This window comes from Lemur catta, chromosome 5 (assembly GCF_020740605.2).
Source record: "Lemur catta isolate mLemCat1 chromosome 5, mLemCat1.pri, whole genome shotgun sequence".
Lineage (NCBI taxonomy): Eukaryota > Metazoa > Chordata > Mammalia > Primates > Lemuridae > Lemur > Lemur catta.
This window is the reverse complement of record NC_059132.1, coordinates 52,873,212-53,017,390: the sequence shown is the minus strand read 5'-3', so window position 1 is coordinate 53,017,390 and position 144,179 is coordinate 52,873,212. Positions and strand designations below refer to the sequence as shown.

General features: G+C 45.2%; 1 protein-coding gene across 2 annotated transcripts; it reads right to left on the bottom strand.

Moving 5' to 3' along the window:
- Nucleotides 1-35,643: 35,643 nt before the first annotated feature.
- Nucleotides 35,644-142,897, bottom strand: GFOD1 (glucose-fructose oxidoreductase domain containing 1). 2 transcript variants are annotated; one of them, XM_045551815.1, is made up of 2 exons: nucleotides 142,600-142,897; nucleotides 35,644-42,834 (listed from the first exon to the last, which is right to left on the bottom strand). In XM_045551815.1, exons 1-2 carry the CDS (start codon nucleotides 142,850-142,852, stop codon nucleotides 41,915-41,917), a joined length of 1,173 nt encoding a protein of 390 aa, XP_045407771.1. In that variant the 5' UTR covers nucleotides 142,853-142,897; the 3' UTR covers nucleotides 35,644-41,914. The 2 variants fall into 2 exon arrangements, with proteins under 2 accessions (XP_045407771.1, XP_045407772.1); XM_045551816.1 differs by lacking the exon at nucleotides 142,600-142,897 and adding an exon at nucleotides 134,024-134,366.
- Nucleotides 142,898-144,179: the final 1,282 nt, after the last annotated feature.

Sequence of the window (144,179 nt, the reverse complement as noted above, 5' to 3'; positions counted from 1 at the left end):
GAGACATCAATCTAGCTTTCTGCAAATCTGACTGTAGCAGGCTGGCTTCCTGGGTTGGTTGCGGTAGATAAGGGGCTGGTATTCTGGGCATGTTGTTGCAGTCTGTGGATTGGAGTTCTGTTTTTATATATGGTCAGACCATTATTTCTGCATATGTAGCCTCTCACGCAAAACACTATAAAAACGAAGAGAAAAAGGAAGTGAAAAAAATTACATTAAATACAAGCACCAATTTGGTCTAACAGACATGAAGTTACTCTTTAAAATGGCTGTTAAAGCTTATAAATACTTTCCAGTTCTGTGCTTACCTCACTGTCCCCAGCCCCAGCTGAGTAGCGCTGCCCCAGTAGGTGTTTAAACCACCATGGTTTAAGAGAAATCCCCTAGAAAAAAGATGGTTTAGTGATGGGTCTATTTAAAAGCCCAAAGTTTTACTAAACAGACCACACAGACACCAAGCTTTAAAGGGAAACTTAAGACTATCAACGGTGCAGAAGTCAGTGCAGTTACAGTGCAGATAAATTTGTGGTATAATGGCCAGACAGAACTTTAAAATGAAGAAACATATGGTGGTTGAACTCAAAACATTTACGCCTCTCCCAAGCCCCCTACCACTACCATCTTTAGTTTCTCAGTACTGGGATACTAAACCTTGCTTGGGCATTGTTCAAATTAGTAAGCAGAGTTCTTCAAGTTAGCTTCCACGAGTTCCATATACTTCAATTAAACCTTGAGGCAGTCACTAACTTTTACAATCTCTCTTTTTTTTAATCTTTAAAATACAGCTAATGGTGGTGAGGATAACAGAGGTGTTGGAAGGGTTAAATGAGAAAGTATGTAATGTACTGGGCACAGTGCCTGGCATGTGGCACAGTAGGGATATATGTAGATTGGTTGTGTCAAGGTCAAATAACAATATAGAGACAAATCTCTAAACAAACGATTTTATCTGGGAAAACAGAATTATAATTCAGGGTATACACAAAGTGGGGTGGTCTTCGGTATGTCCAAAGAATGAGGAGAAAGTTGGAGGTTAATTAGAAATAGAAATGTTATGTAATGCACTAGCACTAGCAAAGTTTTGGGGAGTGCGCAAGCTCTGACCGATGAGTGACAGCCGTAGGTAAAACTAGTGTTACTGTCACAGCAGTTTGTTTCAGCAGCTACTAGGTAAAAAAACTGGTCTTAAGTCAGAACCAGGAAAAAAAAAAGCTGAGGGGGTCACCACTTTAGTTAAGCAAACAGATGTGCCTTTTTAAGGAAAAAAGGAGGAAAAACAGAAGGCAATGATACGTGACCTGTAAATCACATGGGCTGAGTTGCATAAAAGGCTAAACTCTTTAGATAGATATGAATCTGAAAAGTTTTAAGAGGAAGATTGTACCTGGAGAAATGAAATTAACCTTTAAAATGTAGAAGACAGCACTTTCAACTTGAAAGTAGGCAGAAACTATAACACAGGAAAAAGCTATAGTTCATAAGATAGTTGAAGATTTTAAAAAACAGATTTCAGAAGTAAAATCAAAACCTCTTGTAGTTTTTAATTTTTTTTAAACTAAGAGCAGATCAACATTCTAAGAAAACTTTGCTGTTTCAAATACAGAGAAGCAAACTTTGATCCTATATAAATACTTTCAGGCAGCAATGCTCAATTTTTAGAAAAACTTACAATTCTCTTCCAATCCCAGACAACCTGATCGCACACAAAATTCCCCTTGCAAGACCCATCCTTCATAAACCCTCTACAACTTCCTTAAACCTTCCATCATTTTATTAAACCCCCAATCTTTGTCCTACACTTCCTCATTTTTTGTATTGGAATATCAGTCGTTTTATCTTAGAATAAAAATTTACTTTTATATCCTTCTTATTGAGATCACATAAAATTTTTTCATACAAATATTATTTTGTATACAGAATTATATGTATTAATTAGAACTTGTAATTTTTAGTAAAAACCCAGGAAGTAATTTTGAACTGTTATATATTAATTCATGAATATACATTCTATAATCTCTAAAAACATATTTTAAAAAATAATTTTTTTTTTGAGACAGAGTCCCACTCTGTTGCCCAGGCTAGAGTGCCATGGCGTCAGCCTGGCTTACAGCAGCCTCAAACTTCTGGGCTCAGATGATCCTCCTGCCTCATCCTCCCAAGTAGCTGGGCTACAGGCATGCGCACCATGCCTGGCTAATTTTTTCTATTTTTAGTAGAGATGGGGTCTTGCTCTTGCTCAGGCTGGTCTTGAACTCCTGACCTTAAGCAATCCTCCGGCCTCAGCCTCCCAGAGTGCTTGGGATTACAGGCATGAGCCACCACACCCTGCCTAAAAAATAATTTTTAATATGAAACAGAACATTTTATTAATAGACAAAAATATCTTTTGTCTTTTTATAAAATTAAAGAAGCCAAAAGTAAATAAACTTGAATCTAGCAATTAATGTTTCAGTATTTTATCTTATATAGAAATGACTCAGATATTTTATGAATATTTATAATATAACTTTAAGATTTTAAATTACATGAAAAGTTTACAGTTTTTCTATTTACATTTACCTAATTTATTTATTAACAATTATACCTAAATTTCTTATTAAAACTGAGATATTAAACAGAGCTAGTCATTTTTTTAGTTATTTTCCTGTCAAAGAAAAACCCTAAAAGTTAAATTGTGTCTAATATAACAATGGACCTTACATTGTACTCTCCTCTGTACATTTGTTCTGAGGTAAAACTGATACTTTTATCATTTTAAAACATCTAGCAGAGACAAATATAATCCTGTCTGGCCAGCAAACCCAGGCCAAAAAAAAAAAAAAAAGAAAAGTGTGCTAACAGTTCTGATGACATCTTCATTTTTATTTTATCAACAAATTTAAAATCAGCTTATTTATTAAGAATTTACTTAAGTCACATGAACTAACAGGCATTTGGGTTAATTACTATATTTCTGATAAATTACTTGATTTAAGTGTTTATTTTTCCCTTCAAGCTAATAGAGCTCTTTTATATAGTTTGTTAGAAAAATGTAATATACATATAACATATAGATATAAAAAACCCCAAAACATACAGAACAAAAACAAAGACCTTCCAGGTTTCAATTTTTTAAAAAATTTAGTCCTAAGTAAAACATAGTAATATAAATTCATTTGCGTTCATAAGAAGACAGTTGGATCCAAATTATATTTTTGACAAAATGCAACAAGGCTAAACTTTAGGATTTTCCATTTGCCTTAATAGGTACTCTTATGAAGGATGTGAACCAAATTTGGGTAAAGCAGTTTGAATCAGTTACAAATATACTAGATTGGATAAAGAATAATTAACTGGAAAATGTGACTGAATTATGTGAGATAAAAGTAATTCTAACAATGTCTATGCAGTATTCTCTTGGTTTCAATCCTCATCCTCGACGATAAGAGTGTTGCCTTTCCTTCTAGTAAAGGGAGGGTGTCTTTTACATGGGAATTTTATCTTTTGCTTTTAAGAAACAGCATAAAAGTCAAAATGATTTTTTTTGTACCTGCTGTTTTTCAGTTGTCTTTAGTTAGTTAGTCAATATGCCAGAATACCTGAGAAGTCTGGAAAAAAGAGTTTAGCTTGGAGAAGGGTAACAAGGAGGAAATCTAGGAAAGGAAGGGCCAGGCTCCAGAGAGGAAAGTCTTAGCTGCCTCTGAGACAGTATTTACAGCAAGGCGATCTTTGAGCACTAAATGCATTTTGGAACGTTGAGATACCAATTCACATGTGCATCCTATAGCCATGGTCTTTTGGTTTAGTTTTAAGGAAAACAAACTGTTTGAATGATCCCCATAATGTTTGAACATGTCACTATCCGGAGCCCCAGAAGGGGAGACTACCTTGGCATGCCTTTCAACTTTGAGAGCCCATATGGCAAATAAGTTTATCTAGGTGATTTGGTTTAATGACAAATACACAAAAAGCTGAAATAAAATCCAAGCATGCAATTGAACCAAAGGCAAAGTACATACTTACCAGGAAAGATGAGAAGCCTTCTTCAACTGGAGGGGGGAGAATATCCCATAAACAGGAAAGGAAAAATTCCTCTTAAACAGGAGCCCTCATACCAAGCAGGGGGAAAGACCTCTCTTAAATCCCAAATAAAATGGAAGAACTCAACCAAAAGAAAAATGGGAGTTTGATCCAACAGAGACTCATGGGGGGGGAGGCAACCCGAGGAAGTGGGAGGCCTCAGGGGGTGAGGATGGGTACCCCATGCCATAGTTCCAGTGGCCCCTGTTGTCTCTGAGGGGAGTCTGCTTTGGATCCCACTTCTGACACCAAGTATGTCAAGGTCAAATAAAAACATAGAGACACATCTCTAAAAAAATGTTTTATTTGGGAAACAGAATTGCAATTCAGGGCATATGCAGAGTCTGGAGTGGTCTTCATTACATCCAAAGAACAAAGAGAAGGTTGGAGATTTTATTAGAAAGACAAATGTTATGTATTTTTTTGAAAGAAAACTCATTGGCACTGGCAAAGTTTTGGGGAGCTGGCAAGCTCTGACTGGGGAGTGACAGTGGCAGGTAAAACTTGCCTTAGAGTCACAGTGGTTCATCTCAGCAATTACCAGCTAAAACTGGTCTCAAGGTTATAGGAGGTCGTCTCTGCAGCTGGCTTACTATGTCATCCCGGGGAGGGTGTTTTGTCCCCTGGGGCTTGTATGAGAAAGTAACTCCAATTTATCTAATCAGTTTTCACAGTTGCTATTGGCTAAATGGTGACACAATATGGCTGCCTTTAACTGCCCTTCACTCTGCTTTTTGATAAGTTGATATTAATAAACAGAGTATTTGTAAACTTCCATAGGAAATAAGCCTTTTTGAGGCTTTTCTCAACTCTGCAGCTAGAGCAATCTTTTAAAAATGTCCCTCCACTGCACAAAATCCTACAGTTCCTCCCCATTTCACTCAAAATAAAAGCTGGAGTCCTCACAATGGCCTACAGAGCTTTTCAGGATCTGCCTCGTCTTACCTCGACCTCATCTGCTACTGGAGATGCCCCTGTCCTCGGACCTTCTTGTGTCGTTCCCTCTGCCTGCAGTGTGGTTTCCTCAGAATAGCCTCATGGCCTATTTCCCCAACACAGTCTTGATGAAATGTCCCCTCCTGAGGGCTACTCTCACCACCCTACCTAAATCACAACCCTTTACCATAATCCCAACACCCTGGACGCAGATCTACTTTTTCCTTCTGCAGCACTCATCACTTTCGAACACACTGCATAACTGACTTATTTATTTTAGTTTTTATTGGATCTATCCTCACACCAGAACCTGTTTCAAAAGGTTGGAGATCTTTGATTTGCTAACTGATGTGTCCTGAGTACATAGGGCAGTGCCTGGCACATGGTAAGTGCTTAATGCAAGCTTGCTGAGCAAATGAAAGGGACATCGCAAAACATGAGTGGGTGGCCATTCTTTCTTTCTTTCTTTCTCTCTCTCTCTCTCTTCTTTCTTTCTTTCTTTCTTTCTTTCCTTTCTTTCTTTCTTTCTTTCTTTCCTTTTCTTTTCTTTTCTTTTCTTTTCTTTTCTTTTCTTTTCTTTTCTTTCTGTTTTCTTTCTTTTGACAGTCTCACTCTGTTGCCCAGACTAGAGTGCCGTGGCATCAGCCTAGCTCACAGCAACCTCAAACTCCTGGGTTCAAGCGATCCTCCTGCCTCAGCCTCCCGAGTAGCTGGGACTACAGGCATGCGCCATCATGCCTGGCTAATTTTTTCCGTATATTTTTAGTTTTCCTGCTAATTTATTTCTATTTTTAGTAGAGACAGGGTCTCACTCTTGCTCAGGCTGGTCTCGAACTCCTGTCCTCGAGCGATCCTCCCGCCTCAGCCTCCCAGAGTGCTAAGATTACAGGTGTGACCCACCGCGCCCGGCCCATTCTTTCTTTCTTAAAGTCATATATTTAAGCTGTGAACTGTGAGAGGCCATTATTATTTGTTGGACTCCTAGCACAACACAGATTATAGAGTGGAGTAGGCAAGCAATAAAATTTTCGTGGGATTTTATTGAAATAGGAATTTGAAAAGTCACAGGTGCACTTCGTTGTGGCGGGCATCACTCCTTTCTGCTTTGGATGCTTACTGTCCTCTGGTGGTTAAACTTCTTGTTTCTAAATTATGGAAGTAATCGTACTGTTCGGCTAGTCATAGAATCAAATCTCAAGGTTGAAAAGGACTTAAAGGTCAGCCAGTTCCATTAAGTGTGGTGCAGAGAGCTAAGCTTCAGAGCGTAAGAATAGCAGCGCACTTTTAGAAGTGGCATCACATCTTTCCACTTTCAAATTACTTTGCAGAATAGAAATTGTCAAATAACATTGGCCTCAACCTCTTGCTCCTCTTTTTCTAGAGAAGGAAATGGAGACCCAGCGAGGTCATGACTGTGAGGCAACTGTCATCATGTTAAGTAGCCACTAAAATTAACGTAGTAGGAATCCCATTACAGTATGGTCGGTGAATATATAAACGCAGACAATTCATGGGTCAAACCACGTCTCCAAAACATCTGAAAAGAGATAAATCTGGATGATCCTAAATGCTAATTTCCTCCTTCATTTTGGTCATTTGGCAGAAAACTGGTGCAGCAGGTCTGTAATAATCATATAGGCAGAACCAGCTCGTGACTCCTTTATGGGGACAGTGTTCACAATGCGTGTAGACCCTTTATGCCTGGCCTAAGCTGTGGGATAATTAGGTTCCAGGGGTTGCATGCACTCTGCTACTTTCTGCTTGTACGTTTTTCCTCTAATAAGCCCTATTTTGTTTCTGTAACAGTTGTTGTTTTCATGGCCCCTTTTCAGGATGCGTAACTGTACACAGAAATATGTTCCTGTTAGAGGAAGGAGACATTAGTTCACCTGTCAAAACTGGTGGCAGATGTATTATGTAGATGTGATTATAGACTTCCAATACTGTCTTATTATATAGAAACCTGGTTAGAGCCATAGGGTGTCATTTTAAAAATATGTAAATGATGTATTTACATACATATATACAAATATTAATGATTCCATTAATCACTAATAATTGTTTGGCCTTGGCCTTATTTTGTATTTTGCATGACTCCTTAATAGTTCTAGAGTCAAGACAGCAGGTAAAGTCAGCAGAGTAGAAATGCAAACTCTATTTTTAGTGGAACTAGAAAAAAAATTAAGCAAGTGAAGAAGTTTCCAGAAGCAGTGATGATCAAGCAGGCATATGTAGGAGAAAGCAGAGAGAGAGAGAGAGGGAGAAGCAGAACTACAGGCCTCAGAAAGAACCAGCAAAACCCACAGCTCTTGCAGGCAAGGGGCTTACCTTGAGAGGCAAAACTTAAATCTGTTGTGTGCAATCTTGGGAACAGAACAAACAGGCTGGTGACAAGAGCATCTCACCGCCTAGCTTGATTCTGTGACGCAAAAGAGGGGTAACTCTCCAGCATATAACAATTATAAAATCTGGACAAAATACGAAAAGCCATTACTTGAAGGTGCTGTAGTGCAACCAAGAGCAGGTGGGTTCTTGCAGGGAGTTGACCTTTGGGAGAACGGAAGGGCACCAGATGAGTTTCCCATCGTCTAAGCTATTGGGGGGCTCACCCTTTTGCCTGAGGGGTGGCTGTTTGCAGTGGCTGTACCTCCAGCTTGGACTTGCATTGTGGGATGTCTACACACATGCACATGAACGCCTAGGCACGGAGCTGGGGTGGGAGGGGAAGGAGGGCTACAGAACTGGTAACAACTGGATTGGCTCCAGGTGTTCCCTCTTCGTCTATTTTGTGGAACAGTTTGTATAGAATTGGATGTTTGGTAGAATATATTAGTGAAGCCATCTAGGCCTAGAGTATTCTTTGTGAGAAGGTTTTAAACTATATATGTAATTTGTTTAATAGACCAAGGGCTATTCAGGATATCCATTTCTTCTTCATTAAGCTTTAGTAGTTTAGGTTTCTCAAGGAATGTTGCTATTTCATTTAAGTTTTTAAATTTATACCATAAATTCAAGAGGACAATGCATTGTTATTAACTATGGTCACCACTATGTACAATAGATCTCTTGAACTTATTCCCTGTGTCTAAATAAAAAATTGTACCTTTTGACCAACATCTCCCCAACACCCACCCCTACTGGCCTCTGGTAACTACCATTCTACTTCCTGCTTCTATTAGTTCAGCTTTTTAAGATTCCATGTATAAGTGAGATCATGCGGTATTTGTCTTTCTGCTGCCTGGCTTATTTCACTTAACACAATGTCCTCCAGGTTCATATAAGTTGCTGGAAATGACAGGATTTCCTTCTTTTTAAAGTTTGTGTTGTCCATTTTATATATATACACACACACATATGCATATATCACATTTTCTTTATCCATTTATGTGTTGATGGACACTTAAGTTGATTCCATGTCTTGGGTATTGTGAATAGTGCTGCAGTGAACATGGGAGTGCAGATGTCTCTTTGACATACTGATTTGATTTCCTTTGAATATATACCCAGTAGTGGGATTGCCGGGTCATATGGTAGTAGAAAAATTTTTAAGAAGTGTACCCAAGTAACAATGATTTGATAAGGGCAGCCTTAGTAAGATATAAGAAATGCCATAGAAGTTGAGGCACTGTTTCCTGGAGTCATTAGAGAAAGCGCTGTACTGGAAATAGCATTTGAGCTGAGCAGTGTAGAAAAGAGAGTATTTTCAACAAAAGAAAGAGCATTCACTTAACCACAGAGGCAGGAAATGAATGATGGTGTACCTATATGGGAAGAATCTGCCTGGCAGCTCTGTGGGTGTCGTGAGAGACAAGGTTTAGAGCGGGCAGGATCTGTTTGCAGGAGGCCAAAGGAGCTTGGACCAAGTACAAGCAGTGGAGAGGTGACCCAGAGCAGGGAAAAACTTTAGAATGAAGGATCTTAAAGACCCATAGGGGGGGAGACGTGTAGTCAGAATGGCCTCTCTGGAAGTGCTAAAAGCTCTTACAGAGCGAGGGAGGGATTGGTTTGAGTGGCCAAGAGGATATGAAAAAAGAGAGGTCACAGCTACCTTGGGACTGAAGTCTCTAGGATAGGGAGGCACAAAAAACCAAAATGAGAGAGCCGGTGAGGAGGAGGTTTGAGAATCGGCCATGTTTGGTGGCTTCAAGGCTGAGCTCAAGGTAACACAGAACACCATTGGATGGCAATGTCCAGAGCAGCTATAGATTGTAAAAACACAGCCCTATAATGTTAAAGCCATTGTGAAAAGCAAATTCTGGGATATGCAATCAAATCCTGAACACAGTACGTACAGGTCGAGCATCCCCAACTAGAGATTGGGAATCTGAGATGCTCAAAATCTGAAACTTTTTGAGCACTGACATGATGCCACAAATGGAAAATTTCACACCTGACCTCATGTCATGGGTTGCAGTCAAAACTTTGTTTCATGCACAAAATTATTTAAAATATTATATAAAATTACCTTCAGGATATGTGTATAATGTGTATATGAAACATACATGAATTCCATGTTTACACTTGGGTTCCATCCCCAAGATATCTCATTATGTATATGTAAATGTTCCAAAATCAGAAAACAGTCCAAAATCTGAAACATGTCTGGTAGCAGGCAATTCGGATAAGGGATACTCAACGTGTACTGGTAATCTTGGCGGCTGCAGGAGCTTTGCTCCATGTAATTCTCAATGGCAGCAGCAGAGGGCAGCAGCAGATGGTTGGGATATTCACACTGTGAGCTAAGGAAACCATTCCTAAGGGGTTGGGATTCTGCCTTCTTCAACTGACAATAGCTGTTTCCAGATGCTGGGGAAGAGAAGATGGCCCTGGCTTGCCAAGTAAACTGGAGACCCATCTTCATCTTGCAGAAGGAAATGCTTAGCAAAGCAACAGGGACCTGTATATCCCACCAAGCAAAAAGAATAATAGTTAAATCTATTGAGTGCCTACTCTTCTAAGAGTTGTATGCATACTATGCCATTTCATTGTCTTAACAACCCTAAGAAGTTGGTATTATCATTTCCATCCACGTTTTACAGTAAATGAGTTCAAGTGGACACAACTTATAAATGGTTGATATCTGGCTCCAGAGTCCACATAGTTACTTAACCAGTACACTATATTACCTGTCTTCAAAGTGCTGTTGCTATTGGACAACACTCTGTGTTTGTATGTGTGTGTGTGTACATGGGCATGCCTGATTTTTGGTGCATGGAAAATTGTTAGCTTGTTTAGGGGTAAGGTAGAGAACTCCCGGGTGTTTCAACCTTTTCTTTTAAGCCCAAGCACAGTCAGGCAGAAACAAGATACTTCCCCGGAGCAGTGCTATTTCAAGTGTAGTCCACTTGCCTGGTGCTGGTCCATGAACCGTCATTGGTTACCGGTCTGCAAGGTAAGTACAGCAATTGAGAGCAAGCATTCAGACAGTTTTATAGCAATTTGACAGAGTAATTTTATGTGTATTGAATCTAACAATAAGAACTAGGGGCTTGTATTTTGTATGTCTTTTTTATTTCATTTTTCTAGTCATTTGTGGCTGGTCCTTGGCCACAGAATTGCTCGAGAAACACTGCAGTAGAGTTTACAGATGTAAAAGTCTGTAGGATGTTGGATACGTTCCTTTCACAGGGGAAGTGAAACCCAGCATGATTATTAAAACATGAAGGAGCTGCTCCTCTAAGTCCTCCAACAGCCCCACTGGGTGTCAGGATTAAAATACTGTGAAGCAGGAGAAGGTGGCGGGAAGAGGGAGGGATGGGAGAAGAGGAGGAATTGAAGAGGGACAATCTTGACAACTCTCAAAGAACAGGACCCTCTTTACTTCCTGGCCTTGGGCTGAATCACTGTGATGAACACAGGAAAAACATGAAATTAGAAAGAAACAGGTGTAATAAGGAATGCATTTAGATATTACTGATGCACCTTTTGTATGTACATTTGATACACCAAAGGATTCTAAGGTCCATGTAACAAACCAGGCTTCCACCTTCATTTATTCCTATTCACTTATCCTAAAAATCAGTACCAGATTTTCAACTGAAACATGAGCCCTTGGCTTCATTCCAGCTTTGGCATCAAAAGTTGCTATTTAGGAATATGAAAAAGTTCTCCTAGGAGAAGTGGCATTTCCCAGACGAAAACAAAAAATCGAAAACAAAAAAAGGAAATTGTCAAGGCACATGTAAAATTTTTAAATAGGAGGGAGAGTTTGTTAAAGCAGGGAGGAAAGCAACAATCTTTGTTCGCTTGCAGGTGTTTTCTTTGAGGAAACAAACTGAAAAATGAGTAGCTCTGGTTTGACTCAGGGGTACTTGCTTAGCAGTGCATGAAGATCAAGTAGCTGTCTGTCCATGTAATATAATTTGCCTGGAGGTGTTTCCCAGCTGCCCCCAAATCTTTCCTCCTCTGTATTTAACACCATTTCTTGGCTTAAGACTCTCTCCACTATTAAAAAGCAAGGAGTCCTAGAAGGATCAATACATTCAAATGAATTGATCGTTCGTCTATGAGTTTATCAGATCCTCTCCAGAGAGCCTGATCTGACGAGCAGGCAGAGGGGCTGGGGTAGGGGGAGCAGGCATTCATTCTTTCTCCAGCAAACATTTGAGTCCCTCTGTGCCCAGTGCTGGGACCACATGCTCCTACCCTCTAGCCAGGTATGGTCTACTGAAGGAGGCACAAGGGGATCCAGAAAGCCACACACATCTGATGCTTCAGTGCATACAGCAGGTGGCTACATAAGGGTCAGAGAAGAATTCATTCAGATTGGGAGGGGTTGTAGAAAATGCAGAAGAGTTAACTCACTGGCTTGAATATGGGGATTTGTTCTCAGAGCAATCAGAAGCCACTGGAGGGTAAATGCCAGGAGGTGGCATGACTGAGTAGAAATGGGGACCTGGGCGGCTGAATACTAGTCTTGAGATTGCACCTATGCAGCCCAGGATGATGTCAGGCCATTCCGATTCAGCTCCCATTTGAGCCTATTAAGGGTGGTTTACTTTGCAAAATCACATTTTGATTTCCATCCCTCTATAATTCAGCTCAAAACCAATTTTTAATTCAAGTTCCAGTGAGGGTTAGCTCCCTCTACATTAATCATTCTCATTTTCATGACATAAAACTGTTTCTGGCAACAGGGCACAGACACATTCTGGCTCCTCAATTTGCTAGTTAGGCAAAGTGCTCAGTGTCTCGATGCCTCACTTGTCCTTGCTGTAAAATGGGCATAATGGAGCTATTTACTTCACAGGGTTATCACGAAGATTAAAAGAAATAAACCCATAAAGCATTTCTGATTACTTTGATGACTGATGGGTGACATCCACGCCCAGTGGTGTGATGCCCTGAGGGGCTGTGGGGAGGGACCCCTCCTTCTCTCGCTCTGTGTGTAAGAGAGTCCCAGGTTTGGGCAGAGGAGACTGGACGCAAGAAGCAGCATGTGAGCACCTGAATGGACGCGCAGAGAGCGCGGAGCCGTTGACGGGGCCGTGGAACAGAGCTGCTCCGCAGATTGGAAGCAGGCACTTGGGAAGAGGCTTCGGTAGAAGCACAGGCTTTGAATAGGAAGAGAAAGTAACTTTCTGCCGGCCATAGAGGGAGAGGGCAGGATGTGTGGGCACGGCACGCCATCCTCTGTTGAAGATGCACAACCAGATATTCCATATTCAGCTAATGTGTATTGAGCTCCCACTATGTTCCAGGGACTTTTCTAAGTGCATAAGGTATGCACAGATAAATAAATTAAAAGAAACATAAAAAATAAAATATTCTTGCCCCATGGAGCATACATTCTAGTGGGGCAAACAGGCAATAAACAATACATATAATAAATAAGTAAATTTATTTATTTATTTATTTATTTATTTATTTATTCATTTTGGAGACGGAGTCTCGCTCTGTTGCCAGGGCTAGAGTGCTGTGGCGTCAAGCTCACAGCAACCTCAAACTCCTGGGCTCAAGCGATCCTTCTGCCTCAGCTTCCCAAGTAGCTGGGACTACAGGCATGCGCCACCATGCCCAGCTAATTTTTTTCTATATATATAATTTTACCTGTCCAGATCATTTCTTTCTATTTTTAGTAGAGACGGGGTCTTGCTCTTGCTCAGGCTGGTCTCGAATTCCTGACTTCAAGCGATCCTCCCACCTTGGCCTCCCAGAGTGCTAGGATTACAGGCGTGAGCCACCACGCCAGGCCAGTAAATTTATTTTTTACTAGAAAGAAGAAAGAGGAGATGAGGGAAATACTGCCTGGGTATTTGGAGGAGAGGGTGCATTGGCGGAACGGCAGGAAGGCCTGTACTGGAGTTCAGGGACGGAGGCCAGAGCAGAAGCGAGGGGGTCGGGAAGGTTAACTGCGCGGTGGGGGTGAGGAGGATCGCTTTGGTCACCACACTCACTTTGGCCTTTTCTCTAAGGGAAAGGTGGAGTTTTGAGCAGAGAATTATTGGTACGATCTGACGTACTTTCAAAGAACTGCATCAGGTGCTGTGTTGAGAAGACTTCAGGGCACCTGGGTGAAAACAGAGACTGTTCTGAGCAGTTGCAGAGATTCAAGCAGGGATGATGATGAGGACTCGGAACACAGGGCAGCAGTGGATGGGGTGACAAGGGTGGGATTATAGATTTATTTCTAAGGTAGATCCAGTGGGTTTTCCTTACAAATTAAGTGTGGGGTGTGAGGGAAGATGGGCATCAGCTGTGACTGTCAGTGTTGGGCCTGAGCGACTGGAAGAGGTGGGCAAGGGCATAGGAGTGGGCTGAGATGTCCAGTAGACATCCAAGTGGCAATGGCAAGAAGATGGCTGGTCACAAATCTGGGTGTACTATTACTAGTTATCAATGACCTGTGGCTCAGCTCCGAATTCATCTTTCATTGCCTGCCCTGCAAGTAATGGGGCTGGGCCATGCGAATGTTTTCACGTTGCCCTTCGGCATAATGTGAAGCTTTCTCAGCTGAGTGCACTGGAGGGGGACCCTGCGGGAGGAAAGACCTTCCCTTCCTGATTCTGGAGAATGTTTCTGCTCAGGCCCCTGCCGTGTGCACAGCGTCTGCAGCCCCCAGTTGCTGCGTGGGCCACGGCCAGCGCCTGGCAGCTGGCAGCATAAGACACCTCTTCATGGATGGCTTCCCCAGTACCATCTCTGCAGCACTAACCAGTGGACGGCTTCTGCCTGCATCCAAAAGGGCCAGTTCTCAGTGAGTCCCATCGACGTAGCAGCTCAGTAAACTTCTCCACCATCCTGTGAGCAAGAGCTGCCCCCTTTTCCAATCAGGTTTGGATTTCTGCTCTGGATTGTGACAGTCCCCTCTCCCAGATTTGCTCTGTCCTTGAGCCTTCAACCTGAGCCCTATAGATGGTAGGAGCTCCCTAGATCAGCTATTCCTGTATCCTTTAGCATTTTCTTCACCCCCTGCTAGTCAGTCCTCCATTACCCCAGTCCTTGGTTGAAATTACATTAAACTGCCCCTATTCAAATTACTGTGTAGTGTCTGTCTCCTGACTGCACCCTGGCTGATATGTGGGGTTCAGTGAAGAGGCTCTGGCAGAACACACAAACTCAGGAGCTGTCAGCAAATAAAGGCTACTTAGAGCCATGAGATCACCAAGGGAGGGGACATGTGGAGAAAACAATGGAGGACACTCCGACATTAAAATATCAAGGAGAAAAGGAGGAATTTGCAAAAAAAGACAGGGAAGGAGCAATAGTGAGGTAGGAGGAAAAAGCAAGAGATTTTCATGGAAACCAAGTTTAAAAAGAGTATCAGGGAAGGAGCGATTGCCCATGTCAAATACTGCTGACACTGGTGACCTTGACAAGATCAATGAGGGAGGAAGCTTATTGGCATGGGTTTAAGAGAGAATGGGAGGAGAAGAACAGAGACAGGGCCTATCAGCAGCTCTTTTGAGAAGTTCTGTCGCAAAGAGAAGCAAAGCAATGGGTGGTAGCCAGGGGTGGGAACAAAGGAAGTAATGTCAAGAGGGAGAAGCAGCATGTTTCTGTGACTATGGAAATGGTCTGGTAATGAAACAATAATTGCTGAGTGGGTGAGAAGGGGGGGAAGTGCTGGAGCCATGTGTAGAGGATGATCTAGGATCAGGAGTCTAAGTAGGGGGATTATACACAGGGCCCTTGAGATCTGCCCAAGGGGCCAGGTTAAGGCAACTGAAGAAAAGGTTAGGCTTACCAAAAGGTGGAGATCACCTGAACAAAGGGACAGTGAGGCAGGGGAAAGGGACAGTGTGCTTGTAAGCCATGCCCCACAAGCTAACTAGGTAGCTTAGCTAAGGAGTGCAAGCCCTGGGAATATCCGGGTCCAGGCCTTGGTAAACAGGGAGAGAATAAGGCCCAGTGGTTAAGAGTACAGACTCTAGAGCAGACCTCCTGGGTTTGAATCCCAGCTCTGCTCATACCTGCTCTATGGCCATGCACAAGCAAATTAATTTCTTTCTATTTCACCTGTAAAGAACAATCTTGATAATTACTATACCTACACTATAGGCTGTTGTGAGAATTAAATGAGTTAAAGTATCTAAAGCACTTAGAATAATAACTGACACTATATAAATAGTAAGCACTGTATAATATGAATCAATATTTTTAATAGTGCTTTTCCTTTAGTTTCCTTTTTTTAAAAAAATGTCTTATTTGAATTAAGGAAAGGGGGATGTGTCCATTTCTTTTTTATCTTTTCCTTTTTATTTACTTTTAAATTTTTAATTATTATGGGTACATAATGGTTGCATATCTTTATAGGATACATGTGATATTTAGATACAGGCATCAATGTGAATTAATCAAATCAGAGTAATTGGGGTATCCATCATCTAAGGCATTTATCATTTATTTATATTAGAAACATTCCAATTATACTCCTTTAGTTATTTTAAAGTATATCCTAACTTATTGTTGATTATAGTCACTTTGTTGTGCTGTCAAATATTTTCATTCTATCTAATATCTAACTATAGTTTTGAACCCATTAACCATCCCCACCTTATCCCCCTCTCCCTGCTACTCTTCCCAACCTCTGGTAACTGTCATTCTACTCTCTATCTCCATGAGATCAATTGTTTCAATATTTAGTTCCCACATATGAGTGAGAACATGTGAGATTTGTCTTTCTGTGCTTGGCTTATTTCACTTAATGTTCTCCATTTCCATCCATGTTGTTGTAAATGGCAGGATTTCATTCTTTTTTGTGGCTATATAATATTCCATCATGTCTATGTACATTTTCTTTATCCAGTCATCTGTTGATGGACACTTAGGTTGATTCCATATCTTGGCTGCTGTGAATAGTGCTGCAATAAACATGGGAGTGCAGTTATCTTTTCAATATTCTGAATTTCCTTCCTGTGGATATATTCCCCATTAGGGAATTGCTGGGTCATGTGGTAGTTCTATTTTTAGTTTTTTGCGGAGCCTCTATACTGTTCTCCATGGTGGTTGCACTAATTTACATTCCCACCAACAGTGTGTGAAGGTTCCCCTTTCTCTACATCCTCAATACCATTTGTTATTATCTGTCTTCCTGATAAAAGCCATTTTAACTAGGGTGAGATATTTCACTGTAGTTTTGATTTGCATTTCTCTGATGATTAATGAGGTTGAGCATCTTTTCATAGATCTATTGTCCATTTCTATGTTTTCTTTTGAGAAATGTCTATTCAGGTCCTTTGCCCATTATAAAATTGGATTATTTGATTTTTTTTCCTATTGAGGAAAAAATTATTGGAGCTCCTGTATTCTAGTTATTAATCCCTTGTCAGATGGGTAGTTTACAAATATTTTCTCCCATTCTATGGCTTGTCTTTTCACTTGTGTGTGTGTGTGTGTGTGTGTTTTATTTGTTTTTGAGACAGGGCTAGAGTGCAGTTGCATCATCATGGCTCACTGCAACTTCAACTCCTAGGCTCAAGGTATCCTCCTGCCTCAGACTCCTGAGTAGCTGGGACTACAGGTATATGCCATCACACCTGGATAATTTTTCTATTTTTTTGTAGAGACAGGGTCTTATTCTTGCTCAGGTTGGTCTTGAACTCCTGAGCTCAAGTGATCCTCCCACCTCGACCTTCCAAAGTGTTAGGATTATAGGTGTGAGCCACTGCACCTGGCCCTTTTTACTTTTTTGATTGCTTCCTCTGCTGTGTAGAAGCTTTTTACTTTGATGTGGTCCCATTTGTCCAATTTTGCTTTGGTTGTCTATGCTTTGGGGGTATTACTCAAGAAGTCCTTGCCCAGACCAATATCCTGAAGCATTTCCCCAATGATTTCTTTTAGTAGTTTCATAGTTTCAGGTCTTAGATTTAAGTCTTTAATCCATTTTGATTTGATTCTTTTTTTTTTTTTTTGAGACAGAGTCTCACTTTGTAGCCTGGGCTAGAGTGCCGTGGCATCAGCCTAGCTCACAGCAACCTCAAACTCCTGAGTTCAAGCGATCCTACTGCCTCAGCCTCCTGAGTAGCTGGGACTACAGGCACATGCCACCATGCCCAGGTAACTTATATATATATATATATATATATATATATATATATATATATATATATATGTTTTTAGTTGTCCATATAATTTCTTTCTATTTTTAGTAGAGACGGGGTCTCGCTCTTGCTCAGGCTGGTCTCCAACTCCTGAGCTCAAACAATCTGCCCACCTCGGCCTCCCAGAGTGCTAGGATTACAGGCATGAGCCACTGCGCCCGGCCTTGATTTGATTTTTGTGTGTGGCAAGAGATAAGGGTCTAGTTTCATTCTTCTGCATATAGATATCCAGGTACCATTCATTAAAGAGACTGACCTTTCCCTATTCTTATGTTCTTGGCACCTTTGTCAAAGATAAGTTCACTATAGATGTGTGGATTATTTCTGGGCTCTCTATGCTGTTCCATTGGTCTATGTGTCTGGTTTTCTGCCAGTACCAGGCTGTTTTAATTACTACAGCTCTGTAGTATAATTTGAAGTCACGTAATGTGATTCCTCCAGTTTTCTTCTGTTTGCTCAGGATGGCTTTGGCTACTCTGAGTCTTTTGTCATTCCATATAAATTTTAGGATTTCTTTTTCTATTTCTGTAAAGAATGTCATGGGTATTTTGATAGGGATGTACTGAATCTGTAGATTGCTTTGGGTTGTATGCTTATTTTAACAACATTGGTTCTTCCAATCCATGAGTGTGGAATATCTTTCCTTTTGTGTGTGTGTGTGTGTGTCCTCTTCAATTTCTTCCATCAGTATTTTATAGTTTTCATTATAGAGACCTTTCACTTCTTTGGTTAAGTTTATTCCTAGGTATTTTATTTTATTTGTAGCTATTTTAAATGGGATTACTTTCTTGGTTTCTTTTTCAGATTTTTTGCCGTTGGCATATAGAATTGCTACTGATTTTTGTACACTGATTTTGTATCTTGCAACTTTACTGAATTTGTTTATCAGTTCTAATATTGTTTTTGTGGAGTCTTTAGGTTTCTCTAGATATAAGATCATATCATCTGCAAACAAGGATAATTTAACTTCTTTTTTTCCAGTTAGGATAGCCTTTATTTCTTTCTCTTGTCTTATTGCTCTAGCTAGAACTTCCAATACTGTGTTGAATAACAGTGGTGAAAGTGGGCATTCTTGTCTTATTACAGATCTTAGAGAAAAGGCTTTCAGTTTTTCCCAGTTCAGTATGTTGTTAATCATGGGTCTGACATACACAGCTTTTATCATGTTGAGGTAAATTCCTTCTATATCCAGTTTTTTGAGAGTTTTTATCATTAAGGGATGTTGAATTTTATCAAATGCTTTTTCAGCATCAATTGAAATGATCATATGGTTTTTGTCCTTTGTTCTGTTGATATGATGTATCACATTGATTTGCATATGTTGAACCATCCTTGCATCCCCGGGATGAATCTCACTTGATCATGATGAATAATCTTTTTAATGTGTTGTTGAATTTGGTTGGCTAGTATTTTGTTGAGGATTTTTCGATGTATGTTCTTCAGAGATATGGGCCTATAGTTTTCTTTTTTTGTTGTGTCTTTGTCTTGTTTTGGCATCAGGGTGATACAGGCCTCATAGAATGAGTTTGGGAGTATCCCCCTCCTTGATTTTTTGGAATAGTTCAAGTAGAATTGGTATAAGTTTTTTGAATGTTTTGTAGAATTCAGCAGTAAAGCCACTGGGTCCTGGGAGACTTTATATTACTGCTTTTATCTCATTACTTGTTATTGGTTTATTCAGGTTTTGGATTTCTTGCTGGTTTCATTTTGGTAGGTTATATGTGTCTAGGGATTTATCCACTTCTAGGATTTCCAATTTATTGACATGTAGTTGTTCGTAGTAGTCTCTAATGATCCTTTGAATTTCTGCAGTATCAGTTGTAATGTCTCCTTTTTCAGCTCAGATTTTATTTGTTTGGGTCTTCTTTCTTTTTTCTTAGTCTGGCTAAAGATGTGTCAATTTTATCTTCTCAAAAAACCAACTTTTCACTTCACTGATTTTTTTGTATTGTTTATTTGGTTTCAATTTTATTTATTTATGCTCTGATCTTTATTAATTCTTTTCCGCTACTAATTTTGGGTTTGATTTGCTCTTGTTTTTCTAGTTCATTGAGAGGCATAGTTACGTTGTTTATTTGAAGCTTTTCTACTTTTTTGGCATAGGAACTTATTGACATAAACTTTTATTACTGATTTTGCTGTATCCCATAGGTTTTGATATATTGTGTTTTGATTTTCATTTATTTTGAAAATTGTTAAATTTCCTTCTTACTCTTTTCATTAACTCACTGGTTATCCAGAAGCATATTGTTTAATTTCCATGTGTTTGTATAGTTTCCAATGTTTCTCCTGTTAAAGATTTATGGTTTTATTCCATTGTGGTCAGAGAAAATACTTGATATTATTTCAGTTTTTTGAGCTTTTAAAGACTTGTTTTGTTGCCTAACATATGGTCTATCCTTGAAAATGATCCATGAGCTGAGGACAAGAATGTATATTCTGCAGCTGTTGGATGAAATGTTCTGTAAATGTCTATTTTGTCCAGTTGGTCTATAGTGCAGATTAAGTCCAATGTTTCTTTGTTGATTTTCTGTCTGGATGATATATCCAATACTGAAAGCAGAGTGTTGATGTCTCCAGTAATTATTGTACTGGGGCCCATCTCTCTCTTTAGCTCTGACAATATTTGCTTTATATATACAGGTACACCAGAGTTGGGTGTATATATATCTAGAATTGTTATAACCTCTTGCTGAATTGACAACTTTATCATTATAAAATGACATGCTTTGTCTCTTTTTACAGATTTTATCTTGAAATCTATTTTATCTAATATAAGTATAGCTATTCCTCCTCTTTTTTGGTTTCCATTTGCATGGAATATCTTTTTCCATCCTTTTATTTTTAGTCTATGTGTATCTTTAAAGGTGAAATGGGTTTCTTGAAGACAACACAGAGTTGGCTCTTGTTTTTTCAATCCTTTCAGCCACTCTATGTCTTTTCATTGCAGAAGACATAGATTTTAGTCCATTTGCATTCAATGTTATTATTGATAGGTAAGGTCTTACGCCTGCTATGTTGCTATTTGATTTTTGGTTGTTTTGTGGTCCTCTCTTTCTTTCTTACTTCCTTCATGTCTTCCTTTGTTAAAAGTGATTTCCTCTGGTAGTATGTTTTAATTTCTTACTTTTTATTTTTTGTGTATCTGTTGTAGGTTTTTTGATTTGAGGTTACTGTGAGGCTTGCAAAATACGTTTTATAACCAATTCTTTTAAACATATGACAAATCTGCTTACAAACAAATAAACAAGCAAAGAGAGATCTAACACAAATTCTATACTTTAACTTCATATCCCCTCCACTTTTTAACTGTTTATTGTTTCCATCCATATCTTCTTATACTATATATCTCTAGAAAAGTTGTTGTAGTTATTTTTGATGGGTTTGTCTTTTAGTTTTCCTACTCAAGATACAAGAGTTTTATACACCATAATTACAGCAATACAATATTCTGTATCTGTGTCCTTACTGTTACCAGTGAGTTGCATACCTTCAGATAATTCCTTATTATTCATTAACATCCTTTCTTTCAGATTGAAGAAATCCTTTTAGCATTTCTTGTAGGACAGGTCGGTGTTGATGAAATTTCTCAGCTTTTCTTTGTCTGGGAAAGTCTTTATTTCTCCTTCATGTTTAAAGGATATTTTTGCAGGATATAATATTCTAGGGTTAAGGTGTTTTTCCTCCAGCACTTTGAATATGTCAGGCCACTCTCTCCTGGCCTATAAGGTTTCCACTGAGAAGTTTGCTAACAGATGTATTAGAGCTCCTTCATATGTTGTTTTTTCTTTTTCTTACTTTCTTTAAGATCTTTTATTTATCTGTGACATTTAGGAGCTAGATTTTTAAATACTTTGAGATAGTCCTGTTTGGGTTAAATCTGATTGATGTTCTATGACCTTCTTATACCTAAATATTGATGTGTTTCTCTAGGTTTGGATAGTCCTCTGTTATTTCTTTGAATAAACTTTCTACCCTAATCTCCCTCTCTCTCTACCTCCTCTTTAAGGCCAATAACCCTTAGATTTGTCCTTTTGAGGCTATTTTCTAGATCTTGTAGGTGTGCTTCATTATTTTTTATTCTTTTTTCTCTTCTGTGTATTTTCAAATAGGCTGTCTTCAAACCCACTAATTCTTTCTTCTACTTGGTCAATTATACTATTGTGAGACTCTGATGACTTGTGTTTGTCGATTGAATTCTTCAGCTCCGAAATTTCTGCTTGATGTTTTAAATTATTTCAATCTCCTTGTTAAATTTCTCTAATAGGCTTCTGAATTCTTTCTCTGTGTTTTATTGAAGTTCATTGAGCTTCTTCAGGACAGCTATTTTGAATTCTTTGTCTGAAAGGTCACATATCTCCATCACTTTGAGATTGGTCACTGGTACCTTATTTAGTTTGTTTGGTGAGGTCACGTTTTCCTGGATGTTCTTAATGCTTGTGGATGTTCATTAATGTCTCAGCATTGAAGAGAAAGTTATTTATTTTAATCTTTGCAGTCTGGGCTTGTTTGAAACTGTCCTTCTTGAGAAGACTTTCCAGATATTCAAAGGGAATTGAATGTTGTCATCTAAGACTTGAGTCACTGCAGCTGTATCAGCACTGGGGATGTTCCAAGTCTAGTAATATCATGACTCTTGCAGACTCCTGGTGGTACCGCCTTGGTGGAGTTGGGTAAGACATGGGAGAATTTCCTGGAGTACCAAGTAAAGTCTCTCTCTCTCTTCCCTCACTCTCTGTACTGGGCTGCTGGAATTGGGGGAGGAGTGATATGGGCACTCCCTCATGGCCACTAGCATCAGGGCACACCTGAAGCCATCCCGGTGTCACCCAAAGCCCATGGTGACTGCTGCCTGGCTACCTCTGATGTTTAGTCCAAGCCCAAGGGCTCTTTAGTCAGTAGATGGTGAATCCTGCCAGGACTGCATCCTTCCTTTTAGAGAAGTATGTTTCCTTCTGGCCCAGGCTGGGTCCAGAAATACCATCCAGGAACTAAGGCCTGGACTCAGGGGCCTCAGGCGTCTGCTTGGTACTTTATTTCACCGTGGCTGAGCTGGTACTCAAGTTGCAAAACAAAGTCCTCTGAGCTCTTGCCTTTCCTTTCCCCAAGTGGAAGAAGACACTCTGGGCCACACCGCCTATGGTTGGGGGAGGGGTGACACAGGCACTGGCTTGGCCGTAGCTGCTAGTGTCTCACTGGGTCATGTGTACCCTAAGTCCACTGTCTGAGCCACCACAGCCACAGGAATTGCCCAAGGATTGCAGCCTTTGTGGCCTGACTGCCTAACCAATATAGTCCAGGCCCCAGGGTGCTTTTTGTAAGCTGGTGGTAGACGGAGCCAGAACTGAGGTTTCAGGGTTGAGGATTTCCCTCTGGCTGGGCTGGTCTAAATGCTGCCTCTGTGGGCACCAGCAGAATTCTGCCCTGTGCTGTGTTCCCCTGTGGTAGGGTGGCCCTGGGTTTCAATTCAAAGCCCCCTAATGACTTTCCTCTCCCTCCTCCAGGCACACAGATTCTCCCTCCACTCAGAGTGCTGGCACGGCACTGCCAGAGGTTGGGGGAGAGGGTTGCATAGGCCATGCAAGACTGTCTTTTCTGCCCTCTTCCATGCCTCTTTCCTTGATATAATGTTAAAACCAGGTAGTATGATTGCTCACTTGATTTTTGGTTCTTCTGAAGGTGCTTGCTTGCGTGAATAGTTGTTGAGTTAGGTGTTCCTGCAGCAGGATGATCACTGGAGGTTTCTGTTTGGCCATCTTGCCCTACTCCCCAAGGTCGATGTGTCCTTTTGTGTACTGGGATAGCTGAAGTTGGGTCTTTAGGGAGAGACCTAAATTGAAAGTCAAGTGTGGTAGCAACTGGGAACTTCGATGTTTAGGTCAAGGTGCACTACAGTGGGGAAACCTTTGGTAGGGAAATGACAGAATCAAAGCTGCATTTCCCAGCCTGCCCTGCAGGTAGCTGTGACCATGAGACTGAGTCCTGGCCAAAGGACAGGAAGGGGTATTTTGTGTGAAACTTTGGGGTCCTCTTCTTAAAGAGAAGAAACACTTCCTTCTCCTTTTTCCTGATGGCTAGAATGCAAAAACAATGGTGAGCCATTTAGAACCATCCAGACAAAGACAGCTCCATAGGGAAGATGGAGCAACCAAATAGACAAACCAGACTGCTGACAAGTCATCAGAGAACAGCCACCAGTCCAGCTTACCCTGTCACATGAGAGAGAAAGAAACTTGTATCTTGATGAAGCCTCTGTTACTTTGAAACTCTGTTTTATGCAAGCAAACTTACATCTGAAACAATACAGATTTCCACAAAAATAGGCTCACAGGACCACTTCTTTGAATGCCATAGAACCAACTGGAACAGAGGTGTGAGCCTACAGTAGGGTGCCAGCTTTTCATCTGTAGTAAGGTGCAGCCACGGGTGGGAGAGAGCCAAGCTCTTTGCTAATTAAGGGAAACAGACTTAGCAAGAACCCCCCCTCCCTAGTTCTGAGTGCGTTTGGCCTTCTGGCCCTGTCAAGTTCATTCTGAATATCACAATCCTTCTCTCTCTTCTTCATTGAGAAACCTATCTTCTCTTCATTGTTCCATTCATATCTGAGCTATCTGGCCTCCACCCCACCTCCAAAGCCTGAAATGACCCAGTTATCCTAAGTGTCAAATCAGAGGAAACTCAACTCTGGTTTCCCAGAAAACTCTCTCAATTCATTTCCTCTTCTATGTCCTCACACTATCCTGGATTGGGTTCCTGTGGTATGTGGTCCCCAGAAGGACCCTGAAATCATGTCCTAAGCCAAGAGGCATTGTTAAAAATATCAGCTCACCCTGTCTCCCTCTCCCATTTATTAATATCGCGCTCACCCTCTGCCAGGGATCACGCTGGATTCCAGCCTGTACAAACACCAGCCCGAACAAGTGCAAAGCCCAGCAGTCATGTGGCACAGATGCTTGAAGGCTCCTGCTGCCTGTAGAATTGAAGAAGTGTATGTGACGCAGGCAAGGGAAAGCATAAATGACCATGAGAAGAATTTCTTTTCACAGAACGGGATCAAAATTTCAACATCATCTGAAAATTTAAAGCCTAATTTTAAACAGGTGGCTGGTAGGTAGCCATAAAGGAAAGTTAATTTAGGACTTGGAACATTTCTGCAAATCCACATGCTAATACCTTGGCATGTACTCTGCTACCTTGAACATTCATGTATTTCCCTTTTATAGCAGCATTGCAGACCTCAAGTTCAATAGGAAGTCAAACTGATCTGATTAATTATTTTTATCAAACAATATAAAACCATATTTTGCAAGTTGGAGATACCAAAGAGTCCTCTTTGCTTAGATCACCAGAACAATTCTTCCTTGGCTGTGGTCTCTTAAGTACCACATGGAGCTCTATGTTTCCTGGCCCGTCACCTGATCACCAGGATGATGAGAGAGTCTTGGCACTGATTAAATGAGTGAAGTTATAAGATAAAAGTAGGATTATGTCAGACTTCACTGGCATTTCGCAGTGTAATCTGGCTTCCTATAGAGATGTTGGTTTGGCCGCCACATTTGCTATCTGTGCTACCCTTGGTAAGATAGTTTACCTTTCTAAGCTCTGGATATGAAAAAAAAGGGTTGAACAATAGTTCTTATGGTGGTAAGGACTGAAGGAGGGAGGGCACAGTCACACTTCTCTGGCTGAACAGGGCCCCATCTCATGCCGACTCTGCAGGGAAAATGTTCCTGCTCACTTTTCCCTCTTCCCTACCCCTGCTCTCAAATGGACGCCATATTGAAAAGGATCTGATAAATCAAGTGTCATCCAGGCAAAATCAATAAGCTGCTTTATCCTGGGATATTTGTATTTTAGGATAGCCATGTCATTAATCAGTAGGGTGAAGTTCCAGATATGAATGATAGGATGGAAGAGAGAAATATTGTGCTTGAGCAGTTCTAGAACCATCAGATCATACCAGCCAGACCAATTTATTCCACTATGATGCAGGTTCTATTCATTGTAGTATCATACAGTGGGCTTGTCTCCTAAGTAACCTTGAAAAAATGTGTTAGCATGTGCCTATTATAAAACCAATAGGGTGAAGTTGTCTTGAAGCCTACTCTAGTCTTGTCAGGGTTTAACATATTGACTGCCACACTAGAAAAAAAATTTTTTTCCTTGGGGTCATGATGTTTTGTTATGAAAATAGAATAAAAACTTTGAAAACAAAATGATCCTTTCTAATTTAATGAAAAATTTGTTATTTTCTGTGTGTTATATGCAATTAAATTGTCAATATTAATTGTAACGATAACATCAACAAGTAAGATTTTCAGAAACCAACTGCAGTTACATATATTTCACGAGGTCCCAAGCTCAAAGCTAGCGTGAGTTAAATACAACTAACATGGCAGTTAATGTGTTAACAAGTTACAGTTTGGAAAAGAAAAAAAAAAAAAAAGCAAAGACCCAACCAAAAAATTAAGCAGTACACAAAAATCCCCTTAGTCATAATCACTGTGGAAACTTCAAGAATTAGCGTGTGGCATCTGTACATCTAAACATTGTTCTATGTCCCTGAGAAGCTTCCCCGTGGCCCCATGGGACGGCAGACCTGAGATCCACAACATGTAAAAGTCTCGCCAGCAGCAAGGGGAGAACATGTAAAAAAATAAAAGGTGTGCATCTTCATCAGGACATACCATATCCCTTCTAGGTTAAAGCATGACTCCCATTCTTGGCCAGCTGCACTGTAGTCTCCCAAGCTCAAGCTGGGGAAGGAACAAGAGTATTTAGAACATGGACACCCCAGTGACTGTTGAAGCCCTTTGCAGCACATCTCCAGAGAAGGGATGTTCTCTGATTATCGAAATAAGAGTCAGGAGTGTTCAGAAGACTTGAAGGTGGGACACCAATGTGTGGAACAAACACATTCTGATCCCTCCACAGTGAGCCGGACCACAGCTGGGAAGGCTGAGCTGTGTTCTCTGGCCAAATTCCTGGGTTCCTTGTATAGTTTTCCTTTTTCTCTCTGAAGGGATTCCTAGATAATACAGGTTTACTTGGCTATTTACATAGTATTGTGGATACAATGTCAATTTAAAACAATTTACCATCTTCTCTCAGCCTTCTAATTCCATTACTTAATGTTGGGGATGGGGAGGAAGGGGGGGAATATCAAACTATTTTGTTTTCAGGGAATAAGAAAGTGAATATACCAAAAAAAACTTAAGCAACTGAATCAGGAAATATTTCACCTATTCACCTTCTTCTTTCTGGAATACTCGACTTGTTTTTCATAGGAGTCTTTGCATTAGCGGAGTTGGCTGGACGAGCTCCATGAAGATTAATCATAGGCTGTGACTGTACAGTGTTGCAGGGCCAGGAAAAAAAGTGAGGAGAAAGAGTGAGGAGGAAGGGTGGGTAGGTAGGCGGAAGTGAAAGGTCGCAGATGTTCATGAACGTGGGGGAGACGGATTGAGCCTGGAAGTCTCTCTCCGGAGAGCGACTGTTGAGTGCCCACTGGAACATTTTAGGGCACGGAGCAAGAATACAAACCATTGTGATAGCTTCCTTCTTGGTATCTGTTTGCCTGAGTGCCAACTTCTTTTAGACTCAACTTGTGTTTGTAAACACTGGGAAAAACACAAAATTCACCAGCTCACAATATTTTTTGCCCATCCCGGAGGGAGAAAAATTAATATTAGCAATTCTATGCTGAAGACAAGTTCAGACCTTTTAAAAGCTCTTAGAATCAAAGATTTATTTTTTTTGCTGGAAAAGACCTTAAAGATTATCCGCTGATTATTAATATACTTCCTATTTCACAGATGAGGCCACTGAGACCTCCAAGGATTAGACAGATGGTTTAATTCCCCAAGTCCTACGCCTCACTCTAGTGTGTAGCGTGTGTGGGAAGCAGCAAGGGGAGGGCCCTGAATTTCAGTGTTGCTGGGATGTTCTATACATTTCACATTCTGTATCCCAAAGTATTTCTTAGAGGAATAAGTGACTTTTTCATTGAAAAAAAAAGGGAGAAAGAAGCCCTTACCCCCTCCTTCCAGGAGGCCAAAGCTGCGCTGCAGGAGACCGTAGCCAGACTGACCTCGCAGCCGGAGCTTTTCCAGAAACAAAAAAAATCTGTTAGAAGAAAAAATCACAACCCTGAAACAGGAGCATGAGGACCTCCTCATCCAAAGCCGGAACCTGTTGGTCCAGTTAAGACAGCTCTCGGGGGACCTGCTTCTCTCTGTCAAGGCCCTGCAGAAGAAGGCACAGTTCCAGCGACAGCTCCCGCAGGAGAAGGAGAAGCTGCTGTACCCGGTCCTGGGGCCATTGCCTTGCCTGCCTTCCCCGGTCCTCTGTCACCCCCACCAAGGTGCATATTATATTTGCAGGAAAAATAATAGAATGAACGTCACTAACGTGTACACAGTGGCTATCTCTGAAAGGTGGAATCAAAAACAATTTTTTTTTTTTGTTAAGACAAAGTGTCGCTCTGTTGCCCAGGCTAGAGTGCTATGGTGTCAGCCTAGCTCACAGCAACCTCAAACTCCTGGGCTCAAGCAATCCTCCTGCCTCAGCCTCCCAAGTAGCTGGAACTACAGGCATGTGCCACCATGCCTGGCCAAAAACAATTTTTAAATTTAAAAAAAAAGGGAGATAGAAATCCAAGTCCCCCTTCCCTGGTAATGCTCTGTCCTACACCTTGTTGCCTTTCTGGCTGATGAGTGATCATGATGAATTATAAAAAATAACTTACTTCTAAGCTGGGGCGAGGAGGTGGGGAACAAACAGGGGGTTCCTTGCAAGGAGAACACTGTGAGTGGCTCTTTAACCCCTGTCTGAACATGAGCATCACCAAAGAGCTGTGATTGCACCTCCTGGCCGATGAATTAAATCAGAACCTCTGGAGGGGGAGCCTGGGTATCTAGATTGTAAAAGCTCCCCAGGTGATTATAAGATGCAGCCTGGGCTGAGAGGCACTGTTCTAGAACAGTGATTCTTATGGGGGACAGGTGGAGGGCAAACAGAGCCTCTCCTGGAGCCGTGTCCACAGTGAGCGTGCATTAGACTCACCTGCAAGGCTTTTGCGTTCCATAAGTGTGGGTGGAACTGAGGATTTATATTTGTTACAAACTCCTCCATGTGAGCTGGGGCCACGCGTTGAGAACCGCTGACTTAGAGGTAACTTTTCAAACTACGCTTGTCTGGTCCTCAGCCTTGAAGTCTGTTGTATCCCCTAGGGTGGACTTGGAGCGTGCAGGTGGGGAAGAGAGTAGTTCTGGTTAAGAATACAAGCGCAGTGGCTCACTCCTGTAATCCTAGCACTCTGGGAGGCCGAGGCGGGTGGATCGCTCAAGGTCAGGAGTTCGAGACCAGCCTGAGCAAGAGCGAGACCCCCGTCTCTACTAAAAATAGAAACAAATTATCTGGCCAACTAAAATATATATGGAAAAAATTAGCCGGGCATGGTGGCGCATGCCTGTAGTCCCAGCTACTCTGGAGGCTGAGGCAGTAGGATTGCTTAAACCCGGGAGTTTGAAGTTTCTGTGAGCTAGGCTGACGCCACGGCACTCACTCTAGCCAGGGCAACAAAGTGACACTCTGTCTCAAAAAAAAAAAAGAAAAGAAACAAAGATTATAGAGTACATAACTCTGATTGTGGAGCATATGCCGGCTCTCGGGTGTCTTGGCATAGGAAAAAGTTGCCAGCCAAGAACCTAGAACGTGAATAAAAACTAGAATTGCAAGTTGATTGTATTTGTTTTCGTCCCTGAAAGTGCAGTCTCTGGAAACTCACACTAGAACTAGTTACTTTTTGGAAAACTGCTCTAAATAAGCTGTCAGTGGCCTATTAGGCTCCAGGGCAAGTCAGCAACTGGGAGCAACACCTTTAATCCCAGGAAAACCAGCTCACCAGGAAATCCCAGGAGAAACAGACTTGAGCCCTGTTTCGCGAGGTCTGCAGGACTTGTCCTTGACACCTATACAGGGTAATTTCCAGGACTGTAGTCACAGGATGAGGTCTTAGAACAGTCTGATCTCAGAGGAAAGGCGGCAGGGAGATGAGAACATGCTGAGAGTGGTGGCCCCACGGTTCTCAGTAACAGCCAGGTCTTGCGACCCCCGGACTCCATTGCTGAAAGATGGACCAGGCCTGGGCCAGGCAAGGCCACAATGGCTCAAAGGAATGATCTGTGAGCAGGTGAAAGCCCAGCAGAGGGGACCATAGAATATGGTTCCTGAGTGCATGGACAGTGTAGGCAAAGCAGGGGTTGGAGGGGGTGCCCCATGAGAAGTTCCAGAGGAGTGGCTCTTAGCACAGTGGCTGCCATGTGGGAAGGAGAAAATTGAAAAGCCTCTCACACAAACTTCTGAGATAAGGTCAGAGCCACATCTCATCCAACCTAAGAAAGCTTCCATGAAATGCTGAAATGCTGGTGTGTGCAAAGAGTGACAAAGCCCTGGGAAAACCCCAGGTCTCCAAGGGAGTAACCTCCCCCACGGGACCCTACCCTGGGGCCATGCTCCATGCATGTGAGAAGAGTTGAGACAGATGCCTCCAGATTTTAAGTGATGCCTTAACAGGCAGAGGCAAGAGGTTGGGTACCACAGTCATTTGTCCAGGTCACTAAAGCCCCTTTGGCAAGTGTGTGACTCAGTGCCTTCTGTCTGCGTATGGCCAAGGCCACAGCTCCATGGACTTCTCTAGGTGACGGATTGACCAGGCCGCTGGGAGAGCCTGCCTGGGGACTGAAGGCTTTACAGTGATGTCCTCTGGGCCAGCTTTTGTTCCCTCAGATCTGAACTGCTCGAGTCAGTAGGTCAGTGCAACTACACTAAACTTAATAGATCCACCACGTGGTGCCGGACTTCAGGGGATTTAACTTATGTGAACATATCACTTGTGAAAAGACTTTTTCCAAGCGCTTTAGCTGGGTTAAGGATGTGGAAATGCCAGTTAAAGAAAGTACAAGGAGGCCGTAACAGGTATGGGAAGAATCGGTTCCCACGCAGACTTCAGTTACCGCGAACTTTCTGGGCTGTTTGTGCCCAGGCTTGAATTGCTTCGCAAGCTCTGGCCCAATTTCCACAAAGCTTTCAACACTGAGGATGAAAGGCATTCCAGAGCTGAAAAGGACTGTGTCCCCCTGGAGTACTGGGGCTGTCAGTGGTCATAACAGAATAACAGCCATCTGACGACTTCTGACAGGCTTAGGAAAGAGCGCTTTCGTGCCACTACAACTCTGTGTTCACAGCCACCCGTGGGAAGGAGAGAATCGTGTCCGTAAAGAAGTACAACTTATCTTTTTGCTTTTAGGCTCTCGAGAATGACAGGGAGCAGAATGATGGTTAAAAAGGCAAAATGAGAGTAAGTGTCCCCATAATGTCAGGCTGGTGACCTGGCCAGGGACAGGAGGGGACACTGCAGCTCAATTACCTGGCAGATTTTTTAAAGTTTTTAAATTGTAGTAAAATATACATAATGTATAATTTACCATTTTAACACGTTAACTGCCACACTAGAAAAAAATTTTTTTTCCTTGGAGACACGGTATTTTATGATGAAAATAGAATGAAAACTTAGAAAACAAAATGATCCTTTCTAATTTAATGTAGAAGTTATTTTTTATTATTTTCTGTGCATGAGTTATATGCAACTTGAAAAATAGTTCATGCAGCTCCCAAGGTGAAGACACTCGAGTTACATATGCTTCACAAGGCCTCGGGCTCAAAACTAGCGTGAGTTAAATACAACTCACGGGGCAGTTAATGTGTTAACCATGTTTAAGTGTACAGTTCAGTGGCGTTCAGTACATTCACATGATTGTGCAACCATCACCACTATCACCAGAACTTTAAAATTTTTTAATTAGAATTTTTAATACAGATTTCTTTCAATAAAGCCACTAAAAAGAATGAAGTTGCTCTTATATGTTGATGTGGAAATATGTTAAAAATCTTTAGTGAGAGAAAAAGAGCAATCCACAGACCACTGTGTATATAGTATGTATAACGTGTGTGTATGTGCTCGGACAACTTCAGGAAGAGGACATAAATCACTGGCAGTTTCCTCTGGAAATGGGAATGAGGGTCTCATGCAGAAGGGGTTTTAAACTTTCCTTGTATACTTTGCATAGTTTGGGGTTTTTACTAGATACCTGTGGTGTTCACGTTTAAAAATTTTCCAGCCACCTGTTCTGCCTGAAAATGGATTCAGATGATACTGTGTAGTGCCTCGGAACCTGCTTATGTTAGGATGATCCTTTTGATTCTGACATACAACTCTACTTGGGAAACACAGCTTTGGAGTAAGATCTTCCTACAGACAAACATGTGGATACCCAGAGAGGTCTTTGGATACCAGAGCATCTATTTTAAATTAATTGTGTTATTATTCAAATCATATTCAACAAGTACGGGGAAAATTGTATAGTTGGGAGTAAGGATATATCAGGTGATCCAACAGGTAGGGAAGCTTTCCTCAGACGGCCTCTGTGAAAGCAGGGATGAAGAAAGCTAGAGGTCATTGCAGACAAGTAAGAGAGAAACCTGGATGTTACAGGCAGCCCTTTGAAGATCCAGAACTGGTCTAAGAATTGAGCCAGGGTGCCCAAGAGAGAAGCGGCCAGCGGCCAGATGGTGCAGATAAACGTCCACTTCTGTTGGCCAGGCCTGTTCCCTGGGAGTTTCCCTCAGCAACGCTGTGCTCCAGGAGGAGAGAGCACATCAGAGGGACGGCCTCGTGGGTGGGTTCTCTGAAGGCTGAGGAGGGGTGAGAAGCCCTGTGTGTGCTGAAGAAAGGCTAAAAGGCCTCAGTGCAGATTGTATCCAAAGGGGCCCAGGAGGGAACGAACAGACAGGAGGCAATGGCAGACGTTGAATCCTTAAAGACTTCAGGGTTTGGGGATTTGCAGATAGAAAAAGCAACAAGAAAGGAGGCAGGGAGGGGGGACTCCAAAGTACACTTGGGGTCTTAGAGATGGTGCTCATTTAACACAGTGGTTGGCCCTCAATTTCCAGCACATGCCAAGTCTCATAGCTTTGAACAGCCCTAGAAATGAATCCACCAGACTTCTTAAAATTCCTGTAACAATTCCTCATTCCTTCTCATCTGCCATCCTCCTCGTCATACAAGCTGTTCCAAGAGCACAGATTAAGGCCCATCAGCCACAGAGGAAGCATGTTTCAGATAGCTCATGCAATGCTTTCTCATCTCCACAACCTCCCATATCTTAAACGCACAGCCCTCCGGCCTGTGCTCTAGTCTTTCCCCTTGGTCTATTTGACCCTTGCCAGGAGCTTCCACTTTTGTTGCTGCCATCTCCTCCCCTTGCTGTCCCACCACCACCAGCTCCTTTCTCTTTGTTATCCCGCTCCTTCCCTCTCTCCTGCTTCCTCAGTGGGGTGTATAGTTTCAGCACTTTGCAGCTAGATGGCTACACAGCAGCTTTTCCTAGGCTAGCTCTGTCTTCTTCTCAATGGCAGAAACCTGGCTGTCCAGTCCAGATCCCCTGGCCTGGGACACTGAAGAGTCAGCCTCATCCATGAGCTCCCGTGTCCCAGACAGTGAGCCGTGGGAGGCCGAGAGAGACAACGTAGACCTTGGTCTTGCTCCCTCCCTGGAGTCTCTCTAGCTCTCATACATGCTTGGTCTTTGCCTCTGAGGAGTCTAGAGTGATTCACCATCCCCTAGGGAGCCTCAAACAGCCTTTGTCTGACTTAGGCCTGATCTAGACCCTTTAGTTTTATCCACAAGGAAGTTAGTGACTTGGGGGAGTTGAACACTGAGCCTGAACCTGTGGGGTTTGTGCACATCAGCTGCAGCCACTGAGGCCTTCGCAGGGGGCCTCCTTCCCAGGGCACTGATGGCCAGTGACGAGCAGGTCAGGGACAATGGGGCGTACACACACATACATCATTCCAGACTGTTAGTCTAGGAGTGAGCCCCATCTATGACTGAGGAATGAATTAATCTGTGATTGCCCAAGGAGGGCTCCTAAAAGTTATTTCATCTTTCATTTCTCACTCACAGCTAAAGGGAAAGAGTTTGGCTTGACCTAGATGATCAGAATCTGCATGTAATTAGGAGAGAAAGGTGTTCCTGTAATTAGGATGGCATTTTAGAGCAAGTCCAACAACCAGGGTAGATATGGTAAAGTTCACCTTGCAGAACTGTGATCGGACCACAGCAATGTTCAAGTTGTCTCTTAGGAAATTACCAGCAGAGAGAGGATTCAAAAGGAAGCCGGAACTTGAATGAACAAGGCAAAGGATTTTAAACGGTTTCAATTTGTATCAGCTGTTTGGTAGCAGTCTTGGCTCAAGTAAGCTGTAACATTGTCCATCTGGCCATGACATGATGCAAACTCTGTGAAGTGACATGTCTTCTTCATCTCTGTCACCTAGACTTCTTGGACAACCTTCCAGCAGGGAACATTGCTACTGCCAAATGCATGAGGGGACGCGGGGGAGGCAAAGCCTAGGAATACTTAGGCAGAGGGATCTTTTCTGTTTAAGCAAAAATAAGGTAAACGTGAGTCAATAAAATGGAATCCTACCACTTAGAGTGTGGTGAAGCTAGTTTTGTTTTCATTTCTATATGGGAATCTACATACTTGTATATATGTAATTCATTCTCATCACAAATGAACAGTCATTTTATTTTTCAGATTGAGTCACCAAGACTTGTCACAACAGGTGCTACAAATGCACAAGATAAAAGAAGCAGGAAGCGAAACTGGAGAACAGTTCTGTGTATCTGGGGGCGGGGTGGGCACGTAGACATGGGAGGGCAGGCAGGTTTCCCTTCGTTTGACCAGTAAAGAACAACCAGAACGACCTGCTATGCAATTGTATCTGTTCTTTTAGGCAACAGTTCAGAGGATACGAAAGCAGTGCTGGCAGATCATATCCTGTGATGTAGTAGGAGGCGGCATAATCCCTGGTTTACAAAGCAAGAAATGGGTCTAAATTGAGAGAAAGCAACGTCATAAAGAGAATCCAAAACCTGTAAAGGAAGAACGTGCTCCTAGATTAAAAATTTATATAAATGCTTAGGAGATTTGAGTCTTCCATTGAGTGTTGGGTTCCAGATGACTTTGCTAGAAGAAACTTAGAGGACTGGATCCCATCATGACAACACTTTACATTTGGGCATGTGGCGCTTTTAGCTTTGACAAAACACTCTCCTCTATGGGCTTATGTAGAAGTGCTCTTACACGTACTGCTCTTACATGAATTCTGCAGTATGAGAATGTCATGTGCGTGCCCTAATAATCTCTGTGGATGCGGGGGTTTGCTGCTGTTTTGTTCTTAATGGAAGGACTGCATTCTGAATGTGTTATCAGGACCTGCTCACAAAGGAAGGGATAAGGTTTCAGGTTCTGTAGTAGTATTTTTCATTTTTAACTGTTTAAGTGAAGGGAAAGCACAGGCCAGAAGAAACACTTGTGTGCATTCTCTAAGACTCAGCAGAGGATGGGAAGGGAAGGCCAGCCCCTCCATAGACTCCATGTCATGCAAATTGGAAATTAGGCTGAGCTCAGTCCCAGATGGTTGCCCCTGAACGCTGCTAAGAAAGAAGCAAGCAAAGACGCTCTTTTAGTCCCGTGAACCTGGGAGAAAGTGTTTCTCAGGAATTGGTGTGAGGCACGAGGTTATAATATTAAAATAGAGAATTCCAAAACTTGCTCCTCCAGCCTAAAAGCTATGTTGTCATCCTCTTGTTGTCTACACTTGCTTTTGACACACACACACACACTAAGGGGCTTTAGGTAAGGTTTCTCCTTTTCACGTCCACATTTCCCCAAATGAAGGTTTGATTCAGGTGGCTTTGAAGTGCCTCCAGTTCTTACACTTAATGGTTTATAGTCAAAATTGGAAGGGTCCATTGATTTCCATTGTTCAGCTTCATAGATGCTGACATGTGAACAGCCACCCTCTCTCCCCACAGTATGCATACTTGTGCATGTGCACATGCGCGCACACACACACACACACACACACACACACACACTCCTACCTCGGATGCACCCATTCACGCTTCAGATTCCACAAACTCAGCAGGTGCCTAAATCGTGAGCATCTGGGTGTAGAAAACAGGCAGAGTCAGAACTGTATTTTCTTTTAAATCTTTATTTGTCACTTTCAACCCTTTATCCCACCAATGCAAGTTGTGGAGAACAGCTGGAGGCTGTGTTGGAGTGGCACGTGCCAGCTGCCTGGGCGGTGCTAACACAGCCTGAGTGTCGCAGAGTCGCAGAGGTGACAGTGGATGCCAGCTCCAGAGCCTGGCATGGCAGACGCTGGACTGCGGAGGCCCAGCCGGGGCCACCTCCCAACTCCCACAGTAGTTTGGCCTTTAAAACACTAAGAACAGTTGCATTCTTTGTCTTTTTTTTTTTTTTGCTTGTTTTTTTTTGGCTTTAATAATAAAAAAGAAAACCACAACCTCCTATAATTTATAAACTATGTTTTACTATCTACATTATATATAAAATATAGACTCTGTTTACTTTATAACACACATCTTTTTCCCTTGATAAATAACTCTTTAAAATATCTAGTATACATGCCTTGAATTTTTATATATGTTTGGTTTTATACATATACATACATATATATACTCATGTTTGTAAAACACAATAAATATATGCTGGACAATGACAACCAAACAAATGCAGTTTTGGTTAAAACAACAACAACAACAACAACAAAACCCAAATGAAGTACTGTAAAAGCACCAGGCAACAAACAGAAAGCCCTAATTGCTAGAAACTTCTCCCTCCCCTGGGCAAGGCACAGGGCAGAATACTAAGCAGGTTTGGATGCCTGAAAGAGGAGGAGGGGGCAAAGGAGCCGGTCAGGTCATGAGCTTTTGCTTTGTTTCTTAACCTGGGATTAGACTCAGAATCACAAATAGGTCACCACGTTTATGAAGAGAAACCAAGAGGCTCATTCAACAACTTAGCCCTTGTGGCAGCTGCAGAGGACAGCAGAGACCTAGACAGGGAGGGGGAAGGAGAGTGACAGTGACATCCATGACTCCAAAGCTATTTTGCAGTCCCTGCTTACACCTGCCCAGGCAAGCTTTTGATTGGTGCCATAAGCATCAAGCCATTGCATATAACCTGTTCTTTTTATTACTCTATTCACTGCTGGTGTAAACAGAAAGGAACGCAACAGATTCAAGAGTGTATTCAGTAGTGCGGCGCTTTAGGAACCCAAATGAGAGCCAGACGCTTCGGTGACCCCCTCAAGGGCTCCAGCAAATAGGGACTGTGGGATGGGGGAGATGAAGGCCAGGGGGCCACCGCCTTCCTCTCCTAACTGACGTGGTCACTCAGATGCAGTGCCAGATTCACTGCCAGACTCCAATGGGACCACATAAGCCATCACCTTTTAAAGCAGCACAGGCAGTCTTGAGTTCTCTTGTGAGACGTCCCCATCAGCCTGGCTGTCCCCTGAAACTCAGAGCACACTGCACCTGCTGTTTCCTCTGCTCAGGGAGGGGCAATGTCGGAGGCCAGCGGCATGAACTCACACTGCAGACGCGCACCACTTTTCGTTCAAGGCCCTCCACCCTCTCCCCAAAAGGGAATTGAAATGGTGGGGTTCTGATAGCTGATTTTTTTTAAACAAGTTCCTCAATGTCACAGCCTCTGCCCTGTAAGTTCCAAGGCTTTGATGGCCAAAGAAAGTAGGCAGCGGCGAAGCAGGAATCTTGGGCTAGTCAGGGCTAGATTCGTGTCTGGTGTGGGGGACAACGTAAGTACAGCAGGTCTCAGGAAACCCCAAAGGTGGAAACCTGAATGTATGCCCCCCATCCTTGCCAAATAAAATGCAAATTAGAGATAACTGTTCACATTATAGCCACAATGGGAAATTTTAAACAGCTAGTTTTCTGAATACATTCAAGACACAGTTGAGTTTATTAAAAAACGGATTTACCTGCAACCGCTCAGGGAACCCGGTCGGTCCAGTGCAGGTCTGAGTTCTAATTCCGGCTGCTCCACCAACTAGCCATGGGACCTCAGACAAGTCATTTCAACTCTCTGAGCTTTCTTTCCCCATCTGAGCGCTCTGTGTGAGCTGTGCGAGGCAGCATGAGACTTAAGAGGCAGAAAACTGGGCTTCTCGTCCTGGCTCTAGCGCTAGATATGCACCTGACCTTGGCCATCACTCCGTGTTATGTAAAATGAAGGGGCTGGATATAGTGGGCGCTGAGTCCCCTTCAGATGCAACTGGATTTACTTACTCACCAGAAAGTCATTAGCAAAGCTGATTTCCTCCCATACCCACCAAAGTACAAGAGATCAGAGCAGAAACCCAATTTATGATCACAAGTCAAATTCAATAGCTGTGACTACGAGAGAAGATGAAGAGAGTAAGAGAGTGTCAAGGTACAAATGCACTGCTAAAATGTGAGTCACAAACAAATGAACTTTAAAAGCCCTACTCCCTGAGAAAAGACATTTTCCTATGTTATGCTCAGACCCCCGAGAGCAAACTCCAAGGCCATCTGTAATAGTTGGCCAGCAATGCTTTGAAAATTCCCAGCTCTAAGGTTTGCTGCATCACCTACAATCAAAATCAACTTAGGAAGTCAATTTTAAAAGAAGCTGACTGATGTTTCCATTTTGGAAGGGGAAGAAAAATCAACTACTTCTATTTGCAGCTCGTAACTAACCTCCTGGCAGAACATCAAATGTTAAATCCTGCTCAACAGGAGGGTGTTGAGAGCAGCTGAGTGGAGCTGCAGGTCACAGTCAACTCTTGTCACAGTTGCTTCCTGGGGGTCAGGGCAGGCCCCCTACAGAATTTCATAAGGCAGCTCTCCTGTCTGACAAGAACAGCGGGTGCATGAATCTTTCTTCTTGGGAGGCAGCATGGTTTGGAGGGAAGAGAAGAAAAGTTTTGGACTTAAGTGATGCCACTTCTACTTAACAGTTGTGTGACTTTGGGCAAGTTACTTTCCCTCTTACAGCCACCATTTTCTCATGTGTAAAAAGGGAATAACAATATCCAATACTATAGGGTTGTTTTTATGAGTTGAATGAGATAATGTACTTAAAATATTCTGCACGTAGTGGACAAGTCTTGGAGTCAGCCAAGACTGCCCCTAGGGAGTCCAGACACACCTAACCCAGTGGTGTTTGCTGCCAGGTAGGCTAAGGTGGAGCTGAGGTACCCGGCAGTGCATTCTCCCATTGAGGGGTGACGTCTTGGAGAGGCTGACAGTGGTCACAGACTCTTTCCAGAAGACGACCGATTCCAAACTTTCCAAATAAGCCCAGGGCATTCCCAAACACTTGTGGATCCCAGGGAAGAACACTGATCTACACCCTCTCTCCGAATTTGGCATTTAGGCCAACTGCAGAGGCAACTAGCACCATCCACACGAGGATGGGAACAAAACCACCAAGGGGGGGCTAAGTGTGAAGACACTGAAGTGCTACTTCTGTTATGTCAGGCCCTGGAAACACATTAAATGAAGCAGAAAGGGGCTGGATTATTACTGGGGCTTAGTCCTAGGTCGAAGTCAGTTGACGGTACCCAGACCCCTAGGGCACAATTGGGGGTGCTGGGCTGAAACGAGGTCCTTTTGCAGAGTGTTGCTGAAAGCTTGAGATTTCAGCGACATTGCTGCTCCCACTCAAGTCTTTGCACGTGACAGGATAGGGCAAACAGAGCACTAAAGAAGTATCTCAAACCCATTTGCTGTAATTTTTATATTGAAAAAAATTAACTATCTAGGTCTTTTATTTCTCTCATTCCTTCATCTACCTATTACATGCATTTCAATGGATATTAATAACATTTGAGTATACTTAATAAAATATTTTTTCATGCTTCTTTTAAAGAATATATATTCTTTTTATATACCCCAGCCTTGAATGAGAATGTTTCAGATACTAAATATTTATCACAGAGCTCAGAGAACTTTGGTGGGGGGAGATCTCCCAAGAATTATGGTTAAGTACAGAAACATAAGACTGAACCCCCAGGAATATCCCTGTTGAGATGGTAAATGACTTAGAAAAATGAGACCCATTGAGCGGTCTAGCTTTCTTCTCCATCATTCTCAATCACAGCCTTTCAGGCTAGGTAGAAAAAAAAATTCTTTCAGTTTCCACAAAAATTATTAATACTTTCCCAGAGAGCAATTTAGGAGAACAGGAACCAAAACAGTCCACAACATGGCCCTCTGCTTAAAGTATCATTAGGAGACTTCTATTCCAGCAAATCTCCAGTTTTGAACTGATACCTGCAAACCCTGGAATGATCAGAACAGTCAGCATATCGGGGACCATAATGAACCACGGAGAGTTGCAGTTAACCAACCCTACCATGTTGCAGCAAGGCTGCGGGATACAGGATGATTTTTCCAGGAAAAGCAACACTTACTCCTCTGTACTAGGAAATGACCAACATTCCTCTGGTGTCTGGACACACCCACACCTGCACCCATGAGGAGCCTGGGCTTTGAAGCATATTGACCCTAGGGAGGGCATGGGGGATGCGACTGATTGGACTGTTGGTTCTCAGATTTTGCCTACTTAGAGGCTTGGGGGTGGACTCCAGGCTTCTTAAGTTCCCCTCTAGTTCTACTGCCAGTTTTCTGGAAAGAGGTCTAACTCTCAGTTGCATGCCAAGGACACCTGTTTGACTTCAGCAAGCCTGTGTGCAAAGGCTATGGAGACTTAACAAGGAACGGTCTCCACCTCCAGCCTCAACAGATGTCTGATGTGGGGTGAAAGATTAAGAAAAGATAACAAAAGGACAATTCCTCATTTTCAAAATGTACTTGACTTCGTCTTTCTCTCAAGACCAGATTTGAATTTTTAAGAATGATTTCAGTGACATTCGATCAGAGCAAGCACGCACAAATCCACCTGTGTGTGTGTGTGTGTGTGTGTGTGTGTGACTCTGCCCCTCAGGCACTGCCTGCTCCGAGCCTGCAGTTTGCCACCTCTGATGAAGCTCCGTAAGCAGAGCGTGAAAAGACAAGAGAGACAGGAGACCAAGACCACATAGGATATGTTTTTCCCAACATTAGTCTTTTCGACCCTAAGCAAGCCCCTCAATGGGCTCTAAACCTCCATTTTAGAAACACTGAAAAAATTATGTTCTGTGTTGTCCTTTCATTTTAATACCTATGCGAAAATTTTCAGGTGTCAGAATCCTGAAAGCAAAGGCCAACACTAAGGAAAAGAGCCTTGACCCTTTTTTTTTTTTTTTTAAAGGAAAGAGGATTCTGAGTGAAACTACAGGCTTCCCTTTTACATCCACAAAGCTGGGTGAATCTCCTAAAAGCCCTTCCCCAGCTTGGCAGGAGAGATGTATGTTGAGGCCTAAAACACCTCCCAAGACCAGGCTCACTTCACCTTCGGTTTAGGAATTCACGCTGCCACACTGAAGCACACAGCTGTCCCCAGTCCTTGAGGACAGCATTTGAGCTTATGGTCAGACTCACGCTTTTTGCTTTCTGGTGCTGCCTGGAGAGCCATGTGACAGGCCACCCCAACACTTCAATAAGGAACCCCTCTTACACTCAACTCCACCCTCACTGCAAAGCGTTATACGGTGACTCCTTGCAGTTTTTGAATTGTTGACAAGCTAAAAGGGATGTTTTATTGTCCTCCTGACCTGTTTCAAGGCAGCACGTGCTCTCTCGTGGTGGCTGGTGGGAGCCCTGCTTTCTGCTCTCTTCCTGACCTCCCTGTCCCTACCAGGTGAGGGGCACTGAACCAAGCAGGAAGGCACACCACACCCTCAGTGCTTCCTATGAGGAAGACCCACCGATCAAAAGCTGAACACTTTGTTACTAAGCACTTTGTCCTTCAGACACTTTTAAGTAGAATAAAAAAGTGGCTTCCTGTGATTTGAACTTTCTTACCAGCCCACCCCAGCCCCTTCCCAGCCCGACAGGCTTATGTAGACCTGTGAAGAGGTGCCTTCTTCTGCCAGTAGTGTGTGTCCAGGCAGCCTGGCTCACACTGACTTTGCCATCTGATAACATGCCTGGACCTTGGAGGACCGCTTGGTTTGCAAAGCAGGCCAAGGTGCGTGGGGTGGCTGAGGTAGGAAGGGAAGCAACCCCTCCTTGCTTCTCACAGTAAAGGGCAGCAGAGGCAGCTAAAGCCCCTCTGTCCTACGCAGACACCCCATAGGGATGACGTGGGGAATGGCAGCCCCTCCTGAACACTCCCAGGCTATGAGCTCAGCCCACCAACAGTCCGGTTGCCTTCCCAGATGCCATTTATTCATACTGCTCCACCACCTCCCCCCCTCGCCACACGCCCGTGGCCACCCTCTCCCCTACGTCTTTCACCCTCTGTGGGCCCCCCGCAGAAGGCCTGAGTCCCCTAGGTCCCCAGTCCACGCTAACAGTACAGGGACATCCTGCTCCGGCGCATGGCCTCGCTGATCAGGTAGGCGGGGCTCAGCTCGGGCTCCTCCGTCATGATGGCAATGTTCTGCCACTCGCCCGTCTGGCTGGACCTCTTGATGGTGTCCACCACGCACAGGGCGTACAGGCAGTCGTCGAAGGTGGCGGCCATGGTGAGGGGCCGCCCGTCCCACGTGCGCCGGTCGTCCTGGTCCTGGAAGGCCTGGCGCACCGCCTGCATCATCTTGATGGTGCCGCGCAGGTAGGGCGAGGGGATGTCGCTGAAGGCCTTCTCGGGCAGCAGGGAGTTGCTCACGGGCGTGGCGTCCTGCACCAGCAGCTCCTGCTCGGGGGCGCTGTTGCGCTGCCCGTACAGGTCGGTGCCCACGGCCAGCAGGCGCCCGGCTGAGCCCACCACCGTCACGTCCTGCTTGAACTCGCCGGGCACGTTGAAGTTGAGGGTGACGGTGCAGCACACTCCGCCCTCCAGCACCATCTGGAAGGTGCAGAAGTCGTCGCTGGTGATCTGGCGGATGCCCTTGATGTGGTCGGTCTGCTTGACGAAGGTCTTGAGCAGCCCGTGGACCTTGACGGCCTTCTGGCCGGTGAGGAAGGTGAGCAGGTCGATGATGTAGGTGCCCACCGAGTGCAGGCCGCCGCCGCCCATCAGGTCGTCGCAGCTCCAGTTGTACTTCTTGCCCAGCAGGCTGCCGCTGTGCACCTGCACCTCGCACACCAGCGGCTCGCCCACGTAGCCCTCCTCGATCAGCTGCTTCATGCGCACGAAGGCCGGCAGGAAGCGCAGCACGTTGCCCATGATGCTCATGAGCTTCGGGTAGTAGTGGGCGGCCGACATCATGCGGAAGGCGTCCAGCGGCGTGGCCGTGCGGTCGCAGATGACGTTCTTGCCGATGCCTGTGGGCGGGAGGAAGGACAGCGGGTCAGAGGCGGCGCGCAGACGGGACCACGCCTGCGCGGGTTTCCCTACGTCACTTTCTGTCCCAGGAGCCTACATACAAAGGGAGAACTTTGTAAAGTTTTGTAATGAATATTTTGTAAATAAAGGTACATTTAGCTACAATTTCCCATTTTCCCTATGTATGGCGACTTTTGGGACGCCCTCTATTTCCTAGCACCTTTTATATAAAAAAAGAATATGTTCTGTATATTTCAAAATTACTTCAAATATTTAAGTTGAATTACTTAGCTTAATATTGGCCCACTGGTATTGAGTTAAACAGTAAGATTTAAGATATTTAAGTAAACTATATTTTAGAAATATTTAAAAATACTTGTCAAGAAAGTATAAAATGCTTCACTTGATATTTATATAGATCTACACCATTGTATATAGAAATAGATTTTGCTTTTATATTTAAATATAAAATATAAGATAGTTCTGTTAAAGTATATAATATCTTTTTACATATAAAATATATTTTGTCACAATTGTCATATATAAAATGTTTTATATCTTTTATAAGTGTCATTTTTATTAAAAATGTATTATTATTAAAAATATCATATAGAGAGAGGAAAATAGTATCTGTATCTGGACAGAGTCAGAATATGCAAGCATAAATTCTAGCCAAAGCAAGTCTAATTAAGAATTTCTTAATGATACTCTTTGAAGGTCTAAGCTTTTGGCTGTCACTCTTCCCGCCTCACACCCCCAAGCCCTCCAGGATTATACTTTGAGTGGTATCTTGCTTGTTTATTTTGCATTCTGGATTAGAGGTGGCAGTGGTCACAGATGTGTTTAATGTTTTTCTCTTCCCTTAAAGAGCGGATATTGCTTACATCTGAGGCGTAGGCAGTGCCTATTTCCTCCCCTCCCCCCATCTGCCTCAGGGTGGGGTGTGTTGCTTTTGGCCAGTGCAGCTCAGGCCACTGAAGAATTAGTCTTGTGTGATGACTGTCATGGATGTATAAATTACAGGGAGGCCAAGATGCCTCTCTGAGCCCTTTAGGAGACTAAGTGGTTCTGGGTCTGGAGAAAACAAAGGATCAAAGGAAAGGAGAGTGACAGGGAATGAGACAGGGATTTATTTCATAGAAGCCAAGAGTCAGGGAGGAAGAAAAACAACTCAGCTAGAACTGGAGAAACAGCCAACTGGAAGGCAAAGGAAAAAAAAAAAAGCATCACACAGATTTGTTAGCAAGCCAGATAAAACAGATGCTAGGTTGGAAGACTCGGGGAGCTCCTGAGTCAAGGCATGTACCTGCCTCAGGCAGGTCTCTGTGGTCTAGTCGTGCTCACACATAGACCTTCTAATGGAGACCTGGGCACTCCAGCCACAGATGGGGGAAAGACTCCAAGGAAAATGGAGTGATGAGACTCTCTACCCCCATCCCGCTTGTCCTGGCTATGGGCATACCATTGACAATATCCAGGAACTCTTACAACACACTGAGCTTAAGTAGGGTTTTGTGGACATCCTATGGTTGTAAATGCGGTGCAAGGACACATGGACAAGACTGCAGCCTGGCACATGGCTCTCTCATTTTCCCATTGGAAGAGCTAGCCAAACAACAGAAGTGGTTAGCACAGATCGAAGAAAAGAAATGTAAGCAATGGCTATCGGTTTCCAGGTGCACATCTAGTTCTGGGCCTGAGCAAAAGGCCCGCAGCATGCCTTGCCACAGCACATATTGGCAGAGCTCGGCTGGCCCCCGCATGACCATAAACGAGCAGTAAGAAGCTCTTTGAATTCCTACTAACCAGGTGGGGACTGAGGCTCTGGCAGAGGGATGAAGCAACATTGGTTTGTATCACCAAAAATGCCGCACACCTACATAACACAATGTTCCGATAATATGATCTTGTTAGGCTCATGTAACACTGGCTCATGTTGCCAGGAACAGATTTATATGTAAACGGATTGGTAGGTCACTGCAGGGACAGGTGACACATACTGCCAAAATCTGCCTCACACCTGTTGGGTATAGACTCTGGCCTCTGCTACACCCTACTTCAAGGTCCCCCAAACCAGGACCTCTGAGTCATCTCTTTACTATATTCTATCAGTCATATTAATGGCACTTAAAAAAAGTTTATCTTACTTTCTGCTATTATAAAAAATGTAAAACAATGAAAGGAGAAAAGAATGTGTAGTGAAAAATAATTCATACCCCTTCTGTACACACCCAAATCACTGAATGGGTAATTCTTTGCAGCACTATAGAGGAAAAGATTCTGATGAAAGCTCCAGAAAATGCAATATGAACAGACACACACAACTGTACTCCATCCTGAAACTCATGCATGGTTTCCCCAGGGTTCTGAGATACAGGCCTTTCTTTCTTTAGGCTATTTATGTATGTTGTGGTTCCACATTATACAGTAAGGTCCTCTACGATAAAGACTGGGTCTTCTAATTTCTTAAGTTTCCCTTATGCCCACAGCACCTAACTGTGTCCTGTGTGCAGCAGGAACTTAACGAACATTGTCACCTGGCCCCAATTCTCTGCCCACAGTCTTTTGCAACACCCACACTTTACAGATGGGTCTCGGCAACATCTTAACACACAATATCTTCAAAAGTCAAAAGAGACTTCTAGGAATTTATCATAAAGAAATAATTTAAAATGCAAGCACAGCTTCTTGCCCAAAGATGGTTCTCACTGCATTATTTATTAAAGCAAAAAGCTGACAACAATGCAAATGCCCAACAGAAGAATGGATATGTAAACTGTAATATAGCCATATAATAGAAATATTGTGCAGCCACAGAAAATTGATGCTTATAAAGACTTTTCTATGGCAAGCAAAATGATTATGATGCAATGTTAAATTAAAAGGGCCCCATTCATAAACATACTATGATCTCAACTCGCTCTTTCAAAAGACAAATGCAAAAGAAAAAACCTGAAAGGGAACACCTCAAAATGTTTACAGTGGTTAACTCCGATTAGTAGGATTATGACTGAATTTTATTTTCTTCACTATATTTTTCCATATTTTCTAAGTTTCTAATTTTATGATCAGAAAAAAAAAAATACTAGTTTTTTTTTTTTTTTAACCCAAAACAGACAGGAAGATCTGTGTAGGATAACATTCAGCATGATGGTGAAGGGCCTTCCAAAATCTAGGGTAGGCTGGCAGGTCACACCTCCCGTGGAGCTGTCCCAGTTCCTGTGGCCCCGGAGAGCTGATAAAAGCTCTGCTAACTCTGAACTCTGAAAGCTTCTGAGGCACAGGCTATGTTGCCAGGTCTTCTTGCTCCAATTGCTCAGGACCTCTTTATGATTCTTGGTGAAAACTGTGGACTCTCTCCAGAACACATCATTCAAACAGACACACAATACCCTGCCACATCCTGAAGCCCACATGGACCCCCTCAGGTTCTGAGATGCTGGCATCTCCATTATAAATTATAAGATAAGTCCTCCAAGTCCCTAGGACATATTGTTAAAAATAAGGTAATGCTTCCAGTTTTAACAGGATCCTAAAGTGCGGAGCCAGCAGACCCTTCACAGATTGGTGAAGCAGTGTGTGTTTTCTCTCTGCTGCGGTCTGCCCTCAACTCTACCTCCCTCTCGGTGGGGCTTCTGCAAAGCCCACTCTGGAACCCCCAAATTCCTCAGAGTCTTTTTCCCAGATTTACCTCACCAAAATCTGCCCTATTAAAAGGTTCTTGGTGTTGCAACAAGAATCAAGGGTTTAGGCTAAAGGAATACAATTCCAAGTGTAGACTTCCTGTCATCAGACATGCCTTTGTCTATGCAGGTGCATTAACGTGGCACCCTTCATCCTTCATCCGTGGTTCCCTTCATCCCCCACCACATGCAGTGTAAACCTGTGTCGTCGAGCACATGGTTGACACATGCCACAAGCCTGAGTGTGTTAGATGCCACTCCATACGTGCTGGGATTCCTCCCAAGGAAAGTACACAGATACCTGCTCTCCTCTGTCTGTCAGCCTGGGCCTTGGGCCTGGCTTTCCAGAAAATCCCATGGTCTTTGGTGTCTTTGTCATGGTCATCTGTCTAAGCACAATGCCTCTCTTCCCACCCCCAGAGAAAGCACTGAAACAAACTCTTTAGGGAAAAGCCCTCTCTCTCCATTTAGTGTAGGAAATATACATAGGGCAGTCTTGTACCCCTCCCTGAACATGTGTTGATGATATTTCTTTGACATGAAGGTAAGTAGGTTCCACCAGGGAAGCTGAAAATGAGGGGTTCAGGGAGAAGCAGAAGCCCCCTTATGAGCCCTTTACCAGCCGTGGCCAAGTCCTAATGGAGAAACCTACAAAGGCTCCCCTCAACCAGCAGGGAAAAAATATCACTGGGTCTCACCCTGCATGGCCCCAGGAGACAGTCTGCGCTCTCTCACTCCTGGGTGGACAACTTCACTGAGGGGACAGGAGAGCCATCTGCACCCCCAGAGTCCACATGTGTCTCACATCACCACGCCCAACACACGTTCTTCAGCATTCAGATTTATATCCTCTTGTGGCAAAATGCAGTGCCCTCCTTCTTGGGCAAAAGATCAAAAACATTGGGACTTGAAACAATCTGAGAGAAAAATCATGCTGCAGAGAATTAAGCAAAGGGACTAGAAATATATGGACTCCATTTCATTCTAAATAAACAGGCAGTGCAATGTGGAAAACGAGGGGAAAAAAGAAGTGCCTGAGAAAATGTGTTCTGTGTTTTCCCAAGCCCCAAGTGTGTCTCGAGTGGCAGGAGAGTTTTGGCAAAGTCCTCCGGCACCCACAAGGATGCGCCACAATGGTGGAGGAAGAGGAGGAGTTTTCTGGGCACTGGGGGCTATGCAGGATGGTGGGCAGGGACTAGGAGCCACCATGCCACAGCTCCACGCTCAGCTCACCTACACCCAGAAGCGGATGGCTTGGAATGTTGCCACATTTGTCAATGTGATGCAGTGTGACCATGGGTGGGTGGCAGAGAACACATCGGGACTGGCCTGGGTCTTCTGGGGAAGTCTTCAAAACCCACCTCCATGTAGACCATGTGCCCCTTTGCATGATGACAAAGAGCTAAAGCTGGGCCTTTTGGGGGCCTTTGGGCTTGAACCAACTTAATTTTCTAAGATAAGAACCCCTCGGCAGCAAATAAAGCAAAAGTACCTGTCCCTGGAATGGTGGGACTGACACCTTCCCGCCTGTCTTGGAGCTGCAGTTGGGGACAAAATGAGATCCGTGGGAAACTTCTGGAGGGTGAAAGTCCTATACGCAAGGCAGTGTGTCTGCTCTTTGTCAGAGCTTTTAAGTTAAATAATTTCAGAAGGAGCTTTACTGCCCTCCTGAGATCCCTTGTGGGGAAATGGAAAATTGGCTTCCTCCAAAGCCTGCCGAATGTGTTCTCTGCAACTGATCCAAAATATCCACGGCCCCCACAAGGGGTTAGTGCTGTAGGGAAGGAGTTTCCAACCCAGAGACCCCCAAGCCAACTTCAGGCAGCTGCTCCCCTCCCACCCCTGAAGTTCAGAGTCCCCAAGCTGTGGCTGAGTCTGCACTCATATCTGCTTACCACCTGCGGAGACAGGGCTCTTGTGGGGGCCAGTACTCAATGCACATGGGAGCCTGGGCAAGTGCTGCCCATTCACACCTCTAGGCAGACAGAGGCTCTCTGCTGTGCCACAGAGCAGGTGGCCTTTGCTGTCTTTGCTCAGGGAGGTTATCCCTGAGTACCTGGAGGATGGTTGCCACCCGGCCACCCAGAGACGGATTATGATTCCCTAACATAATCAGCCTGGAACTTCAAAGCATCCCTCCCTGTGAGGACATTTCCAATTACACACTCCCTTATCTAATCATGGCAGAAATCTTTGAGGCCAGTGCTGCTTTCCCACTGGTTCCTCCCAGTCATTCCATCTGTGTTGACAGCCCCTTATCTTCTGGTCCTGCAGGCTGGCTTGCAGCTGTCCCAGCACATTGGCAGAGCCTCCCCCAAAAGAGGTCCTATTGGAACACAATTCTAGTGTTTCCGATTTTTTCTTCCTATATTTTCCTCCCATTTGCAAAAGGTAGAGAGGGCTTTCTTTGCATTTCAAGCAGGAACTCATTATCTTCACTTATACTCTGTTCCTTCAACATTTCTATGCCAGGCACTGGGACTAAAAATGAATAGGAAAGATGAACAAGAGCTCACAGTCTGGCAGAGGAGACCGACCAGGAAATGGGTGATTATGGGATTCAGATCTAAAAGAGGGATGAACAATAAGAGCATGAAGGAAGAGCTGCCCAACTGATTTGGACATGGAGGAAGGCTCTGCTGGAGAGGGGACATTTGAACCAGGTTCTGAAGCATGCATAGGAATTTGACTATTTGTCATGCAGAAGTTTAGATCAAGTTAAAAAAATGTTCTAAAACAAGGGTGTTTAATCTGGGATCTGAGAAACTGCTAAAACTGGAACATTTACAAAAATTGTGTGCATATATCCTGATGTACAATTTTCTTAGGGAGAGGTTCATTAGATTCTTAAAAGAATCTATGCTTCAAAAAGATTAGGCGGAACTGGACTTTAGAATGAAGACAGGGAAAAAAGGCAGGTCAAAGACAAATCTCTGGTTTCAACAGAACTAAATATATGGACAGACAGGGCAACTTATAATTATTCTATCCCTGTACCCTGTGACATGGGACATTTAATCACTTTCACTCACTCACTGCAATATTCCAGTTAGTTCAGCTCTGTCTCTTTCCTTCTTTATTTTTCTTTCTGCTAATCTCCTCCCCACTCCTCCAACACATGTACACACACACCCCATACTTTTTTTTTCAGCTTAGAAAGTGCAAGAGAAGTGGCAGTATTGTTAGAGTGACTATCTAAGTCTCACTCTGCCCTCTGGCCCTTCCTCTATATAACCTAAGAGGAGAGCCCCTTTGGTGAGATTAAATCTCTGATCTTCAATCCTCACAAGACTTCTTGACATAAGTACAACTTCCCAATTCAGAAGACTAGTCTGAGCCGGGCGCAGTGGCTCAAGCCTGTAATCCTAGCACTCTGGGAGGCCGAGGCGGGTGGATCGCTTGAGGTCAGGAGTTCGAGACCAGCCTGAGCAAGAGCAAGACCCCGTCTCTACTAAAAATAGAAAGAAATTATCTGGCCAACTAAAAATATATATAGAAAAAATTAGCTGGGCATGGTGGCGTTTGTCTGTAGTCCCAGCTACTCGGGAGTCTGAGGCAGTAGGATCGTTTAAGCCCAGGAGTTTGAGGTTGCTGTGAGCTAGGCTGACGCCACGACACTCACTCTAGCCCGGGCAACAAAGTGAGACTCTGTCAAAAAAAAAAAAAAAGACTAATCTGATCTGTTCCTAGTAATAACGGTACAATTTAAACTAGCAACAACAGCCATTTATTGAGCACTTACTTTGTGCCAGAGGAGGGTGAGTGTTTACATGCATTTTTATTTTTAAGCCTACACAACTCTGTGAGGTAGGTACTAGTACTGTTCCCATCTTACAGATGTGGAAACTGAGCCTCCGAGAGGGTAAGCAACTTGCCCTTGGTTCCACGATTCAAAAGAAGTTGTAGCATTGGTATTTGAACCCAGATTGTCTGGCTTCAGAGCCGGCCTAGCCTGATTTCTGCACTTATCCTGCTTTCTGGCCTCCCCTGCGTCTTAAAGCTGCCCAGGTTATTCTTTGCACCCATGTCACCCAGAGAGGCATGGTTCCATTCTTGCCGGCTACCTGTGCCGATGCACACATGCGCAATGTCTGCAGCACACAACAAAAGGAGGGTTCCAAAGAGAATCGTGTATCTGACTGTGGTAAGCATCAGAAACCAGGTCAGTAGGGGGCCCAGTGCTCAGCTAGGTGACATCTGAAGTCCCAGAGCGACTTGATTAAGTTTCCATCCTAATTTCAAACTTGAGATGGAAATGGGTCAGGGTGACCCATATTCAGCTCCTTTGTCAAGGCCCCTGGTGCTGTCAGTGGGCTCTGAAAGCGGGTCACAGGCAATGAAAGGAAGTCAGCCTGGCTGACAGTGACAGAACTTGGTATTGAACCGAATTAGATGTTCAAGTGCCTTTCTACACCCACCCACCGGTAAGGCCAACCCCTATCACACCGACCTTTTTATGGACCTTCCCCCATGACTTAGGCCCATTGTCTGGGCCCTCTGTTTGCACAGGGGCCCCGATCAATTCTTGAATTTTCTCTGATAGCCACTTCTGGAGGGGAGGAGGGCAGAAGGCAGAACCACTGGGCCCCCAGAGTCATCCAAAAGAGACTAAGCTACTTACTAGAAAACAAACATGATCGGGGTAGGTGAGATTACTGGGTTGGCCTACAACTGCGTTCCCTCCCCACCCACATAGCAGGATGGGGGTCAGAATGGTGGTCATCTTGGCTGTTGAGAAGTAAAGAAATCTACACTTTCTCTTCCTTAGTGAATCCCCATCACACATCCCAAATGGTGGGAGTCTCCTGTCATCGCCCAGAGCTCCCGACAAGACCTCAGTACCTCATAGCAGATGCCAAGTCAGCGCTTTCAAGAGAAACACTAACCTCACTGTGTGCCTGGTGTGAAAGACAACAGACTCTAAACGAGGCAACATCTCAAAAAAAAAGTAGGAAGCTCTCCATTCAAGGGCATTATGCTTTAGTGAAGGGATCGCAAGTGCATTTATCCAGCAGGTATGTTTTTTGGAAACCAGGATATTTCACAAATCTAAGTTTTTGGTCTGTTCTTTCTTTAAAAATGGAAAGTTCCAGAAACACCGGCCTTGTTCTCCAGAGCCTCCTGCATGACAACAATCAGTATAGTGGCCGTATAATGGCTTCCACAGACGGTGCGTGCATCTCCAGTATACCACAGTCCCCACCTGTCCCTATTACACCACTGCACCATATTAGTTTTCTGTGGCTGCTATAACAAACTACCACAAACTTAGCTTAAAACAATACCCACTTATTACCTTCCAGTTCTCTAGATTGGAAGTCCAGGTGGGCTCAGCTGGGTCCCTGATGAAGGTTGCCCAAAGCCACTCTGGGGAAGAATCTGCTTCCCTGCTCACTCAGGCTGGTGGCCCCAGTTCCTTGTGGCTGTAGGACTGAGGTCCCCCTCTCCTCACTCTCTGTCCAGCTTCTACAGAAGCCCACATTCCTGCCACGTGCCCCGCCTTCTTCAAGCCACCAATAGCACGTAGAAGTTGAATCCTTCTCACACTTGGAATTTCTCTGACTTCCTCTTTTGCCACCAGCTAGAGAGAACTTTCTGCCTTTACAGAGCTCCTGTGACTAGATCAGATCCGCCCAGAGGATCCTCTTTCGCCATAGAGCTTATCATAGGAATATCACTGGTGGGCGGAGGTCCTCTTAGAATCCTGCCTACTCATTTGCGTTACCTGCCTGTGAGCTCTAGAAACCTCCACGAGGAGGAAGAGTGTCCAGTGTTTCCCGGGTATTAAGTGCCTCAGACATGTGTCTCCATTCCTTTGAACTTCCCTTTGTCTCTGTGTTCTTTCAGTAGTTTTCACTCCATCAAAAGGGCAGACTCAGTGAGGTACTACTCTAGGGTTTTCAAAACCTAAGATTAGTCTGCTTGTTGCCAAGGAGATTGTGTCCCCGACTCCCGGCTCTCTGTAGGCTGCAGTCACAGGAACAGGTGTGGGCAGGGTGGGAGCCTCAGTCTCTGGGGCAGCAAAGAGCACAAGGAAGGGAAGAGACACTGAAAGTGGTATGTCTTCCCTTGGTGTCAGGGCTTGTTTAAGCGCCACCCCGGCACCAACGTCCCCATTTGTAGAGAATGGGGAACTGAGGCTTACAGATTGTGATTGCCCCAAATCAGAGATATGCAGCAGGCCCAGGCTACAATTTCAGTTCTGTGATCCCAAAGCTCAGTGTTGTCCATTCTCCATCTAGAGAGTGGCTCTGAGTGGAATGGGGAAGGCAGGATCAAATGACTGGGCCCCAGAGCCACCAGCTGGGTGAATAAAAGCAGCACCAACCCCTCGGGGCCAGCATTGTGCTGAGAGGTGATTTGGGCGGCAGTGGAGGGAGGGCAGAGTCTAGGACTTAACAGGGGAAGAGCTGGGAAGCTAGAGGAGCCAGAGGCTGGATGTGGGAGGGTACAGTGGCTGCTCTCCTTGAAGGCAGACAGTTGGCTGCTCCACATCTGTGGCCATGAACCAGCCAGGGCAACTGAAAGATTATTACTGGGGAGGAGAGAGGCTGGGGAAAGCAGCCATTGTGGTGACGGGGTCCCCACAGCTGAATAAAGGAAGCCCTGCAAGGGCCCCTGCCTCCTGCTAGTGGGTGGCCACTGCCTTGGCCAAAGGCACCGGGCAGCAATAGGCTTGCCACACACTCCACTTTTATGAAAGCAGGGTGCCAGCAGGAAGGCCACCATGGGGCTACCTGACACCACCTTGTGAGCCCAGGAATGCAAATCTAGGGTAGCAGGGGGCGGGGGGGGGGGGAGGAGACAACACCTTGGTGTGGCCAAAATCTGTCCAAGAAAGGAAAGCAGCCCCATGCTCCATGCTTCCCCACAGAGAAACAGCAGATCCTCCCACTTCAGCTGTGAGAACCCTGTCTGCTGCTGTGGCCAAACAACAGCCATAAAGCACCCCCGAGCCAGGAGGCAAAGCAGCTCCAGGGCTCCACCCACAACAGATGGTGAGAATGATTAACCTGCCACTTCCCAGAGCACTTTCACCTGCAGCATCTCCCCGTGGTGGCCCCAGTCTGGGCCAAGGCCTGGGAAGCAGTGGGAGGTGGTGATGCTAGAAACTGACAAGTAACTGACGGTGCAGTAATTGGGTGTTTGTGTGTGTATTGGGGAGTGGGGTAGCAAAGATGTGTAATTTGGGGGCAGGGGGTCTATCCCACCCTTGAATCTCTTTGCAGTGTTTGCAAAATTCCACAGCTGAGAGTCTTGGTGGGAAGTACAGCTCCTTCCCTCTGTGGAAGCCAGCAGACTTTGCAGCAAGGATGGGCACCTGCCTGGGTTTGGCCAACCAGGGATACCACCTGGGCCTGGCACATGGGATGGAGGAAGGTGGAGACCCACGCTGGCTGCTGGCAGTGGGGTACCAGCATCTAGTTTCTGGGGCTGCGGTGGCTGTGAAGAGATGATGGCTTCTGTTACCCGGTGCCAGCACCATCACAAGACAAGCAACAGCGTCTGTCCATGCCAGAGGGGTTCCCTGGTGCGATCTGGACTGTGGCTCCAGCTCCAAGCAAAACTTTCTCTGTTCCTCTTGTTTTCCAAGCCTGCTTCCCCAGCTTCCCATACATTTCTTTGAGGAGTTAATGTCCTTTCAAAAAATTCCACTGTGCTAAAATCAGCCAGGTAGTTCTGTTATTGGCAATTATTATAAGATACTTCTTGAGTACAACAGGTTTCTAAGCTTTCTAGACCCCCTTCTGAAAAAGATTGATTTGGGCACAGAGGAACCACTGAGTGCTTTATTAATAAAAAGCAGCCCAAGATCCAGCATGATTTATCAGAAAGGGAAGTGAACTGAGGGTCAGGGGCTGTGGATTGAAGTTGTGACTCCAATCACATTTGTGAACAGGGTGATGCCAGCTGTTCCACATCGAGGCAGCCCCATTCCCTTATCTACAAAATTGGAATAATGACCCCTGCTTCAAAAGGCTGCTTTGAGGGTGAAGGAACATACAGACACTGTCCTGACCCATGACAAGTGCTCATAAACGTCTGCTGCAGTCAGGAGCAGATCCAAATAGAAACTGCACCGATCAGCTCTTGAGAGCTCCAAGATTTCAAACCAAGTCGGAGGCAGGGGGGCAAGCACACGGCAGCGCAGCGGCCAGGAAGGTACAGACTCCAAAGCAAAGCGGGTTCTAGGTCTGGCTTTGATTCCATGTGCAGAAACACAACATCTGTGAAATGGGGCTGGTGTCTGGCCCGGCCAGCTTTGTGAGACTGCTGAGAATAGGAACTGAGTAATACACAGGAAAGTGTGCTGAAAGGAATAAGCCTACTGCAAGAACATAGTCATTGCCAAGATGCAGGAGCAAATAAAACTAAAAAACAAACCCGCTGCAGCATTCTCTGCCAGGGGCCTCTGGGCTGGAAACTGGACGCTCTCATGATGAAATCAAAATGCAGAGCTGTGACCCTGATTCTGCCCCAGTGAGCATTGGGATGGGGTGCTGGCAGGACCACCTTTGCAAATGACACGTGCATGCTATGCCACACGTGCCCTGGCAGAGACTTCTGCTGGCATTACTGGCTGTCTGGGGGTGGGGCAGGGAGGCAAATGCAGGGCAGAGGTTGCCTGAGCACTTAGCCAAGCACCTTATTAGCTGCTCCTAGTAAATAATTAAAGCTCAGCTATCTGTGGGAGGCTGCAGATTAAAACCCCTCTTTCCAAATTACAAAACCTCACCCTTAGTTGCAGCTGATATTTTGGTAGGTCTGTGCTACCATTCTCACTGGGCCCAGAGTCACTGGGAAATTGCATCCTGTCAACAGAGTTCAGAACCTCAGGAATGGGCAAGGTAAGATTAGGGGGTGGGGCGGGTGTTTACAAGGCACTTGCCCCAGAAACCCCAGCCCCCCTCCTGCAGCCCAGAAGCCAGCGGATTTCTTCTATCCTACATCCTATTCTCTTCAAGGGACAGGGCTTCATTTTTCACCTCAGGACCAGATGCCAACAGCTTGAGCTGAATGAGGTGAGGGTTTTAGCAAGCCCAGCCATCCAAGGCCGAAAGGCTGGAAAACTGCTTGCTGGGGCAGAGACCAGTCATACTGCCCCAGATCCTGGCTAGGGGAAGTCCTGGTGCTTTGTTTTCTTTTGCAACAATATGCAAACAATGCAGACTGTTTTTAAAGGCAGAAAGCTGGCTGGCAGGAGCTCCCAGAAAACTGGGTGCACCTGGGCCTGTGTCAGCCCCAGCAACACTCATTCAAAGTCTGAAAAGCTGGAAAGCCCACAACCTGTTTGGCCATGTCAGGGGGCAGCAGTCCCCACTTTACAGATGAGGAAATGGGCTAGGGGTTAAGTTTGAATACTGCCTCTTCCATACAATACTGTAAGGCCCTAAAAGAAGCCAGGACACAGGCAATAAAGGCTCCTGGCCCTGGGGAAACAGTCCAGTGGGCTGAAAAGTTTCCCTTGTACATCCCGACAATTCTTCTGTATGGAAGGGATTCTCACTGATCCCAGGAAAGGGATCTACCAGGGAGGGTAAAGCACTGGCATAAGGTCTGGCCTGTGGCTCTTAGACAATCAGTCATGCATCAGACCTGCACAGGACTTGGGTCATGCATGTAGGGAGATGACCCAATGTCTTAAACATGGCAGGTGCCCTAAAAGTGTGCCAGAGACAGAGAATAAGGATGGAGGCCCAGGTGTGGTTTGCTTCGTGCCCCAGTGGGGAGGGGCGCAGACAGGTGGCTCATCCCCTTCCCTCCTCCTCCGCCTCAGCCCTCACCTGCACTCCTCTGAGACAGGCATGTCATGCTCAATCACACTGAAGTCTAAAAGCCCACCTTGAAGTATGAATAATAGAAACCCACGGTTATTGATTGAAGTACTTACTACCACCCAGCAAAGTGCCTTGCGTGAATCATCTTGCTGAATCCTCCCAATAACCTGAGTAGGTTATTGTCATTCCCATTACACACGGTGAAGCCAAACCTTCAAGAGTCAAGGCTCAAATTCACACCCTAGTAAGTGGTTGCGTCGGGATCCAAACCCACATAATCTGGCTCCGTGTATGTGTGCTCATCTCGATCACAATACATCACAATATTAAACACAATTTGATAGGTGGTCAGGCATGACTGCAAAGGAATCAGGTTGTAATTACAGATTTTCATGTAAACATTCATGCAGTCCCAACATCCACGAAGGGCCTACTGGAGAAGAAATGGGAGCAGAGCACCCGGGGCCCTGCCAGATCTTGTCTTTTCCACTAGTTTCTGCGCTTAGGAACCATGGCTCCCTACCTAACGCCTCAACACCCAAGGTGTCCAGGGGCCCCAAAGAGAACTCACAGGGTCAATGCAGTACATTTTACATTTTTGAGGGAAACATCAGGACACTCGACATCTATGGGACACTGCAGGAACGGCTAACTGAAGGAAGCTCACAGTTTCAACTCTGGGTTACACTACATTCCTTTCAGTGACAGCCTGTCTCTGTGAGGCTGAGTTGTTAGCAGTTGCTGTGGTTAGAACGAACACACACCAGGCAAAAATCAAGGTGGGGCAGTGTTCTATTTAATCCCAAATTTGAGAATTTGTGCAGTGCCCAATAGACACACATATCCCATTGCTAAAATAATTAATTGGAAGCCATTAGGCTGAGACAGCTCCAGTGGCTATAGTGCCTTGGGTTCCTACATAAACAAACCAATACCCAATTCAATGTAAAGAGTAAAACGGAACTTAAGCTTAACCAATCAGAAATCACCAACTAACCTGTAACGAGGGACTTTCCACTTTAACCCATCAAATATTTTCTTTAACTTGCTTCCGTCAACACCTTATATTAATAAAAGTTATCTTCATACCCCTAGGGCGTGGAGTGCTGAACCACTTGAAGTCTGGAGCTGTCTGATTCATGAATAGCTGAATATTCAAAAAACTCTTTAAAATGTTAATGTCTCAACGATTATCTTTTAACATCATTATAAGTCACTGTGATTAAGAAGGAAATAAAAATATTTTTACTCTTTAAATTTATGAGTTTTTTTAAAGCACCCACTAAGTTGTTAGGACACAAATGGTTATTATTTGGACCTAATAACTTACTATATGGACTTGCTAAGTCTTTCTTTTGGCCTGGGAGCACTGTGAAAAAAAAATTGCTGAACTTTAAGGGTACCTTGAATGGAGAATGTTTGGGAACCTCTGTTCTGGAATGTCTGTGCCCCCCTCCCAACAATAATTATAAGTTCTTTAAAGGCAGAAGCCATCTTACACTGGTCAATATTTTGGTCTCCCCTCAGCATATTACTTGGCTTGCCATAAAGACTTTTTAGTACTTTTATTAACAATTTACAATAAAAGACTGAACCTGGCCATGAGAAGCCCTTCAAGATCCACAGTGGTGCAGTGAGGTGGGAGTGATTACAGGGAGAACACTGACACTCTAACTCACGGGTCCCACCAGCTGGGAGTCAGAGACGTGCACAGTACCTTCTTGACCTTGAGAATAAATATAATTTTCTGAGCTCCCATGCAAAGCAAAATAATCAACTGCCCCTTAAAGGGTTTTTGCATACAAATGAAGATCGATGTACGAGACTTCTTTGCCCAAGAGGTTGAGGTTCTGTTTTATTGAAGCTTGAATCTATTATCATTTCATCAATTTAGACTGTTCTTTCCAGTCTCAAAAGGCAGTCCTACACCTCCAGAAAGAAGGGGCCCTCAGGTCACAGAGGCGGGTCAGAGCTGGTGGCAGCAGCAAAGTTAAAGTTCCAGCCCCCTGGGGTATCGCACAGTTGAATGCTGCCAATAGGAGTTGCAGACCTGGCTTCTGCTATCTGCTGACCGACCAGGAGAGTGCAGATAACCTGGTTGCTTAGCAACCACTGCAACCTGACGCCAGGGGAGAGCAGAGGAGGTGTGTGTCCGGTGTGAGGTGAACAGGCTGATCTCGGGCATGTGCCAGTCTTCTGTATGGTTATCTTAAGATAGGACAGGACATGCAGGAGAGATCCCACCTGCTCTCACAGGGCTCTGGTCCTAATAAACTGCAAGATAATACCAGCAACCTAAAAGTGCCTTCGAAAACCATGTGAAACAGTTCATGGAACTGTTGTTCAAAATTGGCAAGTAATGATGGTGTGGGAGGAAGCCTCTGTTAAAGACCAATCTGCAACAAGGAATGGTTGCTGTTCTGCCAGGGCTGGGGATGGGAAAATAGTGACGTAGGGTCCAAAAAGAGCTCTAACCCTGCATTTCTGATAGGCGAAAGAAGGAAATCACAGGATCATTGTTCTGCTTCCTCAGTGCATCGAGATGAGCCATTCATCAAGGGTTTTGTGAGTAGAAATGGCCCAATTATTAGCTCATTGAACAACTGGGTACCTTTTGTATGCAGGCCAATTTCTATTTGGGGACTAAATGTAAATATTAAATATAGTGTAAGTGAGGTATAGGAAATGCACAGTAACTAACACAAAGCTACCTACCTTCTTCAAGGTCTTAAAGCCTAAAGAATGTATTCCGTGGAAGTTAAAGCACTTACAGAGTAGAATAGCAGTAAATACTAATTTATATAAAGCCACTAATGACTTCCCCCTCAGTCCTTCTCCACTGCACAGAAAAAGCACTCAGGTCTATGCAACTCACTTCTTTAGATTTCCCTTCACTTGCTTATCTTATCAGTTGCCCCAGGCCAGTGAGTTTGGGCAATTACCCTCACTTTTTCAAACAACAACCTCAGCACTCATGGTCCTCTGTTCCCCTTGTATTCCCAGACCCTAAAGGATCATGACGCTGAATTTCCCAGGGAGCCTCCTGTCTGTCAGGCCCCAACCCCCTTCTCACACACACACACACACAGACACACAGACACACACACACACACACACACACTCAAGCAAACCTACACGTGGGTGCGCAGGACACACGCCCCCTGACGCAGCAGGCTAAAGCCACCACCTGGAAAACTGACTCCAGGTAGCACCTGGCCCGACTGCAGAGGAATCTCGCCCACCTCGTGGGCATGTGGCTGTCCTGGCCAGCCAGAGTCAGCAGAAGTGCCGTTCACCGGGGCAGGCGGGCAGGCTGGGGTTCGGGACAAAACCCACTCAGCCACCATCCACTCCTGCAGCAGCCCCGCACGAAGCTCTGCTCCCCAAAGCCCTGCGTTCTGCAGCTCTGCCTGGTGGCTCACCCCTACATACTCCTTTACTTTTAGACGTTGAGTAATCAGCATATGTGGGCATGAGGTGGATGACAGGATTACCGTGGCCTAGTCCCAACTCTGCCACTATCTGTGTGGCCTTGGGTTCCATTTCCTCATCTGTAAAGTGAAGGCATGGGGCTACAGCAGCTGTCCTGAAGTGTTTCTGAGGAACACTGGCCCTACGGGCTGTTCATTGTTGTGCCACCCATAAAAAATGGAATCTAGGGTCAAGAAGTTTGGGAAGTGCTTGTTAAAAATGTGGAAAAGTTTCAATTCTCTGTTCCATCCCCATAACCAGCCTCTATCTCATCGCTCACAGTCCCAGGATAGAAGACTAGACCTGCCAACGTCACCCTTACCTCCTATGTATGCTTCTGTGTGTTTCTGTTTTGATGGTTTCAAGGCAATTGTAAACACCCAGTTATATAGGTACACATACAAGGAACTGAAGTTGCAAGCGCCTGCTCCAGAGGAAAAGGTTTCTCTAATATGATACAGTACTTCTCTGAGCCTTTCGTGTTTACATGCATCTCTGAGGCCTACACAACATGGAGCAATGCCCAAATTATGCAACCATTCCTTTTTATAGCAGTGGGAACACTGGAGAGACGAGGGAAGATAGTGTTTGGACTACATGTTCTATAGGGTCCCTCCGAATACAATATCCCATGATTTACAGTATCCATATAATGCCTTGTTAACTGAACAGCCAATTTGCATTCATTTGGGGCATGTGGGAGCAGAGAAGGGCTGAGAGGGCCAGAGGGGCTCTGCTGCTAAGTCAGAGCTGTCCGTGGTCCCACCTGCTGGCCCTGTACACAGCCTCAAGGGAGAAGAACAGCTCCTATCTTCTAGAATTCTGAGTTCTTCTGGAACTCCCAGCAGGTCTGGAAGCCATAGTTCAAGGAAGGTGGGGCTGTGAAAGCACTTAAGAACATGTTGGGGAGCACATGCTATCCACCCCACACCACACACACACACCTTAAAGTCAAATGAGTAGAAGTGGTTCAGCGAGACATTCAGGAAAAACCGCAGCGCCTGGGCATGCAACCAGCTTGTTCCCAATTCAAACAGGGGTGCTTTTGCCAGCTGCTGATGTGCAAGCAATTTTCTAAAGGTTCCTACTGTGTCAATATTGCCTTTAAAAAACGTCTAACACCCCTTGTGATCTATCATACTATTAATCTATTCCAAATACACACACACACACACACACACACACACACACACACACACACACACGTCCCACCTGTTTAGAAAAGTTCATCTTTGCCACTGCTCATCTTACGGCCTTTGAGACTCCCACGTTGACCATGATTTACCTCCCCAAAAGGATACCCTGTGTTTCCTCTGCTCCATCCTCAAGTTCAAAGGTTCAGCCTCCCCGTACACATTCCCACCCTCACTCCTCTGCTCCCTGCTCTCCAGTCCCCATGTGCCACCCCACTCCAAGGTCCAAGTTAAATCTCATGTCCTCTGGGACATCTTCTCTGAGGACCCCAAGCTTCAGGTATCTCTTCTCTAACACTGGCTGCCTGAGCCAGCTGTGACTTCCTAAGCCTTTACCATGGAACAGGAATTCTTATGCTTTACCATATAATATGAATTCTTAGTCATATTTTCCTGTGTGATATTGAAATCTCCAACCACTTGGGAACTCTGTAACAGCAAGCAGGTTCCCCCAAACTTTCTGGGCTACCATTTATGTTTGGTTTATATAAAATATATTGGATAATAATAGTATCTACCTCAAAAGATTACATGAGGCAATGCATGCGAATTGCATGATGACCATCTTCAATAAATCTTTGTTGCTTGAAGTTAATCCAAAAAGGGAAGGAGGAAAGAAACTCAGAGGAGGAAAAGTTCACAGATGCTTAATTAAGGTTTTCAAAGCTATAATGGGTTATTTCACGAAGGATGGTGAGCTTTAGATTTTTTTGTTTGTTTGTTTCTCTGAAGGCAAAAGGTGATAAATGGATTTAAATTGCAGTAATCTTAGCTGGAACTACCTGATGGTGCCAATGTAGCTTCAGTAGAGAAACCTGACAAAGGACAAAGGTGGGGGGCCAGCCCAAGGGCTTAGTGTGACCTCAAAACTCTACCACTTATTTGGACAAGTAACTTAATCTCGTTAATCTTTGGTTTCCTCATCTGTAAAATGGGAATAAAAAGCTGTCAACTTCATTGGAGGGCTGAGAACCATCTTGAGGGCCTCTGGAACACAGTAAGTGTTCGATTCATTCTAATGATGGCTGTGATGCTATTGTTACCAATGGCTGCTGTGGAGTTTGATTCCTTCAAATGGTTGATAAACAGTTAGTTACTTTTAGTAGATAGTTGGTGAACAGGCCTGCCCATGGCATATGGGAGAACTACTTGAGGTTCTGAAATTTGTTAGACCAGGGACCACTCTGGTGGGCACAATGATGTGGCTGACCATGTACATCGCCTACTTCCCCTTGCTTCGTTAAGAACTGCTTCCAGGCCAGGTGCGGCTGCTCACGCCTAGCACTCTGGGAGGCCAAGGTGGGAGGATCGCTTGAGCTCAGGAGTTTGAGATCAGCCTGAGCAAGACTGAGACCCTGTCTCCACTAAAAATGGAAACAATTAGCCGGGCGTGGTGATGTACACCTGTAGTCCCACCTACTTGGGAGGCTGAGGCAGGAGGATCGCTTGAGCCCAGGAGTGTGATGTTGTTGTGAGCTAGGCTGATGCCACAGCACTCTAGGCTGGGCAACAGAGCGAGATTCTGTCTCAAAAAAAACAAAGAAAAAAAGAACTGCTTCCTCTGGCCAGTATGCTCTGCACCTGGGTCTTCTCAGACAACTGACTCTTGTTATTTCACACTAGGGGAGAGGAAGACCACATTGGGAGATGGGTGGAGAAGAGCAAGGAAGTCAGGGAGATTTCCAGGGAAGAAAAAAAGTGGGAACACAGGACAGAGGCTTTCTGTGGTCATACCCCCGGCTCTCCACGCTTGTCGAAAGACACCCCCTGGCCAGTCCAGAGAGACCCGGCAGCAACAGGGCAGCCCCAGCGCAGCTCTCCATCCAGGGTGCTATGTGGGGTTCCCCAAAAACAAAGTCTCCTCCCTCTCCCATGTCTCGAGTCTGGTGACACCAAAACTTACTGAAGGGCTTCTTCTTCTTTTTTATTTGTTTCTTCAACAGCAACAAAAAATTTATTTGCAACACAGCCCAGTCCCATCACTTAAATATAGGAATCACACTGCAAGCATCATTCACACCAAGACAGAGTTCCATGTTTCCCAAAGACAGCAAGCCTATCCCCCTGAGAGACCCACGGCCAGGGTCAAACTGAACACATGAACCAGGCAAGCCCAGATGAAGTCAGCTCCAGGCCTTGGCATGTTTCACCCTTCCCCCTGCCCCCAGCCCTCTACGCTCCTCCACCCCGAATCAGGGCAACTTCTAGCCTCTGAGCCATCTGAAGGGCTTGTTTTTAATAATACCAACCACTGCTTGAGTTTTCAAAATTTTTTTAAAAATTGATTTAAGAAACCAACTTTTTTTTGGTGGGGCAATTTTTACCTATGCAATTGATTTGGATTCTGCAATATAGCTAACACTACTTTCCTTGGCCAATTTCTTAAAGAAATAATGTATAGGTTATTTTGCTAGCTAGCTGATAAATAGACTGTTTTTAAAAGATTTACTTTGTAATTCATCATAAATGATCTTTTTCATGATTTTATGTAAAATTTGTATTTCACATAAAAAAATGAGTAAGTTCTTCCTGCATGATATGAAAAGTTAGACAAAAAGGGCAAGAGGCTAAACAACGTGCGTGATCACTTGTATAGAAAGAAGAGAATCAGTGGATATTTGCTTGTGTTTATGTAAATTGTCTCTGGAAGGGAACACTGGCAACTGGAAACATTGGTTGTCTCTGGGCAGGGAGAAGGATGGGAGAGGCTCTTCAGTGGATCTGCTATTGTACGCTTTGAATTTTGACTACATTACCAATTCAACAGTAAGCAGATACAATTAGAATTTGTATTTAAAAAGGAAAATAAATGCCCTTTTGATGGGAAGTGGGGGCCTAAGTTTCAGGAGGGAGAGTCAGGCCAGATGCAACAAGGAGCGGCACATCCATCAGCATGACAGCCGTGGCCTTTGGCACAGTCCTCTCCCGAGAGGCACTGGATTCATGATCAAGAGCCTATAAACCACCCGATAAAACCCATATATCATTGCCTTGCCTCTGAGAGGGGAATCTTGTTTTTCGTTTCTTATAATACAATAGAGATTGACAAATTAGCCAGAAATTCAGATGTTGCAATGTCACCACTGGTCGGCTTAGAGGTAGGACAGATGCCAGCCTGCCCCTTCCCAGCTGTGTAAGCTCAGATAAGGGAGTTCACCTCTCGGGGCTTGAGCTTCCTCATCAGTGAGATGTGGACAGTCATATCCTGATGGTCAAACACAGATAACTTATGTAAAGTGACTGGCTGCTGGTACGCACTCGTAAATGTCAGCCCCTTTCCACGTGAGAGAACGGGCACAGAGGCCTCATGCGCTCCCTGGTCTTTGTTCCCACTGAAGAAACTGCCTTGGCATAAATGCCACAGCCACCTCCATCCCCCACCAGAGTGAGTTCCCACCCATGGGCAAGGAAAGCTGAGGCCTTCCCCAGGGGTGGCACCCAGGCTGTGCCAGCCCTGGTCCAGGGGCACAGGAGCAATTCCAGATCCAGCCAGGGTGTGTTCACTTAGGGGCACCTGAGCCTGGGGTGAGCAGGGGGCAGGCAGAAGGGGATGCAGAAATGTTATCCTCATACGTCACTATCACCTGCCCTTTCCAAACTTGCAGCAGTGAGTTTCAGAATTTGGGAGCCTGGGAACAGCATTTATATGTTTCATTTGTTCATTTTTAATAACCATGTAAGTATCCATGAAGCCTCCAGCCCACGTGCAAACGGAGCCGAGGAACAGTATCAATTCTGCTTCTATGTAGCTCACTAGAAATCCTCCAAACAATTACAGCCATCATTTACTGAGTACCTACTGTTGCCCACTTGCTTTCCAATGCACCTCTCGAAGTGAGCACCATGCTGAGGGACAGAGATGCACCCACAGCACCACCACCTACAGGACAGGTGGCCTTTTCCCAGGAGCTGGAGCCAAAGTCTCTGAGGCCCCTGGGGTGGTCAGCTAATGTCAATATCCTCATCCCCGGAACCTGCAAATGTTCCCACATATCACGGTGAGAGGGACTTTGCAGCTGTGATTAAGGATGGAGTGATGGGGAGATTATCCAGGTGGGCCCAATGCAATCACAAAGCTTCTTACAGGAAGGAGGCCGGAGATCAGAATGGGAAGCAGGAGACACGCCACGGAAGCAAGAGGTTGGAGTGACTTGAGAAAGGAATCATGAGCCAAGATACATAGGCAACTTCTAAAAGCTGCAAAAGGCAAGGGCGTGCATCCTCCCCTGAAGCTTCCAGAAGGAATGCAGCCCTGCCAGCACCTTGAGTTTAGAATTCTCACCTCCAGAACTAGTTAAAAGAATAATCTGAATTTTAAACAACTAAATCTGTGACAATCTGATATAGCAGCACAAGGAAACTCATACACCTGGGGATGTTCCATGTCAGAGGGAGGGGTACTTACCTCCCAGGAGGGAGGCAGGGCTTCCTGAGTGGCTGCGATCACAGGGGCAAGTGACTTTCTTGAAGAGCCACACCTTTGGAGCCACAGAGAGCCCAGGTGTTGGAGAAAGTGGCAAGGGGCGGGGAGGGGACAAGGGCACCAAGAACTTTCACTTAGGGAGCAGGAGCAGACCCACAGTGGGGCCCCACAGAAGCCAGCCCTGCCTCCCCACTGGAGGACAGCGGCCTGTTGTGAGAAATTCATCTGCAGCTTCACTTTTCACTTCCTCTTTCACTTCCAGGCCCTGTATCATCTCTGGGGCAGACTCTGCCATATCCTGAAAGGGTGGGAGCCCAGCCTTGTGGCATAAAACCCAGAGGCTGGACCGCAGGGGAGGCCTAAGGGCTGTGCTGCCACCTGGCAGGGCAAACATTTGCCTCCATCCGTTCCACGTTAGAAGCCCATGCAAAACAGGAGAGCAGCGCAGGGAACAGGACCTGTGTTTGGCCAAATACCGATTCGGTCTTAGGAATCACGAGAAGACAGTGGTGTCCTGCAGTGGGTGTGTCAGTAATGACACATGGCCCACGTGGCATCACCCTGGAGTGTCCTTTCACTTGATGGTTTAGGGGAGTGGAGGGCAGGCAAAGATTTTTAAATGAAACATGTTTTATATGAATATCAACACAAGCACATTTGGAACTGAAACAAATTTTGCATTAACCTTTATAAAAAGGGATTTCTGATCACAGGCCACGTCCCCAGATGCTCCCTGTGCCTCCCAAAGTACGCATTCCCTTTTCTCTGTCCGTAACAGATGTCTCAGAGGAAGGTCTGAGAAGCCGGCTTTATGGGGAGTACAAGTGCTGGAGCCTCTGGGCACTGCCAATGCCTAGGTGTTAGGAGTTACTGTAGTATGTGTCAATTACTGCTCTGGGCCTCAGTTTCCTCATCTGCAAAATGGAAATGACAACTCTTACCTCGTAGGGCTGTTCGGAGGATTAAATGAGATCGAGTATGTATTGTACATGCCTTGCTCACGTTAGGCAGTTGCTACCATGCTAACAGCACGAACACACACCTATTTGGATCTGTTCGGGGCTCACTCCCTTAGCAAAGCCTGGGCTGGGTGGGGTGGGGATCGGGGAAACGCTTGGCCTTAGACAAACAAGCCCAGGTGGAACCTCCCTTCCAAGTTTATCCCTTTGGAACATTCCCAATTTTGATTGGGGTGGTTATATGGGTGTGTATATTTATCAAAGCTCATTAAATTATACACTTACTGTCTGCACATTCCACTATGTAAATTTACCTCCATAAAAAACTGTTTCCCAAGAAAATTGCCCGTCTGCCCTCAAACACCCACTTTGCATATTTACCCCAGAATGCCTGTGCCCGTGCACAAATGCAGCGTCCAAGGAGCTCACGTCGGGTGTCCAGTTTTGATTAACGGGCTTCCCTAGACTCAGAAAGGAAGTAAATATCAGGTCCCAGCAGCCTGGGGACAGAACGCAGCTCTGCTGAGCAATCGGCACCTCACTGCCACCTGCTCAGCCTCTGGGGCTGCTCGGTAAATGGTGACTTCTCTCTCCTGCCTGTCACGGCTCAGGCCAGCGGTGGCTGTCATGGGAGCAGCACCCCAGGACAGGAGACTGGGAGGAACATTCAGGGGCCTGGGGCTGTTCTGAAGCCTCTGTATTGATGAAGATGCCGCAGATACCAGTGGATTCTACTCATTCTCGTTATTTCTTCTAGCACAAACCATGAGCTAGTTACAGTAACACTAGGCATTGAAAAGGGAGGGATTAGAAAACAGGAAGATTTTTAATAAAGTAAAATATATACCCACCCTAAAGCCCAGCAATTCCCCTCCTAGAAATTGACCAAAGAGAAATGCAAAAACCATATATCTACATAGAAGACCCAAACGTGAATGCTCACAGCGGTCATATTTACAATAGCCAAGAACTGGCAACAACTCAACACCCAGCAGCAGCTGAGTAGGTAAACTAATTATGGTACATCTACAAAATGGAGTACTACTCAGCTATGAAAATAAATGAACAACTAAGACATGCAACAATATGGAAAAATCTCAGAAATAGTACGCTGACTGAAAAGAAGCCAGAGGCAAAAGGATACATAGTATATGCCTGTCTTTGAAATTGTAAAATAGGAAGACCTCAGCTATCATGGCAGAAAGCACATCGGCTGGGCTGGAAGGACGGAGGACGGACCTCAAGGTCACTCAGGAAACTTTCTGGAATGAAGGAAATATTCCATCTCTTAAAATTGAGGTGGTTTTGCACAGGTATATATATTTATCAAAACTCACCAAACTACACACTGAAAATAGGTGCATTTTATTGTATGTAAATTATCTCAACAAAGCTGGGGAGGAGAGGGAGAGAGAGCGCCAGTGAGAGAAGGCAGCAGGGGGCGGGTGTTTGCTGAGTGCTCCCTTTTTGGGAGGCCAGTGCATTCTCTCTTTCACCTAAGGTCCTCCAGACGGCTACTTACACCCTCGCTGAGAAACTGCGTTTTAATCTACGAAACCCTGGGGATACAGATTTTATTTCTTAAAGGAGAGGCCCCTGGCCTCTGCTATACTGCAGAGATGATAAAGACTTCACAGACGGCAAAAGCTCCAGAACGGACACAGAACAAGCTAATATGCTAAAACATGCACAGCCAGCACACGGCGGCAGTCACATAGGTAGTAAGAAAAAATTAAAATATGTATCTATTGGTTGGTCAGTAGCCAATGCCCCAAGATTCCTGAATATCTCCCCATCAGCCAGGAACCCTCCCCACCTCCCTGAAGTCTAGCAATTTAAAGAGTTGGCAGCAGCCACAGGGGAGCCACCAAGATCCTTCTCCAGCAAGGCAGCTTCTGTGCCGGTGAGCTGGAGCCCGGCCATCCTGGGCAAAGAGATGTTTGGATGTCCCTCCTCCCAGGAGCAATATGTTCGAGGAGTAACCCAAAACAGACAGTGGTCAACAGAGCGCGTGTTTTCTCACAATGAGGCACTGCCAATGAGAAAAACATGCAAGTGGGAGGCATTCCCCGTGTAAAAACTAAGAATTTTTCCACTGTTAAGCCCTGCTTTGACCCTAATTGCAGACTTGCATCTTACTTCCAGATAAACATTTTAAATTCAGGGAAGAAGGAAGAGTGTTGGAAGACTAGAGAGAAGACCGTATCTAGTGACTGGAAGGCAGGGATAAGCGGTGGGTGCACAGAGGCGCTGAATGAGCAGCTCTTCTGCAGGACAGGGGGGGTCTGGTTCCCACCATAATAATGCAAGTGAGCTGGGCAAATCCCTCTCCATCACTCTTCATGACAATTAGTCATTGATGCTCTTATACAGAGGTGGGGATGGGAAACAATAGTGTTCTGTCCAACACCTTCAGCAAGGATTATTTCTCCTCAACAGGTGCTCGGAGAGCCAACAACAGCACCATGTGCTGTGTAGACCAGTGTGGCCTTACTGCAGGAGACAAGTTTTTTGTTTCATATTTCTTTATGTGTAATGAAGTGGGAGGAAGCTGAGATCCATTTAAGGAGGATTGTCTGACTGCTGATGTTAGCATGTGAGGTCACAGACTCACTGTGCTTGAATAATATAAACCCTCAAAGCATGAAAAAGAAAAAAGAGGGAGTGTTAGAAAATTGAGGAGACTTCAAAGTTATATAATAATTGCCAGGTATTAATATAAGATGTGAGCTTGTTTGGATCCTGAATCCAGAAGGCCAACCATGAGAAGGTGTTTTAGAGACAATCAAAGAAATCTGAATCTGGGCTGTGTAGTTGGTGAGAGCAGGGAATTCTTGTTAATTGTTATGGGTTCAACAGTGGCATGGTAGCTATTGAGAAGAGAAGAGAAAAAAGAAAAAAAAAGAAAAAGAAAACAATGAAAAGAAAAAAAGGAAAAAGGAAAGAAAAGAAAAGAGAAAAGGAAGAAGCCAGTCCTTACCAATTAGAGATGCTAACTTTGGTATTTACAGGTGGAATATCATGTAAGTATTTATGGATAATGTGACACTATTTCCTTTAAAATTTTGCAGAAAAATTAATAATCTAAAAATTAAATTAGGAAACAAGTCCATTTGCAACAGCATCAAAGAGAATAAAATACTTAGAAATAAATTTAATAAGTGTAAAATTTGTACTCTAAAAACTGAAAAATATTTTTTAAAAAACTAAAGAAGATCTAAATAATTGGAATGATATCCAGTGTCCATGGATCAGAAGACTTAATATTGTTAAGACAGTAATACTCCCCAAATCGATCTACAGATTCAATGCAATTCCTAACAAAATCCAAACTGCTCTTTATGTAGAAATGGACAAGCTGGTCCTGAAATTCATATAAAATGTAAGGGACCCAGAATAGCAAAAACTAATCTTGAAAGAGAACAATGTGGGAAGACTTAAACTTCATGATTTGAAAACTTACTACAAAGTTATAGGAATCAAGACAGTGGTACTGGCATAAGGATGAATAAATAGATCAATGGAATAGAATTAAGAGTCCAGAAATAAACCCTCACTTTTATATCCACTGATTTTCAATAAGGGTGCCAAGATAATTCAAAGGGAAAATAACAGTCTTTGTAACAAATGGTACTAAGACAATTGGATATCGACATGCAAAAGAATGAAGTTGGAGGCTTATTTACACCACATGCAAAACTTAAGAAGGATCAAAGGCTTAAATGTATAAAAACTAAAACTATAAAACTCTTAGAAGAAAACACTGGAGTAAAACTTCAAGACCTTGGGTTAGGCAAAGCCTTCTTAGGTATGACACCAAAAGATAAGCTACAAATATATATATATATATATAAATCAAACTTCATCAAAATAAAAAACTTGTACTTTAAAGGACATCATCAAAAAAGTATAAAACAACCCACGAGGAAACAGCATCTGTAATATAACCCAAATAAAAAATGGGCAAAGGGTCTGAACAGACATTTCTCCAAAGAAGACATATAAATGGCCAATAAACACATGAAAAGTTGTTCAACATCATTAGTCATTAGGGAAATGCAAGTCAAAACCACAATGAGATACCACTTCACCCCCACTAAGATGACTATAATAAAAAGGACAGAAGAAAATAACACATGTTGGCATGGATGTAGAGTAATTGGAACCCTTAAACACTGCTGGGTAGAAATGTACAATGGTGTAGCAACTTTGGAAAACATTCTAGCAGTGCCTTAAAAAGTTAATCATAGAATGACCATACAACCCAGGAATTTCACTACTAGTTATATATCCAAAAGAATTGAAAACAGATATTCAGACAATTACTTGTACATAAATATTCATAGCATATTCACCATAGCCAAAGGGTGGAAATAACCCAATGTCAATCAACTGATGAATGGATAAACAAAATGTGGTACAGTCATGCATCGTTTACTGATGGGGATATGTTCTGAGAAATGCATCATTAGGCGGTTCTGTTATTGTATGGACATCACGGAGTGTATTTACATAAACCCAGATGGAACAGCCTACGACACCCCTAGGCTATAGGGTACAGCTTATTGCTCCTAGGCTACAAACCTGTGCAGCATGTTACTATACTAAATAATGTAGGCAGCTGTAACACAATGGTAAGTACTTATGTATCTAAACATATATAAACTTATGCAGACGTACAGTAAAAATTACATTAATCTGATGAGACCACTGTCTTAAGATGTGTCATAAGGTCATATGATCTGTTGTTGACTGAAATGTTACACAGTACATGACTATGGATCCATACGATGTAATATATTTGGCCATAAAAAGGAATGAAGTACTGATACATGCTATACCATGGATGAACCTTGAAAATATTATGACTTGTGAAAGAAATCTCACAAAAGACCACTAATTGTATAATTTCATTTATATGAAATCTCCAGAATAGGTAAATTTATAAAAACAGAAAAGTCAGTGTTCGCCTAGGGTTGCAGTAGAGGGATGTTAGGAGAGTGATTTATAATGGATATATGGTTTCTTTGTGGGGTGACGAAATCTTCTAAAATTGACTTTGGTGATGGTTGTACAACTTTGAATATGTGACATTTTTTGCAGGTAAAAAAGTGGGAAGATATAGATGAAACATAATAGCAAAATATTTGAATGTTTTCATATTTTAAAAAGTTAAAAAACTGATCAACAATAATAGTTTGGATTCAGTCTAATTTTAATTGAAACCTGGAATAAATTTCTGTGATGTCTAAAATATTGACTATCATTTTAATGCACAGAGAAAATTACTGGAAAAGACTTTACAAAATGTTCTAAGTAGGGGAACCATTTAAGGGGTCCCCAGGGGACAAGACTGATCCAGGCTCAGCCCTTTTTTGTACTAGGAAGTCACAAAATCATGGATTCATCAAACAGTCATCTAGATCAGCCCCTTCTTAGAATTGGGGGGAAATTGCAGCCAGCCACAGCAGGACTGAGGGACTTGCCCAACTTCCTGCCTTTCATAAGATTCTTGTAAGGATCAAATGAGACAATGTGTATGATGAAGCTTTATAAATCCTTTGGATTACTACTGTGGTATCCAAAATACAAAGGCTCGAACCTCAGTTCTGCCACTTTCTCACTAAGGCCAAGTGAGTGGATTAATTTCCCTGAGCCTCAATGAAAATGAAGACACCACCCACCTCATAGAGTTGTTGGCAGAACTAACTGAGGCAGCACTATCCCAGCATCTCCCAGGACAGGGACTCAGTGTGAGTTAACTGTTAGGCACATTCTTAGTAAAAGAACATGTAAACTACACAGTGGAGCCTGCATGTGGACTTGGGTACAAAATTTAAAATAATGTCATTTCAAGATTTAAAGAGGAAATTCCAATTTATAAAGCCTAGTTTGAGTTATCTGCAATGAGTAATTTTCATGGGGTCTACCAGTGTAAAACAATTCATTGTAAGGTTTTACAGGTCCCAAAAGTAGAATGCTAGCTTCCTCTGGGCCAAATTCCACCGTTAATTACGGAGTACCTGATGTTTAAAAAATTTGAATTTACATGCCTTTATATAGGGCACCTCTCTCTAGTGCACCACAAGCCCCACCATTCCCTATTGTCAATCCTCAAGCCTATCTCACTTTACATCATTACCTGGTCCCTGAAGGTGATTAAGTTTCTAGATTCTACCTCAAATGCTAGGAAACCTATTTGTTGGTTATCCAACTTTCTTCTTACAAAGGTTTGGAGAGCCTCTTCTTTTTTTTTTAAGACTTTGCAAGTTTTGGAAGATTTTTAAAAGTTCTTTTTAATATTTTCAATAAATTAAAAAAGGAAAGCTCTATGATATTTTATGTTTCTGAGCTAAATTATCTCTTTACTGGGAAAACACTAACACCACATTCTTCAAAATTACTGGAATTTTATTTGCCTCAGGCTCTAACATATTTTAAAAGGTAACAAGGATCTGTACTGTCCCAATAGGAGTATAATGCAAGCTGCAAATGCAAGCCACATGTATAATTCTAAATTTTCTAATATCTACATTAATTAAGGGGAAAAAACAGATGGAATTAATTTTAATAATTTATTTTCTTTAACCCAATATACCCAAACTTTTATTAACATATAATCAGTATAAACATTTGAGATGTTTTATATTTGTCTTTCAAACTAGGTCTTTGAAATTCATTGTATATTTTATACTTACAGCACATCTCAATTTGAACTGGCCTTTGTTCATAGCCAATTTGTGGCTAGTGGCTCCTGAACTGGGCAGCACAGATTAAGATACCCAGTGATAAACCATGCAATATAAGACCTTGAAAGAAGAGGTGAAGTTATACAAGAAAAGCACATCTACATTACAAAGTATTTAAGTGGCAGATTGCAAGGCTTTGGTGGTCATGGTGGCGACAATGATTATGGTGAAGCTTGAGATGGAATGAAACTCAGATCACATTATTCCAGCATAAAGGGGGAGGACAGGATATTCAGGGTTTCTAATTTTGCTGCTGTTTCTCCTTCTATCTTTCCTGCTCTGTGTGTATTGGGGTAGGATAGGGCAGGGTTGAAGACAAGGTGAGCAAAGCAGCAAAGGAGGAGGAGTTGCAAGATCACCATTCCTAATATATATTAATGACCTTCAACAGGCCCCAACTCACTGTGGCCTGAAGGGTTCCAGGGCCCGGGGCCTGGGAACATGGGCAAGGATTTTTCCTGTCACTCCTGGCCCCTCCTCCAACTTCTGAGGCTGCATTCTCTATCTCCAAAGAACAGGCCTCCTACCTCTGCTATTCAGGGAATATTACGTTCTCCCAACTGTGATATTTTGGGTCTTTTTGGCAGGAGGTGGGGACAGGCAGGAGTGGAAAGAACTCACAAATGTTCTCTGAACAAGGAACCAGTAAAGTACAGACATCTGGCCCCAGGATTTTGCTGGCTCCAGGGACGTCACTGTAAACCCACTAACACTAATTGCTTTCATGTCTGCTCCCATTTCTAGTGGAAATAAAATGCCTCTCTGGCTAATGGAAAATGAAACGCCCGTTTGCTATTTGTTTACCACATTACGTAAGAGCTCTCTGTACCACCACTCCTCCCCCAGCCCCTGCCCCGAAACCCTCTGAAGGACATCTTGCACAAAGCCTGGGAGTGCTCTACAGGGCAACGAGGCTTCAGAAGGGGCACTTTTATTTGTGCTAGGACATAGAACTCCTTAATCCTAGACTAAATGGATGGGAGGGGAAGGCAGAAAGAGGAGAGTGAGAGTGTGAGAGGAGAGGATGAGGAGAAGATTAGAGAAGAGAAGAGAAGAAAGGAGAAGGAATCCTACTTGCTTTAAACTCATACTTCTAGGAATATTTTGTATCTCCTTACTTGACATTAAGTATATAGATCTAGAGTAGTGCGATGAACCTCAACTTTCAAATTCAGTTTCCTTGACCAAGAAGGGGACATACAGGTCCAGCTGAAATTGAGGTTTAAGAAAATGGACTCTCAACCCACTGGGCCTAATACAATGGTCCTTTAAAATGTCTGAGAGCAGGTGACTGGGAAGCCTTCTTGGACAGTCCTGTTCTAGTTGGCTGCCTGTGTTTACCCTCATGTTAGTACCTATTACACAGTGTGGTCACAAGTGTAAAGACCCCTGGCTGTCCTTCCCCTCCCCTCTCTTAGTGCTCCCCTTCTTCTCCAGCAACAGAACTATTAATTTCTAGCTTGATCCATGGTTGCCAAGAACAAATACTACATCTCCCAGTCTCCCTTGTAATTAAGTGTGGCCATGTGACTAAGTTCTGGCCAATGGGATGTGAGTGGAAGTGCCATGCAAACTTCCCATGGTGCAACTCTCCATTTCCCCTTTTCCTGTGTGAATACGGTGAGACCATATTGGGCTATGCTGGCAAAGGCAATACGCTAGGGATGGTGGTGCAACAAGAGAGGGGGTCGTGGATCCCAGACACTCTGGAGCTACCAGACTGATTACAGCAGGACTGCCATGTGAGAATGAAATTGTTATTCTGGATCCGAGTTATAGCAGTTGAAATTGTGTGCTTGGGATTTATTTGTTGAAGAGAAGAAAGGAGGACACCTTTAAAATAGATGACCCCATCACTTGGCTTTCATGCTAAAGAGCCAGCCTCTGGCTCTTCCTGCCTCTCTTACTGATGAAGAATCTTACATCCCTACTAGCTCCTGGGCTTCAGAGACTGCATCTTCCTAATTGCCTTCTTTTTGTCTTCACTTCCCTCTGTATGCTGTCTACTCCCAGGCTGGACACAGAGCAGCACTCCTTGACCAGACTGGCTCAGGCACTTGGAATAAAGGATCATTAAAAACAAAGCCCTTCGTCACGTCTCTTTGGAGTGCCTTTGAGACACCCTATTACAAAGGCTGAGAAAATTGTCCAAGATGGCCAAGTTCAAAGGGCTTATCTTAGGATCAAAACCTTTTTCAAAGCAGAGATGGGGTTTTTGTATAAATACCTCCTCTGCTCAGTTCTGAGGTTCTATGTAGCAAACTTGGGGAAAAATTAAGCTGAAACAGGGTTCAGCAGATCAGCTATTACAACAAGACTCAGGCAGATGGCTTTTCCTGAGTCACTAGATTTCCTAAGAAGAGAATTGCAAAGACAAACGCTTTGTTTAATGTAGATAGTGATGAAATAAATAGGGTGACTCCATCTCAACCACCCTCCTCCTCGTCCTTACCCAACCAGCTCTCAGATTGCCCAACCAAAGAGCAGAAGTTCACAGAATATCTCTTCTTGGGTCAACTCCCAAAGGTGGGAGCACTTGGCTTTGTTCCCAAAAAAACTATAATCTGGCAAAAGTATGTGAGAAATGTGCTCTGCCCTACTGAACACTGCAGAATAGTGGCCAAGAGCCCTGTCAAAGTAGCATTTGTCTTCCCTGTGGAAAGTGTTTATGAACCGACACATTCCCTCTCTAGCTCAGGAAATAGCTGCTTGATCAGAACACAATTGAATGTGACCTTGGGCTAGACTATAGCAGGCAGAGGTTAATTTCCTTTCCTCCTTAGGGCAAGACCAGTTGAAATTGTCTTGCTTTGCCTAATTAAATTTTCTGCACAATATAGCAAGTGTCTTATCTTGGGCAGGGAGGCAAAAGCTTCCCTTTGTTCCTCCCTGTGGTTTCAAGTGGAAGTTTAATGAAGAGTACATATTGCTAAAAAACAAAAAAACCCACACACATTCATTGTGAGGAGAAAGTAGTTTTTCTACCGTGGCTGCTAATCTAGTAAAAATTTCTCTTTGCTGGTGAGAACCTCCCCATAGGACTTGGCAGGGAGAAAAGATAGCCATTTAAAGGAGCTCAGGTGAACAGCTCAGGACCTGAAGGGAAGTAGGCCAGTGGGTTGAAATAAAACCCAGCCACAAGCAAATAAAAGATTTAATAAACAAGAGATAATCTGATGCCCGGCACAGACCTCCGGCCCTTTACCCTCAGCGATTTTGTGACTGAAGGTACTCAGTGCTCACCTGGTTAACACGGCTTTGTTAAGGAAATAGTTGGGCTGATGTATTTTTTTACTTCTATATTCATTTATCTTGGAATGACTCTATTGTTTTTGGAGAAATGACACATGTTCATTTTTTTTTTAAGTAAGCAACACAGACAACTGTGAAGAAGAATATCAAACTACCCTCCAAATCCCAACACCCATCACGTAACCCTCATCAGGTTAGGCGACTGTAATTTCTGTTCCCTCTTTACACACATATACAACTAGGAAGACAGATTTATAGGCAGAAATAATTTAAATGGAATATACCACACTGTTTCTTTAATAATGAGGATTCCACTATTTGAACTTAATAGATAAGAAAGAAAATGAAATGGAATGGAATCTGCTGCATTTCTGAAATGATACAGATTTTTAGCTTTTTTAAGATTGGCAGGATTCTGAAGCCAGGGTGTACCCTCCAAGGCCAACTGAGATAAATGACATCAGAAAAGTAAGTACCATAGGGAAATAAAGCCTCAAGCCCCAAGGGATTTGGAAATGTTTTCCTTGGCACTCTGGAAAGATGCCTTGACTTCAGATAAGGACAGCAAGCCACTCTGGAATCTGTGTTCTGGGAGCCCAGAGCCCCGGCTCTAGCAATGCAACTGCCTTGCTTCTGTATGTGGATGGGTTAATGTGACCTTTTCAGGAACGAGCATCTACCTAGGGCTTGGTAAATCCCGACAACAATGAAAGTTGAAAAGAAGGGGCATTCATCACCCAATATGCTGGCAAGAGAAAAGTGGAGAACCATTTGAAAGCTCAGGATCAATGTTATGGGACTCCCAGGATAGACCAAAGTAGGTCCGATCAACTTAGATAGAAGAAGAAAAAGAGAAGAGAAAGAAGAAGGCGGGTAGAGGAGAGAGACCCGACTCCCAACATTGACGCTGAGAACCAAAACCTTACCTGTCCCCACACCTCACACCTCAGCCCTCACCCTCTGCCTGGGTAAGGGAGGGCCACACAGTTATTCACACAGCAAAGCAGAGTTGAACGTCATAGAGTCAGGGGGAGCGCTTTCAAAGGAATAGTGAAGTCACGAGGAGTATGGCAAAGCCTTAACCTCTCCCCAGGAAGAGCCCAGGTCCCTCGGACAGCCAGCGTGCATGCAGACCGATGAGTATGTCGTCACTGCTTCCCAGGACAACCGGGACTGCCAGAAGGAAGGATGAGGAACAGAAGGGAGGCTCCAGGCAAAGGGACACCTTAGAACACAGAGAGGAACAGAGACGCCAGCCATGAAGACAGCAGGTTCCAAGCCAGGACTGAATCCAGCCCGTGGCTACTGGGCCTGCCTCCTTGACTGTCCAGTGAGGGCTGGTGAAGACATCAGCTGTCCATCTTCATCCAGTTGCAACTTGCAGCCTGTTCTCCTCGGATGCAGCAACAGAGTGTCACCGGGAGGACCTCCTGCCAGTCGGCCGGCCCCATAGATGAAGGCCTGTCATGCAGCCTGTGATGGCACAAGTAGGAAAGAGTGCCTGCATATTTCCTTCTCTTCGAGGACATGGGATTATCCCTTTGTACAACCTGTTCATTGACAGCATTTCCAGTGGGAAACCTGGGTAAAGCCTTTACTGTAGAAGCTGCATGGGGAAGCTCAGAGCATGGGCTTTAGCACCAGACAGGCTGGTTCAAGTTCTAGCTCTGCTGCTTTCCAGCTGTTGGAGTCAAGTTACTCAACTTCTTGCACCTGTTTCCTCATCTGAACGATGAGGGAAATAAGAGTAGCTACATTGGGACTATTGCGGGGATTAAGGAAGATAATCCACAAAAGGGCTGAGAGCAGTTCCAGTCTTAAAGAGTGCCAATATGGGCCATGATGATCATGCTACCACTTAACACATAAGTGTCAGGGGATGAATTGTGTCCCTCCAAAATTTATACGTTGAAGTCCAGGCCCCCAGTACCTCAGAATGTGACTACATTTGGAGATAGGTTCTTTACAGAGGTAGTTAGGTTAAGATGAGGTCATTGTGGTGGGCCCTAGTCCCATCTGAGTAGTGTCCTTATGAGCAGACGAGATGAGGACACAGACACACTCAGAGGGACGACCATGTGGGGACTTGGGAAGAAGATGGCCAACTACAAGCCAAGGAGAGGCCCTCAGAAGAAACCAACCGGGCTGACACTTGATCTTGAACTTCCAGCCTCCAAAACTATGAGAAGATAAATTCCTGCTGTTTAAGCTGCCCAGTGTGTGCTACTGTGCTATGGCAGCCCCAGCAGACTAATACAGACAAAGGCTGACTGTTATTTTAGCAGAACTGATACTCAGCCAGGATGGAAGCAAAGCCAATGTCATTTCTGATTGGTGACATCAGTTATAAAATATTTCCAATATTTTTAACATCCACGCCCTTCCCCCACTTGTCAGTCTTACTCTAGAAGTGTGGCCCCTTGGGTGAGAGGATCAGCCTGAGCTATAGAAATCGGCGAGAACATGTCTGCCTTCTGCTCCCCTCATCTTACCTTCCCTGGGTGTATGCGACTCAGTGATTCCTGTGCACGGTACACTTCCCCCTCCCTCCCTTGGAGCGTGAATGCCATGATGATCAAGCACAGTGAAGGGGTGGAGGCGGCTCCTCTGAGCACAGCCATCCTTTGGATCCTGTCTGCCTCAGAGAGTGTGTGCTTCTGAGCACTATGACAGGGTTGCCATGACAATAAGCATGATTGTGTTTGCTCAGCACCGTTCACAGTCTTTCGAGTGGACTCAGTGGCACACGCTGAATACATGAGACGCCTAAAGAAATCTGAACGGGAAATGAAGTTTTGCCAGGGCTGATGGCCCACCCCCTTGGCTCTGCTTGAGTTAGCCTTTGCCAACATGACCCCCCAGAATGTCTGCACCCTAGACTTAGGCGCCACTTGTACCTGAGGTTCACTCTCTTTTTTCAGTGTTACTGGCCACGAAATTTGCAGGAGCTTTTGCCCACAGTGCCTTGACCCTTTCACACTCTCTTGGGTAGCAGGAGGAAAGAGTGGAGGTGAGTGGTCAGTCTTACAAATCTGCCTGGGCACCAGCCCCAGGGTGAGTAGGCCACCCACTCGCGGGGGTTGTTCAGCCTGTCATTGGCCTTCATTCTCTCTCAAGCCACCAAGGCACGTCAGCACGGCCAGCATCTGTGTGCACGATGACAAGTAACGAGCATGCATTCCCCATCCAAAGGATAATCAAAAGAGGTCTGATTCAAGAAAAGCCAATCAAATCCTCTCTAATGGAAGGTCCCCACGGTGGCACTGGCTCCAGTCGGGCAGGGAGCTTCCAGCTGGTTGTAGTGTAGCTCTGTACTCTCCTTGCCTAAGGTAAGCCAGGGGTGAGGCAGGCTGAAAGGAATGTCTGAGCATTCCTTGGCCAAAACAGGAAAAATGCGCCACTATGAAGCTTGCGCTGACCCCTCCCTCCAAGGGTGTGCCAGTTACCGCCCCTTGGACATGGGACGGCCTGTTGCTTTCTCAAATAAGCATGTGTGCAAAGCAACCCACGGCAAAGCCAAACAAACAACCTGGCAGACAAGACTCCAAAGCTCTACCAAGCAAACTAGGTTCACTCCTAGAGTTCAGTTTGGTTCTGTCCCTTGCACCGACTAATGGGGAACAGCGGCCACCCTAGGAATTATACATGATATAAAGAGGCCAATATAACATGCACAAGATAGCCACACCCCTAAAACTCTCCCCGAAATCAGTTTCTGGATTCTACAGACAATGTTTTCCATCTGCTTTCCAGGTGCCAAAGCAAACCACATTTGTTCTAAAAAGAGATAAGGGCTTGTTCATACCAGTCTAATGCAGGTTTTTATCTGCCATTAGAAGGCTGCCACTTCAGTGGAGACTATCCTGTTCCCCAATCGGGCTAAGTGGCATTAAACCCCTTTTAAGTACACGCTAACAATCTAGGTGCCCCAGGGAAACTGGAGAAAAACAAGGCACAGGCCCTGTTCCTAAGCATCTTGCCTCTCTGGATGGGAGAGAGAATGTGCATATTTGGAAATGACTCGAGATGGCAGTGCAGTCACACTGGATGGAGTGCCAGGCTTGTGACGCAGGCCTGGGAGTGCTGTAAGAAGTCCGAAGATTCAGCCAGCCCCACCACACATCCAAACAACTGAACAAAACGAGCCAGCAGAGGCTTAAGAGGCTGGGGAGCCGAGCTGCTTGATGCATTTGGTAGCCCAGTGAGTACAGCTGTCTCTGGCAGGACAGTAGCATGGCACGGAGGTGACGAGAGCGAGTCTGAGAGCCACTGTGCTTGGGTTCCGTCCCTGGCATGGCTACCCGGGCCCCTCCCAGGGTCTCTGTGCCTCCATAGCCCCATCTGTGGAAGGGAGACCAATGAACAGCACTCACATCACAGGCTTGCTGTGGAAAGGACGTCAGCACAGTGCCTGGCAGGCAGGGGGTGCTTAATAAATATTGGCTGTTACTATCCCGGGCCTGAACTTAAAGGGGTTACCCTCAGTTTACAGCAGGAATCAGGATGCCCCCGTCTGAGTGAAAGGACAGTTTATGTAGCACAGCATAATTCACGTGCTAATCCAGATTTTCTCGGGTGGTGGTGGGGGAGGCCTCAGCTCCCATGAATGTGGCGTTAGTCAGAAGAGACTGTGACTCAAGGCAAAGGCCACTGTAAGCCCAACAAATGCAGAGACTGGTGCAGAGTGAGGCCTGCTTTCCCTGCCAGGGACCAACCAGCAGCTTCGGTGTCCAAGTGGGGCATGGAATTAGGTGCTGAAGAGGAAGCACATCAGCCGTGATGTCCCAGAACAGCCAGTAGCAGGACACGAGCCAGCTCGCCGCTGGCACGATCCACTCTTCACCCTTCACTGCTGTATCCACTTCCCTCCCGGCACTGTCGCCCTTCGTGGTGAGAACACTTCAAATATTCCCCACAGACGAGGCCCAAACACCCAATTTTCTCATATCCTCTTAAAGCCAGTCCCCTTTCCTCTTCCACCCTTTCCAGAACTTGAGCACACTGGTCTCCTCATAAGACAGTTCTAGAACATTCCTGACTATGGAAAACATGACCTTTCCTTGCTATCCAGTCTATCTGCCCTTCCATCCCCTGAGCACCCTCCAACCCCGACATCCCTTCTGAGGGAGGGCGTTATGTTTATGAAATGAATGAGGAGTCCCTGAGTCACCCCACCTCCTCCACTCACCTTGTCTGGACCACTCACGCTCAGAACACAAACCAAAGTTTGCAGTAAGTAGGTGCCCCTGGGCACCAGCCAGCCCTGGGGGTAGCCGCAGGTTCCGGAAGCCTTCCCACCCCTCATCTTTCCCCAAGGTGAGGCATCTGTCCATGTCCTGGATCAGAGGGATATCAGGGTTAACTTCCACAGGGCATCATTAGCAGCAGACTTTCTCCGGGTCTGGATTCACTTCTTCGATGTCCACTTCCTCATCAGAGGAATACCTGTCCTGGCCGTGGAAATGGTTACCTGAGCTCACCAACACAAAGCACGCAGTATTTGGCAGATAATGGCCACCCACCTAACCGACCATTAGCAGTATTATCCATATGGTTATGAAGATTAGCATCTAGTTTTCTGTTCAACCATTCAACAAACATTGACTCTGTTTTTCTAACATTGCCCCTGTGCCTGGAACAAGTCGTAACAGACAGACCTGGTCCCAACCCTCATGGGATTTCCAGTCTAGTTGAGGAGACAGCCAGTAAGCAAGTCAATAAAGAGAGAAACGTCACTTCAGGTCATGGAAGGGCCATGCAGGAAACAAATGGAGTTTGTGATAGAGAATAACAAGAGGGAACTTACTTAGACAGAGTGGGCAGGGAAGCCCTCTCTGAGGTGACACTTAAGCTAAAACTGGAAGGATGAGAGGAAGCTAGCCACACAGCTAGCTTGGCTTGACGGGCCCAAGAAATGGAAGAAAGTCAGTATGGCGGGTGTGCTGTCAAGAAAGGGATGGTGTCACAGGGTGAGAGGGGAGAGGTGGGTAGGGGCTAGCTCTGTGGGCCTTGGTAGAAAGTTTAAATGTTATTCTAAGGGTAACGAGAAGTCTCTGAAAGGTTTTAATCAAGAGAGAGTCCCTCATATAGATATATCACACTTTCTTTAATTATTCACAATAAAAATGTGTATTTATCCCTGCTGAGCACTCACTATGTGCCAGGCTCTGGGATGAAGACTGTACAAGCGTCACGCAGGCATGACTTGGTGGCACTGGGCACTGGGGTGATGGAAATGGGGACAGAGGGAACAGGGGGACAGATTTGAGAAGCACATAAAAGATAAGAGGGTGGTCAGGCTTTGCTGACAGTGAATGGGACCCAGGGTAGACCGTGGCTCAGACACTGCCACTCGCTTCTCAGACTATCCTACCATCCTCATCCTCATCATCTCCCAGTCAGAATTATCATTTAAGCAAGAGGAAATCAATTAGGCAGCTTCTTTATAAAGCATCTACTCTAAACACTGCATAGTGAGCAGCACATGCTAGGTTACTCTGTACTCTAGAGCTGTGGTCCCCAACCCCTAGGCTGCAGACCACTACTGGTCCCTGGCCTGTTAGGAACCGGGCAGCACAGCAGGGCATGAATGGCGGGAGAGAAAGTGAAGCTTCATCTGTATTTACAGCCACTCCCCATTGCTCACATCACTGCCTGAGCTCCGCCTCCTGTCAGATCAGCAGCGGCATTAGATTCTCATAGGACCACAAACCCTACTGTAAACTGCGTGTGTGAGGGATCTATAAGAATCTAATGCCTGATGATCAGAGGTGGAGCTGAGGCAGTGATGCTAGTGCCGGGGAGCAGCTGCAAATGCAGATTATCATTAGCAGAGAGGTTTGGCCGCACAATAAATGTAATGTGCTTGAATCATCCCAAAAACCATATCCCCTCACCTCCCGGCATCTGTGGAAAAATTGTCTTCCATGAAACTGGTCGTCCTGGTGCTAAAAGGATTGGAGACCACTGCACTAGAGCTCTCCAATAGTCCATACTTGGATACTTCTTTTTTACCTACTTCCAATGGCTGAATCTAGAAGTATTTTCCAAAAGAAACTGGCAATTGCTAAATGGTCCAATCTGTTTAAGTTGGCTCCAAGGACAAAACCAGAAAATTAACCTAAAGACCAACAGTCCGTGTGCTGTTTACCAGTACAGCGGTGCTGCTAGCACGGAGGGATCTTACTGAGTCACACCACCTGTCAGGCAAAGACCCAGAACAACGTCAGGCTCAAAACAGCAACAAAACCCTGAGCCCAGGGACAGCTTCTCATAAGTGCAGCAGGAAAAGAATTGCCGGAACATTAGTTTTTTCAACCCCAGCATGAATAATAATATCAGTTGCCACAACATCATGGAAACAATAATGCATGTCTGGACTCAGAACCTGCTGGGAAAAGATTAAGCTGAACGGGTCTAACCCACCCCTTAGTGTAGAGCACACACTCTCTTGTTTGAATAGAATGTATTCTGGAAAACACTGGCCACTTTCCTCAACGCACAGATGAATTTCACAACAATATGCAGCAGTCGTAGTGAGAAAACAAAAACAGAAACAAAGTGAGAGGGGAAAGGGACTTTCTAAAGGTGAATGCCTTGGGTCTTTTATCCTCCTCTACCCGGGAAGAACATGTTAACTTGTAGGTAAGAAGAGAAAAAGGTATCAGGCTTACGTGACCTGGCTTCAGCCCCAGACCTGAACTCAGCTTGTTATTTTTGGAAGCCAGCCATTCACCCACTCAGTAAAACCTTACACCAAAGCCACTACAGGTGACAGGTAAGAATGAATCATAACAAGATGGAGAAAGGACCAAAAAAAAAAAAAAAAAAAAAAGAGGCCAGAACCAGAGGAAACAGAGCCATCTCTTGGGTGGGTAATTGTCCTACTCTCATTAATTACTCTCCTGGGATGCAAAAATCCAACCCAGACACCTGGTCTGATTGACACATGACTGATCAAGCCGAGTCCTTTGGTAGAACATGCAGCCATCAGGGATGATTCCCCCTGCATGGAAGAAGTTTTATTTTCTAAGCCCAGCCTTCAATTTGCTCATCTTTACTTTAACCGAATGAATCAAGTCATGCAGTCTGCGACAATAACGAATGCGGAGGCCTAAAAAGCAGTGCGTAGAAGCTTGCTCTGAATTTGAACCTGAGTCACCACTTTAAGGAAACTCTTGAAGCCCAGAGTATTGGTTTCATCTGTCATCTCCGTTCCTTATTTCTTATTCATACTCTTGGCTTAGAAACGTAAGATGTGAAAGCTGACAGGTGTCTTAGAAATCAAACCTAGGACTCACGTCAAAGAGGAAGAAGAAGTCCCAGCAAGGACGAACATTTGTAGGCACACATCTGGCGGATGGCAGAGGTGGAAGGAAAGCTAAGGTCTCCTGAGAACTGGTCTGGCGAGGGCCTTCCTGTCACACTGGGAAATGTTTCTCAGCCCTTTTCATTAATACGAGAAATAATGCAAAGTCCTAGAAGGAAGTCAAACAGGTGCTGGAGCTGACAGACATTTAAAATGCATCCTGCCAATTGCCCATTCACTGTTTCCTGGTCAGACTATGTAGTTTGGGAGCTCCAGCACGTGGTTCCTGGCCTTGTGTTTTTCCTGAAGTTCCCATCCAGCAGAAGGCTTGGCATGGAGGAGAAGAAGCAGATGGTCCCTGCCCAAGCCCAGGTTGCCATATTGTATTTCTACTGCATTTCCTGTTGACAAAAGAACCTGGAAAGGAAGATCCATGCCAATTTGAGAGATGAACATCTTCCAAAAGGATATGGATGCAAGGATTGTTAAAAACTATGATTGAGACCCGAAGGTCAAGATTCCAAAAAGAGAACATACTATTTTAGAAATTCCTACTCTTCCCTGGGGGAGGGAAGGATGCCAGAGGCCTGGAAAGGCCAGAGCTCTCCTCCACAAGGATAAAGTGAAAGCAAATGGCATTGATCTCCCTACAATGTGTGTTCCCAAAGGGGCCACTTCTCACTCTCCACAGATACCACCATCTTCTCTCCACTCCCACCCACTGCTAACCCAGAGCCAGCTTTTCAAAACAGGGCACCAGATCTTGTCATCCTCCTGCTGTCAACCCTCCGATGGCTTTGAATACAGTTGACACAGAACTCCAAGTAGCTCCTGTGGTTTTGGGAGCTCTCAACGACCTCTCTCGCTCATTCCCTTACAGCCCACGGGCAGCCTCGCTGTCGCAGAACCCGAGAACACAATCCCACCCCTTTTGTGCTCGCTGACCCCATATGTTCATGGCTCCCTCCCTCGCTTCCTTCAAATCTCTACTTAAATGTCCCAACTTCGGAGAGCTCTTCTCTGCCCACCCCATGGAAGCTGGCACCTCCCTCGCCCCAGTATACCATTCCCTACACCCTTCCAGATTGGCTGTTGGTCACTGCATTTATCACTCACTGGGGGATGCAACTGTGTCTTTAGTGCTTTTCTTCACCTCTCTAGAAGGTGTGTGAGCTCCAAGCGGCAGGACATGGTCTACTTGTTTACAGCCCTGTCTCCCTCCTGTGACTGGGACAGTGGCTGGCACAGCAAAGGCACTCAGTCCATCCTTGCTGGCTCATGTGAGACCAAATCCATGCTTTTTAACTAGGTCTGAATGGAGAAAATACAATTCCCACTGGAAAACCCAAGGCCAGTTGGGCCCTCTGGTTTCTTTGCACACACAGGTTTGTTTCTGAATATATGTCCTCCTGTCTGTCCATGCAGCCCCATTTCTACAGGGTGACAATCACGCTTGGGGGCACACTACATGGTGGCCTGGCAGGGGTGTGAGAGCCAGGGAACAGGCAGTCACTTCCCAGAGGGAGATGGCTTCCTACTCTCAGATCCCAAGCATGGCCCAGATTCTCAGGCATCTTTTGGAAAACGCCCATCCCATTTGCTTGCTAGATACAGCCAGCTTGAAAGTGGAATGCTAAGGGAGTTAAGAGGGGAAGAGCAGAGCGGAAAGATAAAAGCTGTCACAACCCAAGATGGACCCCAGAGCCCTCCTGAAAACATCTGAACTCCCCGAGAACAAAGGCACGTGCTTTCCCTTTTCCAATGCAAGGCTTCGAATTTGCACTTGATGGAAACCCAGTCTAGAGCTGCTGTCTTTTTTTCTAAGTCTCTAGAATAAGCTTTGCCAGGTATTTATCTCATATTAATGGGACTTCTTATTATACAGCAGGCAGATGTCTCTACTTCAACAAAGGACTGATTTTTCTGAGTCTTCGACAGGAAGTAGGGACAGGCACCCTCCTCCTTCATGTGCAAGTGTAATGTGGCATGAAAGCAAGTCTGCAATGTATTTCAAAGGAGTTTTAAAAAATTCCAAGCCCAGTAATTGTACTTAGAGGAATCCACTCTGACTAAACAGGATGTTATAAATCAGACAAAAAGTTGTATGCACAGATATTCATCTAAGCACTATTTTAATAGAAAAAAACTGGAATCAACCAAAATGTCTACAAATAAGAAAATAATGCATATAAAATTCTTAGCCCAGTGCCTAACACACAGTGAGTATTCAAGAAGGGATAGATACAACATTTTTTATTTTGAATAACTAAAGAAAGTATAGTACATCTATGATGGATAATTCTTGAAGCTTTTTTTTTCCCTATTGGTGTTGTCACATGCATATAAAAATCTGAGTAAAAGAAAAACTTAAAAAATTATCCTTGCAGCAGGAGACTGTATACCTGTATTTGCAGAAAAACTCCATTAATCTTTCTATACTACCCAACCTCTGTATTTGACAATTGCACAAAAGGCATATGCCACCCACCAGATGTTCTCTCCACCCCCACCGCTGCCATCTTTATTAGCCTTCTCTCTGACAGGCAGGTGAAAAAAAAAAAAAAAAAAACCATTCTGTAATTCAATCAGAGTTTTTTAGCATCTATTATGTTCTGAGGCCAGGCTGGAATGCACATCACAGGAGGGACTGCTCAGACTACTGGGGGGAAGCTCGTCCTATCTGAGGATGGTCTCGAGTGAGGGTCCAGGGGATTTTCTGGGCAAGCATAGCCTTTGCCCAGGGCTGTTGATCAGACAGACTCAGCCACCTGTGACGGGTAAAACGATGGCCGGTTTCTTCCCCTGGAAGCACCAGCGGGCCCAAATCTGAAATCATGAGCCATAATTCCTTTGTGGGGAAATATAACCAGGGCAGGAGGAAAATAAGTCAATAGGCTTTCAGAAAGCGAGGGATTGCTTGGGTCTCCTCCCCTTTTTCACCTTTATACACACACACATACAAGCACAAACACACAGGCACACGTATACGCAAACACAGATCCTCTCCCTTCCCCTAATCATGCTCTTTTCCAATTAAGGCTGTCATTCAATCCTTAGGTTCTGGTGGCCAAAAAAAAAAAAAAAAACAAGCCAAGAAGCTCAATTGTACAATTTGTGACATCGTGACAACCCCAAGCGGAGCCAGAAGCCCACGGAAAACATGCTGCCCAGCTGGACTCTCAGGAGGGAAAACCTGGCTGTGTAGATCCAGAGAACAGTAGGGCTGAAGGGGGCTTGAGAGCCCATCCACCTGAAACAAGTGCCCTCAGGATGCTATGGAAAGTCACCATTCCCTCCCCAGCTCCAATCCCAGTCCCCCTAATAAATCCCCTGCGCTATCTTCCCACTTCCCCACTTACTCGCGATTTAGTCTAAATAACACCTTGACAGGACGAAGCAGACACTTCCCCAAAAGTAGAGATACCTACATGTCTACACTCCAACCTTATACAAGCATGTCACTAGCTGTTTCTGGTGGATGAGAGGAAGAAAAGAAATAAAGAGAAAAGAAATTAAGTGCCTTTTGATTCAGATCATTTCCATCTCTGTAGGAAGCCTGTGTTCACCCAGATACCAGTGGGCTGGTTCCTTTGTTTAAACAAAAGCTTTCCTGAAAGCTGCAGGGAACCAGAGGGCCATAATTCTTAGCAAGAATTTTCTCTTAGTGAACTGGGAGGTGCCCTGGTGGGAATGCCTTGGCCTGGTTTGACAAGTCTGGAAATTGGGGTAGCAGGGTAGGCTTTGTGTGAAGGTGTGTGAGTAGTGAGTTCACCCGAGGAACTATTTTAAATCCAGCTTGCTTTAATTGGCTATTTCTCTAATTAGTTTAAATACACATCCTCCAGGTAGAAGAGCATGCCTGGGAATAAACATGGTACTCACAAAGTGCTGAGTGTCTGAGGGTGCCAGAGTCACTCCCTTACAGCTGGATTACCAAACACTTTTTTGAGAACAAACCAAGTGAATGCCTTTGAAAGTCTGTTTCACTTCCAAAAAAGATAATGGAGTAAACCCCCAGACAGCCTTATATTTGAGAAAAAATACAGACTTAACAATGGTTTGACTTAATGAGATTTCAACTTAAGGTGGGTTTATTGGGATGTTAACCCCGTCTTAATTTGAGGAGCATCTGCATTAGGTGCCTGACATTGTACCTGGCACACAGAAGGTGACACAGAAAACCAGAGCCCCTTACCCCAGCATTCTGTTGAGACCAGATGCCCAGCAACAGCTGAAACTCATACACAATTACACTGACACAGACACTGAGAAAGATGGTTGGTCTGTTCATTGAGCACCTGCTATACGCAAAGCTCAAGGCAAGCCACTCTCCATAAGTGTCACATGTTGTCCTGAGAATGTGGTCAGGCCCACTTTACCACACAGAGGAGCAGAAGGATGCTGAGGGTGCCCAGTCATTGAGCCATCCCCAGCAGGTGCTCATTCACCCTTTCCTTAAATAATTACAGTGACAATGGGCTCAGAGAGTCACCACTCCATCGCTGAGCTGAGATCCAGTGGCCAAAAGTTCTGCCTCTGCACTGGGTTGAAGGCTGTCCCCACATACCTTTGATCCACTGGTTCTAGGTATGCTCACTTCTGTAACAGATGTGGCAAGTGTAAGGAAGACGCTGATGATGACAATGGTGACATCAATGCTCATCCCAAATCCTCTTTACACAGAGAAGCCATATGTCAAGGGGCTTCCTTTCAAACCTAACACCCCACCAAGTACACAATGGCTGTAGACAACAGAGATACTTATAATACTTACGTCACTCTAATGATGGAATATCATCAAACTATTGAAATCAGGTGTCAGTGAATACTCCCTACCATGTGGAATACATACACACTGTTAATGAGAAAATTGGAAAAGTAGTATAATCATGTAAAAAAATTGATTCATATAAAAATATATAGAAGGAAATGCAAAAAATATTAATAGTGGTTATTCTCAATAGAAGCGTTTTTAAAAACGTCTTCCTTTTATATTTTTGCATCACTTTGGAATTTTACAAAGGTTTTATAAAAAATATTTTGCCATTATCCATCCAATCTAGAGAACCACCCCACCCATGAAAGTACAACCATATAGTGATTATAATAGTAATAACAATAATAACTGTAGCTTCTCTAAAACTCATATTGTACTTAGCATACGCCAAGCAGTATTCTTAAGGCCTTATAGGTATTAATACATTTGATTCTTATCACAACCCCTTGAGTTAGGTACTATCATTGCCACCATTTTACAGATGAGAAAACTGAGGTCAGAAAGATCAAGTCACTTATCCAAGGCCCCAGAACTAGTAAGAGGTAAAGCCAGGACTTAAATCCAGGCACTCTGTCCCCAGGGGTCATGCTCTCGGCCACTACCCCAGGGCTGATGTTCCCTTGTGGGTTGCTCAGAGAGAGAAACCAGAATTGGCAGTCCTCCTTCAGCTGGGAAAGCTTCAAGGTCTCTGCCACATGCCTCTTCCTAACAAGGACTCACGGCCTGACCTCTGGCATTCTGGCCCCTGTCAAATCTCACCAGAAAGCCAACTAGAAATAGTCTCCATGTGGCCCTGATAGAAATTAAAATGAAGATGACAGCCACATTCATCAGTTCTTCCGAGGAGAAGGAAAAGAGTCTGGGCTGTTCTGCTCACACAGCAGCAGGCTCGGGCCAGGGACCCCCGCTTGGGTTCTGCCCCCTGTTAAGTGGCTCCACCCCAAAGTCTGCAGGACAAGGATGCGATGAGAACATCACAAAGCTTTGACAGGAGCCAGTTGATGTGAAGACACGGTCTGCAGCTCTCTCCCTTCCCACCTGGCTTGGCTGTGCCTCCTAGGAGGGAGTTCTGGACCAAAAAGGCCACACAAGCCCCGAGACAGGCCACAGGCCCAGCCTGCCAGGAAGCCACAGAAACCGCCATCAGGGGGGCTTGGTGTCCCATACACAGTGGCAGATTTATCCTACTCCAGCCCTACTATGTCATCTGGGTCACAAGGCGAACGGAATCAGTGAAGTGGAAGCTTGACTGGGAGTGAGAAACAGACCTGCCCTGTTCCCTGTAAAATGACTATGACCTCTCCTTCACCCTCCTGCAGCCTGTCAAGGATCCTAGGGCCACTGCCTGCCCCCTAAGAGCCTGGGGAGTTGCCTCTGACCCTGGGAAGGTGAATGACTCCCCCACTGGTGTTTGGCAGGCACCCAAGGTGGGGAAGGCACAGGAAGAGTCTGGGGTGGGCAGAAGGAACAATCCCCTGAGGACCCAGAGCAGAGGTCTACTCCATTGATAAGGCCATCCCTGAGCAAGGGACAACCCGGTACCTTACAAGCAGAATGGGGACTAGGAACTAAGCTAGGCCAGGGGACAAGGAGCCCTTTGCCAACTGTCTCAAGTTCTCCCCAGCTTTCTCCCGCTCTGGGAATGGCTGGTAGTGTCCACTGGGGAAAGAACATGGCCCTGGTGTCAGAAGGCCAGGGCTTGAGTCTCAGCTCTTTCTCTCACCATCTGTGTCTTGGGGCAGGCTACTTAACTTCTCCGGGCCTCAGTTTTCTCCTCTATAAAGCAGGAATATAGTAATATTATCTCATGGTTGTTGTGATGAGAAAAAGCATAGCAAATCATTTTTTATAAACCATAAGGAAATTGGCAGTGGCCCCGATGTTGTCCATTACAGGAACTCCCAGCACAAAATTGAAGAGACAGATGATCAGAATACACTGAGTTTTGTTTTGTTTTGTTTTGTTTTTGAGACAGGGTCTTGCTCTGTCATCCTGGCTAGAGTGCCGTGGCATCAGCCTAGCTCACAGCAACCTCAAACTCCTGGGCTCAAGCGATCCTTCTGCCTCAGCCTCCCAAGTAGCTGGGACTATAGGCATGCGCCACCATGCCTGGCTAATTTTTTCTATATATTTTTTAGTTGTCCAGATCATTTCTTTCTATTTTTTTTGGTAGCGACAGGGTCTCACTCTTGCTCAGGCTGGTTTCGAACTCCTGAGCTCAAATGATCCACCCGCCTCGGCCTCCCAGAGTGCTAGGATTACAGGCATGAGGCACTGCGCCCGGCCTACGCTGAGTTTTTTCAGTTTGATGGAATCATCTTGAAATCACATGCACCAAGGTCACACGGAGTCTTCCCCAAACCGAAGGCCATGCATATTCTGTATACCTCATGCTTTGCGGACAGTAGGTGCATGCAGAGGCCCTGACCTTCAGAAAATCCAATAACTGTGCAAACATCCAAACTGACAAAAATACCATTGGCTCAAGTGGGATAGTAAATGTGAGAGAACTGTGAAGAGTTCACAATGATAAAAAAGGACTGTTTGTAGTAAACTTCTCCGATGTATTTTGGAATTTAATTCCTGTAAGTTTCAGATGCCTACATTTCACAAATATAACTATCCCACGCGATAATACAGGAAGATTTGTCCCACTGTCTGCTATGCCTGGAGCTCCCCTGGACTTGCACTGAGAGAATTCCTGGCACCCCGACAGGCACCTCTCCAGCCTCTAAGGGATCTTTAACAGGCCCCAGGACACCAGTCTGAGCCTCACGACATTGAAGCCACCAAGTGTGGTAAGGAATCACTAAACTTGGAGGTCAACTCTACCAAAAGAGAAAAAATGACAAGTCCGGGTGGAAAGGTATTGATTGCTTCCTTTTCAGACACAAAGGCCTGACAGTGCCCCAAACTACAGCAGCACAAGCCACCTTCAAAGACTCGAGACTGAGCACCCCGGGTACCACAGAGATAGGAAAGCCCAGATGGAAACACGCTGCGTTTTCTATCAGCCATGTTTGAATTCTGAACTTTTTTCTTCTTAGTATTAGAACAGAAAAGGAAAGCCAACCCACTTGTGGTCTCTCTGCAGTGTCTTTAGAAGGCTGGGTCCTTTCTATGTCACTCAAGCCCACGCTGAACTTCCCCTGCTTTTGAAAAGACATAAGCCTCACTCAGCCAGGAGTGAGGCTACTCGCTATGCAGTGTGAAAACTGGGGGGCTGGGCAGGAAGTGGGGAGGGTGTGTAAGCCAGAGGGGAGGAGGTGCCACCTAAGGCCCTCACAGCCAGCAGTGGAAAAGCAAACTTGACACTTCCATTTTCCCATCTCCCTCTGATCCGGGCACCCAGTGGGACTGCACTGACTTTTCATTTCCACTACCTTTTACAACAAGCATGTTAAAGACAGCTTCAAGAACAATAACAACAACAAAAAAAAGGCTCAAGGTTTTAAATCATAAAGCCTGGGGAAATTCAACAGTGTCTCTCTCCAGCTCCTCCACCTAAAGCACCAAAACCCTTCCCTGGGGGAGTCCCCAGCCCCCTCCGGGCGACAGGAGGAAGGAGCACTGGTCTGATCACTGCATCTCTGCAGCGCACTTTCCCGCTGCCCTCTCTCAACACCACAGCCTCGCTGGCAGCTGAAAGAGCTCCCTTTGGTCCTCCCTCGGGAGCAAAGGACTTTCTGATCATTCAGTAGTTCTAATAATAAGGGCCACTAAGTATTGTAAGATGTATAGCTTCTTGCCTTTCCTCTGACCTAGTTAAAAAGTACTGTGTTGGACATTTGTCTTATGGACCACATAAAAACTGGGACTGAGTATCTTCGTTGGTACCAAAGTCTCTGAACATGTAGCTAGCTTGCTAGAAACTCAGATAAGACCCTAAGAATGTGAGCCTAGGTCATATGTCTACGAAGACATTTCCCAGGTGGCTCCCAAATGACACAAGGAGGAAAGACCCCAGGAGAAATCAAGGTGGGGGTGGGGGAGCCCATAAGTTCCATGAAAGTATGAAAGGGAGTATCCCCCTGTGGGCCAAGAGGCCCTGACTGGCCACAGCACACCTTCCAGTCATGCACCTCACCTGTGCAGCGAAACAACACAGCGGGCCGCAGGGAAGAGCCAGTCCCCTTGGTGGCAGGCACTGGCTCTGTCGAAGGGCTGTGTGGCCCCGACATGAAATGGTGGCTGTCCTTACGAATCCTGTGAATGTACTATCAGCATACCATCAACCAGGACATTCTGCCAGCTTGCTGCTGTTTCAAGAACTGCCAAGTCCCTGTTTAATGCAAAGACCACAGGAGGGTCTCAGAGACTCTGAGCGGGTGGGTTCCATGGTCCCCTCAGGCAGAAAGTTTTCCTGCTGCCCAAGAACTAGGAGTCAATCAGGAGCTGCTGACGTAATAAAGCTTGGCCAGAACCGTAATCAGGTGGTGGCCTGGGCTTCTGGGCATGGGCCAGACACTCAGGCTCTGAGAAACAGCTCTTTGCCCAGGGCTGTCTGGAAGAACCAGACCAGGGCACAACACAATAGTGTGTCAGGAAATCGACTGAGTAGGTTGGCAAAGGGCATCTTTCTTAAAAGAATAGAAGAAGAAATAGAGTGCATCATATGTAATAAGTGAGGTATTGTTTTGTAAAACTTTCAAGTCTGATATATCTGTATGTGTGACTATTATAGACATATATAATAGATATATGATTATACAAATATTATACAAATATACTATTATACATATATATTGGGGTGGCAGATTGTATTCTTCAAAAATGATCATACTATTTCTTGTCTCACACAGTCTTCTAGAACCTTGTCACTTCCTAATGAAGAGGTGGACTCTATGCCTCTCCTCTTGAATGTGGGTGGTGCTTTGTGACCAGCATAATGACAAAATATGCAGGGAAAATGGCACTATGTGACTTCCAAGGGTGGGTTATAAAAGGTGATTACAGCTTCCCAGTAGTTTGCACTCTCCCTAGGGATGCTTGCTTTTGAAATCCAGCTACCATGCTGTGAGGAAGCCCAAGGCACACACAGCATGGGATATTGGCCATCAAGAATAAACACAAGGAAGGGACTGGCCACACTGTTGTCCACATTCCCGCTGCTCCCATTACAGGAGAGACAGGCAGATTGTGTACAATAGGGAATATCCAGTAATGAAAGGAAATCAACAAGCTCTTGGAGCCCACCTACTGCAGGATTAGTGGGGCAGCAGTCCCCAGCATGACCCCCAGACAGTGGAAACCTTGGGTGCTTGTGAGTCTTAGGAGTGCCAGCCCCATCTCCTCCTCCTTCTGGGCTCAATACCAAACTCCACCACCCCCACCTCCTTCTGCTTCTCCAAACAGAACCCCTCCCTCCCATCAGGAAACCCTCCCTGAGGACACTCAATCTCAAACTTTTCAAGTCACCCTCACTTCACCCTTTCTATCGTCCAGTCATTGTGCTAATACCTTGCATGTGCTTTTTGCCTCATTTAATATTCACAGCCCTATTTATACTTCAGGAAACTGAGGCGTAGAGAAAGAGGTAAAGACATCTGTCTGAGGCCGAACAGCTAATAAGTTTGGGGTTGAGACTGAACCAGGGAAGTGTGCTTTTGCATTGCTCATTTTGAATCACTGTGCTATATTCTGCAAAGACAAGTGAGTTGGAGAAAGGAAACCGAAATCCGTGGGCCAGAGGGCAGTGATGGTGGTGACGAAGATGGTAGCACCTGCTCAGCCGCAGTCTGTGCTGGGTGCTATATTGTCATGGCTTCTAATCTTCACCACTCTAAACAAGTAAGGATTATTATTATTGCCCATTTTGCAGATGAGGAAACTGAGGCTCGAAAACATTGAGCAATTATTCCAAGATCACATAGAGTCGAGTCTCAACCCCAGACCTCCAATTCTTTCTACTTTGCCACTCATATTCTCTCATCACCCCAAAGGAGTATGAGGGTCCTACCCTGTCTTGACTAGCTACATTTTCATATGGGCGTGTTCAACTTTCATTTTCTCTGTGCTCTTTCTTTAAAGTCACATGTCCCAGCCCCCTTTCCTGCTTTCCACCAGGCTGCCATGCGTCTAAATCAGAAGGGGGTGGATCAGTAGCATTCCTATGCACCAACAACAGTCAAACTGAGAACCAAATTGAAGACTCAATACCCTTCACAACAGCAACAAAGAAAATAAAATGCCTAGGAATATATTTAACTAAGGAGGTGAAAGGCCTCTATAGGGAGAACTACAAAACACTGAGGAAGGAAATAGCAGAGGACGTAAACAGGTGGAAAACCATACCATGCTCATGGGTTGGTAGAATCAACATCGTTAAAATGTCTATCTGACCCAAAGTGATCTACAGATTCAATACAATCCCTATTAAAATACCAACATCATTTTTGCAGATCTAGAAAGAATAATTCTATGCTTCATATGGAACCAGAGAAGACCCTATATAGCAAAAGCAATCTTAAGCAAAAAGAACAAATTGGGAGGCATCAGTTTACCAGACTTCAAGCTATACTACAAGGCTATAGTAACCAAAGCAGCATGGTACTGGCACAAGAACAGAGACATAGACCAATGGAATAGAACTGTGAATCCAGATATAAAACCATACTCATATAGCCATCTAATCTTTGACAAAGCAGACAAAAACATACACTGGGGAAAAGAATCTTTGTTCAATAAATGGTGCTGGGAAAAATGGATGGCCACATGTAAAAGACTGAAACAGGATCCACACCTCTCACCTCTCACAAAAATCAACTCACGGTGGATAACAGACTTAAACCTAAGGTATGAAACTAAAAGAATTCTAGAAGAGGCTGGGTGTGGTGGCTCACACCTATAATCCTAGCACTCTGGGAGGCCGAGACGGGAGGATCGCTCGAGGTCAGGAGTTCGAGACCAGCCTGAGCAAGAGTGAGACCCTATCTCTACTAAAAATAGAAAGAAATTAGCTAGACAACTAAAAATATATATAGAAAAAATTAGCCAGGTATGGTGGCGCATGCCTGTAGTCCCAGCTACTCAGGAGGCTGAGGCAGAAGGATTGCTTGAGCCCGGGAGTTTGAGGTTACTGTGAGCTAGGGTGATGCCACAGCACTCTAGCCCAGGCAACAGAGTGAGACAGAGTCTCATTCACAAAAAAAAAAAAAAAAAAAGAATTCTAGGAGAAAATGTTGGAAAAACTCTTACAGACACTGGCCTACAGAAAGAATTTGTAAAGAAGACCCCAAAGGCAATCACAGCAACAACAAAAATAAATAAATGGGACCTGATCAAATTAAAAAGTGTCTGCACAACCAAGGAAACTATCACAAGAGCAAACAGACAACCTACATAATAGGAGAAAATATTTGCATGCTACACATCCAATAAAGGGCTAATAACTAGAATCTATATAGAACTCAGGAAAATCAGCAAGAAAAAATCAAACAACCCCACTAAAAAGTAGTCAAAGAACATGAACAAACATTTTTCAAAAGACAGACTTATGGCCAACAAATATAAAAAAATCGTCAACATCTCTAATCATCATGGAAATGCAAATCAAAACCACAATGAGATATCACTTAACTCCAATGAGAATGGCTTTTATCAAAAAGTCCCAAAACAATAAATGTTGGCATGAATGCAGAGAGATAGGAACAGTCATACACTGCTGGTGGGACTGCAAACTAGTCCAACCTCTGTTGAAAGTAATATGGAAAAACCTAAAAGAGCTAAAAGTAGAACTACCATTTGATCCAGCAATCCCATTACTGGGCATCTACCCAAAGGAAAAAAAGACATTGTATTAAAAAAAAAACATGGAGCAGGGAGGGAATTCCTCAAAGACAGGGTAAAGGGGTGCACAGTGGGTTCTCAGAACAGTAGCCCGGGGGCCAGAGCACAGCAGGAGGACCAGAAACAGCCTGGGCGAAATGTGATTTGAAAGCCAGAGGCCTGGAGAATTTGCTGCATGCTCCACGGGCATCTGACTCCCTTCCATGGGCCCACTTGTAGCAACAAGGTCACCAGGGTCACCACACATGTTCGCACCTACCCAAGGGCTTGTCTCAAACCAAACATCCCCCAGGGCAACCTCAAGAGCTGCTTCTCTCTAGAGTTTTTCCTTTCTGGGCACCTCCAAACACGTGCTGTGCTGCACTCATGACCACCTCACCCTTCACGTCCTCACGAGGAAGGGGCCTGTAACCTCGGGCTACAGCTGCAATCTCTATTTACCTACCTGGGAGCAGAGTGCTAATAAAGAAAAAACAAGCAACTGAACTCAAAGAGGAACAGAGAACCCTGGAAGAATATGTCTTTGATGTGTAAAACGATGGTTGTGGTAGGGGGGCTATAAATGCCCTGCTTGCATCACAAGACACCATGTGAGGCCTCTGCACATACTGCCCCTCCCCCACACCTCCTTTTTCTCTGAGTTAATTTCCTACTCATTCTCTCCTCTCAAACAAGACTTCCTTTACTAATGAATTACTTCAGGCTCCTGGTACATGCTCTTGTTTTTCCCTTATTACAGTTGTAATTAAATAATCAGTTGTGTGTTTTCCTCTACTAGAGTGTAAGCTCCGGAGGAACAAAGCTCGCACCAGTCTTGAGCACCAGCTCTCCAGGTGGGTCTGCCCCAGTGCGACCAAGCAGGGTGTTAAATGGTTGAGACAATTCTATACTGGCTGGTAAACAGCTGCTGCTCCAAGCCCACTGCATGCCTTCCCCAGGCCCTAGACTCAGTCCAAACTGTGCAATAACTTTTTGTAATAGGGATTCATTGCATTTCCTGTGGACAAAGTGCAGGCCCTAAGTAAAGGGCTAGCCTGACACTCTGAACTCTTGCCTCTGTCTATAGCTAACAGACTTGGAAAAGTTGGATTTCTTCCCCAACTAGCTTTTGTTTTGAAAAACCTAATATTGGCTGGGCACGGTGGCTCATGCCTGTAATCCTAGCACTCTGGGAGGCTGAGGCAGGAGGATCGTTTGAGCTCAGGAGCTGGAGACCAGCCTGAGCAAGAGTGAGACCCTATCTCCGTCTAAAAATAGAAAAAATTAGCTGGGTGTGGTGGCATGCGCCTGTAGTCCCAGCTACTTGGGAGGCTGAGGCGGGAAGATTGCTTGAGCCCAGGAGTTTGAGGTTGCTGTGAGCTAGTCTGACACCACGGCACTCTAGCTGGGCAACAGAGTGAGACTCTGTCTCAAACAAAACAAAGCAAAACAAAAAAACCTAATATAAATACAGGAAGGCAAGAAGTGATAGTCACAATGGGGATTTTAGCATGAACTCATGTTTACACGTGTAATTAAAAACTAACTTTAAGAAATTACTTTTTCTGTACATGCATAGACTGTGTCTGGAAGGATATACAGATATAGGTATTGGTGATTGCTCCAAGAAGGGGAGCTGGGTGATCAGAAAATGGAGAAAGAGGGAAATTAACATTTCATTGTTTACTCTTTTGTTCCTTTGAATTTTGAATCACATCTCTATTACACATGCTGAAAATATACAAATAAAACAAGTTTTTAAAATTTAAATTTTGACAATATGTAAATAAAATTTAATTTTAAAATGAAAGTAAACCATGAATATGTTCTTTTTTTAAAAATCTAACACTACAGTAGGAAATAAAATAAGTTTTTACTTTGTCAATCTCTGTCCATTCCCCAAATAATATGGTTGTGAACAGTTTCTCGTATATTCTCCTGCAATATCTATCTTTTAAGAATAATTAACCCAAATGGATCACACTATACATTTGATTTCACATCTTAATTTTTCACTTAATATATCTTGGAGATCTTTCCATATCAGCAAATGCAAATCTAAATTATGGTTTTATAGACTAGTAGTACTTTGTATTAATATGATACAGTTTACTTAACCCACTCCCCTACACATAGATGCAGAGGGTGTTTCCAGTTATTCAATATTATAACTAATGCTGCAATAAATGGTTGTGCTAATATAGCCAAATAAGTTTTCAGAAGTAGATTTGCAAGGGTGAAGGGTGGTGTGATTTTAACTTTGACAGATATTGCTGAATTGCCAGGTACATACTTAATCATTCTGCGGCTTTATTTTCTCCATTTGTAAATCAGGGAGACATTGATGGACTATTGGATTACTCCTGTAAAAGGCTTGGATAGTCTGAGAAATATGAAGCAAAACCATTTTATATGACATGCAGTCAAAGGCATTGTGTTTGTGCCAACCTCCAATTCAGAGCTTTGTCGGGGGCCAGCTCACACCAAAGGCTCCAACAGCATCGGCCTCAGTGGCCCTGGAAGAGCAGGGCCTGGACATCCTGGGGCCAAGCTGTGTTTACCTCCAGAGGAAAAGGGTGTTGCCATGAGCAGGGTATGAGAGAAAGGGGAAGACCAACCCAACGCAGTGGGTCTTGGCGAAGGCAGTGATGATGAGTCAGGAAGTCCCAGACTCAAAGCCCCATATGGGTGCTGAATTTCTGCTCTTTTCCCTTCTCCCTGTTCAATCATCAAGTTCCCTGGATGACATGACAAACCTCACTGAAGATTTTATCTTTGAAAATGTCCTTCCTCTAACCACAGCAAACGCAGGAGACAGGCTCAAGAGGGACCCTCTCAACTCTAAAAGTCACTCTGAAATCTCTTCACATCCACCCTCAAATGCAACCTCAAATGCAACAGGACTTTCTGCAAGCTGGGACTTGCCCTCCACCTGCTCTAATACAAAAGCCACCAGCCACGTGTGACCATGGAGCATTTGAAATGTGGCTAGTGTGACTGAGGAACTGGATTCATCACCTTATTTTCTTTTACTTAAATTAAGTGTAAATAGTCTTAATATATTTTGTGACTGGGGGCTACTGTGTTGGGCAGAGCAGCTGTGATGGTTTTTTTAAAGTACAGGTGCCAAATCTCTCTAAATCAGTCCATAAGATTCTAAGAGAGCAAGGGGGGAGGGGGGAAGAAGGAAGAAAAAATGTGTATGTATAGACATGGAGAGAGAGAGAAAAAAATACAAACCATGTGCTGAGCACTCCATGGGCACTTTTCAACATGTCATGTCATTTATTTAGTTTAATGGATGAGACTCGTAAATGCCAAATGACCATGTGATGTGATTAAGGGGTTAGCAGGCTCCACACAGAGAGCCCAGGGAGGGAGTGTTGAAGGCCATGCACTGCCACGAGCCTCCACTTCCATTTCAATGTGATTTTGTAGATTTAATCTTGATGAAACCAGCACTGGACACCCCTTGGTCCACAGTTGTGACCATTCTGTTAAAACTCAGAATTGGCTGGGCACGGTGGCTCATGCCTGTAATCCTAGCACTCTGGGAGGCCAAGGCGGGTGGATCACTCGAGGTCAGGAGTTCGAGACCAGCCTAAGCAAGAGCAAGACCCCATCTCTACTAACAATAGAAAGAAATTATCTGGCCAACTAAAATATATATAGAAAAAATTAGCCGGGCATGGTGGCACATGCCTGTAGTCCCAGCTACTCGGGAGGCTGAGGCAGTAGGATCGCTTAAGCCCAGGAGTTTGAGGTTGCTGTGAGCTAGGCTGACGCCACGGCACTCACTCTAGCCCGGGCAACAAAGTGAGACTCTGTCTCAAAAAAAAAAAAAAAAACAAAACTCAGAATTAAAAAAGTGTGTACATCGTATTTACATAAGAACGGACAGAAAAGAAACGTCATTTCAGCACGGAAGGCAGGAAGGCAACAAAAACGTTGAGGAGCTGAGGATGCAACTACCTTCTTTACAAAGAAAACCACTTGTGATCACACATAGACTTTTGCCATAGTTTAGAACCACTCTGACCAAGGCTCAGAGAAAACTCAGCACCATCTATGAATGTAAAATTATACCTTTTCAAAAATGAATGGAACAATTTAAATTTAAAAACATGAATGACTAGTCTCTCAACTGGTAATATATGAATATATATTAATCTACACTACTGAACACTTATAATGGACCTAACATATATATTATTTATATTATTTCTAATCTTCCTCACTCATCGCCCTGCAAAATGAGCACCACTGTTACCATTTCACAGATAAAGAAACTGAGGCTTGGTGGCCAAGTGCTGACCTAGGATTCTAACCCAGACCTTCTGAGGTCTGAAGTCCACACCCCAGTCCAGTGGCGACCATCCTGGCACTACGGAATGTCAGCAAACCCCCTGAACAAGTGGATCTGTGTCCAGTAATGTTCTGAGAGCAGAATTGTTAGCCCAACACAATGCATTTTATAATTAATGTTCATGAAGGTAATATATACAGAAACTAATATCCCGTTAGTAGACATGATTTTATATCAGCGAATGAGAACAGAATCACAGAAATGAAAGCCAATTTTCATTCTTGACTTCTAAAAACACTCATCCCTGCAATCAGGGTACTCAGGAATTAACGGTTCCAGATGTGCCAGGTAAAAGATGAGAGATACAGTTACCCAAACTTACCTCATATGTGATTTTCTCATGATCGCCCCTTGTCAAACACTGTCATAAGGTCATTTTTTAAGCACTTATCACAATGCTTAGGCAGAGAAAAGGGAGGATCTGAGAATAAACAATTGCAAACTGAGAAAAGATCATGCCTTTCTGTAACTTCAAATGGATTTGGGTGAAGCTGCAGGTCTGAGAAAGGCACCAGCGGTGCGGCTGCCCTGGGAAGGGCTAGGCCTGAAGGAGCTCTGAGCTCTGAGGTTCCCGTCAAGGTTCTCTGCAACACCACTGCAGGCTGAGAGTCCCTCTGTCTGTTCTTTCTCAAATAAACACAAGAACTGCCCTCCCGCACATACCACGTTTGCATTTCAGAAGTTTTCTTTGCACACAGAGAGGCTGAGCTAGTGATTGATGTACACTGTCATTTATTGAGCATTTACTACATACTGGGTAGCAAAGTACCCAAGCACTAAGCACCACACATGTATTATCCCTTTTAAGCTTCACGGGAATCATACATGTTACATAATATTATCCCCACTTTCCAGATGAGAAAATACAGCTACTGAGCTATGAAACTTCTCTACAGTCTTACTTGAACAGTGGTTCTCAAAGTGTTTATCCATTATGAGAGGAAGCAGAGGGATACTTTAAAAAACACTAATGCCTGTGTTCCACCCCCAGAGATTGTTATACCCTTGCTCTACGATACAGCCTAGAGTTTTAAGAACTTCCCAGGTAATTCTAATGTACAGTCAAGACCCAGAGCCACTGCACAAAAGCAAGTCAGTAGAGAAGGCAGGATTTGAACCCAGGTCTCTCTGATCACAAAACCTGAGATCTTAACTGCTTACCCTATACTGTCCCCCATGCTGAAGTTAAGATCATTAGGTGCCTGCAATCAATAATAATTATTATGGGAAACTTAAGCTAAACCAATTCTATCATTCCAGGTTGTCCACGCATTTCCGGGTGTTTCCGTTTAAGGGTTAACATGAATTCTTTGTGGCCGTGCACACCTCCTGGACTATGATCAGTCAATCTATGAAGACTGCTCGGAGAGTGCTCAGAGCAGCACTCCTTGGGCAGCGCTCCTCATCTTTAGAAAACCAAGAGTTCAGACTTCCTGTCATTCCAAGACTGGCTTGATCTCCTGGCAGCAATTTTGCTAACAAATGTTTTCAGAAATCAAAACCAGATATGTTTCCTATTAAATCAGAGAACAGCTTTCAATGTAAACAGCATGTTGGGTATTACCCAAACATCCCTCATTGATTTCAAGAAATACAGAGCCCTTTAAACACTTTAGTTTAAAATAAGTGCTCGTGTTGTTATCTTGTAAGCTTCCAGCTTTGCCAAAATCGCTCTGGTGTGTGTCTGTCCTGCTCTGAATACATTCTCCCCTGCTCTTCTCTTCCCTACTGTTCCTCCCCATGGACGGACGGGAACCGCTACAGTTGTCTGCGTGCTCAGATGGACAGAAATAAGAATAGGGTCTGGCCTGTTTCACTGATTACTTCATCTGCTAATCTAAAAGTAATCAGATAATTGTGAAGAAGTCACATTCCACAATCCACATCTGCTAGGGTTGATATAACTTCATGGCATCATAAGCATTTAACATTAAGTTCTCCTTCCCCAGCCCTCCCCATAGAGGCTAGAGCTGCACTGTGACCACAGTGGGGCCCAAGTTTCTTTGTGGATTCTGAGACCCCTCTCCAGCTAGGAAGGTCTATGAGGTCCAGCAGGGACGTCAGCTCTTCTTCATCCTCCCACGCCCATGCTGCGCCTGCGGATCTATAGGGTTGGACTTTTCTTGTTTCTGAATGGGTGGGATTTGGGGTGCAAAACAACAGATCGCTACCAAATGAAATGCGACACACATAACTGCTCCTTCACACAGATAAACACTTACCCGACAGAAAAGGAGAAAACTGAATCTGGAGTTCTCTCCCATTTCATACTTCGTGTAAAAAATGCATTTGTTCTTGAAAATTGGCAATAGAGTAGATTTTAGGTGTTCGCAGCAAAATTAAAAAAGTACAGTAAGTTCTCACTTAACTTCATCGGTAAGTTCTCAGAAACTGTGACTTTGAGCAAAACACCCTACAATGAAACCAATTTTCCCACAGGGTAATTGACGTAAACAGGAGTGAGTTCCCTGCAGCATATTTCTGGTCACAAAAACATCAGCAAACTTTTAAAGAAAGACCCAAAACACTTCTAATGTTAAACGTCTAAGTAAATGTGAGCTATATAGACATTTAAGAAAGATTAATAAAAACAAGTAAGATAATTCTTTATTTGCTTATTCTAGTTCAGGGTCGTGGGTGGCAGGAGCCCATCCTAGGAGGTCAGGGCGTCAGACAGGCACCAGCCCTGAACAGGACACCATCCCATCACGGGACACACTCACATCACACCCACTCCCACACATGGGGACCACACAGACACGCCACTGATCTTAGGCGCACAGCTTTGGGATGTGGCAGGAAACCGGAGGACCTGAGCCCACGCAGGCATGGGGAGAACACACAAACTCCACACAGACAGGGGCCTGCTAGGGAATCGGGTTTTTTTCCTCATCAATGTTATAAAGAAATGACGACAGGGAACGGTGCTATATATGAAATAATGTGTACGTTAATTAGCTTGACTTTAGCCATTCCGCAATGTATACAGGCTGCCTTGATTTATTGTGCTTTGCTTTATGGTGCTTCGTGGATACTGCATTTTTAACAAATTAAAGTTTTGTGGCAATCCTGTGTCAAGATCTATCTGCAACATTTTTCCCACAGCACGGGCTCACTTATGTCTTGGTATATTTTGGTAATTTTCACAATACTTCAGACTCTTGTATTATTTTTGTATCTGTTATGGGTATCTGTGATCAGTGATCTCTGATGTTATCACTGTAATTATTTGGGGGCACCACAAACTACATCCATATGAGATGAGGAACTTAATCGATAAATGTTGCATGTGTTCTGACTGCTCCACCCACCAGCCATCCCTCCATCGCTCTCCCTCTCCCCGGGCCTTCCTACTCCCTGAGATACAACAATATTGAAATTAGGTCAATTAATAACCCTACAATGGCCTCTAAGTGTTCAAATGAAAGGAAGAGTCATACATCTCTCACCTAGAAATGATTAAGCTTAGTGAAGAAGTCACATTGAAAGCTGAGATAGGCTGAAAGCTAGGCCTCTTGTGCCAAACAGTTAGCCAAGCTGTAAGTGCAAAGGAAAAGTTCTTGAAGGAAATCAAATGTGCTACTCCAGTAAACACACACATGACAAGAAAGCGGAACAGCCTGATTGCTGATTTGGAGGGGCGGGAATCTGTGGCCTTAAGGCGGAATGTGCCCTTCTAGGTCCTTAAGCACAGCCTTTTGACGGAATCCAAATTTTGCAGAACAAATTCTTTTATTAAAAGGGGTACAGCAGAGAAAGGCAAAGCTTTTCTTGCCTCCTTTGGTGCTTAAAAAAGAAGAATCTTGAAATCAGAAGGCCGCGGGTTCCCCACCCCATTCAGAGCAAGGCCTTAACTCTCTTCCATTCTATGAAGGCGAGAGAGGTGAGGAAGCTGCAGAAGAAAAAGTTTAAAGCTAGCAGAGGTTGGTTCCTGAGGTTTAAGGAAAGAAGCTGTTTCTATAACGTAAAAGAGCAGGGTAAAGCAGCAAGTGCCAATGTAGAAGCTGCAGCAAGTCATCCAGGGGGTCTAGCTAAGATCATTGCTGAAGCTGGCTACACTAAACAACAGATTTTCGATTTAGATAAAACAGCCTTCTATTGAAAGAAGAAGATGTCACCTAGGACTTTCATAACTAGAAAGGAGAAGTCAATGCCTGGCTTCAGAGCTTCAAAGGACAGGCTGACTCTCTTGTTAGGGGCTAATGCAGTTAGTGACTTTAAACTGAAGCCAATGTTCATTCGCCATTCCAAAATCCTAGGGCCCTTAAGAATTATGCTATATCTACTCTACTTCTACTCTATAAATGGAACAAAAAAGCCTAGATGACAGCACATCTGTTTACATCATGGTTTACTAAATATTTTAAGCCCACTGTTGAGACCTACTACTCAGACAAAAAGATTACTTTTAAAATATTACTGCTCATTGACAATGCACCTGGTCACCCAAGAGCTCTGATGGAGATGTATAAGAAGACTCATGTTGTTTTCATGCCTATTAACGCAACATCACTCTGCAACCCATGGATCAAGGAGTCATTTTGACTTTTAAGCCTATTTAAGAAATACGTTTCAGAAGGTGATAGCTGCCATAGATAGCAATTCCTCTAATGGATCTGGGCAAAGTAAATTGAAAACCTTCGGGAAAGGATTCACCATTCTAGATGCTATTAAGAACATTCAAGATTCATGGGAGAAGGTCAAAATATCAACATTTGAAGGCGTTTGGGAGGAGTTGATTCCAACCCTCATGAATGACTTTGAGGGCCTCAAGCCTTCAGTGGAGGAAAGTTACTGCAGAGGTGGTAGAAATAGCAAGAGAACAAGAATTAAAAGTGGAGACTGAAGATGTGACTGAATTGCTGCAATCTCATGACCAAACTTGAATGAAATGAGGAGTTGCTTCTTATGGATGAGCAAAGAACATGGTTTCTTGAGATGGAATCTACTCCTGGTGAAGATGCTGTGAACACTGTTGAAATGACCATGAAGGATTTAGAATATTACATAAATTTAGTTGATAAAGCAGCAGCAGGTTTGGAGAGGATTAACTCCAATTTTACTGTGGGTAAAATGTTATCAAACAGCATCACATGCTACAGAGAGATCTTTTGTGAAAGGAAGAATCATTCGACGCAGCAAACTTCATTATTATCTTAAGGAATTGCCACAGGCACCCCAACCTTCAGCAACCACCACCCTGATCAGTCAGCTGCCATCAACATCCAGGCAGGACCCTCCCCCAGCAAAAAAATTATGGCTTGCTGAAGGCTCAGATGATCATTAGCATTTTTTAGCAATAAACCATTTTTTAATTAAAGTATGTGCTTTTTTTTAGATACAATGCTATCTCGCACTTGCTAGATTACAGTGTAGTGTAAACATAACTTTTATATGCACTGGGAAACCAAAAAATCTGTGCAACTTGCTTTATTGCAATATTTGCTTTATTTTGATGGTCTAGAACTGAACCTGCAACATCTCCAAGGTGTGCCTGTACATATTTCAAAACAACACATTGTACATAATATATCTAATTTTGTCATATAAAAATACAGAAAATAAAATATGTACCTTTTAATCTCCTTAGCTCCACTGTAAAAATCAACCCCCTCTAGTTATTAAATACATCCCCCTCTAAAAGGAACCCGATTGATAATACAAACACCAGTCTGGGTATAACAGCACATTGATCGTCAGTGACACAGTGACATGCCAGCTTCTACACACACTGGAGGAGACTAAACATGGCAAAGGAAGAGAGCGTAGTAGCTGGCCGCCGGGAGGAGGCCGAACAGGGAGGAGGAAGGAGTTAGCATTCTGGTGGTGGCGGCGGTGGCTGGCAGCCTTCCACGCTTGCAGGTGCTCAACAACTCCCATCTTCATAAGCAGTCAGATTTCCTGATGTGTGCTGAGCACCACTTCTCATATTCATATTTGAATATCAAGCAAATAATATGCATCTAAATGAGTTCTAGAACCTGCCTGTGGCCATACTGTGCTATTGATCACAGTAATAATGTTCTGTGCTTATCCTGGGCCCTTAATCTAAAGAGACCAAGATCCAATCTCAGCTTTTCCCTACTAACATAGCCATAGGATTAAAACTATTTAGGGAAACAAGCTCTTGTTTCACATTTTTGGGAGCCAAAGGCAAACAGATCTTGTCCTTTGGCAGTGCCTGGCTTCTTCCCTCTCAGAGCCACGGTTCTGAAATGGAGAGAAGATTCCTATGGCCAAAGAACCAGGAGGGAAAGGCAGCTGGGTCTGGCATCTCTGTTCTTCCTAACAGGCTTGCTTTCAAAAGAAAGGCAACATTTTCCCTTATTCCTGCAGAATCAAGAGGTTTACTCCAGAATGAGCAATCTTAATGCTGCAGCTTAGAGGATGCACAAACAATAAAACTCAGGTCTAACCTTCAAGAGAGTGATAGCCTCAGGCCTTGTGACACAGGCTTGTCCTGCTGAATTGCACAGTCTAGACATCCAAGCCGTGGCTGTCCTAAGCCTCTCAGGCTGGAAAACACGGTGTAGGTCTGATCTCTTAATAGAGCATCACACCATGGAGCTGGCTAAGTGTGGTGGCCTTGATTAGAAGAGGTGTGCTGGGTGGCAGAGGAGAGGCTGCAGAATATGTGCTTGTTCAACCTTGAAAGGAGGAAAGTGATGTTGGTAGGGACAAAACAATACTAGCAGAGGGACAGAGGCTCTCAAAGCCACTACGCTGGAGTCTGAACCTACCATTCTTTCCACTTTGCTAATAAGCATAGCCCCATTCCTAGAATAATGAGGCCAAGAACTAAAAGGTAACAAAGCCAAAGCTCTGGGGACTGTAACATGACAGGTGACAGGCTTTTGAAATAGCCATATCATTAAATGGAATTTATTTAAAGTCACCTTTAAAACCTCAGAACACAGGTCTATTCACTTGCAACTCCCAAAACTGAATCCTAAGACCCAGCACTCCCAGGCTGCCCCAGGAGAATGAGGGCAAAGCATCAAAATGAACAACTGTATCTGTTAGACCCCTGGGGACCCATGGGGTGATTAATTATATCATCTGGTCTCTAAGCTGGAGGCTGCTACAGCATGGGAAGGATGAGCCTTCTGAAAAAGCCACTCAGCTTGAAAAGAGCCTGGGGGGACAGGCAATGGGTCAAACCAGGTCTGCCGTGGCCACCTGCTAATCCCAGAGTGACTTTGTCAAGCAGTGTCAGCAAACACCCCTGCCACTGGTGGCGAAGCACATGTGCAGGCCAAATTCACTGCTGCAAACACATGCAAGGGAAGCCTCGCATGGAAATAGGGGGTCCCAAAAAAGAGGGTGAAGGCAGATGTGATCCCACTAATCTGTCCTGCTGATAGCAGAAAGGGATTTAAGAGGGAAGAAGCATACATTGGAGCCTTTTCTCCTTCTACCAACTGGTAGCCACACATGCTTTATCCTCACCAGACACTTCTTTGCCTGCCTTCTAGGTGCCCAAAGCAGAGGCGTCTTCCTGAATTCTGGGCCTATCTGGCTGTGGGTATCAAAGATCACTGGCACCAACTGGCTAATCTGAAAGGGTTGCTTTTGGAACCTATGTGCCATCCTAGATGTTAAAGTAAATAAATCAATGACTTTCCCATCGTGAGAAAAGATCAGAGAAGATCTGAGTTGGAAGGTGTATTGGTGGCTAGGGCTGCCATAACGCAGGACTCCGAACCGGGAGGTTCGACAACAGATTTAAGTTCAGGAGCCTGAAGTCTGGGATCAAGGTGTAGGCAGGGATGGTTCCTTCTGAGGTGCAGGAGGGAGGATCTGTCCCACACCGTTCCTCTCTCTTAGTAGTTTGCTGGCTATCTTTGGTGTTCCTCAGCTTGTAGAAGCATCAGCCCAATCTCTGTCTTCATCTTGACATCATGTTCTCCCTGTGCGTGTGTCTGTGGTCAAATTTCTCCTTTTCATAAGGATACCAGTCATACTGGATTAGGGACCACCCCAGTGAATCCATTTTAACTTGATGACCCTATTTCCAAATAAGATATTCTGAGGTACTGGGGGTTAAGATTCCAACATATCTTTTTTTGAGGGGGTACATAATTTAATTCATAACAGAAGAGATCTCAGAGATCCAGTGATTTCCAAAAAATGTTCTATGGAACATTAGCTTTTAAAAATGCTTTTTAAAAAGAGAATCCTCTGGTCTAGTATGTTTAAGAAATGCTCCAACTCTATCTTAGAAATTCACTATTACAAAACAAATTTTAGATGTGCCTACTCTACGTCAGACATCGAGCTCCAGTCTGAGATTCCAAAAATAAGTAAGACCTGGTTACTTCTAAGTAACTAGATCATTGGGTGGGGATAGGTTTTGGGGTGGGAGCAAATGTTAGTGTGCTGTGGTAAGTGCTATAACAGAGGTAGATCACATCACTGTGGGGGCCCAGAGGAGAGAAGCTCGTCTTATATCTTAGTCTTGGAGAAGGGGAAGAGTGCAAGAGAGAATTTCCCAGAGGTGAAACCTAGCTGGGTTTTAAAGCATGCATAGGAGTTTTCCAGGCAAAGTCATCAGGGAAAAGGCATTCTGATCAAGAAAGGAAATGAGCAGAGGTATAACACAGCACACATTTGAGGGTAGGAGGTATAGATGAAGAGGCACAGAGGGCTGAGAAAGGCTTGAATTTTATCCTGAGGATGACAGGGAACCACCGGGAGCATTTACTCTTGGGGATGACAGGATCAGGACCACACCTGAATAGCCCTGGTGTAAACAGGCAGAGCAGAGGCAGGGAGGCTCATTAGGAGGCTGTTAAACTAGTCCAGTCGAAAGATGAGGGTAAGGCTGGAGGTAGAAAATCACCATTTTGCAGCCATTGTAATAAAGCCTGGGTGTGGCAAGCACCACCGCTGGACACCAGGTCTAGGGAGAAATGTCAATGTTGACAGTCTGAGAGTCCCTCCACAGACTGCGTACCAGCTGCAACAAAAAACACAGTAATACACAGAAGAAAACTTGGTCGGTGCCTTGACCAGGTGATCAGAATGAATAGCACCAACGCTGGGCAGGAGACCACAGAAAACATTCCTGCTGAATGCATTTCCATGCTGATGCATGACCTGAATTTAACTATGAGGAAACACAGGTAAGCCCAAAATAAGGGACATACTCTTAAAATATTTTTTAAAAAAGAACTGCATTCTTCCAAAATGTCAGTGTCATAAAAGACAAATAAAGACTTGAAAATGTTCCAGATTAAAGTAGGCTAAAGAGACTGAGAGACTACAGTTAATAACCATGTATTATATTCTTGAAAATTGCTAAAGAGTAGGTTCTTCACTACAAAAAAATGATAGGTACGTGAGGTAATGCATATATTAATTAGTTTGATTTGGCCATTCCACAATGTATACATATTTTAAAACAACATGTTTTACATGATAAATACACATAACTTTTATTTACAATTAAAAACTTTTTAAATGTTAAAAAGAGAGAGAGAGAGAGAAATGCAATGCCCGAGCCTAGACGGGACCCTGGTTAGAGGGGGAATACTATAGAGGACATTTGGGTCAACTAGCAAAATTGGAATATGGATGGTAGCCTGGATAAATGCATTGTATCAATGTTAGAGCCACCAAAGTTGGTAACTCCACCGTGGTTACATAAGAGAACATCTCAGTTCTTGAGAAATACACACTGAAGTATTTAAGACTGAAGACCTGTGATGTATGCAATTTACCATCGATTGGTTAAAGAAAGATGGTGGGGTACGTGTGTGTGCACATACATGTATGTGTGTGCATATGTGTGTATGAGTGTGGAGAGAGCACAAAATGGCTAAAGTGTCAACAAAAGCTAAATCTGGATAAAGGGCAGGTGGGTATTTTTTGTGCTGTTCTTACTCTTGCAACTTTTCAGTAAGCTTGAAATTATTTAATTATTTCCCAAATACAAAGGTGGGAGAGAAGATGATGCCAGGGCCTGAACTAGGGTAGCGTTGGCAGCAACAGAGGGAATGGAGGGAGAAAAATCTGGGATGATGGGGAGGATTTCGAAGGAGAAGGACATGCAGAATGGCTTCCAAGTCCCTGGCGTGCACCCAGGTGATGGCGGAGGGCCTCGTGGTGCCCTGAACAGAGGTGGGGAAGAAAGGAAGGGAGTAAGCAGACCCTGCAGGGAACAAGATGATGCTGAATAAATGTTTGGCTTCAACAGTTCACGCAAAAAACCTCATTCTTAGCAACTTCTCTAATTGGCCATACCTGACTCTGGTGACCGTCATCCTATACAGTGAATGCTAACATATGTGTCCATTGACCCTTTTGCTTTGCAAGTGCCCTTCTGCCATTTCTCGCAGGTGACAGTAAGGGCTGCAATGTTGTCCCCTCACACAACCCGAAGGGAAGCTCTGGAAGGAAAGCAGAGCCTCTTCTCCCAATTCTCTATCCCCCAGCCCCGAAGGACATGGAGTTCATTGAGTTCTCTGCACAAAGAAAGTGCTCAAAAAAAGGGGCTGGCCAAAGGTTTCCTTTGTTTTAGCCCCAAGCAAAGGGTGAGCCTCAGGTCCTCCCCCCCACCCTCGGCCCCGACCTCAGTGCTCGTGTTGTTATTGATCTTCCATCAAATAAGGATCTTGTGAACAATTTTGAGAAGAAAATGGAAGTTTCCAAACGTCACAGCAACACTCAGCCTTCCTCATAACTGCCAAGCGCAGCACAATACCTGCCTACACCCTGCATGCTGTTTGCAGTGGCTCCCGTGCGGTTCAACACGTGGTCTTTACTCTTCCAAGGATAAAGGAAAACGTGCTTAAGCTGCATAGAGGCAAAGTCAGGGTCTCACACCACTAAACTGCCATAGAATTTACAAATGCTCTCAAAACAGCCTCTGAGGGTCGTGCTTGTAGCAACCTGCTGAGTAGAGAGAGCCCTGGCTGTACCTCCTGAGATGCTCTGCTCTTAAAACTGCTGACTTCTAGCGCAGGCTCTAGAGACAGAGTCAAAAATCTCTCTAAAGCAGCGGCTAATTTTAAATGATGGAACACCCAGTATGGTGGAGGGACTCCTTCTGCCCTTGGAGGACCAAATACAGAGCCACCCAGGTAACCCAGGCCACCTGCAAGCAGAAGAAAGGGCTGCTCAAAGAATAAAATACCGTGATTTGGGCTATCACGGTCCATAAAGGCTGTGACAGCCAAGCATGACAGTTCATACTCGCCTCCACTCACTTACAGGCTCACAGTTCTCAGCACTAAGGCTGCAAAACTCTACCTTCCCAGCAAAGGTACGTGGTTTTCATTCAAAGTTCATAGAAACAGTGTAAGTATGCTAAGGTTAAGACCTTGTACTTCCTTTCACACGATCTTTCCTCCAGCAGTAATTTTCCCTAACTTATATAAGACTAACTGGCTCTCCGGACTTGGCGCAATAACCATCATTTCATCAAAGAATCCTGCTGCTGCTCTTCCCAAAGCACACTGCTGAGTGGCCCAGGTGAGAGGCACACCAGCCAACTTCTGTTCCGGAGAATTTCCTCCATTCTGGAATGTCAAACTGGGCCAAGATGTCCCTGCTGACTTTTTCCATCTGGTCTATGAACGCACTGGCCTCTCAATGGACAGCACAACACTTGGATTCTATGTGGGGCAGGTGGGGACATTAGTAATCAGGATGCAATGGTCACTTTTTTGTTTGTTTGTTTTTAAAGACAAGGTCTTACTCTGTCATCCAGGCTTTTAGTCTGGTCAGTTGATAAGACCAAGATTAAGGCCGGGCGCGGTGGCTCACCCCTGTAATCCTAGCACTCTGGGAAGCCTTGGCAAGCGGACTGCTTGAGGTCAGGAGTTTGAGACCAGCCTGAGCAAGAGCAAGACCCTGTCTCTACTAAAAATAGAAAAAATTAGCCGGGCTTGGTGGCACACGCCTGTAGTCCTAGCTACATGGGAAGCTGAGGCAGAAGGATTGCTTGAGCCCAGGAGTTTGAGGTTGCTGTGAGCTGGGCTGATGCTACGGCACTCTAGCCTGGGTGACAGAGCAAGACTCTGTCTCAAGAAAAAAAAGGACTCCAAAGAGACAGGGCGGGGGCTGGCAGGGCCCCAGTAGGGAAGGTGGCAGCTGGGACGTCTCAGCACTATCCCAGCCCTCAGGCTCCACCTCAAGGTCACGCACTGAGGGCCGATCCCACTGCTTAGAAGCTTTGAGACCTGGTGCTCACCTTCTAACTCCTCTATACCTCAGTGTCCCTTGTCTGTAAAACATCTCATTGGACAGCCCTACCATTCCTTTTCCAAAACTTCTGGGGCAAGAAGTGGTCAGAATTGCCCAGATTTTAGAAAGGTAATGTGGTGGTGCATTTGTTGGATGTTACGTGTCATCCCTGGCATTTTTCTGCAGAGAACTCTGTGACCACCCATAGGATGTGGGGGGAAACAAAAAAAAAAAAAACAGTACAACAATAAATTGCTTCACATCATTTCAGCCCAGGTTTTGTAAGCAATTGAGTTTGCACCAAACCTATCAAAGAAAAAATTCAATTTTCAGAGGTTTGTTTTGTTTTTAAATTCAGAACTGAGGAAAAGGGACTGTTTCCATCTCACTCGGTTACCGCTTTGAAGATTACATCTGCTTCCAGGTGGGTCCAGGCGCAGCACCTTGCAGCTTGCCTGTTACCTCCTATTATGGCATCATTTTCTGTCTCTGTCTCTCACAAGGCTGCAAGCTCCTTAGAACCCAGGGATATTATCACAGTCATTTTTGTAACCATTTCAGCACCTAGCAAAACATTTTGTGCATAAATGAATAAATGTATTTTCAAAGATAATTTTGTTTTCAGTATTCAAAACACAATGGATACTTGCAGACTTCCTGGAGGGGACAATTATTTAGTCATTTGAAGATAAGTAAATCTAGAAATTCAGGCAGTAACGTCCTTACTCCTTTCAATTCACCCTTTTTGAAGCATCCTCAATAATACCACAGGGTTATAACTTTAAACAAACAAGTGAAATTGCAGAGGTAGTAGTGGTAGCAACAGAAGCAACTTAGATCTAGTGAGAGCTACAAGACATCAAATATTCTTTAAAGAACTATGCATGTATTAACTTATTTGGGCCTGTCACCACTTTTTTTTTTTTAATTTGCAGATTTTACTGATATGGAAACAAGGCAGGCAAGTTGCCCAAAGACACACAGCTAGTAAGAGGCAGCTGTCAACCCCAGGCCGTCAGCCCCCATAACCTGTGCTCCCATGTCCTCTCCCATAAGGAGAGCACAAAACCCCTTTTGCCCCCTACCATGAGTTGAATTGTGTCTCCCAAAGGATGTTGCCACACTAACCTCCAGTACCTGTGAATGTGACCTTATTTGGAAACAGAGTTATTGCAGATGTAATCAGTTAAGATAAAGTCATGAAGGTGGGCCCTAATCCAGAATGACCAATGTTCTTATAAAAGGGGAGAACTTAGAGGGGGACAGACACGCACACAGGGAGAACGCCACTGAACATGAAAGCAGGGAGAGGTGATGCTTCTACACGCCAAGGAGTGTCAGAGTTCGCCAGCAGAAGCCAGGGAGAGGCACGGGGCAGCCTCTCCCTCACAGCCCTCCCAAGGAGCCAGCCCTGCCCACACCTTGCTATCTGCAACCTCCAGAACGGAGAGAGAATAAGTTTCTGTTATTTAAGCCACCCAGTTTATAGTAATTTGTTACAGCAACTTCTGGAAACAGAATACAAGCCCATCAAACTGCTAAAAGAAATTGGCTAGAGTCAGCAACGCCAATAAATAATCATGCGGAAGGCAGACGCATGACACCATAATTGCAGCCTTGTTAGACTAAAGAGCAAAAGATACAGGACATTAATGGGGCTTCTTACTCACTGGCCCACCCCCATATCCTACTTCCTGGCCTCTCAGTGAATACTTCTTTTTTTAAAATACCAAAAAGAACCCAGGAAACCAAAAAAACAAAACAAGTGAAGACGCATTTCCATGCTACCCACCAACTCCTCCGAGTGAGCTGTACCACGACTCCCGCCCGGGAGCTCGCGCGTTCCCACACGCACCCCACCCACGGAGCAGACACCTCCCACTCCCCGCTCTGCAAGTCCACTAATGGCATTTTCCACCTCCCACAGACTGCTCGTGATTCAGAGATGACAGCTGGCAGCCGGGGACAGATGTCAACGCTTCCCAGTCCTCCTGTGGGCTGCGAGAGTGAGAGAGAGGTGGCCCCACAAGGGACGCCAGAGCAAGAGTTTGGAGGGGAGGGATCTTCAGACCCCAGGACCTTGGCCTCACCCTCTGCCTGCCACTCGTGGCAGTGTTCCACTTGCTTCGAGATCAAAAGCCTCAAACAGACTTAAAGGCATTTGGATGAGATTCTCTGCCATCTGATGCTGTGGCTCCCACTAGAGTTTAGAGTTTAGTCATCTGAGGTCCCCTGATCTAAATCTCTCCGCACGTGCCTGTCACACGAGGGCTCTTCACAGACATGCGGGCACACACACCTCCTGAAAGATCCGGAGAGCTCGGCAGTGAGCGATGCACCCAGAGAGTGTGTGGGGCTCAGGTTTCTGACCCGATCTGAACTGAGTTTTACGCTCAGCCTTAGTTCTTTCAGAAGTCCCTATCACTAAATCGCCTTGGTAATTCCAGATGCCCCGCAGGGGTTTTGTTTCCTGAGAGGGAAGCCATGCCAGGGCTCAGAAACCTCGGAGAAGGGTCCTCGGCCCGGAGGCTACCTTGCCTGGGAAAGCCACCTTGTCACTGGTTTGAATTGAGTTGTAGCAACACCTGGGACGTAAACACAGGTTGCTCTAAAGAGAAAATCCTATGACGAAAGTTGGCAGTTTGACAGGGAGACTCCGAAACTGCGGGCAGAGGGGTATGTAGCATTAAGCCACCACAGTAGCCAAGCGGAAGTCCCACTGCTGCCTGTCAGCAGCACCCACACAAGCCACCTGACATTCGTGGGAGCCAAGGAAGCCCATTCAGAAGAGAAATAAATGTCTCAGCCAAATCAAGCCCAGACACCCACACAAAGAGCCACAGCACAGAAGGTCAAATTGCCCCGTAACCTGCCTGTACTTAGTGGTTCAAACACCCACCCGCTGGAACTCCGCTAACAGGGGGGGGAGCTAATTACCTGAAGCATCCTCGCCTGGACTCCCGGTCGGTTGCGGTTTAACATCTGCCTGGCCAGCCCGCTCTGGACAGCATTTGCAAATAGTGGGAGTCCAGTAGAGCCCCTGCTTCAGGCCCAACTCCTGCTTATTCTGACACTATTTCCAGGCATGTCTGGTGCAGCAAGCGGACTGGCTGGGGGCTCTCTCCTCATTCAGGCCAGCTCAGCCCCAGGGAGCCCTCCTCACGGAACTACCTCATCCCAAATGGACATGGGTCTCAGAGGTGGGCCTCAAAGTGCAACTGTCCTACCTCGCAGCAAGATCTCAAAGGGTGGAAAGGGAGTGAAGCTTCTTAGAGAATGCTTTAGCATTTAAAAATTTATCATGAATATTGTCATGAAAACTACAGACGCAGGTTTAAGCCACTTTCTTTTGCCCATTAAATACAGGTTTACTTATAAACTATTCATTGCAGTCACCGCTAATCCTTTCTAGGTGAAAGTGGGAATCTAAATAAGTATGGAAACAGATTGTGACTGCTCTCTTACTAGAGATGCTTAACCCTGAGCACACATTAGGTCCTGACGTACAGCCTCCTGGAACTGTGCTTCGTGGACTGGGCTACCTGTACCCTGCTTCCCCTGGCCCTGCACAGATATGTCTTGTGGGGCCAGGAGGTCTGGCAGTCTGCTGGGAATGAAAGCTTCCCTATTCAGACAATCGCAGAGATGTTACTGAGTAGAATAAAGAGTTCACATGAATTTTCCAAATGAGAACAAAAGACCTCAAAGAGACTGGGTTGTCCTGCAGGTGGCTTTGTGCTATGCCCCTATTCCACTCAGGGGCACCTGAGCAGAGAAGCCAGGTAGCACTGTCTGGAGTGCTCAGATGACACATGGGGGAACAGCCCCCCTCCACCCTGTTCCCATGACTAACAAGTGACTTCAGTGGCCCACCCTGGAAAACCAGAGATCAGGCTTTTTTCTCATAAACAGGAAGAAAATGGGCAACGGCTGCCTACAGCCCACAGCTATGCAGAGCAAATCCACATCCGCCCAACACAGAAAGTGGGAAAAGGGCAAGGGGAGCCTGGCCCTCCCAGACACACCCCTCCAGTGGATTCTGTGTCAGACCTTGCCAGAAGCAAACGGGCACCTGCCAGGGATTGGAGGTATGACCCAGACTTTCTGTAATTTTCTAGAGTATAAAGGGAGAAATGATGTCTAGAAAGTTCTACCTATGTCTAGAAAGTTCTACTGTGCCCTACAGATAGCACATGCTCAATAACCATTTGGGGATGATGCCTCCCACGAGCAGAGAACCAATCAAGGAACTTGGCTCCCCCAACCACCAGTGGCACCTAATATTCTGGGCAGGGCCCAAGAGTCTCCATCCTGCCCCCACCCCAGAGTCCTCATGAAGGGGTCCTCGGACACTCTCTGCGAAACACTGATTCAGAGAAAAGTCACACACCCAGTGAATGATGGAGCTGTGACTACAGGCTGCTCTGGACAATGCCCCACTTGGCACTTCTCCCATGCCAGAAGCGTTACTGATTATTGATAGAGGTTGGGTATTTCCCTCCAAGCACTAGTGACCATTTATAACAAATTCCTGCAGTTGGAAGAGATCCAGAGCAAGATATCCTCAGCGTAGCTCTACACTGGACTCTATGACTAATGTTCTTTGCAAGCAGCTGCAGGCCTGTTCTTGCAAGAAAAACGAACTTGGGGGCGTTCACAGGCTTGCTGCTGAGCAATCTTAATCATTTGCTTGGATCACTCCAGTGACAGCCTTCAGTTGAAACCAAGAAGCGTTTTCTACCCGGGCAACAGCAGAGGCTCCCAGTGCAATTCCTGGAGCTCTGACTGAGTCCATGGCTCAAAAGGATTATTTCACTCCTTTCCATCAGCCTAGCCCATCCTACAAACCTAGAAGTCTCAGCTCATCCAAAAGAATGTTTGATCTCAGGACAATTAAAATCCAAACGTAATTTATTGTTTGCTAGTCCCTTGACCCTACTTTCCTTATCCATATTTTTTAAACCCTCTTTGTATTAACACATCATCTTATAAGCCATTTCCGAACTCCTTTGAAATAAAGATGTATTTAATAATCAATAACACTCTCTACTCTTCAGGCAATTTTATGTGGTAGAGGAGTCAGACTGACCTTAAATTTAGTCCCAGACCCTTCCTTTATTAGCTGTGTGACCTTCAACAAGTGACCTAGACTCTCTGAGCCCCTCTGTCCCCTTCTACAAAATGGTACTAATACCTGCATTTTAGGGTTGTTGTGAGGATAAAAATGAGATGACATGAAAGTGCTCTGTGAGGGCAGTGTTGTCGTAGTCGCCGTCACTAAGGGAGCCGGCAAAAACACTCCATTTCTTCTCCGGCAAAAGAAGTGAGAAGGAGATGAGGACAGTTTTTGAAATGATTTCTTGTTAGAAGCAATAATGGAACAGTGAGATGAAAAGCCCAAAGGACAACCGTGACAGTGACCAAGAGATTAGACCAGTGTTCATTTATCAAAAGCAGTTGGACAGGAAGAAGAAAGGGACATGCAGAAAGGACCCAGAGATTGTGTTCTATCTTGCTATGGCTTGAATGTGTGCATCCCCTCCAAAATTCATGTGCTGGCAACATAATCCCCATGACAACAGCGTTGGGAGGCGGTGCCCAGTGGGAGGTGCCCAGGCCAGGAGGGCTCCCCCCTCACGATGGATTGATGCTGCTATATACAGAGCTTGCCGGGGGGGGTCCACTCTCCTCTGCCGTGGGAGAACACAGCAAGAAGGCCCTCACCAGACACCAGATGCTGGGACCTTGATCTTGGACTTCCCAACCTCCAGAACCACAAGGAAATAAATTGTTGTTCTTTATAAATTACCCAGTCTGTGGAATTCCGCTATAGCAGCACAAGACGGTCTAAGGCACAGCTTTGTTAGCTGGCATGGGCTGTGAGTGTGGGTACCATCTGTTTACTCTCCCACCCTGACTGCTCGGAAGCAGGGGGCCCATCTCCCTGTGTCTCCAGTCTGTAAACAGACGCTGGTGGACTGTGTTGTGCCCGGTGGCTCTCTTGATCCGGAGCGGCCCTCAGCACGCCAGGCTCTGCCTTTGTCACGTCCTTGAGCTGGAGCAGCTGGGGAGAAGGGGGACTCTGGTTCAGAGGAGACGGGAGGCGCCTGCCCTCCACAGGCCCAGCCCCGCGCAGACCCTTGCTCCGATGCCATCCGAAGTGTCCTGGGGCTCCCGAGTCAGCTCCCACAGCTGGGATTCCTCCAGCACAGCCTCGTGGCTGTCACTGCAGCCTCAGTCTGCTGAGCCTGCTCAGCCAGCCCCTGCCTATTTTTACATCTGCTGTCACTTCCTACCTTCCACCCTCGGAGCAGCATGGCACCACCCTGCTCCCACACTGCCCACGTCTCCTTTGGTGGCTGTTTCCTGCCAGCTGGATCTGGGAGTGGTATGCTGTTGTCTCTTCCCTTTAGCTGGTGTGCACTGGGATTCACCCTCTCCGTCACCATGAACTCCCTCCCTATGACTTCAGAGAGAAAGAAGGTTCCTTCTGCATCACTCCACCTCACCCCAGGCTTGGTGGTTCCCCGAAAACACACCAGCCAGGCTCAGCCTCCACCAAGCAAACCAGAGCACAGAGGACCGACATTCCCACCTTCTGGTGTGTCTCCGAATGATGGGCACCGAGGACGCCACTGGTGCCGTGTGTACCAAAGATGGTGCAATGAGTCACCAATGCACTGGGGCACAGCAGGGCACCTCCAGCTGGCCAGGCCTCAAGCTGAAAAGCAGCACAACAGTTTAACAGCCTGAACAGCAGGTTCACTTTCTGACTCCGCCAGTTCCTAGCTACGTAACACTGGGCAAGATGCTTAACCTCCCCGTTCTCCATCTGTAAATGAAGACAATCACTTCCTCGAACTGCAGCAGAAAGAATTAAGTGAGATGCCTGACACATGGCAAATACTGTCCTTTTAACAAAAAGATTTCTGTTTACATAGGGGATCTGACATAGCTCATCTTCAATGTTATCATTGCCCTGAATTTTAAAACTCCCCTCATTATCTACATACAGAGAAAAATCTGAAGTAAATAAGATAAATGTTCTAGCAACCTTGGACCACTTAATTCCAATCAGTGGGCTGGTTATTTCTGTTCCCAATCTCTGAATGTCATGAACTAGGGTTCTACCTAGAATTTCTGTCCTGATTTTTACCCCTCCTGTCGGAGCCAAAAGGAATTGTCAGAACATCTCAGATCATTTCTGGGCTCATCTCAAATCAATGGGCTGTGAGCTTCACACCCAAATCATCTTCAGTCTGGTCAACTCTGAGCTGAGAAGTCAAATAAGCCAAGCGATGCTCTCTGCCATACCCACCTCCTCGGTCAAGGCTGACTGTCACTACCAGAATTTTGGGGGGAGTGAAGAAGTAACCCCTCCCCCATCCTTTTCTGAGCCCCTTAATTTCCCAGCAGGGTCCTGAGGTCAGTGAAATCCTGAGTCTTATCCAGTTCTAACTGCTGGAATTTAAACAAATCCTATCTTGCAAACCTCAAACTGAATCCCTGGCTGTATAAGCGACATATGACAAAAACAAACCAGACCCAGCCTGGCAGTTAACCCAGGCACCCAAATTCCCATTGATGAAGCAAAGCGTCTCCGTTCAGGCAGCAAATGCTATCTCAGAGCTCAGCATCCGGCTGCTAAGATTTCATTAGGCAGCCAGTGGCTCTCTTTTCAAACTGTCAAGCAGTATAGGTGAGCAATTAAGCAACTGAAAGGGAAAGAGGAGAAGGTTTCTTAAGGATCATTTAAAAATGCAAAGCACGTTATCTGTAACACCGCCCAGGCACTTAATTAACTATATATCCTGCTGTAAGCATGAGGCCTGGCCTTCCAGACTCCCCACAACCCGAAAGCTGAAAGGTGCGGCTAGCAGCCCCTGTGGAGGTGATATGACTGAGTCTGGCCCCCTGGCTTACAGATCCTGCTCTTGAAAGGGGAGGGAGGTCCCTGCCAATTAGGTAGTTACGGGCAGAGGCAGGGCAGTACCCCAGATCTGTGCTGTCCAACACAGGAGCCACAGTTAAAGTAAAACAGAATTTAAAATCCATGGCCAGGCGTGATGGCTCACGCCTGTAATCCTAGCACTCTGGGAGGCTGAGGTGGGAGGATCGCTTGAGCTCAGGAGTTTGAGACCAACTTGAGCAAGAGCGAGACCCCATCTCTACTAAAAACAGAAAAATTAGCCGGGCGTGGTGGCGAGCACCTGTAGTCCCAGCTACTCGGGAAGCTGAGGCAGGAGGATCGCTTGAGCCCAGGAGTTTGAGCCTGCTGTTAGCTAGGCTGATACCACAGCACTCTAGCCCAGGCGACAGAGTAAAACTCTGTCTCAAAAAAAAAAAAAAAAAAATTTTAAATCGAGCTCATTTGCACTAGCCACATTTCACGTACTCAGTAGCCACATGGGGCCAGTGGCTGCTGTGCTGGACAGCACAGAACAGACCATTTCCACTGTCACAGAAGCCTCTGCTGGATGGTGCTAATCTGGAACACAAGATTCTGCCAGCTTTGCTCACCCCATCAGGGTGTGGGTCTCTCTTTTACCTGTAGGTATCCACCCATTAAGCATTGTGAAATTGGTTCGGCAGGTCATGGTAAGCTTTTCTTCTTCTTTTTAATGCAATGGAAGAAAATAGAAAATACCATAGCACCTCACGTGCCAATAAAACAAGGGTAGACATCATGTCATAAACCTTATGTTCAGTTTTATTTATATTCATATATTTGTGTGTATATATATATATATACACACATATAGGGTATCTATATATGTATATTTTAGTGGTTATATAGTTACATATCTCCTGGATCACAATGTAAAATTTGTTTCTTCTTGTGGGTCTGCGTCAGAAAACGTTACTGTGCACCACAGCATGCTGCTTGTCTGCAGACATGGGGGTGGCTCTGTCCCCACTCATCTCTTCCCCCTTTTCCAGATGACTCAAATCACAAGAAAATGAGGCACAGTGTCTGCTCCATGGCACCGCACATGGGTTTCCCTCCAGACCTTTCTGCGCATGGCTCCCTGTGAATCCATTTCCTCTGGGCACAGAGCCAGGCAGCTGGAGGCTCCAGTGCCCACAGCGCGGCAAGGGCAGGGGGACGGGGGACAGGCAGCCTCATGGCTCCTCTACCCTCACAGCAGAACAAAGACTTGTCAGCACATCAACAGCAAAGATTAAGAAGCATCCAGATATCATTCTTGTTCCCTTGGACCACAAGTTCCTCCCTCTCTAGCTATAGTTCTACAGTTCATAGAAGCCAAAAGAATACCCTTTCTCTTATTGTGGTGGTTAATTTTATTAACATTTGTCAACTTGGCCAAGCCATGGTAGCCAGACATTTGGTCAAATTGTTTTTCTAAATGTTTCTGTGAAAGTATGAGATTAACATTTAAATCAGTAGATACTGTGCAAAGCAGATTACCCTGTGTAGTGTGGTGGGTCTCATTCAATCAGTTGAAGGAAGGTCTGAAGAGGAAAAGACTGATCTCTCCTGAAGAAGAGGAATTCTGACAGGAGACTGCCTTTGGACGTGAACTACAACATCAACTCTTCCATGGGTGTCTATGCTGGCCAGGTCTGCCCTGCTGTGCTTGCGTGTACTCACTCTTCCTCTTTCTCTGTGTGTGTGTGGGTGTATCTCTTTGATTCTGCTTCTCTGGAGAAACAAAAGTTTCCTCAACTAAAAACCCTCCTCCTCATTTAAGGCTCTCTCAAATGTCACCTCCTCTGTGCAGCCACCTCTGATTTCCTCTGACAGAAATAATTGCTCCTTCCTCTGTGTTCATTCTGGTAGTATATTGCTTGTGCCACATTTCTGCAAACATGATTATTGTGTCTTGTACTATGATTAACTGATCATCTAAAGCTTAGCTTCTGAACCTTGTTACTCAAAGCTCAGCCTGTGAAGCAGAAGAATCAGCATCCCCTGGAAGCTTGTTAGAAATGCAGATCTCAGGCCCCACCCCAGACCTATAGGATCACAATTTGCATTTTAACAAGGTGCCCAGGTGACTCATATGCACATTAAAGTTTAAGAAGCATTGTGAGCAACAAGCGGTTTTTAGCTTCCAGGAGCTTTAAAAATACCAATGCCTAGTTCCTACCCCCAGGGGCTCTGATGTAACTGGCCTGGGGGGCAGCCTGGGCATCAGGAGGTTTGAAACCTTCCTCGGTGTTCCTAATGCACAGCCAAGCTTGAGACCCCGCGTGAATGAATCCCTCGTTTTGTAAGAGGCCAGTGAAGCTAAGGGACCGGTGTAAGGTCACAAAGTGAGTTAGTATCAGCGATAAGAATCCTATCAAGCTTTCCTATCTCCCTAAAAACGTTTTAAGGAAAGAGGGAAAAGATCCATGTGCATATCAGCAAATGATAATGAAACCTGGGACATCCAACACCCAGCTGATGCGGGACACTGTCATCACCCCAAGTATCTCCTCTGTAAGGAGCCAAGAGGATTGTCTATAAATAAAAGGAACTACTCAGTCTAGGATGGAGCTTAGGAACCCTTCTCATTATGATAATGACTGTCAAACACCAAAACCAAGTGTAAAATTCGTGCTGGGAAAGATGTGTGCCACCCCCCGTCTAGGGTGACCCAAAAATGTCCCACGTGGACAAGCCTCTATTGGCTCCTTCATTCTCTGCTGATCCTGTGACTCTGTGGTTATGTAACTTCTTTGGAAGGTACCAGGTGATACAGTGCTGTCTCTGTGTTGCCATATGGCATGGAGTTTCCGTGTGAATTAGGAGATAACAGGGAGAAAAGATGAGAGAAGTAAACAGATTCCTTTTCCTTTCAGGACCCTCCCTGGGTTTTACCTGTATACTGGCCTGGTGAGGTCCACTAATTCCAGGGTGATGACCGGCAGCAGCAGGCTTGCCACCCACAGAGGTTATTAACGTCACATCCTCTACCTTTGAGGAGGGATGACTAGGTGCTAAGGGGGCCACACCCCTGAAAAGTGGCTGCACCCCCAGTGATTCAAGTGTGACAGAGTGGCGTTCTCCATCACCTCCCTCCCTGTGGCCTCCTATAAACTGTCCATGGTACAATTTCTGACCTGGACTTGCTTGGAACGTATATCCCCTTGGCCTGCCACTGCAGTACTTCTCTGGCAAAATGACATCGTCCCTCCGAGCAGTGGAGCACAGCCTGCCTAACCAGACACCTGCGGAAGCAGCTAACCCCAAACGCCCACTGTGCTGATAAATTTGTGCCCAGAAACTATACTGAACCCCACTGAATTGTTAGCTTGACAGTTAGTCGTAGCAGCTACCCATACAGATGCGTTCTCAGCAGTGCCATTAAAGGAGGAAGAAAACACCATCAAGGGCACAACACACACCCACATGCACACATGAACACACACACACTACTGTCCAGCCTTCCCACTAACCCACACGAGCCGTGCTACTTGGCCCAGAATGCTTCTCCTCCCACGCAGATAGAGGGAAGAATGCTTCCTGGTATCGGGGAGAGCTGTGTGTGTACATTTGTGTAACTGATTAAAAAAAAAAAAAAAAAAAAGCAGCAGCAGCAGCCACGCTAATCAACCATATGACAGCAAAGGTAATAAAACAACACTTAAAAATATTTATCAAACCAGATAATTTGGCCCAGTCGGTGCCAAGCTGGTAAAGTGAGTTATTACAATAGACATAAAAGGTGGGAACAAGAAGAAGGGACTCTTAAAAACCAACTCTGGAGCCTGTGTTTACAGTTTAGGAAATAAAAGTCCAGGGAGGTACAGTCACTTGCCCAAGGTCACACAGCTAATGAGTACCATGTCGGGATGACACCTGCCTGTCCAGGCTCCCGGGCTTTTGGCTGCACACTGCCACACACACGGCCCATAAAGAGATTCAAGCAGATGGTGGTGAATTTTCCCAGAACCAGGGTTCTAAAGCTGCTAAGCATTTATATCAACACAGGTTTGACCAAAAAAAAAAAAAAAAAAACCTTCCTGCAAACCAAAGGGGATATAAAAAATTGGCAATGTTGGCAATTACACCATTCCTCTATTTCTTTGGAAGACTGAAGCCAACAAGAGCTTTACTTCCCACGCTGAGGCAAATTCAGGAGGCAGAGAAAGATGACGGGACCATTCCAGCTGTTTCCGTCAGTGTTTGGGTTTTGGCTATACAAGGTTAGAAACACAAATAAATTACCCCACAGCCAAGAGCCTATGGCTTCTCCCCAAATTCAGAATCACCTCCAATTATTCATCTAAACAACAGTAGAGCCCCTAGGCCTTCATTCAACCACTTCCGCTTCCCAGAAGATAGCCTTTTCCCTTTGGCCAAGGCCGGACTCACTTCTGCACCACCAAAACCACACACATGCCTGGGAATAGCCATCCCAGGTCCAGAGGATCACAGAACGTAAGAACCAGAGAGTCATCCCAACAATACCATTTTTCCCCACATTATTGTCTCTTTCTTTTGAATATTACATTTATTTTTTTCCATTATGACTATATTTTTAAACACTGAAAATTTAGAGAAGGAAAAAAAATACATAATCCCACAACTTTACAATAACCATCATTAGGTTTTGGGCTTATTACCTACCAGACTTTAATTTTCTGGGCAAATGTGTGTGTGTGCTTGTAAACAAGGCTATCATGAAAATATACAAATACTTCTGTGTCCTTTTTGTTTACCTATAATTATATCATAAGAAAATTTTCCATATTGCTATAGTCTTCCTATATACAACTCCAAGGGCTATTTAATATTTCATCAGTTGTATTTACTATATTTACTTAACGGTTCCCCTACTGTGGAACATTTGTTTCTAGTATCTAGTAATTATAAATAAGCCTTCACTGAACACTGTTGGGCATGTGGGTGTTTTCATCGTTATTATTTTAGGTTATTTCCCTAGGAGGGCTTCCTAGAAGTCAACCTCATATTCCTCATTGTTGAAAAACACAGATCCCTAGTGACTAAATGACCTGATTAAGGTAAGAGGCACACTCTCCAGAGACCTGGGTTTGGTCCTGACTCAGCCGTCAATGATCAGCTGTGAGAACACCAACAAGCTACTCAACTCCTCGGAGACTCGGTTTCCCTCAGGTGCTAGGAGACGGGGTGCTTCAAGGCCTGTCTTGGGTGTTCTGTTTGCCAGGGCTGTTCTCTTCCCACTGTTCCACATGGTTTCCCATCAGAGATACCAAATCCCCCGGCCAACTGCCTTCCACGGCTCTGCTTTTCACATCAGCTGCTTAGGGAAATGATTTAGTCAAAGCCCATCGCGGGACCAAATTTGTTTAGGCCTGGGGGAGCCAAGCAGCTCAAGTCCATGGTGTGCAAAACAAGGCAGTGGGATTGGCTTTCTCCCCCTCTGGAGCCTTTGCCACTACTTTCTGAATCCAGGTCAGCCGTGGAATTCAACAGACCTCGCTTCTTATCTGCAAGCGTTGGCCATTAGGGCATTGTGACACTAATAAACACACACAGGCCTGCACGTGGTGGCTTCCCAGAATTCAGGCATGTAGGGGAGGGAGGCACCTGTGTCTCTTACATGGCCCTCTGGGACAGCAAAGAGGCCACTGGTCACATCCCTAATGAATCCCTGCTGGTACAAACACCACATTCAGCCTAGAGCACTCCAGAACAGATGGAGGAACACATCACAGTCTCCTTTTCTATCTTATCCATATAACAGTGTGCCATTTATTTTGGCCTCTTTAAAAATGAATTCTAATCAGCAGAGAAGTGAAGATCATTAAATGACATTTTCTCAATGTTTCAACGTCCTGTTGGATGCATGCAGTCTCCCAGGCTACTGTCTCTTCAGGCACGGAATAAGACGATGGCAGTCCCAGTGCAGTCATCATTTCCCCCTTTTTATACTTCGTCAGTGAAAATCATATGGCCTTTGTCCACAGAGACCACTGATTTGCAGCACGCTGTATTGGAAAACACACAAGCTTTGGAGTCAGGCAAACCTACGTTGAATTCTGATTGCCCTTCTTAGCTGGGTAAGCCTGACAAAATACCGTATTTCACAGACCCTAAGACATCACTGCAAAGACCTATAATTATTTTACTTACTACTAAGACAGAAAAGCTCCTTCAGGTATATCCATATTTGAAATGTTCAAATGTGAAAAGAACATGTATCACAGAAATCAATGACACGTGATATTTAAGCCCTCTACAGTCACATTTCTCACCTGGGAGATGGTGAGGCTAAATGTCCACCTTGGAGGTTGGCTGTGAGATGCAGATGAGTAACCCTGGTACTACGCCTGACTCCAGACCTGGTCAAGTACGCCCTAGAATGGTAGTCTCTCTTCTCCTTTCAAAAGCAATGGGTAGGTTCAAAGAGCGCTCTCAGAGTAGATGCCATCAATGCCCTTGACCTCTTCTAAGTCCTTGTACCTAAAATACTACCTCCAACATGGTAGACACTCAATAAGTGGGTTGGGAGGGGGCATGGTGGTGCACCTGTGGTCCTGGGTACTTGGGAGACTGAGGCAGGAAGATCACTTGAGCCCAGGAGTTTGAGGTTGCTGTGAGCTATGATGACACTACTGCACCGCAGCCTGGGCGACAGAGCAAGACTCTGTCTCAAAAAACAGACAAATAAAAATTCTCTAAAAAAAAAACTATATACATTTTTTAAAAATGGTAAAAAGTAATAAAAAATAATAATGGGTGGGGAATACAAATGCTGAATTAGTTTGAAAGCTGATAAATACCAAAGCCAGGAAGTCCTGTCGGGTGATACAGACAGTGCAGTCCCACTGGCTTCCCAGCACCTGAATGTGACAAGCACATCTGTCAGTATAACCTTGACTGGGGCTGGGGGCTGGGAAGGGGAAGAGCACCTCCCTCCTGGAGTCCCCCACGCAGGCAGGCTGGAGACGGAGGCCAGCAAGAAGGAGCAGCTACATCTCAGCCTCACAGACAACACGGCACTGTGGCACTCGTGGGCCTCCCGGGGAAAGCCAGGCTGCCTCTGTGCCCTCGTGCCCTGGATGTGAAGGGCTGTGCACATTAAGTCAGACAGGCTGCATCCCCAGGGGCTCAGAACGCACCCACCCCCCTCTCTCTGAGAGCAGCATCATGGGGGGTAAACAAATGTCCCTCGTGGGCGTGCTGGAGGGAGCAGGAGCTCAGATGAACAGAACCTCCCAGCACTGTTTTTCCCTGACATTTCTTCCTGCTGCTTTTTCTTCCTCTGCTGTCCCTGCCCTGTCAGAAAGGGGGAAGAGACAGAGCCGGGGAATGAATCCCACTTTCCACCACCCACTTTTGATTATTCATCTAAATGTGGGAGATGAGAAGAACTGCCAGGGACACATTTAAATAACAAGTACTCTAAAATCGTTGCTTTGCCCTTGACTGCAGTCAAGAGCCCTTCTGCGGGAAGCAGGCTGCAGCATGTGCGTGCTCACACCCTCACAAATGCACACTCGCCTCCTCCCCTCTGAGCCCGGCAAGCTGCAAGTTAGCAGTTCCCAATCCCTGAGGAATGCTCACACTAAGGGGTATGGCTTTCACAACATTAATGGGACTCGAAGGGGGGGAAAAAAGCAACAATAATTAGCAAAATAGTAAGTACCTGTTAGTTGAGGCATCCAGCGTTAGTATTTATTTAGCCTTTCCCCACAGATGAAGGGAAGACAGAGGAGCAGAGAGAGGAGGAACGAAGTCAGAAACCAGCCCTCCCCTGGAACCACACAGTATGTGCAACAGGGTGGAAAGCAGCCTTACTCTGAAGCCAGAATCCTTCCCCTCAGCCGGGGTCCTCAGGAGCTGGCTGCAGAGTGTTCTCGAAGGTTCTTGCAGGATAAAGAGATCTGGCATCTAGCCCCTAACCCTCAGCATCCTCCTGGGCAGCCTATGAAGTCCCTTTGCTTATCTATGCTTCAAGAAGGGAAAGTATGCCTTATCTCCCATCCTCACAGGATGGCTGAGAGTGTTCAGGAAGACATCGCCTGTGAGCGAAGCCAGAATTCCCGCCCCAATGCCACTCCACCCTGGCCGGTGTCATCTGCTCCCTGAGTCCTGTAATAAACCCAGGGAAGGCGGGTGGAGGAAGGAGGGGCACCATCATTGACCTGGTTGCTCACTCCCTACATGTAATGGAGAATTCAGGAAAGTTTCCACAGCACATCTCCATCTTATTAATAATAGAGTCCCTACCAATAAATCAAGGAGGTGGTGCCCAGACCACATTAAAGTTCTACTAACTAGTTTTGAGACACCAATAACCCAATATATAGACTCTCCATCCTCCCATTCCCAAGGGAAAATGAAACACACCCAAAAGTTTGGGTTTCCCCAAAACCCATGTTTAAATCACACATAAATGATTGCTTTGCTCGTTGCTGTATCCATTAGTGCCCTCCAAGAGGATTCTCCACAATGATGGAAATGTTCTCTGCTGCTGCACAGTCCAACATGGTGGCCACCAGCCAGATATGCGTGGCCTTTAAGCACCTGAAATGTGGCTAGGACAACTGAGAAACTGAATTTTTCATTGTATTTAGTTTTAACTGATGTAAAGTTAAAGAACCACATGTGGCTAATGGCTACTATATTGCATAGCACAGATCTAGACATTGTCTGGTATACAGCTGGTGCTCAATAACTGTTTAAGGGAAAAATGAATGGACAGTGGCTCAGCATAGTAAGTTCTGATTTAAGCAGGATTCTCATTTTTATTGGGCACTCATTTTAAACAAAGCCCTTCTGAGCTAGGTACTTTCATTATCCTTGTTTTACAGACAAAGAAACTGAGGCTCAGAAGAGTTCAGTGAAGGGCCCACAGCCACACAGCACATAGCCAGGCCAGAATTCAACCCCCCCAGCAGTGTGACACCCACACACCCCTCCCTGCCAGCCCTCCGGCTTCCTGAAGTCTGATGAGACAGCCTCTTATAAGTGGTTGTCTTTTTCCATGGATGAAAAAGAGCCTTTGGGCACATCACTTTACTTTCAACAGAATGACACCAAACTCAACAAGGAGCCTTTCCTGTTGAAACAGAACAATATTGTCACATCTGGGGATCTTTCAAAAGTCTCGCCAGAGCAGTAACCTTGAAAGGCTCTGTGGACTGACTTCTGGGTCTCAAGTCAAGAAGTCACTGTTCATTCCACCACTGTGGCCTCTTCCTAAAACCCTCTCTCATGACGGCAGATTACTCCCAGACAGTCTCACAGTCATTATCTCCATGACCTCTTGCCTTGTAGCATCGAGAGGCAGGTCCACATGTCATACACAAACGTCCTCCTCCAAGGAGATTACTGCATCCTTGCTCGTCTGGTAAATCATCACTGCAGTTGGCCCTGACCTCGTACCATAAGGGGCCCGACTATCTAACCCGGGAACACAACCCACCACCCCCATCCAACAAAAGCACAGAACCATGGCTGAGCACCATACCCAGCACCCTCTCCTCAGCCGACCCTGCTCTCCACCACAGCGTGCCCCCGACGCCATCACAGTGAGCTTTTGTCCCTTTTGTCCCTGTAGTGATGTTTGCAGCTCTTCTCACACCTTTTAAGGCAGCCATTTGGGCTCCTCTCAACGGGGTTCTTTCCAATGCTCCTGTAAGCTTGTTTCCCTTGACAGACCCCGGGGCTCTGTCATTTGTCACTGTCACCATTTGGGATCTCCAGGGAGAGAAAGATGCAAGTGGCACTTACTGCTGGGGAAGAAAAATATTTTTAGACGTTTGGCCATTCTTAAACCATTCTAACTTTGCCCTAGGCCGTCACCTGCAGGCAACACGGTCCACCTCAGGGTGTTGTCACAGAACCAGTGGTTCCTCCAGGAGGACTCTACATTGCAGAGCCTTCCATGTCTCCCTTTTCAGTTATTTAAATCCTACCCCTTCTTCTAGGTCCAGCTGAACACCCACCTCCTCTAAAAGGTCTTCCCAGGCCCTTCCAGCTCTCAGACAGCATGTGTTATCCGCAGGGCCACCTTCTCAGGGACCCGCTGCTGCCCGAGGGGAAGGACACTGGGGGCGAGCGTGGCTTTCCTCACTGCTCCCCACCCCCACCACCCACCACCCATTTTCTTTCTGACTTCAAACTCAAGTTTCTCACTTAGCAAAACAAATGCTCGGCAGCGAACTAGAAGCACTAATTCCCCAGCTATTAGAGGAAGCCCCTTCCAGGTCCCTCCATGCTGAAAGTGTCCCCCTTGCACGCAGCATTTTTTATGAGGGGGATTCTGTTAAAACATTTTCTCCACTTTTTCCCTTTGTTTTCATGCCCTTTGTACACTGCCACTGGAAAGCTGCCCAGGTGGCTGACCCTTAATCCAGTAATGATTTTTGGAGGGGGTTACTCAATCGCCTTAAGCAAACCCTTCTCGGCATTGCAGTGCAACCATTCACTCTGCACTTAATCATAGATCTCATTGCATTACTCTCTGGGGTTTTTCTCACTACAGCTCATGCAGTGCCACAGGCATTCAAAAGGCATTTACTAAATAACAATAAGTGGAAAAAAGAGAAATACTCTCCAGACACCAGTAGAATAGGCGGCTAGAAGACCCTGGGGCACGACAGACAATCTTCAACTTGGAAATGCCCCTGGCGGAGTGTCCAGCACGTTATCACTGGCGGGGGCAACACCAAGCCCCAGGCATCAGCATTTCCCTACTGGGAGTCTTGCTCTTCTACATAGGGAACCACTTCAACGAATATTTGGCAAAGCTAATTTTACTTGTGTTGAGGAATTAGTTCAACTGTACTAGTTCCAAAAGCAAAAATAAAAGGAAATATATAAAAACTAAAGAAACTCTACAACCCAATTTAAAAATGGGCAAGAGATTTGAAAAGATATTTCACCAAAGAAGATATATGACTGGCTAACAAAAAAACACAAGAAAAGCTGCTCAACATTAGTCACTAGGGAAATACAAATCCAAGTCACAATCAGACACCGCTACATATCAACTATAATGGCTATTATCAAAAAGACTGACTATACCAGGTGTTGGTGATGATGTGCAGAAATTAGAACTCTCCTACATTGCTGGTGGGAATGTAAAATGGTGCAGCTGCTTTGGAAAACAGTTTGGCAGTTTCTTAAAAAGTTAAATATGTATGTACCATACAACTTAGCAATTTCAGTCCTAGGTGTCTATCCAAGAGAAAGGAAAACATGGACCTATAAAAGACTTGTATGCAAATGCTCACAGTAGCATTATTCATAACAGCTAAAAACTGGAAACAATACAAACATCCATCAGATGGTAAATGGATAAACAAAATGTGACATAGCCATACAACAGAATATTTCTCAGCAATAAAAATGAGCTTCTGGTACATGCAACAACATGGATGAATATCAACAACATTATACTAGGTGAAATAATCCAGGCACAAAAGATTACATACTTTATGATTCCACTTATATGAAAGTTCTAGGAAAGGTAAACTATAGAGATAGACAGTAGATCAGTGGCTGCCTGGGGCCCAGGGTGGGAGTGGGATTGGCCACAAATAGGCATAAGGAAGATTTTTACGGGATTGGAAATGTTCTAAAAAGTTTTGTGGTGATAGTTGCGCAACTATATAAATTTACTAAAAATCACTCAATCGCTTACAATGGGTGAATTTTATGGTACATAAAGATAGTTCAATAAACCAATTTTTTAAAAAAAGCAACGCTAAAGCTGCAAACCAACTTAATTTGGGGCTTTAAAAATTTATAGTTTCAGTTTAAGGGTAGGTATTATGCTAACTAAAAGAGTATCTGAGTACCCTAAAGGCTATTATAATTTAGAAACTGGAAAGTTTTAAAAATTCTTATTTTAATGTAAAGTTATTTCTTCCGCATTTTTTAACGCTCTACAGCGAGGCATCAACAATTCTCAAGGAAAGCCTAAACCCCAAGGCATCCCACACTTGCCTAAACCCTAGAGGCCAACGGCCTGTAGACAAGTATAGGACTGGTCAGGGGAAGTGTCAGTGTGGCTGTCAGGGATGAGGCTTTTCCCCAACATTCTCCTTAGCTTGAGTCTGAACCGATAAAAACACCCGCCTTCAAGATCTTCCTGCTGCGAGGACAGGTGCTCAGAGACTGACTGCGCTCCCACCCACACCCACCAGCTGAACTACCCGGAACAGTTTCTCCGCCCACACGTCTTCCAGGTTTCTCATCACCCAGCTTGCTTGGGCAGGTGGCCTGGATCCAGGCAAAATCTGTATTAGTCAGGGTTCTCCAGGGAAATAGAACCAATAGGGTATGTGTGTATAGAGAGAGATTTATTTTAAGAAATTGGCTCACACGATTGTCGGGGCTGGCAAGTCCTGATTGTGCAGGGCAGGCCGGCAGGCTGGAGACCCAGGGAAGAGTAGATGTTGCAGCTTCTGGAACAAAGGCAGTCTGGAGGCAGAAATCCTTCTTCCTCTGGGACCTCAGTCTTTTTCCTGACTCCTGATTCCTTTAAGGCCCAGAGCTAGTACCTGAGCACAGAGGGCCAACGCCTCCCTGCAGTCCTCTGGGCCTGCAGCACAGAGTACACAGGAGGCTCTTGGTAAAGATTTGCAACCCTACAGGGGACCCTAAAACTCTATGCAACTGGTCATGTTTATCTACTGTCCCATCACATGCTTTAAAAATATATACGTCCTAAATTTAATAATAATTTAATAATAACAAGGTTGGTATCATTGGATCATTACATATATTATTTCTTTCCACTGTTTTGCTATGGTCATTATAAAAGTAGTGAAATGCCAAGTGTGTATTTCACTAAGTGGATAAAGAACCTATACAAATAAATGTCTATATTCGTAAAAAATTCAATCAAGTCTGTGGGGTGTTTTTGGTTTTTTGTGTTTTTTTGAGACAGAGTCTCACTCTGTTGCCCGGGCTAGAGTGCTGTGGCGTCAGCCTAGCTCACAGCAACCTCAAACTCCTGGGCTCAAGCGATTCTCCTGTCTCAGCCTCCCAAGTAGCTGGGACTACAGGGACATGTCACCACATCCGGCTAATTTTTTCTATTTTTAGTAGAGACAGGGTCTCGCTCTTTCTCAGGCTGTTCTTGAACTCCTGACATCAAGTGATCCTCTGGCCTCTACCTACCAGAGTGCTAGGATTGCAGGAGTGAGCCACTGCAGCCAGCCAAGTCTGTGTTCTTAGAATCAGTACCTTTTGGAGTGCAGCCCAGCTGGGAATGACCATTCTTAACAATCCCTCCCCTTTGCCCTCAAGTAGAGTGGTCCTGGCAGCATTTTGTGATGTGTCCCCCATACTGCGGGTAACCACAGAAAAGACTGAGCCAGGAGAAAGCATCTGGCATAAGCAGGGACAAGTGGGGGTGGGGCAGGGCCGCACCGTTCAGGTGGCTGAACCTGTAATATTTGTATTTGGGAGCTGCACGTAGACAATAATTTCTCAGCTACCACATCAACTATGCATCAGAGGCAGCCAGTGCAAAGAGGAATAGATCAGGAAGCAGACACATGGAGAGGAACAAAGTTCCAGGAGTTCATGGTTTCTGGGGACCCAGTGAGACCCTGCTACATCTGTACCCCCTCATCACAAGGGCTACTAAGTCTTTACAGGAGCATGGTGAGTTCTTGGCAACACCATCAACACCTCCTAGTGATCACGTATCTGTGAAGTAAGTACTGGATTCACAGCAATATGACATCTGAAGCTTGGCTTAGGTACAGTCCCTTTAAAAACAAGAAAAAATTTAAATGTATTCTCTGAATCTAGCAGGAAGGAATCATCTCTTTAGAAAATATGAAAAACAAAATCTTGGAAAGCACCATTTGGATTATGCTAAAGAACTGATCATATTAGGGGGAAGTAAAAACAATTAACTAATGTTTGCTGAGCTGATGCAGATAACGGAGGGTAAGTAACACAGCCTAGGTCTTTATAAACTCCCTCTCACCTGAGTTATCACACCAACTCTATAGGATAATGTCATTAGCTCCATTTTATTGGTAAGAAGACTGGAAGGATGGGTATCTCTCCCAAAGTCACACCATGGTAACCTATCAACTTTGCCTATTACTGGTGAAATTTATGAAGCACGGCATCTTACATAATGATGCTATCTGCTAGGCCATGATTGCCCTGAATCAAAATATATAACTTAATCGCCTATGGATTTCTTTCTTGGAGAAACCCTTGAAACATGCTACTGACTACCACTTCTTGTTGTTCTTCTTCTTCCTCCAATTTCAGGTATCAAAATGTCCAACTTCTTCATTTTGCTTCTTCTCACTCCAATTTAAACTTCTGCAGAATTGTACGTTTTCAAGACCAAAATAATCACTCAACTGCAACTAATTTCAGTTAGATGAAATGAGATTGGTGATGCTTGACTTTTCCTAACAGTAAATAGAGTAATTTCTTTCATTTACATAATGCCCAAGGGCTTCCTCAACTCCACAACAAATTGATAGACCAAAACTCACTTTGCTCCGAGCTCAGTGGCAAGAACCCAGAGAGAAAAATGTAATTACTGTTTCCACACAGTGTGGAGATAAGAATAGATCCAGAAGAGACCTCAAGGAAGAATTGGAAATGCAGGGTTTTCTAGGATTTCAGAATGGTTACTATCAAGTCCAAGTGCACCGTTTGCATTATCTGCAGCTGTATCTCGGCTGGTGTGGCAACAATGGCCAAAGTCCTGCCACACCCCATTTTCTCCTTGCTCCCCCACCTCTGTTCCAGCAGCCCTCCTAAACATGAAGCAACTGCTCACACTGTGAAGTAGGACAGAAAAGGGCCGATTGCTCCAGGTCCTCAGCTAATGATGCCAGACGAGTTGGGACAAGATCAATGTGCAGCAAGATCAAAGCTCAATGAAACCCTACAGCCTTACTCACCACCCCAAGGGAGCCTTCCATTCCCATGGAGAGGCTTCACCAAGACAGTCTACCCAGTGCTGTCTCCAAATACCAGGACAAGGACCATGAAAACAGATGTCATCACATTCCACAGAAGGCAACAGGTATCTTAGCACAGTTCCTCTGCCAGGTTAATTACTCACGGCAGGGGATGTCTTCTGTTCCCAAAGGCAGAGAGCCATCTCATCTTTAGTGTCTGGCTGTTCCAGCATCCACATTGCCTGAGAGCTGGATAGAAATTCTGAATCTCGGGTCCTACCCTAGAATCTGTTTTTTGATGAAATCTCCAGGTGATTTAACTGCACATTAAAGCTGGAAAGGCACCAGGCTACTGCACACAGGACAAAAATGATATGTGTTAATTGACACATCCTATTTATAACCTTGGCCTTCCCCCAAGCACACATCCATTCAGTGAACATGCATTCATCTGTCATTCAACAAATGCAGTATGTCTGCTACGTGCCTAGGATCCTGGCACTGTCTGGGGAAGATAAGGCTACCCTGGTCAGCAAAGCAGACAGGGCCCTACCCTCAAAGAACTCACATTCTAGCCAGGGAGACAAACTGCGCATAAGAAAACCACCAAGCAAACAAAAGAGATCACCGCAAACTGTGAAGAGCGTTACCAGGAAGAGAAAGAGGATGATAGAGGCAGGATTGGGGTGGGAAGGAGAATCTTTTGATTAGGAAGGGAGGGTCCAGAAAGGCCTCTCCCCCAAAATAACATTTGAGCTGAAACTTGAACATGAGAGTGAATAAGTGAGCCACTCAGACAAGCGAGGGGGGAACCTCTGGGCAAAGGGAAGAGCAGTGCAAAGGCCCAGAGTCAGGAAAGAGGTCGGTGTGTTTGCAGAACAGGAAGGAGGCCCACGTGGCTGGAGTATAGTGGGTCCAGGAGAGTGTGCAGCCGTCTAAGAGGTGGGAGACATGGACAAGGCTGGGTCATTGCAGGCCAAGTAAGTCATGGTAAGGGGCCTGGATGTTACTGCAAGTGCCATGGAGCCCCTGAAAGCCGAGAGTGACACAGTGAGACACACACACACACACACACACACACACACACACACACACTCACACTCACTTTCCCCAGTGAACAGAGAGCAGAATGAATAAGAAACAAGACTAGACCAGCTGGGCAGTTGGGCGCCTACTGCGTCAGTCTAGGTAGAGTGGACCACTGCACAGGAACAAACTGGAGACCTGTTCTGACCCCCGCCCAGGCTGGCTTCAGGGCTGTGCTGTCCCTGAGCACAGCTGCGCTGGACACAAAAGTGAGTGAGACCATCCTTGCCTGGCCTGCATCCGCAGTTAAGGGGCTTCTCAACAGCACCACATGGGGAAATCAACAAAATGCAGCGTCATCTTGGGTGCCAGTTAATTTGGCAATATCTTTGCTAAATGAAATGAGCACATACTCTTCGACCAGCAGTTTACACGTTTATCCTACCATCAGACTGGCATGCGCACAAAATGACATATGCTCAAGATTATTCATTATATGTTTGTATAAGCAAAAGACTGGAAACAACCTAAATGTTGAGGAATAGGGAATTGGTTAAATAAATTTTGATTTACCCATACAATAAAATACTGTGCAGCCAAAAATAGCAACCATCATAATTTTATATTCTGAGTTTCATATATATGTAGATATATAAAATATATACCATGTATTACATATCATATATGATATATAAAAAGGTGTATGTATAGATATAAATGTGTATAAATGTATATCTGTGTGTATATATACAAATGTGCATATGTGCATACTATATATGTAAATATATAAAAATAATGTACATAAATTCAACATATAAATTTTTAAGATATTAAAATTTTTATGTACATTTTCAAGATAATAATGTTGCATGACAAAAGTAAGATACATCACAATGTGAATGAGATACTACCAATTGTATAAAAAAGTTTTAAAAATTCTCATACACAATACTTGCCAGTATATACCTAGAAAAATCTTGAACAGAAGACATGAAAAACCAGTAATGGTGATTGCCTCTGGCTGGAGGACAGAGATGGAGACTTTTGCTCTTCACTGTATACTTTTATAGCATTTGCCATTTGTACATGTGAATATATAACCTATTCAAAATAACTAAATAAAATTTAAATGTTAAACAAATGCATTAAACTAGGAGCTAGAAAAGATGGTGGCACTCAAGGCCAGTCGCAGTGGCTCACGCCTGTAATCCTAGTACTCTGGGAGGCCGAGGCGGGTGGACCGTTTGAGCTCAGGAGTTCAAGACCAGCCTGAGCAAGAGTGAGACCCGGTCACTACTAAAAATAAAAAGAAATTATATGGACAACTAAAAATGTATATAGAAAAAATTAGCCGGGGATGGTGACACATGCCTGTGGTCCCAGCTACTGAGGAGGCTGAGGCAGGAGGACCGCTTGAGCCCAGGAGTTTGAGGTTGCTATGAGCTAGGCTGATGCCACTGCACTCTCGGGCAACAGAGTGAGACTCTGTCTCAAAAAAAAAAAAAAAAAAAAAAGATGGTGGCACTCAGTACTAACGACACACAAGGGTATGGGGGAGAGGTTTGAAGAAGGGAAAGGATTCTAGAAGGTGGAGACACCTGGGCTGAGTCTTGAAGGACAAACAAGCATCATCATGACCACAGGGAAGAAGGGTGTTCCTGACAAAGGCAGGGGCATATGAGCCAACAGGTGCATTCAGGGAAACCCCAGCAGTGTGGGCTGGCTGGAGCTCATGGGGTTCTGGAACGGCCAGCAGGCATGAACCGGGCAGGTGCATCCCAGGCCGCCTCTTGCTTGTCACACCAAGAAGTTGAGGCTTTGGCCAGGAAAGCATTTAGGGAGCCTTTCAAAGGGGAAATAGCGACATGGCCAGATCTCCAGTGCTCCGACACCCCTGGCAGCAGTGTGGAAGGTGGAGGGAGGGGCAGGGATGGGCGGAGCAAACTGGAACCTAATTCAGAAAGTAGGTAAAGCCCTGACTTCTACGGAGGAAGTGATGATGCAGAAGGCAGAACAGTTACAGACAGATTCAGGAGGTGGCATCCACCAGATCTGGGAACCGATTCCAGGGCTGGGGTAAAAGGAATAAAGGAAACTCCAACCATCTCACTTGAGCTGCCATCATCAAAGAAGCAGTGGAAGAGGAAGAAACAACTCTGGAGGAGGTGGAATGGTGGATTCAAATCGCTAGCTGTACGTCCTGGAGCAGTTGGACTGAAGTCTCTGAATCTCAGTTGCCTCATTTGTAAAATGGACCTAATATCTACCCTAGAGGATTATTTTAGTCAGGCAATGAAATGCTTTATACACAGCACCTACCACACTGCCTGGCACACAGTAGGTACTTAGTAAGAGGCAGCCCTGGACAATGTAGAAATTATACATGGTAGAAATGTCTCTACAGCACAAGAATGCCTAGTTCATTAAGGTAGGGACTTTTTTAAGGAATTAAAGGAGAATGTGTGTGATTCAGTTGATTCAAAGTTTCATTTCTCTTGGTCCCTAGAACAGCCCCTCACCTTGCCAGCCTGTGATCAGTTAAGAGTCTGGATCCAGGGCCACAGACCTATTGCTATCTCTGGACAAGCATCTCAGAACCTAGGCCTTTGTTAAAAGTACATTTGCCAGGACTAGTCAGACTGACTAATTTCAATTCCAGGCAAACACTAGTACCTATAAACCTCCAACAGCCAGACCAGCCTGATAACTGTTTGGGGTTTTCTACTTCCTGTGTTATGTGTGTTGAACCTCCCACCGTGAGTGTGAAATAAACCAAGACGACCAACCTACTATGTACTTGCAGCCACAAGCCTCGTCCAGGATCCAGGGATTTTCCAGTTAAAATGAATCTACAATGAGACCAAAGTCCAGCCACATCTAAACACAGTGCCTCCATATTTTCTATAATCACAGACTACCTTGAATGACCTGCAAATGGAGGAGTTGAGAAAAAAAGAAAAAAGCCCAAGGCCTGCCATGAAAATATGAACAAAACCCTATTTCTTAGCCCTGGTTATCAAACTAAGTCTATTGTGCCTCTTATGCTTGGTTTTGAGGAGAAGGTAATTCGCATTAGTTTTGTTAATGAAAAAAAATCATAGGTATTTTTGAAAATAAGAACAGAAAAAGTATCCAGAAATGTATAATTTGTGTTACATCTGAAACCAGAGCCTCCAAATATTTTCATGGCCAAAGTACCAGAGGTGGTCAGAAAACAAGCCCATCCTTGTTCCCCAAATTGCCACTCTCCTGCTCTAGGTTTGCTCTGTGGGTTTGACCTGCAGGACTAAGACACTGTGTGCAGAGGGGAGGAGTGATGTTACAACACGGTCTTTCTGATATGACCGGTCCTAAGCCCTCTAGTATAGCTGGGGCTCCAGACGGACCAGTTTTACACCAGTTGTCCTAAGATGGTTATAATCCATTTGATATGCACAGATCCAATGTAAACAAGGGCATTAGCTACCCAACATATATGTTTCATCAGACAGAAAAGAAATATTGGCCAGACTCAACAGCTTTCAATTCAAGGCCAAATAAACCAGCCTACAAAGGCTAGAAGCTTAATAAAATTAACATTAAAAGTGACAACCTGCGGTAGCCTCCTTAGGAATTCTATCAGATGTCCCATCTGAGTCAATAGCCCAATAGCCTTTATAAAAATGGTTTGCTATGGAGAAAGTATTCTACATTCTGTTCATTGGTCTTTGAAGGCAGAATTAAACTATATGGACATTTCATCTACCCTGAATCCACGCCTATATTTTAAAAGTAAAATGTTCTTTCCAAGACTACATAAATTACAGTTGTTTTTTGGATGCTGTCCCCATTCCTAATTCCTCCCTATTAACTGTTCTAACGTGGCATCTTGTTATAAGCTTTGTCTCTTTCCTCACCAATAGAAATTTCAACTTTCAAGGGTGGGCTATTAATTTTCTTGGAATATTAAGGAGTGAGCAATCTTCCTGGGATTGTTTTAGGCATGTGTGAGAACTGCTGATGGAGAAAACGTGCGCTTGTCTTTCCCCTGAGCACGGCAGAGACGCTGATGCTCTGTCTTCAGAGATTGTTCAGCCTGCCTGGGCGTCGGGTGGGGGGGACCGGATGGCGAGGGGCGGCGAACTCATCCCCAGCCCGCCTGTCAACATCATGCCTTCAGAAACTATACCTGAAGGGAATGAAGGAGGGCCTTTTCTGACACAAAGCATCCACGCCTCTGGAACTACTGCGGCCATTCCCTAAACATTTAAGATCTATTACTCCAAACTGGTGCAGAAGACAGTTCCTGGGAGGCTACACTCAAAAGTTAAAATCCCTCTGGTTTTACTAAATCAGCCTTTACTACTCTATGACGCCTCTGAAAACGTTCTCATAAGTCCCCCCCACTTCCAACCACTCCCGCCATCCTTGCCACCAGCGCAGATGAAATGCTCCAATCGATTGTCACATCTCCAATCTCACACTAAACTAACTCACAGCAGAAAGAAACAAACGACCCTGGCAGGGCGCCACAGCTGCGGAAGAGCAGGTACTCTACCGCCCCCAGGAAAACCCGAGACACGTGTGCGGCCCTTTATTCTGGCGTTTCTGGGCGCGCACTCGCCTCTACCAGGCGCGCACACACGCACATACTTGGGCACTACACACACGGCTGGGGACTAAGTTTCCTCTCCCCGTGGAGAAACCCATCCCCTGTTTGGGGGATCCGATCCAACTGGTTCCCATCCCCGGTACACACGCCTCCTCCGAGCCACACCAGGGGAAGCGCGTCCAGGTGGTGCCAGGAGGGAGGAGGGAAGCGCAGAGGTGGGGAAGGCCAGGGACGAGGAAGGAGGGAGCTCAGAGTGGGATCTGGGATCGCAGACCCCCGGGGCAGGGGAGATGCAGTGTAAACCTCTGGGATGTGCAGAGGGGAAGGCAGCGGGGAAGGAATGCAGAGAAGGCTGGCGGGGGTGGGGGGTTCGGCGGGAGGACGGGGCTGCTCACCCAGGGTTTTGACAGCGATCTGCCTGGTGAGGGGCGGCGGCAGGTTGATGCACACCAAGTCCACGTCCTGGTGCAGAAGCACCTCGTCAATTCGGCTTGTGTAGAAGGGGACGCTCATCTCCTTGGCCAGCTCCTCCGCTTCTTCCTGCGTGCGGCCCCACAGCGCCTTCACCGCGAAGCCCTCGTCTTTCAGCAGCGGGATGATGACACGGGCCGTGAGGCTGGTGCCGAACACGCCCACCCCGGGAAGCATGGCTGCTCAGGTCCGCCTGGCTCTGCTTCTGCCTGGATCTCCAGCCGAACACGCGCACGCACACCCCTCCAGCCGGTCCTGCACCCGGCCCCCGCAGCCTACCTCGCCGCGGTGCGCCAGCCGCCGTGCACCGGGCCAAGCGCCCGGGTGCCCAGAGCGCACCGAGCTGCAGGCGGAGCAAGCCTGGGCCGCCTCAGTACGGCGACTGCTGCAGTGTCCGCCACGCGGGGTTCCTGTCCTTCCCTGAGGCGGCGGCAAGGACCCCCCTGGGGCGCCCGAGGCCCCGAAGCCCCGCGGAGCCCCGGCTCAGGCTGCACTCCCGCCGCAGCGCCGGCCGGCTGCGCGCGCCCCGCCAAGGCCGCTCCATGGCCGGCTCATCCCCGCGGCCGCGGCCCAGGTCCGGCTCTCTCCCGCGTCGTTCCCGCAGCCGCCGACTCGCACAGACCGGCCTCTACACCCCGCCAGAGCACGGACCCTCTCGGCTGCGGAGTCCCCGTTCTCCCCAGCCCTCTGCTCCGAATGAAATAATCCCGCGGCCAGCAGGAGGCCGGCTAAGGATGCGGCTCGGAGCGCGCCCGACGCGGGTCCGGAGCGGCAGCGCGGCAGCGGCGGCCACCACCCGGCGCCAGCCTCCTCATTCTGCTGCCATGTTCGCTCGCGGCGCGGCTCGGGCGGCCTCGGCCCCGGGCCGGCTCGGGCTCTGGGATCCCGCGGGGACGAGGGCGGAGTTGGCGAGTTTGGCTGTCAGCGGCCGGTTTTCCTGCACCGCCCTCGCCGCAGCGCCGCGCACCATTGGCCACCGCGCGCCGCCCCCGCCCCCGCCGCCGCCAGCTCCGGGTGCGCGCTGCGCCCGGGCCCCGGAGCCCGGCGACTCCTCCCCGGCCCCGCCTCGCTCGCCTCCTGCCCCTCCGCTTCTTCCCTTTCTTCGCCCTCACCATCTCCTTCTCCTCCTCGTGTCGCTCCAAACCCCGCCCCCAGCAAGCAAATAAATCTATCCAGGCTGGGCGCGCCCTAATAGGTTCGTCGCCTGTCCCTTGGGAAGAGAGCAGCGGGCGCCCGGGCCCAGGGGAGGCCAGAGGGACCTGGCGAGGTGTGAGTAACGGGCAATTACAACCTCCGCCCCGGGAGCGTTCCTTACGCGATGAGCACCATACTGACACCTTTCCAGGCATTCTCTCTTTTAGTCCTCGCACCAACACTAAGGTTATTGAAAACCCATTTGACTGGCGATGTCAGTGAGCCCCAGGGAGGCTAAGGGACTTGTGCAAGGTGACTTGAGTAAGCAACAGGCCTGGGATTGGAATCCAGGCTCCAGAGTCTGGGTTCC

Excerpts from the sequence above, each read along its gene's own strand:
- GFOD1 (XM_045551815.1), bottom strand. The coding sequence starts at position 142,852 with ATGCTTCCCGGGGTGGGCGTGTTCGGCACCAGCCTCACGGCCCGTGTC. Across the intron at positions 42,835-142,599 it reads GATCGCTGTCAAAACCCTGG|GCATCGGCAAGAACGTCATC; the intron begins GTGAGCAGCCCC and ends TCCCGCCCACAG.